Source organism: Gadus morhua, chromosome 17, assembly GCF_902167405.1.
Source record: "Gadus morhua chromosome 17, gadMor3.0, whole genome shotgun sequence".
NCBI lineage: Eukaryota > Metazoa > Chordata > Actinopteri > Gadiformes > Gadidae > Gadus > Gadus morhua.
In genome coordinates, this window is record NC_044064.1 from 9,779,045 (window position 1) to 9,920,889 (window position 141,845).

Below are 141,845 nucleotides of genomic sequence, written 5' to 3' on the forward strand. Positions count from 1 at the left end.
CCGCCGTCGTCCTCCGTGTCCTCGCCGGCGCTCTCCTCCTCCCTGTTCTCAGGTTTCCAGCGGGCGGGGGAGAGCGTGATCACCAGCAGACCCTCGTCAGTCCTCCCTCCCTCCTCTGGTTCCCTCAGCTCCTACACTCCCGTGGCTCCGTCGGGCCACCACCACCACCACCACCACCAGCACCACCAGCACCACCACCACGCCGCTGCTGCTGCTGCTGCCCGACACGCCCACCCCGGCCTCCCCAGAGTGGGGCACCAGCCAGGCTCCACCCCCCAGGGCACCGGCCTGGCCCGCGGCCAGCCCCAGCTGTGTGCTCCGGTGCCGGCCTCGCAGTCCATCGAGGAGGCCCTGGACAAACTGGACGCCGAGCTGGAGGGCCACATGCAGGCGGAGGAGACGAGGAAGAGGGCCAGGGAGGAGGAGGAGGAGAAGACAGAGAGGAAGAGGCGAGAGGAGGAGTGTCAGAAGAGGCGGGAGTGGGAGAGGCAACAGGAGGACAAGAGGAAGAAGGAGGAGGAGGAGGAGAGGAAGAGGCGAGAGCTGGAGAGGCAGGAGAGGAAGAGGAGGGAGCTGGAGAGGCAGGAGAGGAAGAGGAGGGAGCTGGAGAGGAAGGAGGAGGAGGAGTGCAAGAGGAGAGAATGGGAGCGGCTGGAAGAGGAGAGGAAGAAGCAGGAGGAGAAGAAACGGCAGAGGGAGTGGGAGAGGAAGGAGGAGGAGAAAAGACAGAGGGAGAGACAGGAGGAGGAGAAACGCCAGAGGGAGTGGGAGAGGAAGGAGGAGGAGAAACGGCAGAGGGAGACGCAGGAGGAGGAGAAAAAGCAGCGGGAGAGACAGGAGGAGGAGAAACAACGGAGGGAGTGGCAGGAAAAACAACGGAGGGAGTGGGAGAGGAAGGAGGAGGAGAAACGACAGTGGGAGAGGCAGGAGGAGGAGAGGAGGAGACTTCAGCTGCAGCAGAAGAGGAGGGAGGAGCAGGAGGCCAACGCTAAAGGCAGAAGAGAGCAGACGGCCATGGACAACCTGGAGAGACTGCTGGCAGGCGACTCCTCGCCGCCCCCCGCCCTCCCTCGCCTCTCAAGCCCCCCCGCCCCGTCTGCCTCAGTCACCCAGGCCTCACCCCCTTACCCCTGGCTGAGTCGCGGCGGGGTACCCCCCTGTCCTCCGTCGGCCCCGGCACCCAGCGCCGTCACCGCCGCCCCCGCCAGTACCCCCCTGGAACGACTGCGGCCGCCCCCCCTCACCCCCCAGACGGAGTACGCCAGAGAGAAGCAGCGGCAGAGAGAGCTGTGGGGCCACAGCCCCCCCACGCTGCACCACGCACCGGGGTTGACCCATTCCCCCTTCCCCCCGACGCTCGGCTCCCCCAAAGACCCTTTGAGGGGCCCGCAGCCCCCCAGATCCCACCCGGGGCCACTCCCCTCCCTGCCCACCCTTACGCTGGGGGAGCCCCCCAAGCTGTACCAGGCCTTCCCCAGGGAGGGGCCGCCACCCTCGGCCCCCGGGGGGCTGCTCCTCCGGCCCCTGGACGAGGACTCTGACGGCGGGCCCTTCGAGGAGGAGCCGTCGGAGCTGTCCACGCTGCTCCCCGACGGCCTGGCCAACATCATGGCCATGCTGGACGAGTCCATCCAGAAGGAGGAGGCCCTGTGCGTCGGCGGCCGCCCCCCCGGCGGCGACCCGGCGGCGGCTGCGGTGGGGGGCCCGGGCTACCCCTGCGCCCCGGACCTCATCCCGGCGCCCAAGCACCCGGCCAACCAGGAGGAGTTCGCCAGCCCCCCCGTGCTGAGCCGGCAGGGCTCGCTGGCCTCCCCCTGCAGCCGCACCTCCTCCTTCAACGAGGAGGACGAGGAGGGCCCCAAGGCGGCCCCCGGCGCCGGGCCCCAGCTCCTCCAGCGGCCCCGCGTGGGGCCGGGCCCCGAGGAGAACACCAACTACCGGCACAGCGACCTGGCCAAGCTGTACGGCCTCCCCGAGCTCAGCAAGAGCGAGGCGGACGAGGATGAGGACGAGGAGGAGTCGGAGACGCCCTCAAGCTCCCCGCCGCCGCCCCAGAGGCCCCACCTCCACCAGACGGGCGTCAGCAGTATGTTCAAGTCCCTGGCCACCGTCAAGGAGAGCCAGAGGTACGCGTACCGCGGCGGGCCCTTCGGCAGGCCGCCACCCTCCGCCCTGCTCGGGGTCAAGTACTCGTCGTCACTGTCGCTCGGGCCCCACATCCACCGGCAGCAGAAGGAGGGCAGCTCCCCCACCTCGGACCCCAGCCACCCGGGGTTCAGCCCCCCTGTGGCCCCCGACCCCAAGACCTCCCCGTATCCCCTGGCGGAGAGCAAGGCGGCGATAGCCGACGTTCGGAGGGAGGCGACGGACCAGAGGACGGCGTTCGTCCCCTCCACCGTGGAGCCGGCGGACATCAAGGAGGAGGCGATGGAGAAGCTCACCACCATCTCCGAGACCTCCCTGGCGGAGCTGGGCCGGAGCTGTGACATCCTCATCGGTCGGCACACCGACAAGAGGAGCTCCCCCGAGCGCCACATCAAGCTGGAGGACCGGGGACACGCGTCGCACGGGAAGGAGAAGGAGCGCGAGAGGACCAAGGACAAGAGCCGAGAGCGGGCGAGGGAGAGGGACGGGGAGACGAAGAGGAAGCACAGCCACAGCAAGAACCACGAGGAGCGCAAGGAGAGGAAGAAGCAGGAGCGGGAGAAGAGGGCCGACATGGCCTTCTCCTCCTCCTTCTCCTCCTCCTCCTCCCCCGCCCTGTCCTCCCACTCCAGCTCCGGCCACCGCAAGCGCCACAAGGAGGGCAAGAGCCACAAGGAGAAGGACCGGCGGATCCTCGGAGACCTGGACCTCCAGAGCAAGGAGCAGCGCGAGAAGAACCGCTCGCACGACAAGAAGAAGCAACGCAAGGACACGACGGCCGGCTCCGCCAGCGAGGGGGAGCCCGGCGAGTGGACGTCCAGGGGCGAGGCACCCTCCTCCTCTTCCTCCTCGTCGCCGAGCCGCCTGGACCCCGAGGCGGAGACGACGGCGGTGGCGGGCGCCGACGACTTCCTGAAGCTGAAGGCGCTCTCGGACGGGCCGCCCAAGGAGCTGAAGATCCGGCTGATCAAGGTGGAGAGCGGCGACCGGGAGACCTTCATCGCCTCGGAGGTGGAGGAGAAGAGGATCCCGCTGGAGGAGATCACCATTAGGAACAAGGCGGGGGAGATCATCAGGGCCTGCAAGTGAGTACCCCCCGAGGACCAGTCACCAGTGAGACTCATTGATATAAAGCCTTCTGAAACCCATGAATAATAAGTATAAGCTGAGGAGCAGGCATTTATTCTAGCTATTGGTTGCATTCACATTAACATGCTCAGAAAAGCCTCTGGACCTTTAAAGCATTTTAAAAATGAAAAGGAAGAATGGCCCAATATAAAGCTAAAGATGTTTTATTAGTTTTGGATTGGGATCCCAAAAGGAACGGCCCATCCCGCAGCATTACGTCTCCTGTGTTTGAGAGCCTTGATTGACCCTGTTCTCCGCGCTCCCAGGGGATCCAGGGTCAAGGGGAAGTTCAGAGAGTCCTACTTGCTTCCGGCCTTCTCCGTGAAGCCCCCCACCATGACCTCAGAGGTGCCCCTCCCCAGGGAGAAGCTCTACCCCCCGACGCCCAGCATTTATGTAAGTCGCCAAACGCGCTAAACCAATGAATGTCTGATGAAGCTTTGAATTAGACAACCATACCGTTCAGATTGGGTTGTGTGTTGTTCCTCTGGTTATTAGTGTTTTCAGGTGCTTATGATTTAAGTCTGCACAAGCCTATTTGTTTGATTACCTTATAGGGCTGAACGATCTATCGTTTTCGACCGAAAATCGCGATCTCAAGCATTACGATTTTGGGATCGTCAAAGCTGCGTTTTTTTTTTTTTTTTATTTTTTTTATTTTACAAAAGTGCAATTATTTTGATGCTGATGAGCCATTGAAGCAAGTTTACTTAAGAAAGAGGGCTCCCTTTTTATTTGACTTTTTTGGTCGTTGTTTCTTACGTACTTGAATAAACAGTCTTGCATTTGAAATCTGTTGCCAGCAGTTTTCATTATTGCATTACCTTAATGGAATTCATTGGTTATATTAATTTATACTGAAACTTGATTTAAAGAAAATAAATCGTGGTTGAAATCGAAACCGCAATCTCTACCAGAAAAATCGCAATTTCAATTTTTTCTTAAAATCGTTCAGCCCTATTACCTTATAAGCCTACCTCACAAACAATTGACAGCCGTACTTCAAATGACCGTGTCCATGATCTCGATCCTGTTCAGCTGGAGAGCAAGAGGGACGCCTTCTCCCCAGTGCTGCTGCAGTTCTGCACCGACCCCAAGAACCCTGTGACGGTCATCAGAGGCCTGGCTGGATCGCTTAGACTCAGTACGTACTCACACACTGCTAGTCTCACCTCCTCACTGTGGGGTCATTCAGCGGACGCTCTGATCAAAAGCGAGAGTGCACTCAGTTGGGTCCTTAGGAAGCAGATAGAGGGTATGGGGCATTACAACATCCTAGATTCATGGCACGTATGTGTTATATTGTCTCCTGACTACACACAAGGTGAATGACGTTAAATCATTATGTGCCACAACCAACCAGGTCACAAAGAAATGCCACAAAGAATGGACGTAAAGCAAGGACACTTTATTAAAATTAACCCAGAAGTTGATGGAGTAATTCTTGCAACCGGAGCTTAATAATAATAATAATAAGTTGGGTGGCTATAAGCCCTACCCACGCTCTTCCAGTAGAGGTAGACCCGACTGGGAACCCGCTCACACTAGAACCTCCCCCTCCTCCTCTAGACCTCGGACTGTTCTCCACCAAGTCCCTGGTGGACGCCAACGCGGAGCAGGCGGTGGAGGTCCGCACCCAGGTGCAGCAGCCCGCCGACGAGAACTGGGACCCCAGCGGCACGGGCCAGACCTGGCCCTGCGAGAGCAGCCGCTCCCACACCACCATCGCCAAGTACGCCCAGTACCAGGCCTCCAGCTTCCAGGAGAGCCTGCAGGTAAGAAGACCTCCCCGACACTCAGAGCCCCATCCCCTCGAACGGCCGTCACCCGGAGGCACCAGCGCTCCCAGCTCAGTGATGGCCCTCGTTGAACTCCTGTGTCTGTACGTATTTGGGTGTTAACATTTACATCCATGTGTCCGCAGGAGGAGAAAGGGAGTGAAGAGGAGGATGAAGAAGAGGGTGACAAGAAGGAGAAGAAGCCATTGAGTTGTCTTGACACCCCCAGCAAGGACCCACCTAAAGAAGCTGGCAGCAGGTAATAAGAAACGTCCCTCTATTTTAACTGGTAATAAAAAAACGCAAGTTAATGCGTGGTTTAATATCTATGTATGTGCTTTCCCCTCCGTCAGTGGTGAGCAGAAGCCAGTGGGGAAGATCATTAAATTCGGCACTAACATCGACCTCTCGGACCCCAAACGGTACGTAGTCAGGAACTCCAAACCGTCCGTCACCTCCTATCCAAACACAATACATTGATTTAACAAGAAGGCTAGACAATGGGGTTTTTACTTATTATAGATTGATCTTAAAGTATTGGGTTGAAGACCCCCTAATCCCCCCTGTTTCCCCCCCCCAGGTGGAAGTCCCAGCTGCAGGAGCTGCAGAAGCTGCCCGCCTTCATGCGCGTGGCGTCCAGCGGTAACATGCTGAGCCACGTGGGCCACACCATCCTGGGCATGAACACCGTGCAGCTCTACATGAAGGTCCCGGGCAGCCGCACCCCAGGTAAGACCCGCCCCCCAACTCGACCACCAATCGTCTGGTTGGGTGGTCCCGAGTCCCCCGATGACCTCATTCGTTTTTCAGTTGGTCGTAGAAAAAGGGAGTCATGCTAACATCCATTTTTTTTGGATTCAAGGAGGATAAGAAGTCTTATTTTTACCAAACCAGGAAACACTGAAAATGATCTGAAACCATATTCTTGCACCTTTTTATTGAGGCTTCCTCCTATGTCCAGATGTCCAATCAATGTAGTGATATCTCCTGACGCATACAGCCATGTAACCTTCCCTCCGTTGCCCCCCGCAGGTCACCAGGAGAACAACAACTTCTGCTCGGTCAACGTCAACATCGGCCCGGGGGACTGCGAGTGGTTCTCCGTGCACGAGAACTACTGGCACGCCATCAGCGACTTCTGTGAGAAGTAAGTGTCGTTCGGCCGATGGTGTCCACAGCAGGACCCGTCAAACCAGGTCCCTAGAGAGGGTCTGTTTACCTGTTGGGTGAACCGGGGCCCTTGAACACTTCTGGTACCGTTAGAGACGTCATGCCGACATTGGGAGCCTAACGTTGGGTTTCTGCTCAGGCACGGCGTGGACTACCTGACGGGGTCCTGGTGGCCAGTGCTGGAGGACCTCTACAAGGCCAACATCCCCGTGTACCGCTTCATCCAGCGGCCCGGGGACCTGGTGTGGATCAACGCCGGCACGGTGCACTGGGTCCAGGCCGTGGGCTGGTGCAACAACATCGCCTGGAACGTGGGTCCTCTCAATGGTGAGCCGGGCTGGAGCCGTGACACCCCATATATGGGCATGAGCTAGCTAGAAGCTGCGGGCTAATGCCACTGGATGCATTGACATTAATCGAGTAGTTAACCTGGCTTGTTGCTCCCCGAATGTTAACGCCTCTGTGTGTGCGCGTGTGTGTGTGTGTGTGTGTGTGTGTGTGTAGCATACCAGTACCAGCTGGCTCTGGAGCGGTTTGAGTGGAACGAGGTGAAGAAGGTGAAGTCCATCGTCCCCATGATTCACGTGTCCTGGAACGTGGCGCGCACCGTCAAGGTCACCGACCCCGACACCTTCAAGATGCTCAAGTGAGTGGGGGAGAAAAATGGTCATCTAAAGGGGAAATATTTAGTAATTGGTGTGAGATGGAGCCAGCTAATGCAGTAGGGTGTTATCGTTGTAGGAAGCTTACTTTGTATCTCCATCTGCAGGCACTGTCTCCTGCAGTCCATGAAACACATCCAGGTGCTGAGAGACCAGCTGGTGGCCGGGGGCAAGAAGATCTCCTACCAGAGCCGCGTCAAGGACGAGCCCGCCTACTACTGCAACGAGTGTGACGTGAGTACACAGCCCTATTGTTTAGCCTCGCTATTCTGAAGGCCTCATGATAGTGAAGGATAGCGTGATGGCCACCCCCCCCCCCCCCCCCCCCCGAAATTTTATCTGTGGCCATCTGCGAACAAAATCCCCTAACTGATCCCCAATGCAATTGAATTCCCATCCAAGCCATGAAACGGGATCTTTCAAACTACCTGCCCCACGTTGCACGTTCCACTGATGTCAATGGCGCGTTGTGTCCACCAGGTGGAGGTGTTTGACCTGCTGTTCGTGACCAGCGAGAGCAGCAGCAGGAAGACGTACGTGGTGCACTGTGAGGACTGCGCCCGCCACCGCAGCCCCAGCCTGGCCAATGTGGTGGTGCTGGAGCAGTACCGCATCGACGAGCTCATGACCGCCTACGACTCCTTCAACCTGGTAAGAGCCCTCCCCACCACCTCATACTCTGGCTCGCCTGTCGCCCCGCCCGTCTGGAGTGATCCTGACGTCTCTCTCTCACTCTCTCCCTGCAGTCGTCCGTGTCTGGCTCCCGGTGACAGCCCTCCACCTCCTCTCAGTCATAACCAAAACTCCTGCCAGCCGGGACAAAACACAGCATTTCACTTTGCAACTGTCATTATAAAAAAATCAAACCTTTTTTTCTTTTTTACTACTGCTAATACTTGCCGAACAGCCAACGGAAAATACCAGTTTACATAGCATTCAAAAACCGCCAATCAAAAAAACGCCAGTTTACTCTCAGAAGGTGCACTCCGCCAGCCAGTTGCCCTGGCAACGGTGAACTTGACGACCACGGTGCAGTCAGTGCTGCCATTGAACAAACGAAATAGGAGCGGTCTGACGGCATGTTTTAATTGTTTTTTTTTACCGTGTTGAATACTGAATTTTGTACATGCTGTTTGCGATTATCGTGGAGTGCTTTTATGAGAAAAAAATAATTTATTGTGTTGAGTTTTTTTCTAAACTAGATCAGCCTAGATATATACCACATTGGCCTTGTCACTTGTATTTAGAAAAATACTAAGAATAGAGATATGAACATTTTCTAAAGCATTAAGAATATGAGAAAAAAACGGTTTGGAATGCTTCAAAACATACGGGTTGCATAGACTTTGGTTTTTTTCGGGACTTCATCTTGAATTTTTTTTTTGTCATTCAGAATCGTGATGTGTGAATCTTGTTTTTATTATGACATTCTACATATTTTATTTCCTTGTTGAGAGTTAATATTGACCATCAGGTTGTAATTGTCTAAAAGCGATCGTCATCAAGTGGGTTTTGTTTGTGTGTATCATAACTGCCGAATGTTTCCCCTTACATTGTACATGTCTCTGTTCCTCTTTCCTTTATTTAAAAGTGTTTCTCTTCTATTTATTGGACATTGGTTTTCTCCATAGGATCGTTCATCAAAAGGTGCTAAGTGTCCCCTTTGTGTCTGTTTGGTATAAAGTGTGGACTAAAGAAATACGAGGTCGGGCGAGGGACTACTGTTTACCTGGTGCTTAGCTCTCTCCCCCCTCCATCTTTATCTTGGACATAACACCACGTTTCCCCTGTAGCTCACATAGACGATACTACTAACAGAACGCTGTCATTGTGTGTGTGTGTGTGTGTTTATTAGAGATGAGAAACAGTTATTTTGTTTATCGTGTTTTCATTTCTCTTCTGGGTTTATGATTTTTTTTTATTCCATAGGGGGCAGGGTACTTATTAAGATGAGATTTTAATGATATTATCTGTTGAATACTATGGGATAGATGGTGCTAAATGTTATTTTTGAACACTTTTTTTTTGTTTTTCCTTGTTCGTTATCTTTTTAAATGAGATTTCTATTTTTCCTGTTGCAATACACCTTCCCCCTCTATTTCCCTTTGTGGTCGATTATTTAAAACTGCACTGTTTAAAGAATTTACACACCAACACTTGCATACACACACACACCAAACTGAGCCAGACATGTCTTAAAACACTTTGTGAACTTGTGTGACATTACTATGAATATTAATAAACGCTTTTTGATAAACTCAAAGGGTTTCATTCGTATTTATTATTTTAGGGTTCATAGATGACCACCGCATTTATTTTAATATTGATGAAAAAATTGAGTGTCTGTTTTGTGACTTCCTGAGACAGAGCGCAAATTGGATGTCACGGAATACGTTGTCTTTCAGTTGCGATATTTATGCTCACATGACCTCATAAGCAGCGTAGAAAAGAGCTGTTGCCTAGCGGAACTCTGACTCACCCTTTCAGCTGTAGGGATGGCAGCAGCAGCGGTGGCTTCCTGCCGTTTCTGGCTCCAACACATTGTCACTCCGAGCGCGTCGACCTTTGACGAACGGTCAGTGACTTTGGCTTCAGCAACGCACAAGGGTACCCTTTTGCGTCAGAAAGGTTACCCTTGTGCTTATTTTTTCCTACGCATGGGGTTTTCAACTCGTTACAATGTAGGCCTCCCTCCCTACGTTTTATTGAACATATCGCTGGGTTCCCTTGACATCAAGCCAACGGCTTTTTCCATTGGATTTTGGATGATTGTATTTTGCATTTTTGAAGCACCTCCTCAAAAACTGACAATAAATAAAAAGAACAGTAATATCGAAATGTAAACCAATGCATTCTGAATGGGAGTTTTTCTCTGATTTTTCCATTCTACACAGACCGAAATGTAAACCCATGCAAATAAAGGCTCCATGGTCATAATAATTTAAATATAATTAATCTCCAGAGTGTGTAGGGTATGAATGTATGTATATATTATTATATATATTATTATGCAGGTGCAGTGGAGAGCACTATTGGATAGCACTCAGGAGACCAGAGTGCAAATTCCTGTTAAATTTCTGTTTAATGTATGTGAATTAACTAAAGGGTAAGTCTAGTAAGTCTAATAAGTCTGTAAAGTCTGTTATGATATTTCTATTGAACTGATGGATATAGCCTTCGACCACAGAATGATCCCAATCTCCATGGGGAAGTGGAGAGAGCAGTTGGCTGACCCTCCTGAGACCGGGGTTCAAGTACAACTAATGTTCTCTAATGTTTTTTCTATATCATGTGAGTTGTAAAGTCAAGTCTAACCGCCATCAACAAAATCGTCAAATCATCAAAAGTCAGATGCAGGTTAGAGTCCCAGCTCACAGGGATTAAGAATTTGCTCATCCTTTCTTGCTGAGCCTAGATTCTGTTCACCGCTTAGACCCAGGGTTTGAGTCCCCTGATGGAGTAAGTACCTTAATGGATACCTCTTATTTCTAGACTGTGTGAATGGTAAAGTCAAGTATAACTTCCAAAAATGATCTGCATAGTGTCTTGGTGGTGCAGCGGTCAGGGCTGTTGGTTAATGCTCTGTAGACTCATGTTCGAGTCCCCGCACGCACGGCTAATAAGAATGATGAGCTTCCAGTCACTATGTAGGTTCAGGTGCCCTGCTCAGAACCAGGGTTCAAGAGGTACCGTACCGGATACATCTTATTTCTCTATCATGTGAATGGTAAAGTCAAGTATAACCTCCAAAAATAATCTGGTAAGCGTCTTGGTGGTGAAGCGGTCAGAGGCAGTGGTTTAACGCTCTGTAGACTCCGGTTCGAGTCCCCGCTCACCCGGCCACCAAGAAGGGAGTACCCCCAAACGGTCCCCAACGTGGCAGAACCCTCCCATCCCCCCCTTCAGAGGGGCTGGGGGGGGGTGTTAGGACTAAAAGGGTCTTGCTACTTTTTTTAACATCCCTCGGCCCCAAACAACAAAAAACACATCTTTCTTGAAAAAAAACACACAAAAAACACAATTTAAACAAAAAAACACACAAAAAAGAAAAAAAAACTTAAAAAACCAGTTTTAGAAAAAAAAACACTTTTTTTTAAAAAACACCTTTAAAAAAAAAAACACTTTAAAAAAACACCTTTTTTTAAAAAACACCAAAACACCTTTTTTAAAAAACACATTTTTCAAAAAAAACAACACATTTTTTTTTTTAAACACTTTTTTTAAAAAAAACACACCATTTTTTAAAAAAAACACATTTTTTTTTTAAAACAAACACTTTTTTTTTAAAAAAACACACCTTTTTTAAAAAAATAACACAATTTTTTAAAAAAAAAACACCATTTAAAAAAAAAACACTTTAAAAGAACACCTTTTTTTAAAAAACACACTTTTTTTTAAAAAAAAACACAATTTAAAAAAAAAAACACTAAAAAAACACCTTTTTTAAAAAAAAAACACCTTTTTAAAAAGAAAAACACTTTAAAAAAACACCTTTTTCAAAAAAAAAAACACCAAAAAGAACATTTTTTCCAAAAAAGAAACACCTTTTTAAAAAAAACACCAAAAAAAATAAACCTTTTCAAAAGTTTCATCAAAAAGGGAAACTTTTAAAAAGTTTCCCTTTTAAAGTAGTCCTTACCACAAGTAGCAAGACCCCTTTAGTCCTTACCGCAAGACCCCTTTAGTCCTTACCGCAAGTAGCAAGACCCCTTTAGTCCTTACCCCCCCCCCCACCCCCCCCAGAGAGGGGGGGTGGGGTTCTGCTGTACGTGCCAACGTGGTGGTGTGCCGACCTTGGTGTACTCTTATCTTGGTGGCCGTGTGAGCGGCGACTCGAACCTGAGTCTACAGGGCGTTAACTACCCGTTAACCATCAGCCCTGACCGCTGCACCAACAAGACACTATGCAGATCATTTTTGGAGGTTATACTTGACTTTACCATTCACATGATTGAGAAATAAAATGTAACCATTAACGTTCCTCTGGTGGCCATGTAAGCAGGGACTCGAACCTTAGTCTACAGAGCGTTAACCAACAGCCCTGACCGCAGCACCACCCAGACGCTTACCAGTACATGTTTGGAGGTTATACTTGACTTTACCATTCACATGATAGAGAAATAAGATGTATCCATTACGGTACCTCTTGAACCCTAGTTCTGAGCAGAGAACCTGAACCTACATAGTGTCTGATAGGTCATCATGAAGGTCAGCTTCTTATTGGCCGTGCGTGCATGCGGGGACTCGAACCTACACCTGCAGAGTGTTAACCCACAGCCCTTACCGCCACACCACCAAGACACAGATTATGAGGTTTTGGAGGTTATAATTGACTTTACAATTCACAGTCTAGAAATAAGAGGCATCCATTATGGTACTTACTCCATCAGGGAACTTAAACCCTGGTTCTGAGCAGGGAACCCGAACCTACACAGTGTCTGAAAGCTCATCATGAAGGTCAGCTTCTTATTGACCGTGCGAGCGGGGACTCGAACCTGCACCTGCAGAGTGTTAACCCACAGCCCTTACCACCACACCACCAAGAAGCAGATCAAGATGTTTTGGAGGTTATGCTTGACTTTACAATTCACAGTCTAGAAATAAGAGGTATCCATTAAGGTACTTATTCCATCAGGGTTCTTAAACCCTGGGTCTAAGCGGTGAACAGAATCTAGGCTCAGCAAGAAAGGATGAGCAAATTCTTAATCCCTGTGAGCTGGGACTCTAACCTGCGTCTGACTTTTGATGATTTGACGATTTTGTTGATGGCGGTTAGACTTGACTTTACAACTCACATGATATAGAAAAAACATTAGAGAACATTAGTTGTACTTGAACCCCGGTCTCAGGAGTGTCAGCCAAATGCTCTCTCCACTTCCCCATGGAGATTGGGATCATTCTGTGGTCGAAGGCTATATCCATCAGTTCAATAGAAATATCATAACAGACTTTCACAGACTTATTAGACTTACTAGACTTACCCTTTAGTTAATTCACATACATTAAACAGGAATTTAACAGGAATTTGCACTCTGGTCTCCAGAGTGCTATCCAATAGTGCTCTCCACTGCACCATTGTTCAACTCCTGCTGATGTTTGTTTCAAGTAAGATAGAGCAAAGATACTATAACTCTGCAAATCAATAGGTGCGGCTGTCGAAAGCAAATGCTAACCCGGGGAATTCCCCTTCTTGACGCACAATGATGAATTTGGGATTAAACAAATCGTCTCAATCTGGGTAAAACAGGCCAATTTTCATATACCTCTGCGTATCCCTTTCAATTCCTTTGAAGGTCTTGGAAGGCCTATATTTTATCTCCAGCCATTTCCAGCCAAAATCAAAGTGGAAAAACATCTTTGATATCACAGGGAAATAAATGTTTCTACTTCAATGTATATCTTGTTCCTAGATTTGTGGTTTGAGGGATTATCCTAGGCGTCATCCAACTCATTGGCTTCCTTCCAACTTTATCGGATTCGCAATTGACTCCGACTGATCCCTTCGGTTTTACAGTAGGCAACAGAAATCTAAAATAAGATTGATCTCATTCGTATCAAATGTACTGTTTCATGTCCTGTTTTATCTGCTGTTGAAGACTTCCATCATTGGTTCGACCCGTGGTTAAATTCATCAGACTTATCCGTTTCACCGGTTCGTCAGGGCCCATGAGATTGGTCTCGATAATGTTGTGTCCTTTCCTCTGTTTCTACGGCTGTTGAATTCGGCGGAACGGCTTTACATCTGAATAGTAATATGAGAAAAGAAGGTCAGGTTATGCAAAAGACTACAATGACGAGCATCAAAACAGACAAAAAGTAAAAAAGTAAAAGCAAAAGTACAAGAAAGCAAGACATCGGCGATCACAACTGACTCAAAAACACACCCTCTCAGCACTATAACAACGCGTATGAATGTTGTCACCAATTACATTTTTCCATCACAGTATGCTTGGTACCTTGCCATGGAGGCACCGTTTGACTTCACTGTTGGAAGTCGGCATTACATTAAATGAAAAAAGAGCTGACGATTGAATAGATATGTTTGAAAAAAGAATTGGATTTTTGACAAATGTAAGTTTACAACATCGAAAAATTCATACTTGTATACATATTTTATCATTGTCAATTCTTGAAATATCCCCTTACTTTAGAAAGACATGCCTGTCCTCAGAAAATGGTGGTGCACAGTACTGCTTGAGAACTTATGAATATATACCTCAACCCCAATATTAACAAAATATGTATAATTCCTACAATCATTTCTCTTTATTTATACAGGCACGGCAGAAGGTTCCCACACTTCATGGAGGAGGCCAAACAAATGGCGGCTGGACTACTTCCACTAGTCTTCAGACTGAAGCGAAAAAGAGAAGTGAATGACGTTTCCAGCGACAGAATACAAATAATTTATATAATAATATATACATACATTCATACCCTACACACTCTGGAGATTAATTATATTTAAATTATTATGACCATGGAGCCTTTATTTGCATGGGTTTACATTTCGGTCTGTGTAGCATGGAAAATCAGAGAAAAACTCCCATTCAGAATGCATTGGTTTACATTTCGATATTTGGAGCACTGTTCTTTTTATTTATTGTCAGTTTTTGAGGAGGTGCTTCAAAAATGCAAAATGCAATCATCCAAAATCCAATGGAAAAAGCCGTTGGCTTGATGTCAAGGGAACCCAGGGCGACGCTCACTTCCGGGTTGGCCAACATACGTCATCCCTCCGCCACTCTGTACTGTAAAAACACATGTTCAAGTCGAATGATAATGCATGAATTTATTCTTTATTCTGGCATAGTAACACAGTAAATAAATGGCAAAAAATAGGCTGAGAACAAATTCGTATTTGCAATATGTTCAATAAAACGTAATCACGGACAAAATACGTTTTTCAGACAAACGTAATTGAGAATGCAGAATAGTTCTCTGGGAACGTAATTTTGATGAGATAGGGTTGCTCTGTCAGTTGTCAAAAAAAGCGGACGGACGTGGTCTCTATAGCAACGACCTCAGCTACCCAACACTGATCAAAAAAATTATTGTTTCTCTCAATCAAAGCACAAAACAGGACAACTGATGTCCATAGCCTTAACCCATACATGTTGTGTAATTAACAAGGACACGTTGGTGTAGTTGTGTTGAGGAATGTCACAGATTTCACTGTAAAATCGCCGTTAATGTGCAGCCATCGGGTCTTCCGTTAGCCAATGGGATGAATGCTCATAGCTTCATATATTGCACTGGAGGGATTACATTGTAATGAATGGAAAACCCCCTGCGTCGAAAAAAGAAGCACAAGGTCCTCCGTTAGCAAATGAGATTAATGCTCATAGCGTCTCTGTGCAGCCATCGGGTCCCCCGTTAGCCAATGGGATGAATGCTCATAGTCATAGCTTCATATAATGCCGTGGAGGGAGGCCTACGGCAATACATGGACCCCTGGACGTCTCCGCCTCGGGGTCCAGGCGGCTCGGCGACGAGGAGGAAGAGGAGGAGGGCGCCTCGCCCCTGGACGTCCACTCGCCGGGCTCCCCCTCGCTGGCGGAGCCGGCCGTCGTGTCCTTGCGTTGCTTCTTCTTGTCGTGCGAGCGGTTCTTCTCGCGCTGCTCCTTGCTCTGGAGGTCCAGGTCTCCTAGGATCCGCCGGGCTCTTGCCCTCCTTGTGGCGCTTGCGGTGGCCGGAGCCGGAGTGGGAGGACAGTGCGGGGGAGGTGGAGGAGGAGAAGGCCATGTCGGCCCTCTTCTCCCGCTCCTGCTTCTTCCTCTCCTTGCGCTCCTCGTGGTTCTTGCTGTGGCTGTGCTTCCTCTTCGTCTCCCCGTCCCTCTCCCTCGCCCGCTCTCGGCTCTTGTCCTTGGTCCTCTCCCTATATTGCCGTGGAGGGAGACCTACATTGTAACGAGTTGAAAACCCCATGCGTCGAAAAAAGAAGCACAAGGGTACCCTTTTGCGTCAGAGGCTGAAGCCAAAGTCACTGACCGTTCGTTCGACGCGCTCGGAGTGAGAATGTGTTGCTGACTCCCCTGTCAGCTGAAGGGATGGCAGCGGTGGCTTCCTGCCGTCTCTGACTCCCCTGTCAGCTGAAGGGATGGCAGCAGAAGTGGTGGCTTCCTGCCGGCTCTGTGGGGGAAGTCTTCGAACCCGGCGACCAGCACCTCGTTCCGCTTTCAAATGGAGGCATAAAATATCACCTTCTGTCCATTCTTTTTTATCAAAAGCCTTTTACCCCCACACATCAAAATAGTTGAGATACGAGCCAGTCACTGTGTACACACACAGGGAACCCAAAAGGGAAGAACAGTTGTCGTGGCAACAGTGCTCGGAATACCAGGAACAGGAAATGTTATGAACCTTCCGTTTCCCAACTGATAGTTCTTGGAAAAAGACAGTAGAGGCAGATCTACAGCCAAAAGTCTGGTTACACAACTATCACACAAAGATGAACAGTGTTATTTTGATAACGCAAAATGCTAAACTACAGTATCACGAATTTCTGTACGCAAGTGGGATGTATGCAATGTATGCAAGTGGGATCCACTCATTGACGCCTCAAAGTTTCCGATGGCCCTCACGGCTTCCATAGTGTGAAAGTCCAACAAATTTTCCGAATGCAAATGAGTGGTTTGAACATTTTGCACAATTTTGATGATATTGCACAGCAGGACCAGCGCATGTTAGCGCCTCTTATTAGTAGGCAGGGCTTTTTGGTATCTTTTGGCCAAGTTTAAACTTTGAAATAGAAGCAAATTAGGTTCATTATTAAAAACCCTTCTAAAATCCTCAACCCACCTGCTTGCTGCAGGACTGAGTTCCGATTGAGCTCCTCCTCTACGCTCCCTGTCCTCTCCTTCAACCCACTCCTGTTGTGTGACGCACAATATCCACAAGTAGATCTCAGGCTCGTCTGATGTTAATGTGAAGATCGATAGCCCTTCCCCACAGACTTATACGCCCCAATCAACAGGGATGAAGCGAAGGAACGGTAAACACACACAGAGCGCTCAAAGCAGGGAAGATGATGCAGGAAGGCTCTGCATCAGTTAAGAGTGATTACAGGAACCATCTCTCTCCTATCTGTTAACTGACCCCCTCCTCCTCCACCTCCACCTCTCTCCCTCCCCCCATGCCTTCTTTGTTCCTCCTAAGTCCCCTCCTTCCCTCAACCCTACTCCCCCTTTGTTCCTCCCCCCCTCCCTCCCTGGAAGTTCATCTCCATGTCAGAACCCTGATGTGGCCGATTGTGTTTCATCACAAAATGTAAACAGTCACGAAACATAAACTGCCAGAAGTTGGGACTTGTGGTGCAACGAACACGAACCTCTGCATCCCGTACGGCCCCCCCACCGCGCCGGAGCTGCTCCCCAGCCAGCCCCCACCCAAACCACAGCAGAAGACTGGAAAGGCTCCGTCAACGTCTCCGTTGACTCCTTATATAAACAGGCAACATGTGTGACCCCCGGTAGCCCCCCAACCCCCCCCCGACCTGGTCTCTGCAGGCACTCTGCCGACCTCAACTTATCAGACCAGCCGCCCTCACTCTCCCCTACCCCCGCCCTGCCACAGGAACAACAGGAGGACGGAGGGGGCGCAGTTCAAGAACAGGGCCAGGCTGTTCCACAGGGGGAGTGGGGGTGGGGGACTTTAGACCTAGCTGGTGTTGGGAGAGAAAGTTGGATCGAGGGAGAGGGGGTGTGTGTGGCTGGCGGTGAGGGGGGGAATTCCTAAGAGGGGTTCTCACACCACATAAGCGGCGGCGGGGGGGGGGGTCCTGTATGGTGGTGGTGGTGGGGGGGCTGTCCTGTGTGGAGGAGGAGGACCAGGCTGCAATACCAAGAGACAGCGAGAGAGCGAGAGACACACACGCACACACGCACAGACAGAGAGATCTGATGAATACCGAGCAAGATTCACAACCTTCGTCTTTGGATCGACGGCCCACTTCAGTCGAACTTGGGTCAGGACTCTAATCGGTTCCAACACCAGCGGTTGCTGGGAGGAGGAGGAGGAGGAGGAGGAGGAGGAGGAGGAGGAGGAGGAGGAGGAGGAGGAGGAGGAGATGGAGGTGGGCGGGAGGCTGACATACCGGCATACCATCAGGGACAGATAAGAAAGTAGACAAGCAGAGGGGAGGGAAGGGGATTAGTGGTGCATCGCTTTAAAGACACATATACATCACAGCCAACGCCACTCTGACCTGCAGCGCAGAGCCCTGCACAGACGAGAAGCACGGCGGGAGCGGGGAGCCAGGACAGACCCCGGCGCACACGGCGGCGTGCTTTGAGGGCCAACGGGTTTGGTTCGGAGAAGTGTTTTAAGAGGCTGTTCTGAAAGGAGAGGAGATCAACCGGCCGTAACCTGGAGGACCCACAGCTCGAGTTCCAACGGACCCCGCACCAGAGCGTGAGTACGACACCTCTCTCAGCCCCGGAGAACCAACACTACCACTCTCTCACGCATGAAACACCTGAACGTTTATTCACTGTCTGCCGACCGGTGGTACTTTCAGGCACAATTCAGCACACTCTGGATTAATTGTAAATCGAGTTTGTTTTTTACGTTTAAAAGTGATTTAATTCTCTGCGTTAACTTCCCGTGGACAATTATGGATAAATCGTTACACAAATGAAGCAGTCACCGTAAACTTTATTATAATTAAATTGAAACCAAGTTCGGATACATGGTAAATGAACCGTAAACAAAGCTAGGATTAATTAGTAAACTAAAGCATGGGAGATCTAAATAACCTCAATGAGGGACGTGAGACTGCCAAGAAGAAAACAATCGATGCAAGCCACTGCTTTTGTTTTAACACAATGGAATCGTGAAACAATAGAACTTGTGAATGCAGCATCAAACTCTCTAGGTCAGGGAGAGGGGGTCTTAACCACTACTGATTAGTGAATCTTCCATTCATTAAATTAGTGTTGAGGACATAACGATTTGGGCTTCAGGTTATTGTTATTCAGAAAACAAACATTTAGTGGCAACCAGATGTGTGTTAGGGACAATGAAAACCCCCACACACACAGAAAAACCCATGACCTTGGAATGGACAACACAACACTTGTGCAAACAATGGGGGACAGATTTGGAAAGTAAACAAAGGCCATTTTCTCAGAAGTTATTTTCAATTGCTGTCTTCCGGTATTCCTGATGCACTACTTTATTGTTGAGTCGCAGTCGTAAGAACAGTTTGGAAAGTAGGAGACAGGGAACTTTTGGTTGTCCATCTATCCATCATAAGTTGTTTGAAAGGTTTGTGTATTTTACCAGCAAACACTGTGCAGCAATCCATTACTAATACTAGACTTGCACAAGTTACTCTGAGCTCAACGGAATAAGCATTTTTTGGCGAGACAGGATGACATCTAACATCTAGCTCCTACTGATGTATGGCTGGGGCTAGCATTGAGCTAATGGATGGCCAGGTCTACCGTTCTGCTAACTGATGGACCAAGCTAGCTGGGATGGAAGATGGCTGGCCTACAAAATGCTCAGGTCGTGGTTCAAGAGTTTATACATGGTCTTATTTAGATAGAAGACGATTTAGGAAGTTAGCGAGAAGCCTAGAGAGACAGTCTAACCAAGATGTTTCCTCTCTATAGTAACTCTGCCACAGCCAGCTGTGTCTCATTTTAAAATATCTCACCGCCGCTCTGTTGAATGTATCCACCGTAGTGTATTTACACAAGTGCTTCACTCAAGTCATTTTTCAGTTCAACCTTCTACATTTCAAAGAGGAATTATTGACTTTACTTAATTTCTATAAAAGCGGCCGTTTCTTGGTTACTTTGAAGCAACCAGTTAAACAAAAAATGAAAAAATGTGGTTGGCCGCATATTCACAAGCTTACACTGTCAGACTTCTGGTCGGCAAGCCAAGTATATTTGCCCAAGTGTTATGGTGACAGAGAAAGTATCCTAGCTGCAAGTCCCCTACTTTGACTCGGGTTGAAAGTGGCATGCATAATATATCAATAGTATTTCATTACGGGAGTAAGTTATGCTCTGATTGCCACTTCCCTTGGGCAACAACATCAAACCTTGTTTAAATGTAATGGCACCATCCCTTGATCCACCCTGCACTCCCCAGACACAGAGCAGCTACATGCTGTGTGGAACACAAAAACACGCTTTCATTTCAAGATGCCCTTCAACTCTCTGCCACACACTCCGATAAACAGGGGGCCCCCTTTCCTTTTCTGCCAATCAGCTTTGAGATAGCCATCGTCTCATCATTACAGGCAGGCATGCTCTGAGGCAAGCTTCCTGTTCACATAGATAAGACCTCCGGCCCACGGTTGAACAAGAACCTGGGGTCTTTTAAGCCCGGCACCATGGAGTCACTGGCTGGAGAGCCAGACACCTCAATCCTCCTCTGACTGAATCATTCCTCGTTTATTGTATGTATTGGTTTACCAATATGTGTGGAAGCATGTGGCGCCGGAGGTAGAGAGAGGCTGATAACCGGACGGTTGCTAGTTTGATCCCAAGCTCATCCAAGCTGTGTGTCAAGGTGTCCCTGAGCAAGACCCAACGAGCTGGCTGTCACCTTGCATGGCTGACACCGCCGTCGGTGTGTGAATGTGTGGGTGAATGTTATGTGATATTGCAAGCGCTTTGAGTGGCCACTAGTTAGAAAAGCGCTACATAAATTCAGTCCATATACCATTAACCATGCATGCCAAATGGCCCTACGGCCATTTATTGGAAGACACATTTAATGAGTTTGTTTTATTCTATTTGTTTATCAAATGTTTTAATTGTGCCTTCCCTCTCCTCCCTCCAGTTCCCAATGAGTATGTCTGGTACTCTGGAGAAGGGGGCTCACCACCAGAACCTGGACCTGTCTGAGGAGGTGCCCCCGCACCACCACTACCACCACCAGCAGCTCCAGCACCACCAGCAGCAGCAACTGGCCCAACTCGGCCACCACCAGCACCACCAGCACCTCCAGCACTCCAACTCCCTGGCCTCCACCACCGCCGTGGGCATGGGCGGAGGCTTAGAGACGCCGCCACCGCTCGTGGTGGTGCCTCCGCCCTACTCTGCCGCCGAGAGCGGTGGTGGAGGAGGGAGCGACGCCCCGCTGGAGCTGCGCGGCTCTCTGGACTGCTGGGCGTGCTCCGTGCTGGTGACGGCCCAGAACCTGCTGATCGCGGCCATCAACGCCTGCCTGGCCGGGGTGGTGTTTGGCACCATCCTGACGCCCGCCACCACCATGGTGGCGTTCGGCTTCCTCTGCCATTCCACGGTAAGGAGGACTCCTCTGTTGAGCTGGCTTAGTGGATGTCTTAATCGCTATGGATTTGTTGGGTCTCCAACTTGGGTGTCGCGTCCCAAAAGTGGCTGGCAGCATCGCCTCCGCAGGCCTGTTTTATAAATCGGCCTAGGGAGGCCTGAATATGTAAAATATTGATGGGCCTTGGGACGAAAAGCCAAGCCACGGGGGGTATGGCTTGGGAAGGCTAGGGAACCCCTGGCGGGGCAAATGTTGTGATCCAAAGCGTGTCACAATGAGTTCAGATACATATCATTAAGGAGGCAAGTATCTTAGGTAACGAATATTAGAGATCGAACCCTGTACATCTTGGCAAGGAGTCCAAATCCAGCCCCCGACATGATCAAACCTCACCTATAGCTGCATGTTGCCATTAAGCGACAGATTAGCACGTTCATCAGTCTCGTTCTCGGAGTTCCAAACACGTTTTTCTCTGACCCACCCAACGACAGAGGGGGGGTTCAGGATATGACAAGTCAGGGTTCAGGGTCGTTCTGAGTCCTAACACCCGGGGGATCACTGGAGCGCACCCCGGGTCAGGAGGGCCTCTTAACCTGGCTGGTTCCGTAGCGACATCGCTCCCCTAAGTAGTCCTTCTGGTTCAGGGGCTTTGAATGGGATGCTACAACACATCTCCTCAAAAGAGCATCTTAATGAACACGGAAAACCCCCCAGCTCTGGGACTCCCGCCAGTTTGACTACACCTCATGTGACTCCGGATTAACAGAGGGGATTAAGGGAGCGACAGAGAGCCAGGGCGAGCAAGGGGGAGAGAGATGGGTGGGAAAGGAGAGAGTGAAAACAAATAAGGGGGAGATTAACATTCTACCTTACTCGCCGTTATCCCAAAAGTCACTGGTTAGATGTTCAATAATGAGGTGTTTGTAGTTAGTTGTTAGAACTCAATCTAGTAGTACACACGACACACGATATTGAACATAAGATATTACAAAATTCAAAACACGAGGGAACTGGAGGTCTGACACCTGACAGAGCGAACTTGAATGTTTAGTGCACGCCGTATTTTACATGTCAACATTAAAATGAAGCAACGACCAGATCTGCCTTATAATTATAAAATATATAGTTGATTCCTTCTTGGCCAATCTGCTGGGGAATGTCCCCCTCCCTTCCTCCATCTCTCCTCCTCTTCCTCCAGCCCTGCGGCTCTCACCCCTCACAACAGATAAGGGGGATTAAGCCTTGATAGGAAACCTCTCAATCACTCCCTGGCTCGGTTCCTCCTAGACCCCCAACCCACCAGCCATACCTGGTTCCAACTGAACCCTACACAAGCAAAAACAATTGTTAACAGCTACCTTAACTTTCATTTGAAATTTGAAACTTTTCTCCAGACATTGGATTCAGAGGTATAAAAAAGCACAGAAAAGTAGCAAGGGGTAAAGATACAGTAGAGTGACATTGTTTGTTTTTCAAGGGTTGGTTGGGGGTTTGAATGTGTTGGCATGGGTCATTTAAGCCCTAGAAGAGGGGCTCTCACAATGCGTGTGAGCGTGTGTGTGTCATAACACTGAGCACTATCTGACCACACACCGCAGACCTGCATTCCATTCATGGTTCATCATCCCTTATCGTCTCCGCTGCACCGCGATCCCTCTCATACCCTGAACACCAACCTGAACCTAGAGCTAGAATATATATAATAGATCAGTTGATGGTAAAGATATAACTTTAAACGATAGGCAATACATTTACTTTCATCATAGTTTTAAGAACTAATAGGTCAATTGAGGGAGTGTGATTGGTGGAAACTATTTGTTCTTATTTATTCAAGTCTCGTCTCCCATACCTCTTTCCTGCTCTCCCTCTCTCCCATATCCTTTCTCTTATCGCTGTTTACCTCACCCCCTCCTCCATCTCTCCCCTCTCCATCACCCTGCTACCTCTCAACCCTCACCTTCCCCTTCTTCATCTCCCCCACTCTCTCTCCCCCCCGCCTCCAGGTGCGCCCCCACGGGACCTCCCGCTACTGCTCCGACCTGCTGTCTGACGGGGGCTGCGTGGCCCTGCTGGTGGTGGGCTTCCTGCTCGTCACCCCCCTGCTGGTGCTGGCCCTGGCCGCCTACTGCCGCCTGGCCCGCCACCTCCAGCTGGGCCTCTGCTTCATCCCCTACAGCCGCGCCGTCTACAAGAACCTGCCCGCCACGCAGCACCGCGGCCTGGCCCCCGGCTGCTGCTGCCCGGGGGGGGGCCCGCGGGGGGGCTCTGCCAGCGGGAAGGGGAAGGTGTGGGTGTAGCGTCGTGGAGGTGAGGGAAGGAGTGGGTGGGGGGACAATCAGCTTTCAATCGGGGGCCACTTTTCAAAGTGGCCCCCGGGCCACTTTTTGTGGCCCGGGGGCAAAAGTGGCCCCTGAATTAAATTTGTAATTTTGTATTTTTTGTTTGCTAGTTTCTAGTTTAAACCTTCAAAAAACGTCCCTTTGCGAGGGACAATCAAGGTTGTACGGTTCAAGTCATTCACTGTAATATGTGGTGAGGAGGGCACCATCGATGGCTGGTTACTGCAGGAGATTACTGTTACTTAATGAGGGGGGCAGGGCGCATACTGATGCAGCAAGACCCCCCACTACCAGGAATGATGTTGTTGTGAGAATCACCCATTTGGGGGATTCAATATGGGGGTGGTCTTACTAAGGAGGGGGGTTGAGGTTTGGGGACAAAACAAGAGGATGATGCAGGGTAAAAGCTGTTAGGCAAAGACCTGAGACAAAAGGTCTCCACTAGATCTGGGGCAATGTGAGCATCAATCTCACTCATTCTAGACAGAGATGTCAAAATGTCTGGAAATGTGTTTTATTAAAACTGCAGCCAACTGGCTCTACCTTTAGCTAGGAATTGGGCCCAATCTATTACCAAATCTATTACATACACAGGATGTACTGAAATGAAAGACAATAAAATCGTTAATTATTATGAATTTCCACCATGGATTCGATTTTAGCGATGGCTTTAGCTTAGATTACAAACCAGGAACGTATACTTGTTTCGCCTGGTATTTGTTATATAAATACAATTCTTACAAACTAATGTGCAATGTGTCTGATTATTTTAGTGTGTAAAAACATCCCTCATTCATGTGAGATGTACCTTACACTCACCGACCTGTGTTTAATAACTCTTATAATAAATATATAGTAATACACCAACTGATTTAAATGCACAAATTAAATATCATTTTGCAGCCTTCGCATATTCACAAGCGGTTCACCGTGGAATTACTGTTTTTTTTTAATGGGAACAACGTGCAACACGAGAGACTCATTAAATGTCAGGTCTCCGAGTGGAGGAGCCCACCGAACCATGGCTTGATGATAATGCCAACAATTTAAATAGCCATTGATAAGCTCAGTGTTGTGATTGCAAATGAGTGATTTTTGTGATTTGATTGCGATTTGCAAAAATAGATTTCTTGTTAACTCAACATTTCATGCTTCAGAGTTAAACAAAACCAAAAAAAAAATTGCAATAAAAGTATCGCAGTATGCAGTTCTGTGTTCCACAGTATTCAGTTTAACTCAGAATTCAGTCTGAAATTAGTATTCAATATCAGTTTTTAGTATTTCAGCGTCACAATATACTGAAATACAACACTTCTTTCCTTAAAGTCCTGTCTACCGACAAATATCCTCATGGAAGTTGCACACTGCCTTAACACCCTTAACCATGTTCTTACTATTTGTATTGCTCTCTTTCTACTTATTTTCTACTTATTTCATAAATTTATTTTTTAGTCAAGACCTGTGTATCCCTGGGCCCCTTTCAACAACTGTCCTGCCCAACCCTGATTTCTGCAAATGTAAAGCGCTTTTATTTATATAGCACATTGTATTTAAATTCTGCTATATAAATAAAAGTGACTTGACTTGACTAATCCCTGGTTCACCTAGGAATGAATTGACCTAGGAGGACGAGAGACAAATAAGACCAGGACCTTCTCTACCATTGCTGCTGTGCGAAAACCAAACCAATAAACAATAAGATAGGATAAGATAAATGAATGGCAGCCAATTGCAACTGAACTGAATATACAGTACTCTTAAATATCCTTATCTTAACTTATAGGACATTACACATACAAGCCACACCATACACTGATTGTAAGTTCCTATATTTTCTTCATTACATTGAACAACATTATCAGGGGAGAGCGCGAACGCAGTCCCCCACTACCACAAATTATGCAGTCGAGATTCCCACATTTGAGGAATTCGCACGGGTCAGCACAGCCGAAGTGCAATGGCTGAGCCTCGCCCTGGGTGAACCACCTTCTTGATCATGGTGTCTCCCCTGCCAGGTAAGTATGAGTTGTACACGGCTCATGTGCTGAACTGAGTCTCCCACATAAGAGTCTACATGATGGTGCTCACATTTAACCGACTACAAGAACGCCTTGGCTAAGAAACTACATTCAAGCATTCTGATTTCCGTATCCCAAAGATACAATTGAAATATGTAATAAAAATATAAATAATGCTTATAGCTGCATCTCTGTTGTTTCCCATCATACAACTCTGTATTCTTCTTTTGGGGTATCCAGCTAAATAAACGGGTCCCAGCACATCACTGCCCTCTGCAGAGCATTGAGGAATTACATCCACCACATGTCCTGCACGAGAGACCAACAACAATCTGGCCGACATTACTTTCTATTAATAAAACGCAAAACAGGGCTAATGAATGACTAAACGGCCACCTCCACGGACAAATTAATGGTGTGTTCCAGAGGCCTCGGACACCAGCCTTCCGAGTTGCACTTGGGAGGTCATTTCCTGTCTTGTAGCACTTGTAGCGTTCCCGTTCTTCTTTGTGATTGTGTCATGTCATTGGCTAGTCGTTGTTTATTGTCAGCTACATTAGCCTCTTTAGCAAACCAGCTCATAATCAACAAAACTTTACATTGTATTGCACGCCCAGTAAGACCAAGTAATAGATAAATTGGTGACAGGAATAAAGTAGCAATGTAATTAAGTGTGTAAGAGCATTTCAAATCGACATTTAAATAACCAACGTGGTACAAATACAAAGAACATTTCTTCATGGATGCAGGTATTTTTGTTGAGTGCGTCATCGCTGAAATCTGAATACTCTCAGAATTCCGAGGTGGCCCGACCAAAAGGGGGCGGGCCTCCGTGAAATGCCGCAAGAAAGCTGGGAGATTTCCCCACATGCAACTCGGAAGGCTGGTATCTGGAACACACATGGGCCCTATTCTAACGTCTGAAACTTAATTGAGATGCGCCAAACGCAAGTAGCTTTGTGGGCGGTTGTATGGCGATACGTTGCTATTTTACCGGCGGATAAATGAGTCGCAAATCTTGCCCTGAAGTAGCCTTAGGTGTGGTTTGGGCGTAACGTTCAATAAACCAATGAGAGTGCCATCTCCCATCCTCTTTAAGAGCCATGAGTGCATTTATATGTATAATAATTAGAGCTGTCAAGCGATTAAAATATTTAATCGTGATTAATCGCATTAATGTCATAGTTAACTCTAATTAATCGCGATTAATCGCAAATTCTTTTTCTATGCTAAATATCCCTTGATTTTTTTGTCCCATAATTCTTCTCATTTTAATTCTCTTATTAACATGGTGAAGTGCATCGGCTTGCCTTGTGCAAATGATTTTTTATTGATAACAACATTGGCATATACACTGATCAAAACAGGACGATACAAAAAAAGAGCCTATAGTGCAATTAAACGACTGCTTTGAACAAATGTCATTTGAACATAGCAGTCAGGCTACTGCTTCTTTGTTTTGAGCCTAAGAAAAAAAAAAAAAAAAGTTTTTTTTTTTTTTTATAAAATAATTGCGTTAATCGCGCGATAAAAAATTTAACGCCGTTAAATTTGGGTTGCGTTAACGCCGTTAATAACGCGTTTAGCTGACAGCTCTAATAATAATGTATTGTCCAAGATATACGCAATGCATTAACAAACATCGTTTCTTACCAGTATTGTATGCATTATCGTTATCGATTTGTGTTCCTAATATTCCCCCTCGTTAATATACATTGCCATGGACTGTATTATGCGTTACGTGTTTAGTTTGCGTGTGTTTAAACAGATGGACGCACACATGCGCGACGGCAATCATTAATTATTTTACACATACACATACGCGTGCCCGCATTCATTCATTCTTTTTAACACTCACTCGTGGTAAAACAATGGTTTCTCACGATCAAATACTCATCAATCCTAAAAGTTATGGGCTTGTACACGATGTCTGTGTCAAGAAAATATGTATTTGCTGTACGGTGTTTGCAGATGCATTGATTTAAAAATACAACTTATTACCACTGTATCAGCTGTTCTTTCCCAAATAATTTACCAAGAATGTGTGGCTGGGTAGATGAGAGAAGCAAAGTATATGCGCGAGGTGCACAAGCAACATTATGAATGCGCCCTTAAAATAACATCTGAACAACGCGCCATTGACTTTAAACCAGGTATTTCCTGGTTTGTGGCGGAATTGTTTTCTGAAACTGCAAAATAGCACCAGGGAACGTTTGCGCCAGAACACGCCTCCTCCTTTCACCAAACCACCCCTTTAGGCGCAAGATCATTCCCTAATTTACCGACGCGTGTCGGTGGAGGGAAAAGAACGCTCTGCGCCGTTGCAAACTAGCAACGTCAATTGCGCTGGATGCAAGATAGGGCCCCATAACTCTTCAAGTTGTGACGACAAACTACAAGTGCCCACGTCATCTGAATTCCAAATAGAGAAAACATAGGCTATATATACAGAAAAGTATATATTAGAACGTTAGAGTTCATCAATATAAATAATATTGACACTGATATTGACGAGACGCGGGGCGCTCCTCTGTTGAGCGACTCGTGATTGAAGGCTTTTTTAAACATTATATAGCGACTTTTTTTCAAGTTTTGTCCAGTTAGACTGGTGCAATACGTTTGTGAAGTATGGATAGTGAGAGTTCTGCATCGATTGAATTAAAACATCAATCCACGACGGAATATGAAGATAGCTTCTCTGCTGGGGTCACCGCGCATCAAATGGCATCGAGACAAACCTACACCAGAGCGGACCTTCTGGAGCTGCGATATGCTTGCAAAACAGTTGATTTGTCACCAGAACAGCTGGATCTCATACAAACACACCGGCTTATAAAGAAGAGAAGGAGGAAAAGAGGATCGAGAGGAGGGATCAGGAACAGGATCAGGAGACGGGGAAGTAAACTACCACTACCTGCTTTCACTCTGTCAAATGTGCGATCGCTACGTAATAAGATGGATGAACTTGCGGCACTTGTTAAGCTTGATTCAGATTATCGGAGTACAAGTTTATTCTGTTTCACTGAAACGTGGTTAACTGAGGACATTACAGTGTGCTTGGATGGCTTTACATTCATACGCTTTGACCGGGACAAAGAAGTAACGGGGAAATCAGTCGGAGGTGGTCTATGCATGGTTGTAAATGACAGATGGGCAACGAACTTCACAGTTCGTGAGATGCACTGCTCACGACACTACGAAATCTTGTCTGTGTCATTTCGTCCCCACTATCTTCCCCGTGAATTTCAATTAATAACAGTAATTCTTGTTAATGTCCCTGGCCCTGACAACGCGCTGGCAGCAGAGCGCATTTAGAATGTCTCCAGGGCATCTGACCAGCCCGTGTTTCTGATGGGAGATTTCAACACATGTGACGTCACCGCACTTCTCCCACAGTTAGAACAGTATGTAACAACGCCAACACGGCTGAATAGAGACTAGATTTATGTTTTGGAAACATCCCGGGTGCATATGTATCCAAGCCCTGCCCTGCCCTTGGGTCCTCAGATCATAATGTAATACTACTACTGCCTAAGTACAGACAAAAATTGAAGAACCAAAAAGTACAGGCCCAAACCATCATGGCATGGGAGGTAGACTCCATTCAAAGACTGAAAGGATGTTTTGAGCTGACAGATTGGGAAGAATTCTTCAGGGAATGCAATGGTGACCTTAACCTGTTGTACGATACCATATGCTCTTACGTCACATTCTGTGCTGATAGTGTTATTCCCACCAAACAAATTAAGATCTTTGCAAACAATAAGCCATGGATAACCAAAGACCTTAAGAACTGTCTCAATTTTAAAAAGTTTGCATTCATCCAGGGTGACCAGCAGAGAGTTAAAGAGCTGAAAAAGGAGCTAAAGCAGAAGACCAAGCTGGCCAAGCTCAACTACAAAAACAAAATGGAGGAGAAGTTCATCAGTGGAGATATAAGGCATGCATGGAGGAGCCTAAACACCATGATGGGCAGGAATAAGAACACTGCTGCAGTACAATGCCCAGACCCTGCTGCCTTTGCTGAAGAACTCAACACCTTCTATGCCAGATTCAACAACACTGACTCTATGGAGGAAATGGTCACTCTCCTATACCCCCCAGAATCTATCTGCATAGAAGAGAAGCGGGTTATATCCATCTTTTCCCATCACCATTCCTCCAAAGCTCCTGGACCAGATGGGCTGAAGGGCAGAATACTGAAGGAGTGTGCAAGTCAGCTGGGCGGTGTAATGACGGAAATGTTTCAGCTCTTCCTAGATGCCAGTTTTGTTCCCAGGGCGTGGAAGGAGACCACCATCATCCCTGTTCCCAAAAAGCCCCGGGCTAAAGCTCTGAACGACTTCAGACCAGTGGCACTCACCTCTATCCTGTGCAAATGCATGGAGAGAGTTGTTGCAGGAGAGCTCACCACCACCATCGGTGAGAATCTGGATCCACTGCAGTTTGCCTACAAGCCAAAACGAGGTGTGGAGGACGCTACATTACATCTACTGGATACCATCACAAAGCACCTGGACTCCCAGAACTCCTTGGTCAGGATCTTATTCATGGACTTCTCGTCAGCATTTAATACAGTTAACATCAACACACTCCTGCATCGCCTTCAGCAGCTTCGGGTCAACCCAGCACTGACACTTTGGATCAAGGAGTTTTTAAAGGACAGACCCCAGCATGTAAAGGTCCAGGGTGTAACATCGTCCAACATCATCCTTAACACTGGAGTCCCACAGGGTTGTGTCTTGTCTCCCATCTTGTTCTCAATATACACCAATGAGATCACATGCAACATCAGTGGATTCAAGCTATTTAAATATGCAGATGATCTGGCCTTGGTGGCCAAACTGACAGATCAAAGCACCCTGTCCAAGTACACCCAATATATCACTGAAATGGCCCTGTGGTTCAAAGAAAGCTCACTGCAGTCGAACATCAGCAAAACCAAAGAACTGTGTTGCCATAGGAGGAGGGCATCTAACACCCCACATCCACTTTCCTCACCTTTGACCCTGGAAGGACAAGTAGTTGAACAGGTGGTGAAGTTCAAATACCTTGGCACAGAGATCGACCAACGTCTGTCCTTTAGCCAGCATGCAGATGGGGTTTACAAGAAGGGACAACAACGTATGTATCTCCTGAGGAAACTAGACACCTTCAATGTCAGTAAAGACATTTTGTCAACTGCCTACCAATCTCTGGTGGAATCCATCATCACTTGCAACATTACATCCTGGTACGGCTTCCTCACAAACGCAAGCAAAAGCAGACTTAATAGATTAACTAAGCAAGCAAGCAAGCTAAGGAATACACCAGAAACATAGGAATACACCAGAAAGCGCTGGAGGATCTGTATATCCAGGCAGTGGGAAGGAAGACCAACTCCATCCTCTTAGATCCCTCCCACCCACTCATCCATCCTTGTTTTGATCTACTTCCTTCTGGCAGAAGATTCAGAATGCCTTTGGCCAGGAAAGCTGTCTACAAAAAATCATTCATCCCCATAGCTATACACACACAGAACACTCATTCCTCAAAGAACTCACACAAATAACACACACACAAATAACACACACACACACACACACACACACACACACACACACACACACACACACACACACACACACACACACACACACACACACACACACACACACACACACACACACCTCCAAGCCTTCAGTCAAAAGACAATTTTCTAGTATGGCAACATACTAGACAATAAAGCTTTTTGAATCTTGAATCTTTGAATCTTGAATATACCGTCATTAATATAATACATTATGAGTTCTGACAATGGCCGGTCTTGCTTGAGACGGAGACCCCTGTTCCGTCTGATTACGCACGGACAGTAATGCCAGATGTGCGGTAATTATTGTATTTGTTATGCGATCACTAATTCCAAAATGGCAGAATGTATGATCACTTAGCTATTTCAATAAACCCAGAAAGTATATATATGATAGCAAACACTCACATCAGCTCCACTGCTCTCCATGAAATCAGCATGAAGAAAGACATCGGAACAGTGAAAACACTTTGCATTGTTGTTAATTTCTTTGATGATGGGTCCAAATCTGTCTAGCCCTTCCTGGAAATTGGCTCAAGTATTGACACTGGGAGGGCTTCAGCAGAAAGGCCGCATACCAAAATGACAAAGTCCTTCCCAGCTGCCAATATCCCACTGAAGAATCTCGTGGGATTTGGCTCAGATTGTTGCCACACCATGATGGTGCCACACCATGATGGGAAAAAAACTGCGTCTCTAGTCGACCCGGGTTAACGGTGCAACAGTGCACCTGTCACTCATTGCATCTCTGCACAAAGGTGTGGCCTGCCACCATCATCCTCAAAGTGTGTGGCTTTTGGACAGCCAACCATGCTGGCTGTCGCCTTGCTTGATTGACACCGCCGTTGGTGTGTGAATGTCTGCATGAATGGGTGAATGGTATATAAATGCAGTCCATTAATCATTTAGTCAGGAATGTGTATAGCTACTTGTAAAAAGAAAGAAAAAAATGCACCAAGCTAGAAGAATTTCAAGAATTCTGTCATGTTGAGCCTTATACAATTCTGAGCCACCTCAGACCCATTGGCTCTCTCTCTTCACCATGTTGTCAAGCAGATGTGGACACAGTGGGATGCCCGGAGGCTTTTCTTCACCAACTAGTGGCTGGAAGCCAGATTAAACACAGATTAAAGCAGAACATATTCAATGTGCTAAACAATGAATCACAGACTGCATTTCCACCCTTTGGACTGGGTCCTGCCAAAGTTCACAGGCCTTCAAATAAAAGCAATGCTGCGCTCAGTGACTGCAACCAATCTTTACTAAAATAAAGGAAATTCAGTCTATTTTTTTGCCATTAATCCGTCATTACCAATTTTTCCGAAAAAGGGAGTGATGGAAGCTTATTCAATATAAGGCGATGAAGAGCAGTGGATGAAAGGTTTTCTTTCCCTTTGCGTAAGCACACAAAACCGATTGGTGGACATAATTGCGTCAATACATAATACAAAGGTGAAAGCAGTTGTGTTTGTCCCAACCAATATTTCGTTTTCAAAAATATTTATCGGGTTAGTCCCACTGAAGAATCTATATATATATATATATATATATATATATATATATATATATATATATATATATATATAATATCCATATAAGAGTCCACATCATGGTGCTAACATTTTACTGGCTTCAACATGACAACAACGCCTTGGCCAACAAACTGCAATCATTAATCGGATATCTAGATCCCACATATACAATTAAAACTGAAATGACCCATTATAAGATGAATAAAGTTACAACTTGTTGTTTCATGCACTGCTCTGTACTTCTTGAATTTCCCATAATTAAAAAGGCATCAAGGTACATCACTGCCCTCTGCAGGAGTATTGAGGAATTGAAAAGAGGTCAACCATGCAAAACCAACAACAATCTTACCCACATTTTTTTCTACAAACCAAATGCTATTAATGCCAACTTATTGATAAAGATAATTTGCTTTTTATGTGTGATTTTTAAGATTACTCATTAATTACAAAAACCCAAATCACACTCACCAACATGTGAGTAATAACTCTTAGAATACATCCATGAAATACACACAAATTTTCCGTCCATTGACACCCATACATTTATCAAAGAGAACAAAACAAAGAGAAACAACGTCTTGCTTCCGTGTACACTGGCAATTGTCAACAAATACAAAAAACTAATTGTGGAACTAGGCCGAGATGTTTAGAAGTTTTACCATCTTGTCCTAACTAGGTATGCCTCGTTATCAATAATCTGAAGTTTATGCTCCAAACCAAATCAATTGTTTTATGGACAATAAATTTGATGATTATAGATTCTTTTAATAATAGGCAGGAATATGATGCTTGTATTTAGTAGTAGCTTGCTTATAGACAGCTGAGGTTGCCTTAAGTACATGCTAAGGTCAGAGCTGAATACTACAGCATTTATTTTCCACATCAACATCTGCGGAGAGCGAAAACGCAGTCCCCCACTACCCCAAATTATGCAGTCGAGATTCCCACATTTGATGAATTCGCATGGAGCAGCACAGCCGAGGTGCAATGGCTGAGCCTCGCCCTGGGTGAACCACCTTCTTGATCATGGTGTCTCCCCTGCCAGGTAAGTATGAGTTGTACACGGCTCACGTGTTTTCGTGATTCTCCCAAATAAGAGTCTACATCATGGTGCTAACATTTGACTGACAAATTACAATCAGCAGTCAGACAATTTCCACACAAATTACTAGAAATAAAGCGATATAGTTTAAACTCGTATCATGCCGCTGTGCTCTTCACCCATACGGCCCGTCAGGATCCATCATGCTGTCCCTTTGAAGTTTCGGAAATTGAACGATTTGGTCCAAATGCTCTTAACTACTACTGCCAGACACGTTTTTTTTTTTGGTTTTGATTATGTAAAAAAAATGCTGAATTATGGCCGATTTCATGTGAAATTTGATGTGTTCCCATTATTCAACCAATCACACGTTCGCTGCAGAAAACCCCAAAGGCCTCAAATTTGGTGTGCCCATCAAGGACCTCTCCACTAGGTAAAGGGGTTTTCATAGCTAAAAAAATGACGTCACTGGGTCAATTTCATATAACCACTGTTGAAGGTACTCAGGGAGCTATATTTTATAATGGAGGCCAATGGGGAAATAACACTGATTTCAACCATTAGGAAGGCGAACAACTCAGGGTTTTCAAAGTTTGTATACGCTGTAGATAAACTAAATCAGAAACATAACCAGACAAAATTATATATTTTTCACAAAAACATCAGAGGAGAGTGCGAATGCAGTCCCCCACTACCAGAAATTATGCGGTCGAGATTCCCACATTTGGAGGAATTCGCACGGGTCAGCACAGCCGAAGTGCAATGGCTGAGCCTCGCCCTTGGTGAACCAATTTCAATTTTTAGGCGTTTATTTAAGTCAGGCACAAAGTTAAATTTTACGACATGGTTTCAAGGTCAAAACACATTCAAAAGTTAACATGCAAATAGTTGCATTTTACAGCAAGGCCAACACTTTCAAAGGTTAACACAAAATCCTACATAACTCAGTGTTCTCTATTTTCCAGAGTTCCTTACATACCACAATTCCATATCGTTCCTTGTCCCTCCAAACATAATCCTTTAACAAGGTTATGCTCAAATTAACTAGATTCCACTGAAAACAAAAGGCTCTTGTACACCATTATTGTACACCTCCAAATAAACTATTTTATGCAATTAATCAAGGCCCACCATCTTTCCCATCCCTTACAATCACCACTCTGTATAACCCCATACAGGAACTCTGATTCCGTGGGGACTCTAAACAGGTCACCCAGCCATGGCCCCAATAAGCGCCAAACCCTCCGAGCCACCCCACACGACCACAACAAATGCGAAACATCCTTGTCTCCACACGCCCCACCCTGGGACATCTTGCGTTCTTAGATGACCCCCGTCTCTTCAGAAATTCTCGTGTAGGGAGACACCTCTGAACTGTCTGCCAAGCGAGATCTCTATAAGCATTGAACAAAAATGGCGAATTAACATTTCTCCACACCCTAAGGCAGCTGGCTTCAGCCAGCGCGCCAACAGTAACCAGCCTTGACCGTTCGGGGCTCAAACAGCTCCCTACAAAGGCTCGGTCTACCCGACCAACATCCCGCCACTTTCCAGACTTTACAAAGGTCACCAACCTTTCATATAGCAGAGGCCTCTTCTCTGCATGAGGTCTTTTTAGGCACGGTCTTAACCCCACTTTCCTTACTATGCGTTCACACCAAACGCGACGGGGCGACAAGATCCCATACAAAGTGAACGAAGAGATGCGTATCGGGCGAATTTTTCGCGAGAGAAAAGTTTTGATTTGTCGCGCCACACTTTTGCGGTGCACAGGCGAGCGCATTCACCTTTGACGCGCATTCAACTTTGACGCGAATTTCACGTGATGACAGCCAATCAGCGTTCACTTCACGATCAAGATCAAACTGCAATGGAGGAGAAAATTATCATTTCAGTGTCCGCTCTGCCTGAGCTTTTTAATTGCACCTTGTCTGCTTACAAGGACCTGACGGTGAAGGCAAGGGCCTGGCAGAAGGTGAGCCAAGAGGTTGGGCTAACTGGTAAGTTTTTTATATTTACTTTACTTTAAAAGTTACTTTATTCCAGCTATCAATTGTACTTAACTATGAACCAAGCTAGTGAGTTAGCATTTACCATTCAACAGTTCAGTTCGGATTACACAACGTAGCTTTATTTCTTGTCAGAGGATGTCTGCCGCAAGAGATGGAAGGGCCTGAGGTACACCTACCTCAGAGAGACGGAAAGAGGCGGGAAAAAGGAGTGGGTCAGCAGCAGGGCCATCAAAGAGGTGGAAGTACTCCGCAATCCTGTCTTTCCTGGACCCATTTGTTACTCCGAGGGAGACCAGTAGCAATATGGGGCTGGGGGTCGAGGAAGACGGGATTGCAGAGTACCGAGTCGGGGACCAGGGTTCAGAGGCAGCAGCGGGGACAGCGAGTGACCTAGGAGGTTGGTCGATAAGTGAAGACACACGCTCGTCCATACACAGCATCACAAACTCATGATTTGGTCTATAGATTGATAACTACCTCTTGTCACCTCAGAAGATGTAACCTGTACAAGCTGTGAGGAGCCGGAGGCTGCTGCTGCCTCTGAACCCATTCCACCACCATCACCTGCTGCGGTCACCACTCCTCCTATGGCCCCAGGTATGTCATTTAACATGAGAAATTATTTATTTTATGATACACTTCATTTATGTGGTCATGAGGGTCCCTATGCGTGAATGGTATGTTATGAGTGACTAGTTATGAACTCATAGCCTTTCATGTTGAATGTATTTTTGTCTGTTACCTGACCGAAAAATGTTGTTTCCATTTGAAACAGTGAGGACACAGAAAAGAAGGAGTGGGGGGGAGGGAGAGATAGAGAAGTGCCTCCTGGAGGTGTTGAGGAGGCAGCCTCCAGCGCCTCCGCCTCCTCCAGCGCCTCTCTCCGAGGACAAACATTTTTTTAAAGGGATACTTCCTGCCCTGCAACGATTACCACCCCATGCCAAAGAACACATGGAATTTCAAATGTATTGCATGACGCTAACAGTTACTATAATCCAGAACTGCTCAATTTGGAAAATCAATTTGAACCATTTCCTGAATAGGTTCACTGGGGTGACATTCGTTGCAGGGAATGATCCATGCCCATTTTTTTGTACACACACCCCAATAAATGATTATTTTTATTAAAAAAATGTTTCTTCATATTCTTTATTGAATGGCCATTTAAGTTGCTTGAGGGAAATGTTGAAAATTATTTTGTGCCACAGATTTTAGGGTCCAAGCAACTTTGCTTAAGGTATTGTTGTCAGTTATGTTGTGCCCAAGAACGGGAGGTCCACACAGCGACAGTTAAATGTACGTTACATTTATTTAGTAACTCGAAAAAAAACACAAATCAGTATTCTGTAGTGTTGTGTGGTGTTTACAAACTAAACTATGAGTATGCAAACAAAGGCTAAAGGGCTAGAATAACAACCCCAAACCAAACCCAGTTGGGTGCCAGGCAGCACCAGCCTTCCAGGTGGGAGAGCGAGAGCGCCATGTTGGATTCCCCCCATCTTATGCAGGCTTCCGGCAACTGAGTTCAATCCCTCAATGAGGTGGCCAGCCAATCTTCCCTGGAAGAAGAACAGAGGCCAGCATAAGGGATGCAAGACGGCTCAGGGCCGTCAGTTACCTGATTTCAAAATATAAACAAATTAACATTAACAAACTTAGTTAATAATGGCATATTACTGTTGTATGTTAAGGAAACACACTTCATTAAGTCAGAAGATCATAGTTAGTATAGTAATTTCAGGAAGTTTGCTCAATAGTAATGTGTGGGTTGCTCTTAAAAGAACCGTTTTGGGTGTGCTGGTGCGCTACACGTTGTCTTGCCATGGGACGGTTCCCCCAGCAGAGAAGTAGGACGTGAAGGCCTCCCGAATCCTGATTGCTTCCCTCACTGAGTTGTTGGCAGCAACTCTTCCCAGACCTGGCAGTGGGTCCACCTCACCAGCTGGGATGTTCCCCCTCAATGCACTTGGGGGGGGTGGTTTTCCGCATGAAGGTGTGGAGAACACAGGTAGCCTTCACACACTTCTCCACAACCTCTACGTTGACCTCGAGGGCACGCCTGTAGACCCTCCACTGGGAAGAACGGATCCCAAAGGCATTCTCAACAACCAGCCGAGCTCGGGACAGACGGGAGTTGAAAACCCGGCGCTCTCTTGCCAGGTTTCGACCAGGGAATGGCCTCATGAGGTTTTTCCGAATTGGAAAGGCCTCATCAGCCACAAAGACATGTGGCTGTGGTCCTCGGTGGTCAGCTCCTGTTAGTGGCAGGTCAGCAGGCAGTTGGAGGGTGCCAGACTGAAGCGCTGCACCAAAAGCAGAGTTGGCCAGAATCCCACAATCCCACCACCGACATCAATCACCCGGAAACAATATTCCGCGTCTACAACCGCCAAGAGAACAAGAGAGAAAGTTCCCTTATAATTGAAGTACTGGGATCCTGAGTGAGCAGGGGCTTTGATGACCACATGTTTCCCATCCAATGCTCCACAGCAAAGAGGAAAATTCCACCGCTCCTCAAACCTCCCTGCAATGGACCTCCACTCATCTGTGGTGGGCACAGCCATGAACTCCTCCACCAGACGGTCCCGGATTGCAGCAGTGGCAACATCAGGGACAATGCTGGAGACAGTGGAGGTCCCAACACGGAAACTATTTGCGATGGTCCTGTAGGAGTCCCAAGTGGCTAGGTATCTGCATAATAAAAAAGAAAATTATTGGATTGTAGGGAAGATACCATAGGTGTCATTCATTTTCAATAATTTTGCCCCGTTCATTCATATTTTTTTTTAATAAAAAACATTTGCAAATGGCAGGAGTCATATTTGATCAAAATAATGGATCTACTTATTGTATTTGACTACATAGCCTACTATACTATTGTCGGCAGAGGATAATCAATCATTTCAAACTGTAATCTGCTATGTCCACTAAATGGAGCCGTCTACCATGGAGACGCCTGCTGGTTGAACCACAAGTAAATTATTAAGTTTATGTTTCGATTTTGACACACGAATTATGAAACTACAACTCACCGGAGACAGATGGACAGGCGCTCCGTAGCTGAGATGGAGCGCCTGTAGTTGGTGTCGAGCCGATAAATCCTAGCACCGATCCTACCTAGCAGGTCATCAAACTGGGCCGGAGTCAACCTCAAATAGCGCTGGAAGCGGTCGTCATCCAGACGGAGCTCCTGTAGAAGACGGTGAAATTCGCCGAGCTCTGTACGGCTAACGATGGGCATTCTGACGTCTCTCCCTCTTCCACAAAAGGTAAAGACATGCAATGCTCGTTATTTCGGCCATGGTTGTGAATGAAGCACCTGGAGTCAAGTTGTGGCGCGACAAATTCGACAAAACTTGCACAGAGACAGATTATGATTTGTGGCACGACAAAACTTCGGCGACAACGCGAACGGGCGACGAATTTCACGTTTGGTGTGAACGCACAGTTAGGACTTGATGGCCTACCCAGAACATGGCGAAATTTGGCCATAGGCTCCTCTTATTTTCGTTTAGTACTGCCTGCAATATGGGCGTCAGAAATAGAGCTTCCATTTTCTCTGCTAGATCAGGGACATTTTACCCCCTTTCTGTAATGGCCTATACAGTATGTCTCGTCTAATTCTCTCCTGCTGCGCTCCCCACACAAACTGAAAAATGCATCTTCTCAGGGCTGTCATTACAGGAGAACCATGGTTCTCCTGTAAATGACAAGGTATATGATTACACAGAAAATCTGAATGAAGATTTGTCTAGTAGACTTCTCTCCACAGGAATAGATTAAACCTTTCAGCGACGTATGCCTATCGAGTTAGCTGTGAACTTTCTAATTTTGGTTATTATACTATTCAAAGAGCACATGTTAACACACCTGTCACTGGTGGCTTGTTTCTCACAATGTTTTCATTGTGCTTTCGGATAGCGAGGTAGCACCTCTCCCTCATTCCATCATATGAGAAGGCCTGGCGTTTGGGGAGGTATTTCAGGAGGGCACTATGAAAGATCTCCAGTGGCCCTGTGTGCAATTAAAGAGAGAATGGATAGGACTAATTAAAACATGTTCATTAGTGTTGTGGAAATATCAATAACAAAAATATACAAATTATATTAACCTTGTTTATATAATTACCATTCACAATCAAAGGAATTGTATACATTCTCCCTTTATCTTAGTATACATCGCTTCCTCTCTCTAACTCAGAGGTTAGGATAGTTCACCTTGCATTCCCACTGGGGGGGGGGGGGGGATCATCGGACTGATCGGATACACGGCTACTCGAATTCTGAGCTACCCTGTGCGGGATTTAGCGTGACTATTCATCACGGATGTTATAGCACACAATACAATGGAAAGATTTCAAATGACAGACTTGGAAAATGTAGCCCTTTATTATACAGACATTTGCTGTTGGTGTATTAGCCTAGGACAACACCCTTGCCAGATTATTCATCTAAATAGCCCTATGTTGTTAGAATTTACTAACTTTATGCAAGGTCTACGTTCGTGCAGTAGGCCTACTCGGCGTTGACTCGATCCTAAATATACAATATAATTGTAAATTATATCACATCAAAAAAGTGGTAGCTAACGATAGTTTAATCAAGCAAACAAATAGCTGTTGTTTTTGCTCCAAAAATAATGCCCCCCCCGACGAATTTAACATAAGATAGTTCCTTCAAATTAAGGCTGCACGGTATGGAGTCAAATTTATACCACGGTATGATTTGAGGCATCGAAGGTAACGGTATTATATCACGGTACTTATGTTATCTTCTATTTTCGATATAAATGCTTCTGAAGGGGTAAAATAAAGGTAAGGCAGCAAAACTATAAATAAAAATAAATTCAAGTTACATCTCTGAAAAACACTGATGTTTAATAGTATGGATTTGTTTCACCACTTGCTTGCGGACCTTGCCGTATAGTTTTGGCGTCTCAATTTGGCTGAAGTGTGTGCGGGCAGGTAACGCGTACCTGGGGTCGAGTGTTTTGACCATCTCTTTAAAGCCCTTTCTATCGACATTTTGAAAGGGAACCATGTCCTTACACAGGTAAACAGTGACATCGTTTATTATCTCGTTACACCACTGGCATTTTGTTGTAAGGACTGGCTTTGGAAAATGCCTGTGGAAGCAATGTCTGATATGCAGAGACAGCTTCACGCTACCAGCGTCTGTCTGGTACGGCGTGGAATGAGAGCTCGTGAAGGGACTATTGCGCCTGTTAGCTTGCAGCGTGCTTGCTGTGCGCCCACGAGCTTGCTGGCGCCTGCGTGCTTGCTGCGCGCCTGGGGGGTTGCTGCGCGCCTGCGTGCTTGCACAATACCATACTGCCTAAGAAGGCAGTATCGCTGTCAAATCTGTCCCTGGGAAAAGTAATGTTGCTCCAAATTGAAAAAAGAACAATGTTCCGTTACCATATTTCCAGTAGTTGCGCGTAACTTTACTTTTTACAGTAGTTAGGTTACTGTATTAACTCGTTACTTAGCGTTAGGAGATGTCACGCGCACGATTGCCCGGTTTTGTTTTTCTCGTTCGCACGCCGAAATATTCACTCCCAAATGCGAGTGAAATGGGCACACTGTGGAGCCCTGCACTGGAGCCATTAAGTCTGATACTAAGGCCAGGCCAATCGACTGACTTCTTTGTTGAACAGATACCTTGAAGCCTTGCAGACATGTCCACCTCCCCCATAGTGTATTGCCGTTAATATGCGATAGAAAAAGAGCATATATTCTCACCAGTATGTTTGAATTGGAATAGTTACATGAGGCTGGATCCATTGACAATAATCTTCTTTTCACGCCAGTCCTTTACACCTTCATCTTCTGATGACAACGCCGATGTGGGGGTGAGGGTTGACTCAGGCTGATAGCTCTGGTAGGTTTCACCAACTTCAATGCTACTGGCACTGATATTGAGGCCTGGTGATTATAAAACAAAAGAGGTTTATTTTCAATGTTAAATTCAACAAATTACAGTGGTTTTATAATTTGACGTTGTTTGAGTCTGAAATGCGATACATTCAATAAACATTTTAAGAACATAAATCTAACACACGTGAAACATCGTAAAACATTGATAACAGCAAACGTATATAGAACATAGCTAGTCTAACGTTAAATTGCCAACTTTGCGTATTCACTGTTGAGTCGAGTTTTAGAGTCGCCGGCACAGTAGAACAACATGCGACAAAAACATGCGAAAGAAGGCAGATTTACTTTGTAAACAGCCAACTTATATACAACTCCTATGAGATGTGGTGCTTTACTGCAAACGACTGTATCAGTGTGTTTTATCATTATCAGTAATATAGTCAAGTGAGTCTTACCTCCAGGCAAACGCGTTTAGCGCTGCTAGTTGCAGACATCCCAGGCGGTTCGTCGTCATATGGAAAGGTAAATATCGACGGAATTGCGGTGTTCAAAAGAGCGGCTCTCTTCATTCCCAGGACATTGAATTCAAAGTCTTCCGGATTCTCCTTGAAATGGAGACTGCAAAGCTTCTTTTGTTTTAGCAACGCTCCAAATCTCTAGGTAGGAGATGAAAACGTACTGCTTGTCCTTTCATTGTCCTACTTGAACATCCCGGCACCATGCAAGTTCACTAGAAATGTTGTGTTAATTGATCAGCTTGGTAGATGGAACCGCGAGGTCTCTGATAGGCGGAGATCTAGATCAGTGGGAGTGGCCTGCGAAGCTGTGCATCGGGGTGCATGGTGGGAGTTGTTGTCTTCAATCCACAAGCGCCAAAAAGTCACTTTCTGCCTTTTCTCTGTCAAGACGGCACCAAATTAGACATTTATTTTATTATTTGACTACATATAGGACCCAATTTCAATACATATTAATTTTTCCACTGGTGAAATTCCCCTTTAATTTTAATACAGGATTTTTCAACAAAGGATGTGGTTGTTTTTCAAGCAATTATCATATTCGCAGCAATTAAAGCAACAGCAAAGAAATGCCTGAGTCTAAGGATCCCTTCAACAATGCAATAATATAAAATAATACAATTTATAAGAGAAAAACAAAAGTCACCTGAGACACATTCTATAAACACTTAGTGCAAAGAGAAAGAAATATCTTTTTGCTTTTTCTATATATACTTCAAGGCAGGGTTCTAACGTGTCTGGGGAACGGGAATTGGGAATCGCTGTTCTATAGCATATCCAGTGTAGCTATTGCAGCACCACAAAGTTGACATTATATTTGTGCCTACTATTAATATGAACATCTAATTTATTGTCCATGAAACAGTTGATTTGGTTAGAAGCATAACCCATGGATAGCTATAGATAGATAGCACGGCATACCTACTTAGGAAAATATCTTGGTTTAGCTTCTAAAAATGTACATTTCGGTGTAGTTCCACAGTTAGTTTAGTTTGCATTTGATTATTTTCTTTCTTTTTTTTTTACAAATAACAAGCACATTATCTTTATCAATAAGGTGGCATTCATTACATTTAGTTTGTAGAAAACAATGAGGGTAAAATGGTTGTTTCTCAATGCTACTGCAGAGGGCAGTGATGCCCCATGATGGCTTTAAATTATGGGAAATCCCAGAAGATGAATACTACAATGCATGACACATGTTTGACCTTTATTCAATATGTTACTGATCATTTATGTTTTAATTGTGTCTTTGGGATACAGATATCAGAGTAATGTCAGTTGTCAGTCCAGGCATTGTGGTTTTGTTTTTAGTAAAATGTTAGCACCATAATGTAGACTCTTATGTGGGAGAATCCCTACAGCACGAGAGCCGTGTACAACTCATACTTACCTGGCAGGGGAGACACCATGATCATGAAGGTGGTTCACCCAGGGCGAGGCTCAGCCATTGCACTTCGGCTGTGCTGACCCGTGCGAATTCCTCAAATGTGGGAATCTCGACTGCATAATTTGTGGTAGTGGGGGACTGCGTTCGCGCTCTCCCCTGATAATATTGTGGAAAATAAATATTTTGGTGATCACGTAATATATCCCTCTAAGTTCTCAGTAGCGGACTCGTGATTGGTTTAAAGGATTATGTTTGGAGGGACAAGAAACGATATGGAAGTGTGGTATGTAAGGAACTCTGGAAAATAGAGAACACTGAGTTATGTAGAATTTTGTGTTAACATTTGAATGTGTTGACCTTGCTGTAAAATGTAACTATTTGCTTGTTAACCTTTGAATGTGTTTTGACCTTGAAACCATGTCGTAAAATGTAACTCTGTGCCTGACTTGAATTGGTTCACCCAGGGCGAGGCTCAGCCATTGCACTTTGGCTGTGCTGTGCACTTTGGCCCGTGCGAATTCCCTCAAATGTGGGAATCTCGACTGCGCAAGCAGAATTTGGAACAAATTGAGGATCATTTGGGCTTATGGTTTGTTTTGCATGATAATTTCAATTTTCAACACTTTTTCGAGACCTTACTTCCTGTCTACACATGCTAATGAAACTGTACATTTCTCTGGTGTTCAGGTTTTAAGTAGTTGATTTTGCGGTTTTGCCACAATCAAATAATATATTAAATAATAATTTTATTGTAAATATTACAAAAAAACATACATAAAAAATTCTAAAATTGTGCACGGTTCTTATAATTGTATTTCTTTGCAATGGGCTAATTTTTTATACCTGCAACCATGTAGTAGGAGATAATTACTGAAAGTCAGAAGGAAGAATTATAAGATGCATAATAACAGTGTGGGTTGTTTTGCAACTAATAATTGACATTCAGAACCACAAAAATAACAAGGACATTATCTTCATCAAAAAGGTGTCCTTCATTGCATTTGGTTTGTAGAAAGAACACAGAAGATTGTTGTTGGTCGTGCGTGTTGGACATCTCGATTCTAGTCTAGATTCCTCAAATCTCCTGTAGAGGGCAGTGTTGCCCAATTAAGGCTATTATTTATAGAAAAATCCCAGAAGAAGAACACAGCAGTGGATGATACAGGTTATACTTTCATTCATTACGTCAATGGTCATTTGTGGTTGAATTATTTCTGCCGGATACCATTAGATCGATTGCAATATGTCAGTCAAGGCGTTTTTGTAATGTTGTCAATAAAATGTTAGCACCATGACGTAGACTCTTATGTGGGAGAATCACTACAGCACGAGCGCCGTGTACAACTCATACTTACCTGGCAGGGGAGACACCATGATCAAGAAGGTGGTTCACCCAGGGCGAGGCTCAGCCATTGCACTTCGGCTGTGCTGACCCGTGCGAATTCCTCAAATGTGGGAATCTCGACTGCATAATTTGTGGTAGTGGGGGACTGCGTTCGCGCTCTCCCCTGATGTTGTTGTGGAAATGAAAGCTATAGAACAATTTAGTGTAATATTGATAACCACCAATTAGGGCTGGGCGATTTTTTCGGTTTAATCGATTAATTTGCATTTTTTCTTTCCTACGGTTTGTGAAATGGCTGAACCGAAAAATCGCGATTTAAAAACAGTTCCAGACTCTTCCGATTTGTTTTTCTGAATAGACTCCGTATAGCCTCCTCTCTCACTTTCCAGAACGCGCGCAAAACTCAGCCTACTGCAATCACATTCACCTCGCCCCCGACAGACTTGGGGGAGAGCCGGGTCGATTGAAACACTTTTCAGTTAAACGTCTTTTGCAAAGATGACGTTATGCATACAAATAATTTGTGATCAACAACTCACATGTGTGTTCTCTTAGTTACAAGCAGTGGTGTAGTCTACGTGATACGCAGGTATACGCCGTATACCCACTAGGAACGCACCAGGATTTGCGTATACCCACTTAAAAATGTGCACGGATACGTATCAATCGTCTTGTGACAGATCTTTCACTTCTGTGTTTATTTTTCGGAAATATCGGTTGGGTATAACTGCAATAAAATACTTTAAGCGGGGGAAGTTATCTCCTACATTCACCATTCATAAAATTCCCGCTGCGCGCTCGCGCTCTGCCCTGTCTCTGTTACGAAGCGCGAAGCTGCCCCTGCATCTCTGCACGTTAGTTGGCGGGCCGAGCCCCTCCTTCTCGCGTGTGTGTGCGTGCGTGTGTGTGTGTGTGTCCAGTCCTCCCATATTAATGTGTAAACCACATAATAAGTAGTCAACAGAAGACAATGTTTTAATCCCACTTTATATCTCCTTGTTACTTTTATGCCGCTTTTCCACCGCACATGTAGCTCGACTCGACACGACACGACTCGACACGACTCGACACGGTAGCAGCGCGGGTCCTTTTCCATCGCAAATAGTACCTCCGGGACGTGGGCGGGGTCGGCTGCGCGAAAGGGCCGTGACGTATTTTTGTACGCGACGCAAACAACACCTACGTAACCCACACATGGACAGAACCCACATAACAACAATGGAGAACATCGATGCGATGGTATTCGTGTTCGTATTATTAGCTGGCATGTTGAAGAAGTGGAATATGTTGGCTGCGGCGCTGCTATGGCTGTTACCAGCATGGTGGCCATGTCGCTCTCGTGACTTCGTCAGACTCTCTGGCCAATCAGTGGCCGGCCGTCTGCCGACGTCACCTTTTAGCATCGGCTCAGCCGCTTGGAACCTAGAGCGAGGCGGTACTAGAAAAAGCAGCCACTTCAGGTACCAGATACCATGTTTTCGCGGTGGAAACGCAAAAAAGGCGAGCTGAGTCGAGTCGAGTCGAGTCGTGTCGAGCTGGTACCATGCAGTGGAAAAGCGGCATTAGATGAGAACCCCTGGCCAGCCTTTCAGACTGGGTGTCAGGCTAGGGAATTTAAAAACAGGCATCCTTGGTTAGAGTGGAGGGAAAAAAAGTTATAGGTAAATGTCAGCCAACATTCAGTTGGTATACACAATTGAAATTCATAATGTTAATCACTATGCAAATGAGAGTATAGCTAATTCATGGTCATTTTTAAGGTGCAGTAATTTCACACTTTTACACAATTCAATTACTGTATGGTATGTTAGATAACAACAGTAAGAGCTCAAATTAGAGCAATTGAAAGAGTGAAACATTAGTCTCCTGTCATCTCCTTCTCATGCACTGGTTAGCCATGGATGTAAACAGTTCATTCAATTATTTTGAGTAGATTTTGTCCTTGTTTAGCATGTGCTATTGCTACTATAGATATACAAAGGACAACTTGTCATTTTTGTGTTCTATTTGTTCATACTGTTATTAAAACTGATAAACCTACTCAGCTTTCCATGATTGTTGATAATCGTTATACTCTTAAATCAGCGGGTTGTAGACCCCTGCGTTGGTGAGTGTGGTGCGACACCGCATAAGCGCCACACACGTACATGGGTTTCAATGGAATTTGTTTAGAGAAAAACAGAAAAAAAAAATCGAGGTTTAAATCGAAAATCGTCCATTAGTTAGAAAAAATCGAGATTTTATTTTTAGGCCAAATCGCCCAGCCCTACCACCAATGTTAACTTTTGTGGAGTAATACAACTAATACTTCTCAAATTTCGTGCAAATAGTAATTTACTTTAAATGAGTTTACACTTCGAATTTAGCGATGTTGATTTTCTCACTCAAATTACAAGTGATATATTTTATGAATGTCTGAAAAGCAGATTTGGTGAGAATAGGAGGGACGTTTTACTGATGTGGTTGATGTAATTCCTCAATAGTCCTACAGAGGGTCGAGATGTGACTTACATAGCTTGTGACCAGAGAAGAATACAAAAATGCATGATGGGAAACGCAGATGCAAGTGTATTATTATTAGAGCTGTCAAGCGATTAAAATATTTAATCGTGATTAATCGCATTAATGTCATAGTTAACTCTAATTAATCGCGATTAATCACAAATTATTTTTCTATGCTAAATATCCCTTGATTTTTTTGTCCCATAATTCTTCTAATTTTAATTCTCTTATCAACATGGTGAAGTGCATCGGCTTGCCTTGTGCAAATGATTTTTTATTGATAACAACATTGGCATATACACTGATCAAAACAGGACGATACAAAAAAAGAGCCTATAGCCTATATCATCTTGTAGAAAAGGATCAGCACGAGAGCCGTGTACAACTGGAATTTGTTTAGAGAAAAACAGACCTCGCAGGGGAGACACCATGATTAAGCAGGTGGTTCACCCAGGGCGAGGCTCAGCCATTGCACTTGGGCTTTGTGCTGACCCGTGCGAATTCCTCAAATGTGGGAATCTCGACTGCATAATTTGTGGTAGTGGGGGACTGCGTTCGCGCTCTCCCCTGAAATTGTTGTGGATAACTAAGTCAGCAATTTATTGTATTATCCAGAATTTGTCCATTGACTGCGCTCTCTTACATTTACAATGCTCGCGCTCTCCCCTGATACATTGTGGAAAATAAAGTTCTAGGTTAAATGTTGGCGTAGTTAAGCTCTGAGACTTCAGGAATGGTGGGGTCTCTCCCACCTTTCAGGTGCTGAAGGGTACCTGAAAAATAATTAAAAAAAAAGCATTTGCTTGAATGAAATAAGTGTAAACACCTCTTTAAAATATGTATTTCAATTTGCTATTCACTAACACCAATCATTGAGAATCGCATTTGAAAGGACATTTTGAATGAGTAATAATAATTACTCATTTCCAAAAAGAAAGTTTTGGAAATTTAACTAACCTGAATACTAAATTATCCACAATTTCGTCAAAATACCACGTACTACTGCCCAAAATTATGCTATTTTTTTGGTTCCGATTATTATAGCAATGGTTGAGTTATGGCCGATTAATGTGAAAATACCATTATGCCTTTAGTAAACCAATCACGAGTCCTCTGGAAAATTTAGAGGGATATATGACATATTTAGTATGCATATAAATATTTATTTTCCACAACAATATCAGGGGAGAGCGCGAACGCAGTCCCCCACTACCACAAATTATGCAGTCGAGATTCCCACATTTGAGGAATTCGCACGGGTCAGCACAGCCGAAGTGCAATGGCTGAGCCTCGCCCTGGGTGAACCACCTTCTTGATCATGGTGTCTCCCCTGCCAGGTAAGTATGAGTTGTACACGGCGCTCGTGCTGCAGTGATTCTCCCACATAAGAGTCTACGTCATGGTGCTAACATTTTATTGACAACATTAAAAAAACGCCTTGACTGACATATTACAATCGATCTAATGGTATCCGGCAGAAATAATTCAACCACAAATGACCATTAACGTAATGAATGAAAGTATAACCTGTATCATCCACTGCTGTGTTCTTCTTCTGGGATTTTTCTATAAATAATAGCCTTCATGGGGCAACACTGCCCTCTACAGGAGAATTGAGGAATGTAGTCTAGAATCGAGATGTCAAACACGCACGACCAACAACAATCTTCTGTGTTCTTTCTACAAACCAAATGCAATGAAGGACACCTTTATGATGAAGATAATGTCCTCGTTATTTTTGTGGTTCTAAATGTCAATTATTAGTTGCAAAACAAGCCACACTGTTATTATGCATCTTATAATTCTTCTATAATTCTTGCCCACTTACCTTGCTTGGTGTAGACAGAAAGATCCTTGCAAAAGCCCTTTTTTTCCGCCTGCAACAAGTGTCTGGGCAGATTGTGGGGGAAGAGCAGACATGTGCAATACCTGGAAGATGCATGAGTGAAAGTCTTGCCTTAGTCAGAGATTCCTACCTCTACGCATGTGACCGCAGACTGCCATTATGTATATCCGCCTTAGATTTGGAAAAAGCATTTGACAAGGTTAGCCATATCTTCCTCAGGAAAGTCCTGGTTAAACTTGGTTTTGGGCCTCAGCTTAGAGCTTGGATTGACTTGCTGTATACTGACTGCTTAAGCAAGGTTGTTATCAATGGTCACTCCACTGACACCTTTGAAGTTTGCTCAGGAGTAAGACAGGGATGCCCATTGTCTGTTATGTTGTTTATATTCGCCATGGAGCCCTTGGCTCGGGCTATAAAGGAAGACCCTTCTATTCATGGTCTCCAAGTCCCTGGAAGCGGGGGACAGGAAGCCAAGCTATCCGTGTATATGGATGATCTAACAATATTATGCACAGACAATAAGTCAATCCTTAAAGTGCTATATTGGTGTGACCAATTCTCCGCCGCCTCTAGTGCCAAACTCAATAGGTCAAAAAGTGAAATCTTGTATCTTAATTGGCCTGAACCTAAATTTAACCACGGCCTGGTCCAAAGGGATGAGAGAATTAAGATTTTAGGACTAGAGATTGGGCAAAACATGGAAAATATTAATTGGGAGAAAAAACTACCAAAGATTAAAGGTAAACTGCTCCAATGGGAGCAAAGAAATCTCACCTTTACGGGGAAAGTACTGGTGATCAACTCAGAAATTGTTGCTTCTCTCACTTACCTTGCCGCAACAATTCCAGCCCCCAAGTATGTAATGACAGCCCTGAGAAGATGCATTTTTCAGTTTGTGTGGGGAGCGCAGCAAGAGAGAATTAGACGAGAGATAATGTATAGGCCATTACAGAAAGGGGGTAAAAATGTCCCTGATCTAGCAAAGAAAATGGAGGCTCTATTCCTGACGCCCATATTGCAGGCAGTACTAAACGAAAATAGGAGGAGTCTATGGCCAAATTTCGCCATGTTCTGGGTAGGCCATCAAGTCCTAAGGAAAGTGGGGTTAAGACCGTGCCTAAAAAGACCTCATGCAGAGAAGAGACCTCTGCTGTATGAAAGGGTGGTGACCTTTGTAAAGTCTGGAAAGTGGCGGGATGTTGGGCGGGTAGACCGAGCCTTCGTGGAGAGTTGTTTGAGCCCCGAACGGTCAAGACTGGTTACTGTTGGCGCGCTGGCTGAAGCCAGCTGCCTTAGGGTGTGGAGAAATGTAAATTCGCCATTTTTGCTCAACGCATATAGAGATCGCGCTTGGCAAGCAGTTCAGAGGTGTCTCCCTACACGAGATTTTCTGAAGAGATGGGGGTCATCTAAGAGCGCAAGATGTCCCAGGGTGGGGTGTGGTGGAGATGAGGATGTTTCACATTTGTTGTGGTCATGTGGGGTGGCTCGGAGGGTTTGGAGCTTATTGGGGCCATGGCTGGGTGACCTGTTTAGAGTCCCAACGGAATCAGATGTCCTGTATGGGGTTATAAAGAGTGGGGATTGTAAGGGATGGGAAAGATGGTGGGCCTTGATTAATTGCACAAAAGAGTCGATTTGGAGGTGTCGTAACCTAATGGTGTACAAGAGCCTTTTGTTTTCAGCGGAATCGATAGTTAATTTAAGCATAACCTTGTTAAAGGATTATGTTTGGAGGGACAAGGAACGATATGGAATTGTGGTATGTAAGGAACTCTGCAAAATAGAGAACACTGAGTTATGTAGGATTTTGTGTTAACCTATGAATGTGTTGACCTTGCTGTAAAATGTAACTATTTTGCTTGTTAACCTTTTAATGTGTTTTGACCTTGAAACCATGTTGTAAAATGTAACTCTGTGCCTGACTTAAATAAACGCCTAACAATTGAAAATTGGTTCACCCAGGGCGAGGCTCAGCCATTGCACTTCGGCTTTGTGCTGACCCGTGCGAATTCCTCAAATGTGGGAATCTCGACTGCATAATTTGTGGTAGTGGGGGACTGCGTTCGCGCTCTCCCCTGGAATTGTTGTGGATAATTAAGTCAGCAATTTATTGTATTATCCAGAATTTGTCCATTGACTGCGCTCTCTTACATTTACAATGCTCGCGCTCTCCCCTGATACATTGTGGAAAATAAAGTTCTAGGTTAAATGTTGGCGTAGTTAAGCTCTGAGACTTCAGGAATGGTGGGGTCTCTCCCACCTTTCAGGTGCTGAAGGGTACCTGAAAAATGATTAAAAAAAAAGCATTTGCTTGAATGAAATAAGTGTAAACACCTCTTTCAAATATGTATTTCAATTTGCTATTCACTAACACCAATCAATGAGAATCACATTTGAAAGGACATTTTGAATGAGTAATAATAATTACTCATTTCCAAAAAGAAAGTTTTGGAAATTTAACTAACCTGAATACTAAATTATCCACAATTTCGTCAAAATACCACGTACTACTGCCCAAAATTATGCTATTTTTTTGGTTCCGATTATTATAGCAATGGTTGAGTTATGGCCGATTAATGTGAAAATACCATTATGCCTTTAGTAAACCAATCACGAGTCCTCTGGAAAATTTAGAGGGATATATGACATATTTAGTATGCATATAAGTATTTATTTTCCACAACAATATCAGGGGAGAGCGCGAACGCAGTCCCCCACTACCACAAATTATGCAGTCGAGATTCCCACATTTGAGGAATTCGCACGGGTCAGCACAGCCGAAGTGCAATGGCTGAGCCTCGCCCTGGGTGAACCACCTTCTTGATCATGGTGTCTCCCCTGCCAGGTAAGTATGAGTTGTACACGGCGCTCGTGCTGTAGTGATTCTCCCACATAAGAGTCTACGTCATGGTGCTAACATTTTATGACAACATTACAAAAACGCCTTGACTGACATATTACAATCGATCTAATGGTATCCGGCAGAAATAATTCAACCACAAATGACCAATAACGTAATGAATGAAAGTATAACCTGTATCATCCACTGCTGTGTTCTTCTTCTGGGATTTTTCTATAAATAATAGCCTTCATGGGGCAACACTGCCCTCTACAGGAGAATTGAGGAATGTAGTCTAGAATCGAGATGTCAAACACGCACGACCAACAACAATCTTCTGTGTTCTTTCTACAAACCAAATGCAATGAAGGACACCTTTATGATTAAGCCACACTGTTATTATGCATCTTATAATTCTTCCTTCTGTCTTTCAGTAATTATCTCCTACTAAATTGTTGCAGGAACAAAAAATTAGCCCATTGCAAAGAAATACAATTATAAAAACCGTGCACAATTTTAGAATTTTTAAAAAAGTTTTAATCACTACAGACAGTTTTTATTTTTAATATTTACAATAAAATTATTTTTTAATATATTAATTGATTGCGACAAAAGCGCAAAAACAACCACTCCAAACCTGAACACCAGAGAAATGTACAATTTCATTAGCATTTGTAGACAGGAAGTAAGGAGGTCTCCAAAAAGTGTTGTCCCGCTATGACCACAGGTGGCGCTATGACTTGTAGTCAAACCTATATGTCCGGGCCCTGTATTATAAAAAAATCTGAAACTTGGTATCTTGGCCTTATTTGACGAGCTGAATCTTTTTGCCATTGGGTCCATCAGGTCCATAGGGATAGATTTAGCTGTACGTTGATTGTTTTGGAAAATTGAAATCGTCATGCAAAACAAACCATAAGCCCAAATGATCCACAATTTGTTCCAAATTCTGCTTACCCGACCTTATGGTAGTTTGGTTTTGATTTTGTTAAAAACCGCAAAGTTATGGCAGATTTATGCGGGTGTTACCCTTATGCAATTGTGAAGTCTGCTGCAGAGAACCCCAGAGACCTCACATTTGGTGTGTCCATCAAGATCCTCCCCCGTAGGTTAGGTTTTGATAGCTTAAAAAATAAGTCTAGGGTGAAAAAACACTAACCTCAACCATTCCAAACAGCAGCAACTCAGGGTGGTCAATTTTGGTACCCGTGTAAAGATCAGATATTCTGTAGCAGTGCTACAACACCATTTAATATGCTCTAGTCAAGACAATCCAGCATTGTAAATGTAAGAGAGCGCAGTCAATGGACAAATTCTAGATGATACAAAAAAACGCTGTCTTAATTTTCCACAACAATTTCAGGGGAGAGCGCGAACGCAGTCCCCCACTACCACAAATTATGCAGTCGAGATTCCCACATTTGAGGAATTCGCACGGGTCAGCACAGCCGAAGTGCAATGGCTGAGCCTCGCCCTGGGTGAACCACCTTCTTGATCATGGTGTCTCCCCTGCCAGGTAAGTATGAGTTGTACATGGCTCTCGTGCTGGAGGGATTCTCCCACATAAGAGTCTACATCATGGTGCTAACATTTTACTAAAAACAAAACCACAATGCCTGGACAACTGACATTAGTCTGATATCTGTATCCCGAAGATACAATTCAAACATTAATGACCAGTAACATATTGAAAAAAGGTCAAACATGTTTCATGCACTGTAGTATTCATCTTCTGGGATTTCCCATAATTTAAAGCCATCATGCGGCATCACTGCCCTCTGCAGGAGCATTGAGGAACAACCATTTTACCCTCATTGTTTTCTACAAACCAAATGCAATGAATGCCACCTTATTGATAAAGATATGGTGCTTGTTATTTGTAAAAAAAGAAAGAAAATAATTAAATGCAAACTGTGGAACTACACCGAAATGCACATTTTTAGAAGCTAAACCGAGATCTTTTCCTAACTAGATATGCCTCGCTATCTATCTATAGCTATCTATGGGTCATGCTCCTAACCAAATCAACTGTTTCATGGACAATAAATTAGATGTTCATATTAATAGTAGGCACAAATATAATGTCATCTTTGTGGTACTGCAATAGCTACACTGGATTTGCTATAGAGAAGCGATTCCCAATTCCCGTGCCCCAGACACGTTAGAACCCTCTCTTGAAATATATATTGAAAAAGCGAAAAAAAATAAGAGATATTTCTTTCTCTTTGCACTATGTGTTTATTCATGTCTCAGTTGACTTTTGTTTTATCTTATAAATTGTATTATTTTATATTATTGCATTGTTGAAGGGATCCTTAGACTCAGGCATTTCTTTGCTGTTGCTTTAATTGCTGCGAATATGACAAATGAAAAACAACCAAATCCTTTATAGAAAAATTCTGCATCGTAAAATTAAAGGGGAATTTCACCGGTGAAAAAATGAATATGTATTGAAATTGGGTCCGATATGTAGTCGAATAATAAAATACATTTCTAATTTGGTGCCGTCTTGACCGAGAAAAGGCAGAAAGTGACTTTTTGGTGCTTGTGGATTGAAGACAACAACTCCCACAATGCACCCCGATGCAGAGCTTCGCAGGCCACTCCCACTGATCTAGATCTCCACCTATCGGAGACCTCGCGGTTCCATCTACCAAGCTGATACCGCAAGACAGCTTGAAAATCAATTCACACAACATTTCTAGTGAACTCATTAGTGAATTACTCCTCGTTTGTATTCTGAAATGGTGAACTTTTGCAAGGTGCCGGGATGTTCAAGCAGGACAAGGAAAGGACAAGCAGTAAGTCTTCATCTCCTACCTAGAGATTTCGAGCGATGCTAACAGTGGCTACGGGCTATCAATCATCCAAAGTTTGGAGAAGACACAGCCATGGAAGCTGTAAAACACAAGAAGCTTTTCAGTCTCCATTTCAAGCCGGAAAACTTTGAATTCAATGCCCTGGGAATGAAGAGAGCCGCTCTTTTGAACACCGCAATTCCGTCGATATTTACCTTTCCATGTGACGACGAACCGCCTGGGATGTCTGCAACTAGCAGCGCTAAATGCGTTTGCCTGGAGGTAAGACTCACTTGACTATATTACTGATAATGATAAAACACACTGATACAGTCGTTTGCAGTAAAGCACCACATCTCATAGGAGTTGTATATAAGTTGGCTGTTTACAAAGTAAATCTGCCTTCATTCGCATGTTTTTGTCTTATGTTGTTCTAATGTGCCAGCGACTCTAAAACTCGACTCAACAGTGAATAAGCAAAGTTGGCGATTTAACATTAGACTAGCTATGTTCTATATACGTTTGCTGTTATCAATGTTTTACGATGTTTCACGTGTGTTAGTTTGATGTTCTTAAAATGTTTATTGGACGTATCGCATTTCAGACTCAAACGACGTCTGCTGCGGCTTTGTTCTCGTCGTCAGAAGAAGAGTAACACCAGTCAGCACCAATGATGTCAACACCAGTCAAGAATCCTTCCTCTGGCCAAGCACAGTTTGTAAGTTTGTACAGCATATTGTCTCTAATTGAATTATTCAACTACTGTAATTTGTGGAATTTAATTTGAAAATAAACCTCTTTTGTTTTATAGTCACCAGGCCTCAATACCAGTGCCAGTAGCCTTTAAGTTGGTGAAACCGACTAAAGCTATCAGCCTGAGTCAACCCTCACCCCCACATCGGCGTTGTCATCAGAAGATAGGCAAACGTCGCTGAAAGGTTTAATCTATTCCTGGGGAGAGAAGTCTACTAGACAAATCTTCATTCAGATTTTCTGTGCAATCATATTCCTTGTCATTTACAGGAGAACCACGGTTCAAACAGGTGCACTGCAAGAAGTCCAAGCAATGGATATTGAAAACAATCTTCACGCCACACACCACCCAGTTTATCAGACATCTAATCAAGAGGGTCATGGACAGATGACCCTAACATCAAGTTCAAAGTCACAACCCCTGACGCTCGGGTGGATTCCGCTTGCTGTGCAGGCCGTTGGTCGGTGGCTGGGGTAATGGAGGTGTCAATGCCAGTGGGCCCTACAACATCATCCGGTATCGGTCCTTTATCTGGGGCTGCATCCGGTCCTTGGGGGGCGAGCGGCACCTGGTGTAAGGGTTGGTAATCGTTCGGACCTTGGTTCATCGGAAGGTTGTTTGTGATCGTATTGAGCTTCACTCGGTTGGAGTAGGCTTTGGGACAGTCCCTGAATCTATGGCTGGTTGAAGAACACGGGCTGCATTCTAGTGGGGTTGTGCACTGGTCTGTGTTGTGGTCTGATCCTTTGCACCTTTTGCAGTTGTTGCTTTTACAGGAGGCTGCAAGATGGTCCAGGCTTGCACATCTCCTGCACTGCTTGGGCTGGCCAGGGTAGAACGCAGAGCTGTGTTAGGGATGTGTTGGGACTGCTCCCTCAGCCCGTCATAAACGCACCTGGAAGCGTCTGGTTCCCGTTTTCACTCCATCGATGTCTGTAACCTACCTTCCATTGGTGACATCGCAAAACCTCGATAAACAGGTCCACACGTCTTGATTTCTAACTTTTTCAGAAAGGATCATCACGTTGACTGTCTTCACATCTCTTTCTGCCAGTGGTATCATTGTGATATTCTTGAAGCTCGGTGCTGATCTCTTCTTCTCCTCAAATCTTTGCATACAAAGGTCAAAGTTCTGTACTGTTGTAAACACAACTTAATATACCTTCTTGCCCGGGAAGGCAAAGATGTAATCCAGTTCGTTGGTGGAAAACTGAAGGTCTTTCAGGAGAATTTGTCTACTGAACTGAAGCCGGTCCATTTTTAAATCTTCTAGGAGGTTGAATTTCACTGCATTCCTTCGATTCTGTTGCAAGGCCATGGCAACTGCCGGAGCAGTTGATGAAGCCATGGCCGGCTTAGCTAGACTGCGTGTTCTGTCCGCAATTCACTGTGTCCTATACACCGCTCGACTACAGACTTGTTATGGGTAATATAAATGAACGCCTAGAGGTTCTGACCTGATCTAAATGAACGCCTAGAGGTTCTTAAAGAAATTACAGCCACTTCTTGTGTGTGGAAGCGATGTGATCCTGGGCGGGGACTTCAATTGTCTCATGGACAAAAAGGACAGAATGACCGTTGCTACGGTCAGGCTGGACTCAAGTTCAGAAATGTTGAATAACCTCATCAAGGATTTTAAACTTAATGATACCTTGCGCAATAAGAACCCTAACACACCAGGCTATACATGGTCAAATGGTACCATTTGTTCACGTATTGATTTTCTGTTGACGAAATTTTTGGTTTCTGATGCTGCTGTTACCCCAGTATTTTTCAGCGACCATTCAAAAATTGACTGTACAATAACGTGCCATGTCAAGGCTCATCAGGGTATATGCAGGAATCATAGAGATGAATTTACTACCTTTTACTACCTCCACAATATTTTTTTACTACCAACACGACATCAAGCAGCGGGGCGGGGGGTATGCAAAGCACCACTTACTACTTACTATAAGGTATAAATGTGACAGTGCCGCGATCCCTGTAGCCCTAGTGCTGCTGCTGCTAGCACCGCAAAACAACGAAATAGAGAGTAGAGGTCTTCACTCCCGCGGGACGCGACGCAAAATAGTGCGGCGCGGGACAAAAAATTAAAGCTCATTGCGGGTGCGGGCAGGATGATAGAGGTGCATTTGCGGGTGCGGGATGATACACTGCACTCCCGCAAATCAAATATGAGGGTAAAGTAAAATATACAAATTATCATGAGGCCCTCATCAGTAAGCAAAACCTACTTTTCCAACAACTTTTCCTTCATGGTCGAAGCAGCAGCTGATTCTTTTACCTTTCATTTTTCATTTAGACGTGCTGGTACCGACCTGCAGAGTTTTTATTTTTTTAAATATGTGACTGTTTCGTGTTTCATTTACTGAGGCCTATTTAATGTTTTGCATGGTTCAAAACATGCAGGCTTACCAATAAATATTCTACCAATACTGGTCGGCTAATGAATTATGTGCACGCTCGTTTTTTCCAAGCCAATGGACAGGCCTTTCCTGAGACAGAAAGTAAACATCCATCCTTGCGGGCGGGAGCGGGATATAATATCATAGATGCGGGCGGGAGCGGGACTAAATATTACAGCTCTTTGCAGGAGCGAGTGGGAGCGGCACTGTACAAGGCGGGAGCGGGAGTGAATATTGTGTCAAGCGCAGACCTCTAATAGAGAGCTGCTCCCCCTTCGCACGAAGCCGCTGCTGTTCAATGCTGTTCCATGTCACATTGATCGTTTTTTTGCACAACGAGCAAAAAGCTTCTCGGTCATTTCCCATCACAGTTTTCAGCCAGTCTTTAAATGTCGGGTTGTAAACCCATGTTTGCGAAAACTTGCATTTACCCATTCTCTCATAGAGCTAGAAACTCAGCCGTATAGAACTCTGAGGGGAAAAGGCGGAAAATGTTGCTGGTGTAACACCGAATTCTGCGACCCACCGAAAAGTGTGGCCCCAGGGGGCGCTGTTGCACATTCTCTGCAACATGCACGTGTGCATTATAACAAAAACATAAATAAAACATAAGATCTCCGGTGGGTCTTTCTTTTCTTGATACTAACATTAATTCTATTAATTCTAAAACAGCACTTTACACAGTAGCCTATAATAGGAAATGCTCAAAGGTAAATCAGCGGGAATTTAACCATGACTGTAGCTTTTTATGGGTAAAAAAAGCAACGGTGAAGGACCCTACTAAACGCCCTATCCTTTGTATGGGTCTGTAAAATGCTAATCAAATCAAATCAACTGTATTTATTAAGCACCTTTAATAAAAAGTTAATTGGTTGGGGGGAGATCTTACGTTTTATGTATGTTTTTGTCATGCCTGTCTACGCCTCAAACTCGTGCACATTGCAGAAAATATGCAACAGCGCCCCCTGGGGTCACACTTTTCGGTGGGTCGCAGAATTCGGTGTAACATCGGCGTCACTATAGCAACCAGCGACGCCAACTCTTAACGGCTACTCAGTTCAGGTCCTGTTAGCACCGTATACTGTATTTTTTAGGCTAAATTAAGTTAAAACATGTGAACAAAAAAATGGAAACTCATTTTATATTGAGGTGGTGTTGAAAAATTGTCTACCAAGTAGGGATGGGCGTGAGGAATCGATTACTCGAGTACTCCTCGTTACTAATGAACTCGGTTGGTGGACAGGCAAACTCGAGTTTGCACATACACACACAAACAAAGTTTTCTCAAGCAAATGTATCAATGTATGTATTTCTGTGCGGCGCCACTAACGCAAGCCGTGGGCACAAAGCAAATGAAATGTATCAAATTTCTGTGTGGCGCATTCCGTGCCGTGTGCAAGCACGCCAGAATTCAAAAAGTTAAGAGATGGCGGTTAAAGCAAAGCGCAGCGAAGAATTGAAATACTTTAAAGAAATAGGAGATCATAAGGTGAAATGTTAAATATGCCAAGCGAAATCGAGCTACCAGAGTACTACAAGTACTATGCGGCAACATATGCTCCTGAAACACAACGCTGAGTTCGGGAAAGCAGACCCGCAGCAACCAAGTGTCGGCTATTTTCACCGCCGCAAGATGCAGCTGTAATACATCAGGCCTATTCCTGCTGCAGATGCGTTGCATTCTAAAAATAGATTTGATTAAACGAGTACTCGATTGATCCTCGAGGAATTCCTTCGATCACTCGAGTTTGGAATTTACTACTCGTTCCCATCCCTACTACCAAGTCAAATTGCGTTTGTTGTTACCTTTTACTACCTTCAAGGGCCTTCATTTTACATTTTATTTTTTACTACTTTTTACTACTGCGCGGACCCCCTGCTCATACAAGCCAAAATCACTGGAAATTAAATGTTTCATTACTCAAAGATCAAAAATTAGTAGAAAGACTAAAGGACAAGTTAAAAAGATGGATATCACTACAGTTTTTATTCCAGTCAGTCGGAGAGTGGTGGGAAGACTTAAAAAGTCGGACCAAAAACTTTTTCACTAAAGAAGGGAAAAGAATTGCAATGAAAAAGCGTTTTAAATACAAAAAACAACGGGCAAAGATACAGCGTTCAGTGTTTCCCACAGACCAAGGACCAATGTGTGGTGCGCGGGGGGTGGGGGGGGGTGGCAGCGCAAAAAAAATATAAAAAAGAATCAATTCGTGGCGCACGATGTTGATTCTGTGGCGCCGCGCCACACAATGGTCTATGTATGGGAAACACTGGCGTTTATTTATGATGGCCCATTCAGGGTTTTATGTGGCAGTAGAGATTTTGAGGCTAAAGAAGGAGATGATAGCTGTTACTGCTGAGGATTCAAAAGGCCTTCTTATGCGTAGCAGGACTAAACACATAGAAAATAACAAAAAAATGTCAAGATACTTTTTTTTAATGTCAAGAAATTAGCCAGGCCCAGGAATACTATGTTATCCATTACGAATGAGGATGGAAAAGAACAAACAGAAACTGATTGACTGATAACCGCCTTGGAAAACCTATTGAGATTCTTAAGCCAAACGTCGGTATTGCTAGAAACTAGAAAGTGACTTAAATGTCAATGAATTGACCAAAGCCATTACGAGCATGCAAGATTATAAGCCCCCAGGAGCTGATGGGTTACCCAAATAATTGTATATTACCTTTGGGGATGAATTAAAAGTAGGGCCCAACCGATTCATCGGCCTGCCGATTTAATCTGCCGATTATAGCTTTTGAAAATAATCAACATCTGCCAAAAATACCCAGATTACAACCGATTTTTTTCTTTCTTTTTTTTAGAAATGTTATTGCACTTAGTATCCTGCAGAGTGCGCTCCTACTCGCCTTGCTAACTAACAACTTTAGCTGGAGTAAAAAAGAGGAGATTGAATTTTACCGTACAACATGAAAGCACGCTCGCTCAGGCAGCTGCGCGCTCACCTCACCAATGTACACAAGACGCGTTGTTTGAGCATGTTGTGCCTGTTTTTACATTTTACATTGCACTAATTTTTGCCTGTAAATGTATTCTAAAACACTCAAATGTTCTGCATTCAATTCACATATTCGTCAAAAGTCTTTAAAGTATATTTAAGGTATCAAAAACTATGTTTTATATGCTTTTTTTTGTTTTGTTTTTAATCGGCCGATTAAATCGTAATCGTAATTTTTGTCTGAAAATAATCGGCATCGGCTTCGCCACTCAAATCAATATCGGTCGGGCCCTAATTAAAAGACCCACTTTTAGAGATGTTTAATGAAAGTTTGCATAGTAATAACCTACCATTATCCTTAAGAACAGGTATCATCTCCTTGAAAAAAGGAGACAAAAATGACATTAAGAACTGGCTTGGTGTAGGCCATTACAGAAAGGGGGTAAAATGTCCCTGATCTTGCAAAGAAAATGAAAGCTCTATTTCTGACGCCCATATTGCAGGCAGCAGTACTAAACTAAAATAAGAGGAGCCTATGACCAAATTTCGCCATGTTCTGGATAGGCCATCAAGTCCTAAGGAAGGTCCCCACTTTCCTTAGGCCATGCCTTAAGGCCGTGCCTTAAGACCGTGCCTAAAAAGACCTCATGCAGAGAAGAGGCCTCTGCTATATGAAAGGGTGGTGACCTTTGTAAAGTCTGGAAAGTGGCGGGATGTTGGTCGGGTAGACCGAGCCTTTGTAGAGAGCTGTTAGACCCCCGAACGGTCGAGACTGGTTAATGTTGGCGCGCTGGCTGAAGCCAGCTGCCTTAGGGTGTGGAGAAATGTTGATTCGCCATTTTTGTTCAATGCATAGAGAGACAGGGCTCCAGACTAACTTTTTCCTTGGGTGCACTGGTGCGCCTAAATTTTTAATTTGGGTGCACCAGCACGTATTTATGGTGCACCCAAGTTTTGAGTTGTTGAGGGGGAGGGGGGGGGGGGGGTTGGACCGTGCCTGCCTTGCGCTGAGTTGTTGACGGAGGGGGGGCAACCCGGGCAGCTGCACCGGTTGCACCGTCGATATTTACGCCACTGATTAATAATATTTTGACCATTAAATAAATGCCTTCAATAAATGCCGAATCTGTATCTCTCATAAAAAATATCGTCATACAATGCCAAGGGATCGGTTCTGTCCCGAAAAACCCTCTGTCTCCGGACTGGAGAGACGCCTGTACGATAAGTGCGCCGAGGTCCATGGGAACACCCACAAATGGTGACGCCATTATCGGAGGAGGGGCTAGGAAGCTGCGCACGCCGATATAAGTAGCCGATCTCCGGGTAGACTCGCTGAAAAGCTGCTCCCGACCAGGTTTGGTTGCGAGCGTAAGTCACCATGGTAATACAGCGACGATTAAAGAGATCGACTTTCATGGTACAGCTAACCCAGGCTTTCAGCTCAACATACCTCGCTAACCCTCAAATCGAGCTTCGTAGTACAGGCCCCTGGATTGGGCTTCGCGGGTTTGTTTACCGGCGTTGCTATTGTTACCGGTCTTGCGTGTTCCAACGGTAATAAATCGCCGTCTAATCAATACTTCATTCACTGCCTCTTCCGTGGTTATTACAATATTATGGATAGACTGCTCTGTAAAAAAATAAATAATTATAATTATTAGAGATGCACCGATCAACCGGCCGCCGATTAAAAAAGCCGGTTTTGTATCCAATCGGCCACAATCGGTGACCTGCCGGTCACTGTCGTAATTTCCGGTTTTCGGCCGATCAAACTCACCCGCATGCGCGGTGCGTAGCAGCTCAAGGCGCCCAGAGCGCGGGAAGAAAAACATGTCGCTGATTTGGACTTATTTCACTGTGTGCCAGGACGACCCAAAACACGCTGTTTGTAATGCTTGCAAGTCAAAAATAAGCCGTGGGGGATCATGTTGCTAGGTACGCGCCTGACGCATTCAAATCTGAAAGGACGCACTAAACTCACTATCCATGCGTCCCGGGGACGCATCTAATTTTCCCCATGAAAAACGATACATTGTGAACATTAAACAACTCGTGTTTAATCACAGTAACTGGCCAAAGAAACCTTCTTGTGAGCAGACCAGACAAGCACTGTTTCAACCCTCTGCGCATCTACTCGGCGCAGACGTGATCCCCTGTTCAAAGTATCGCGACATGCTAATTTAGCCGCTACCAAAACAACTAGCTCGTCACCGCTGATTTCATTTCAACAATTAAAAATACAAACTTCATAGTAAATAAACCCACGTTTCCACTGCTCGATGCTGTGCTCATTCGTGTCGATTATGTTGTAACGTTTAGGGGACGTGCTGTAATGAAATAAATGAAACATAATCCGGTGGTGGTGATGAAAACTACATTGAACGGCAGCCTACATATTGTTATGCCCAAACGGCGCCTGCGCATACATCGCGCTTCCAACGAGATCCCGTTTTTCTCGAGAAACAGGCAGAGAAGAGAGAACGCAAAAATACCACCAAAGAAAAAGATGAAACCTATTGCAGGTCAGCAAACTATTGCAGCTGCATTTTCTGTCCCCACTACCTCTGCACTCCTCCCTGACTCTGATCAGCCTAGAGAGAGTACCTCAACATTGCCTGTACCTACTTCTGCCTCCCCCTCTACTGAGCCTGATGAGCCCACTGCAGAAGAATTGCCTCAACCTTCTACATGTTCCTCCCAAAAAAAGCGAACTTTTCTGAAGCAGTGGCTCACCACATACAAATGGCTGCGCTTTTCAGATGACAATTTCATGTATTGAGTTTAACACTATTAATTTCATTTAAGAAATAGAATAATAATAAAAAAGAAACACATTTTTTAAACTGGGGAGTCGGGACCCATTGAATTTCTCAGGGACCCACCCAACTCGCCACCTGTGGGTCCCGGGGACTCACTACATTGAAAACCTATCAACATATTATATGATTATAATTATTTCTTAGAAAATCGGTATCGGAAAAACCGGTTTTGGCAGGTCAGACCTCCTTAAAAACCGGAAATCGGTATCGGCCAAGAATTTTGCAATCGGTGCATCTCTAATAATTATACCAGATACATTTTCAGTCGCACCGGTGCGCCCAAATAAAATATTTGGTCGCACTACCCCGAATTCTAGGCGCATGTGCGCCTAAATTAGGCGCACTCTGGAGCCCTGTAGAGATCTCACTTGGCAGGCAGTTCAGAGGTGTCTCCCTACACGAGAATTTCTGAAGAGACGGGGGTCATCTAAGAGCGCAAGATGTCCCAGGGTGGGGTGAGGTGGAGACGAGGATGTTTCGCATTTGTTGTGGTCGTGTGGGGTAGCTCGGAGGGTTTGGCGCTTATTGGGGCCATGGCTGGGTGACCTGTTTAGAGTCCCCACGGAATCAGATGTCCTGTATGGGGTTATAAAGAGTGGGGATTGTAAGGGATGGGAAAGATGGTGGGCATTGATTAATTGCATAAAAGAGTCGATTTGGAGGTGTCGTAACCTAATGGTGTACAAAAGCCTTTTGTTTTCAGCGGAATCGATAGTTAATTTAAGCATAACCTTGTTAAAGGATTATGTTTGGAGGGACAAGGAACGATATGGAATTGTGGTATGTAAGGAACTCTGCAAAATAGAGAACACTGAGTTATGTAGGATTTTGTGTTAACCTATGAATGTGTTGACCTTGCTGTAAAATGTAACTATTTGCTTGTTAACCTTTGAATGTGTTCTGACCTTGAAACCATGTAGTAAAATGTAACTTTGTGCCCGACTTAAATAAACGCCTAAAAACTGAAAAAATTGAATTGGTTCACCCATGGCGAGGCTCAGCCATTGCACTTCGGCTGCGCTGACCCGTGCGAATTCTTCAAATTTGTGGTATTGGGGGACTGCGTGAGAGTCTGCATAAGAGTCTACATCTAGTGCTACCATTTGAGAAACATATTACAATCAGTCTTTCAACACAAATTACTAGAAATAAAATGATATAGTTTAAACTTGTTATATAATGCACAGTTGTATTCTCCGCCCTTAATAACAATAATAATAATAATACATTTAATTTAGAGGCGCCTTTCAAGACACCCAAGGTCACCTAAAATTAATTTAGGTCTTAGGACCTTACGGTCCGTCGGGATCGATTTTGCTGTATCTTGAAAGTTGTGGAAATTTAACAAACCTAAATTATCCACAATTTCGTCAAAATACCACCAGTGTCTCCCATACATAGACCATTGTGTGGCGTGGCGCCACAGAATCAACATCGAGCGCCACGAATTGATTTGGTCTTTTTTTTATTTTTTATTATTATTTTAAAAAAATTAATAACGCGATTTGGAAATCTAAAAATCGTTCCGTCCATTCATCTCCGCATAACACTCGTTCTCCCTGTCATTCTCGTACACACACACACACACACACACACACACACACACACGGAGCAAGAGCGACGATACGCTAACACATGAACCCACCGATGTCACCAGTCGCTTAGCAACAGGACACGCTGGGGTTGATAAGTTACCGGACTACTGTAACTACTACGGAGTGATAATAACAAAGACTTGAATCAGGCAATAAATCCATTTTCCTTGACAGCGGTAAAGTTCGGTGTGCATTAAAGTACAGACGGATTGGACCAATTGCGAACTTCTGCAGCTGCTCTAAGTTAAACCCCAAACTAATCGGAATAAGTGTTTATAGCGGACTACACCACCTCTTCTATTCCGCATAGCATTCTATTCCGAACCGATTGAGTATATATATGATACTTTTCTATTCCGATTGAGCTGTTCTTCCACATCTATGCGGATCAGATGTGTAAACGCGGAGTTACATGCGCACTCACTGACGGCTGATTCGCCCGCTCCTCCTGTCCACGCGCAATGCTTGAGGTCAATGGAAAAATATATTTGGCACAGAGAAGACGGTCTGCGACATTTGCAGTTTACCAAAGGTTAGTATGATATACTGTGGTCTAACACACCTGCCCAAATTTTTTTTTAACTCAGAAAAGGTCATAATAGCTTTATGAACTCAACGTTATTGATATTGAACATCCCGCACCCGTCATCATAGACGTCGTTGGTAACGCAGCGAACACTGCGATTAAGATGAAATGCGGTTATAGTTTAGATAGGCCTATACGGTGCCCATATCAATTAGAATAGAAAGCATTTATTACATTCTGTTCTTAATATTATTTTATTCTGACGCTTTAATCCAGATGAGCATTGAAAAGTTCTTTCTGCACCAAAAAAGGCCTCGTCCAGACGAGACGGAGCAGCTTGAGGAGGTAGTTAGCTTAGTCTGAAATTAAGTTGAACAGTCAAATGGCTGTGGCTAGTACATTTTTATTAAATATATAATAAACTTATTTTGAATGTTCCTAGGCATCAAACTGTACAACCCAGTGCTTCTCAGGGGCTGGGCTGTTCAGGAGAGATAGTGATCAGCTGTTCAGCACCCAGGCTCTGGAACTCCCTCCCCCCACACATAAAACAGTCAGACACCATTACATCCTTCAAGTCACAACTCAAAACTCACCTGTTCAAACTCGCACACAACGTCTAACTGATCACTGTTTTGATTGTTTGTTTGTTTTGTTTTGTCTTGTGGTCAATTTTGGTACCCGTGTAAAGATCAGATATTCTGTAGCAGTGCTACAACACCATTTAATATGCTCTAGTCAAGACAATCCAGCATTGTAAATGTAAGAGAGCGCAGTCAATGGGCAAATTCTAGAAGTATAAAAAATCGCTGTCTTAATTTTCCACAACAATTTCAGGGGAGAGCGCGAACGCAGTCCCCCACTACCACAAATTATGCAGTCGAGATTCCCACATTTGAGGAATTCGCACGGGTCAGCACAGCCGAAGTGCAATGGCTGAGCCTCGCCCTGGGTGAACCACCTTCATGATCATGGTGTCTCCCCTGCCAGGTAAGTATGAGTTGTACACGGCTCACGTGCTTTACTGGTTCTCCCACATAACAGTCTATATGATGGTATTAAAAAATTTTTGACTACAAAACAAGAACAACGGCTTGGCTATCAAACTGCAATCAGCATTCGGATATCCATATCCCAAAGACACAATTTAAAGACTACTAGCAATATAATTATAGTTTTATCTTTGTTGTTTCCCATCATGCAATCCTGTACTCTTATTCTGATGTTTCCCGCTTTGTAACATAAAGAGGCGAATCACTGCCCTCTGCAGGACAATTTAGGAACAACGCCAACAGCATGTTAAGTTAAGCTACCACAAGTGCAGCAAAGTGACACAAAGCTAGCCCTGTCACATATAGAATTAAATAAAGGTCAAAAATATATGAAGGTATTATTGTCGCAAAAGTACATGCAAAATAAATATTTAGGACTCCAAATTTACTGTTACACATTTGTGACTTTAGTGTAGGCTACGCTTACAAAATCTTCAGTTACAGGTGCTAAAGACTTTCGCCATGGAAAGGATCCAAAAAAATTATCCACTTCACGTCAATGGTGTGAAATCATTGGTGTGTCGGGGGCGGAGAAACCTGGCGAGCACTACTTGGTTACAAAACAACCAATATAATTAATATAAACCCATAGGTTAAACAAATACAAACGTCGTTTAAAACAGTAAAATGACCATTCAGTGTTTTACCTACTTTCTCCCGTCGTGGAGGGATCAGGTTTCTGCTCCGACGACGCTGCGAGGGCCCGACTCCATAGGCTACTGTGGCCCTCACTTCGTCTTACTTCGCTTTTCTAAGGTGAACCACGTTGTTCAGTTCCCAAAACGGTAACAAAGTATCAAAAAACGAACCACTTGGGTTAAAAGTTGTTTGGCTCATATTTAAGAAATATTTCCATCGATAGGTCTACGTAACTTGGATTGGACTGGTGCATCAGAAAGAAACGCCTGGAAGGTATTGCCCAGACACATCTACATTATACCATACATGGCCCTACATCCGACCTGCCCCTCCGGCGACTTAATTGACTTGCAGCACGCCCCGCCCCTTTTAATGGAAAGCACTCGCAATGTAATTTAATGTAAAATAGCAGCATAAAAAATAAACAAATTTAAAAGAAACCAAAATTGACTTTGTTTATAAATGACGCGAATACATATTATCAATAAGCCTACCGAATGTTGCACCCGAGGCACCAGCAGACTGAAGGGCCCACCACCCTCACCTTTACCGCACAAACAAAATCCACTGGGGTGTATTGAATTGAATATCTACTTTCCTTTAGTTCTTTTTTTATCATACTTTTTCCACACATTGCTGTAAAGAATGGAGCAAATTAGTTATGAGACCATATCCCGAAGTGATTCCTTTCCGTTACTCGCTTGCTACCCGGTTTTCAGTGCACAAAACAGGTTAGATGCATTAGTCTGCGCACACACACAGCGCAGGCGCCAAGGGCCGTCACTCATATTCGGTTAATTTGAGTCATTTTCTGGTAACTATGTCGTCAGCAGTGCTTAATTTGAGGGGGAGCAAGGGGGAGCGCGCTCCGGAAGCTCTGACGTGCGCTCCGCCAGCTGGATCTTGAGTGTGTGTGTGTGTGTGTGTGTGTGTGTGTGTGTGTGTGTGTGTGTGTGTGTGTGTGTGTGTGTGTGTGTGTGTGTGTGTGTGTGTGTGTGTGTGTGTGTGTGTGTGTGTGTGTGTGTGTGTGTGTGTGTGTGTGTGAGGGGCTAAGTGTGCATGTGTGTGTTTTGTTCAGATGTGCAGCAAGAGAGGTTGGACTTGGAGTGACGCGAGTCGGTTGAGTGATGTGTGATAAATCTGCGAGGAGTTAGCGAAAGTAGTGAACTTTATTATTATTATGGTTTTTGTGGTATTCTGGTATTGTTCTGGTTAATAATATGTATCTATTTGTTAACGTGGCCAAGTTGTCATGCCAGATTGTTGTTCTAACTAGGCCTACTATAATCTATGAGGTAGCCTATCTATTTGTTTTCATCTTTTGATGCGACGGAGATCCATTTTCAAGGACTTGGTGTATTTTGTTGTGTTGAGAATACAATGACTCAATGACGCACCTGCGAGTGCATGACATATTCCTCAACTGTTAGTAAACAACGGTAAACTTTATAACGTGTGGCTGTGTGTCTCTCCAACCTAACATATGTTTACTATTTTTTCTGCGTACATCCCCATTCACGAGGCTTTAGTAGGCTAATTTCTTGCGATGTTGAAACACCCCCCCCCCGCCGCTTTTTTTCTACTCGTCCTCAGCGCGCCGGGAGCTCCCACTTGACAAATTAAGCACTGGTCGTCAGCTATGTCAAGTTGATATGGATGAGTGCTAAGATACCTGCAAATTGTATCAAATATCCCATGTTGAATAATCCTCTTGATGTTGAACATATTGAAGTGTGATCTCAAATCTTAACACAAAGGATATTACATTCAAATCATCACATCTCATTTTGAGACATTTGAGATATTGTTATTATTAGACAACAGAACTGAGAACCACATTATTATCATTTTATTTACTACAATGTGTTCCCGTTAAGAAAGATACCAATGAGTGATTGCCATCCCATCCCCCAAGATACATGACAAGTAATTAGAACAACTTTCATCTAAACCGATTCATGAAATCGACAGAGGGCAGGTAGATGCAGGTAGATAAGGACCATGGGATCTGAACTAAGAAGTCACTCTATTATGGAAAGATGTTACATTTAATGTTCAGGAATATGTCATTTACAGGCGGACTTGTGCGGGTATGCAATGCAAATGTACTCAATAAAAGTTAATATCATAATACCAGGCACACCCAGATAAAGTGAGGAGCTAAACACATCTTGATACTTGTCTTCTGGAGAGTGTCATATTTTCTATTGATGGGAATGTTGAGGAGAAAATCTTGTATAATTTGTATCCAGCATTTTCCTTCTGTATGTGCCTTATGATTCCTCACCTCCAACCCTCAAACACACTTGATGACATATTGCACAGTGCAACTGTAGCTTCCTCTTTGCTTCCTATTTCATCCTGCAGAGACTTCACTTTTTATCCTACCTAAACGACAGCAGGCCTATAGGTCGTTTGTCAATATAACCCCAACCCCGCCCAAATGTACAAATACACACATAAAATTGTCATAATCTTTGGGGTTGCCCCACAAAAACCAGTTGGCCTAGTCTGTCACAAAGAAAAAATACTATATATTTTATTAAAAGAACATCACGGTTACATTAAAAAAGAAATAACAGGTCACTTTCGAACAACAGGTAAGCTTCGTGGACTCAGAGAAGCAGACATAACAATCACCATAGCAACGATAGAAACTGTTGCATTAACAAACAAACTCAAGACTAAGCCTTAACTGAATGTCATGCATTTTGATACGCCGGACCGAAACCTGGTGCATAGCTCGTCCTAGCTCTCCCAATGACTACAGGCCAGTGGTGCTGATCTCGCACATCATGAAGACCTTGGAAAGACTGGTTCTACAGCACCTCAGGCCCCAGGTGTGTGACTCCATGGACCCACTGCAGTTCGCGTACCAGGCCCAACTCAGCGTGGATGACGCCATCATTTACCTGCTGCACAGGGCTTACTCACACCTGGAGAAGCCGGGGAGCTCAGTGAGAGTCATGTTCTTCGACTTCTCCAGTGCGTTTAATACCATCCAGCCTCCCCTGCTTGAGAAGAAGCTCTCAGCAATGCAGGTACACCCTGACATGGTGGCCTGGATTGGTGACTACCTTTCCAGCAGGCCACAGTACGTGCGGCTGCAGAGCAGCCTGTCAGATGTGTTGATGAGCAACACTGGCGCACCCCAAGGAACAGTACTTTCACCCTTCCTCTTTACCATCTACACCTCTGACTTCAGCTTCAACTCTGGAACCTGCCATCTCCAGAAATTCTCCGATGACTCCTCCATCGTGGGCTGCATCAGTGAGGACAGGGAGGACGAGTACAGAGGTGTGGTGGAGGACTTCGTCAGATGGTCTGAGGAGAACCACCTCCAACTCAACATCGGCAAGACCAAGGAGCTGGTGCTGGACTTCCGCCGGAAGAGGATGCCCCCAACCCCTATTACCATCCAGGGGGTTGAAATTGAGACGGTGGATTTGTATAAGTTCCTTGGAGTACACATCAACAATAAACTGGACTGGTCTGACAACAAAGAGGCCGTCTACCGGAAGAGTCAGAGCAGACTCTTCTTCCTCAGGAGGCTCAGGTCGTTTGACGTGTGTGGCAGGCTGCTAAGGACATTTTATCTGCCTGTGGTAGCCAGCACGCTGTTCTTTGCTGGGGCGTGCTGGGGAGGAGGCATCAAGGCTGGGGAGTCAAACAGACTCAACAAGCTGGTTAGGAAAGCCAGCTCTGTTGTGGGACTTGAGCTGGACAGTCTGGAGGTGGTGGTGGAGAGGAGGATGAGGGACAAATTCAAGTCCATCATGGGCAACCCCTCCCATCCCCTCCATGCTGAGCTGTGGCAGATGGGGAGCACCTTCAGCCACAGGTTGATGTTCCCCAGGTGCAAGACGGAGCGCTTCAGGTGCTCCTTTGTGCCGGCAGCCATTAGGCTGTTCAACAGTGCCTGATGATGATTGTGTTTGTGTATGTCTATGTGTTTGCATATGCATGTGTGTGTGTTTAGGTATGCGTATATATGTGTATATGCATCACCCATCTTGATGTTGGTTCTGTTTGTCTTGTTTTTGTCCCTATTAACTATAAGCGTCTACTTATGCATTAGCACTTTATATTTATTTATTGTATTCATTACATTGTTATTTTGTCCTGTGCCCTTCCACTGCTGCTGCAACAAAAAAATTCTCCTACGGGGGATTAATAAAGTTATATCTTGTCTTATTTTATCTTATTGCTGGTTCCTTGGACGAGCCCACGATCACATCAATATTGACAAAAAACCAGTTCAGTCATTTTGGCTCGAGATCATGTTGCACCATCTGTACAGGAAGTGGGCTGTGGAGGATATGAAACCTCTTCTTCGCGCACTGATCACACCTTCTGTGACACATAGTACTTCAAAACTGTTTTTCTTTTTCTTTCTTTATGTTTCTCCCTGTTTTATAGAGCAAATTTTACTATTGCATATCGTTTGTCATTTGTACTGTAGCATCAACCTGCCTCATGGACTAAAGAGGGAAATTAGTCCCCGGGCTACAATCTGGCACATTTATGTGTACAGTTGTACATGTTTATTAATGTGCATGGTCCTGAAATACAATGAATAAAAAATAAATACAGTTATCTTGATAAGAAATCCATAATGTAGAAGAAGTTATCTTCTACTATGCAGAAGATATCTTCTACTATAGGTATTCAGGGCACCTCTGCCTAGCCATCCAAATACGATGGTCGACTGTGGTCGACTTTTATTCAGGAAACAAGTATCTTCGCTTGGACACTACGGATGCTATGAAAACATTTCTAATACTATAACTACTAACGTGTACTGGGCAACAAATTCACATTGAAAAATTAAAATGAGTGGGCAGGCATATGCGTCAACCACCATTTACTGGAGGATGTCTCTGCACCTGCTGACTCTACCTCGGTCTAGCCCCATGAAGAGATGTATCAAAGGATAAGACAGATTAGCTAGTGGACTGGAGCCTGATGGGAGGACGCACCACAGTGCCAAGTTGTTCTTTAACAAAGCAATCAGTTAAATTATTGGATGTGTCAGTTAACATCATGCAAGACCATTTTGAAATAGGGCCTGGGAAAATTACAAATGAACTCTCCTACAGGTCTGGTGATTAACCTAAGGGGTTCTAACCAACAGCCTTCAGCCTGGGAAGTGAATCACTCTAACCGATAGACTACCGCCCCCTGCGTGTTATGGCTTGATGGCTCACACCTCGGGCCCGCATGTGAATGTCAGAGATTAAAATTGGTTACATTTCCTCACATGGGTTGAAACAACCTGATTGTTCTATTGCTGAGGAACACAGTACCAGGGACTTCAGCTCCACCTCAATATTTGTACACCGAGACTCTCTCTTTTCTGTGGCTTTGGATAAGACAACAGTAACACATTGTTTTTTCAGTCAGCAACCATCGTGAGTGTATTATTGTTGTCGCAGTTCATCATATCTTCCACAAGCCTTTGAGTGTCAAGGAAAAAAACTGAAAAAGTCGCCGCGCCTCTGTGAGGGGAATTGGATCATGGTCGGAGGACTCTTTGGTTCTGCGGTCATCATCCTGGTTCTGGTCATTGTCGGACTCGTTTTTAGAATAGCACATCAACGTAAACTTCAAAAAGGTCAGCCAAGTCTATCTTACAGATTTAATCATGGTGTGCCCTTGTTTAAATTGAGGATCCATGTAAGAATAATATTTTCTGTATTAATATTTTTAGATACTACAACCTCAACTACAGGAAAGCCAGGTAACACATTTCTTGATACACTTTACATTTTAAAATACACATTAACATCAGGGAAGGTAAACCTAATGTAGCATGAGTCTTATTTTTAAAAATGTATTGTCAAATTTGATTACGTATTTTTTATATATTATTTTATATCAATATGAACATATATTTGCCCAGGGTCAGGAGCTAGCTGAAGTATGCTACTCTATGTTGAGTTTCCGTCAGAAGAACAGAAGAGGGGGGCCTAGACCTAAGGACCTAGACACGGCTGTTGTGTACGCAGCAACCAGAAGACTTTAGGAATCTATCAATCTTAACCATACGTTGAATAATTTTTTAAAAGACATGGAATTACATTGCATTACTATGAAGTCATTAAGAAAGAAATAAGCTTGCAAATATATCTGGAAATATTTACATTTTGTTGACTACAATATGCATGTTGCTTCTATTTTTTTCTAGTACACGGGCACACGTTTTGTGTGAAATGTATAGATTTTTTCTTTAAGAAAAATAAAAACATTTGCCAATTAAAGCTCTCCATGAATAATATGGTTTACCTTTGCTTTTTATAAACCAATGAATTCTATAACAAAACATAAGTATTTCTTTATTTATTTCCATTTCCATCAATGCTTTAATTTTTATGGGACACTACAACAACCCCAGGGCCTCATTTAGGTTTAATTTCCTCACGTCAAAAAATGGAATGAAATTAAAAGGCGGGCACACACACACACACACACACACACACACACACACACACACACACACACACACACACACACACACACACACACACACACACACACACACACACACACACACTGAGTTACACAGACACTCACTCACACAGCAAATATAAGCCATAAAAAGTTTGAGAAACATAGGCAATAAAAGAAAAACATGTTTTATTGGCAGTTCATTTTACAAAATGTTGACCCAATTGAGAAGAAACATTCCAGATTCTTGAAAGATCTACAAAAATGAGTAGGCCTTCTTGTTAATACTGTCCTGCTAATGTTTCAGAGGGGAGACAAATTCATGCTGTTTTCATATTGCCCATCTTTTGACCAGCTTACCTTACATCTGCATCGGTGTGAGACCAGGCTAAAATATGGTATATCTGCATCAGTTTATATGATCAAAATAAAAACCTGACACCAATATCTAGGACTGGCTAGTCAATCGATACCATTTCTTTATGTCATAGAGGTCAGTGTTCATTTTATGGGGTCACATTGAGAGGATTGAAACTTAAGCTTTAAATTTAGACTAGCCTGAGCTCCATATGGAGTCAAATGAGGAATGCCATTGTGAGCATTTCACTGGGTTGATAAACTTATTTTAGCAAAGTGTAATAAGAGGGTCGACAGTGGTCGTCAACTTTGTATTTTATTCAGGAAACAAGTATCTTCCCAAGGAAACTATGGATGCCATGAAAACATATCTAATACTATAACTACTAACGTGTACTGGGCAACAAATTCACATTGAAAAAGAAAAATGAGTGGGCATTCATATGCCTGAACCACCATTTACTGGAGGATGTCTCTGCGCCTGCTGACTCTTCCTCGGTCTAGCCCCATAAAGACATGTATCATAGGTTTTGAAGGATAAGACATATTAGTGGACTGGAGCCTGATGGGAGGACGAAACACAGGGAAAAGTTGTTCAATAATAAAGCAATCAGGTAAATGATTGGCTGTGTCGGTTAACATCATGCCAGACCATTTTGAAGTAGGGCCTGGGAATATTACAAATGACCTCTTTAGAGTTTGAGCTTATTTCCAAAGCAGTGGATTCAGACATGTGGTCAATGAGGAGGTGCATGGGTGAGGCCTCCGGATCAAGGAGGGCTACAGGTCTGTTGATTAACAGTAGGGCTTCTAACCCACAGCCTTCAGCATGGTTAGTGAATCACACTATCCAAGACTACCGCCCCCTGCGTGTTGTGGCTTGATGCCTCTCACCTCGGGCCCGCAAGTGAATGTCACAGAGATTCAAATGTCTATTTCCTCTAATGGGTTGAAACCACAAGATGTTTCTATGGCTGAGGAACACGGTACCAGGGACTTCAGCTCCACCTCAATAATTGTACACCGAGAGTCTCTCCACTCTGTGGCTTTGGTTAACGACGAAGGTAGCAAACTGTTTTGCAGTCAGCTCTCATTTTGCAGTCAGTCATCGAGCGTATTATTGTTGTCGCAGCTCATCATAATTTCCACAAGCCTTTGAGTGTCAAGCAAAAAAACTGAAAAAGTCGCCACGCCTCTACATGCAAGGTCTAAAAGAAGTGCTTCGAGGCACAACTCGCAGTGATGACTAAAACAGTGATACGATATCTACTTCTCAGCACTTTTGGTAAGTAGAACTTCTCTTTTTGTCTTAGATTTGACCTCTACCCTCACTGCAAATGTAACATCTCTAACTTGTGTGTGTGTGTTAGTTAGGCTCCTCGACTCCCTCTCCGTGTCTCAGACCGTGGAGGTAGAGGCGGGGGACACTGTCACCTTTTCCTGTAGAAATGTGTCCGACGTTCCCACACTGTCTACATGGATGAGGGCAGGTCGCACATCCAAGCCCTTTGTCATCTCCACTGGGTATGGAACTTCTCCTTTGACAGGGAGACACAGTGATGGTATCCAACAAAGTCGATTTGTAGCGGAATACGGTGCCTCTTTCATCAATCTTGCAATAATGAAAGTGAGTTCTTCAGACTCTGGCTGGTATTATTGCCTTTTTTACCTTGGGATGGATGTAGTTGTTGTCAACTCAACATGGTTGTTGGTTCATGGTAAGATTTAATTTTTCTATGATTATAACATTCTGTCGATAAACACAAACTTTGATATACATTTAATCTTCCTTTTTTTCCCCCGGTAAATTTACTTTTTCTTTGTTTAAAGAAAATGGTACATTTCACGAAGAGGACGACCCAAATTCTGAAAGTAAAAATCATTTTTAAACTATTTGTTATATTGTATAGTTGTATAAACAAGTTGAATTAACTGCTTATAATTAAATATATAAACCTGCAGAAAAAGAAATGACTGTAAAGAAATATATACATATAGGCCTAAACAATTAAATCTCATTAATTTCCATTTTAAATTTAAATTAAATGAATTGTACTGAGATTCAGTTAGAGTTGGTTCATAAGTATAATATTGGTTCAAATGTGGATAAGAGATGATCATATCTTGACCCTCCCAGAACCCCGGCCAGTGAAGTGTGAGGGGAATTGGATCATGGTCGGAGGACTCTTTGGTTCGGCGGTCATCATCCTGGTTCTGGTCATTGGCGGACTCGTTTTTAGAATAGCACATCAACGTAAACTTCGAAAAGGTCAGCCAAGTCTATCTTACAGATTTAACCATGGTGTGCCCTTGTTTAAATTGAGGATCCATGTAAGAAAAATATCTTCTGCATTAATATTTTTTATTAATATTTTTTAGATACTACAAATAAACCTCAACTACAGGAAAGCCAGGTAACACATTTCTTGATACACTTTACATTTTAAAATACACATTAACATCAGGGAAGGTAAACCTAATGTAGTACGAGTCTTATTTTTAAAAATGCATTGTCAAATTTGATTACGTATTTTTTATATATTATTTTATATCAATATGAACATGTATATTTGCCCAGGTTCAGAAGCCAGAGCTGGCTGAAGTATGCTACTCTATGTTGAGTTTCCGTCAGAAGAACAGAAGAGGGGGGCCCAGACCTAAGGACCTAGACACGGCTGTTGTGTACGCAGCAACTAGAAGACTTTAGGAATCTATCAATCTTAACCATACGTTGACTTTTTTTGCAAGACATGGAATTACATTGCATTACTATGAAGTCATTAAGAAACAAATGAGCTTGCAAATATATCTGGAAATTTTTGTTTTGTTCGAAATTAATATTTAATAAAATCAAACAAATTGGTCGGTTAAAGCTCTCCATGAATGATTGTTTTTTTTTATAAACCAATGAATTCTATATCAAAACATAACAACCCTAAATTATAGGTACATAAAACAGTATTTATTTATGTCCATTTCCATCATTACTTTAATTTTTATGGGCCACTACAAACCCAGCGCCTCATTAGGTTTCAACTCATGTCAAAAAATTGAATGAAATTAAAAAGGTGGGCTTATCAGCAAATATAAGTCATAAAAAGTTTGAGAAACATAGCAATAAAAGAAAAACTTGTTTTATTGGCAGTTCATTTTACAAAATGTTGACGCAATTGAGAAGAAACATTGCAGGTTCTTGAAGATCTACAAAATGAGTAGGCCTTCTTGTAAGTACTGTCCTGCTAATGGTTCAGAGGTTAGACAAATTTAGACACGCCGTTTTCATATTGCCCATCTTTTCACCAGCTTACCATCTGCATTGGTGTGAGACCAGGCTAAAATATGGAATATGCATCAGCGAATATGATCAATGTAAATACCTGACACCAATATCTAGGATTGGCAAGTCAATCCATACAATTTCTATCCATCTTAGTGATCATTTTCAGGGGTGACATTGAGAGGATTGAAAATAAAGCTTTAACTTGAGACTAGCCTGAGCTCAATATGTAGTTTCATGAAGAATGCCACTGGGAGCATTTCACTGGGTTAATAAACTCTTTTGAACAAAATGTTCAAAATAAATTGTCAATTTAAATCCAATTCAAAATAGTGCGTTAAAAAATGAGCAGGAAACGGTTAGTGATTGTGCCAGTGAAAGGCTATAGGCTGCAGGTTCTACATCCACTATTTATCAAACGCATTTAAAAAGAGAACCAAACACCTGGTCACCACCTGGAAAATTAGTTATTTTTCCCTTCTTAGGTTCCCCCGTTCCGTTTCCTAAAGTGTAGTTTCCTAAAAGTCCTAAAGAGAGCTGTGTCGCATCAATGCTTACTCAGCAGGTAACCAACGCAGCCAATGAGCGACAATGCATGCAACAGCAAGCCATTACCTTCTAGACGGAGTCATCTGGAACGCATAACATGTGCAGTGTTGGTGTCTGGTTCTCCTTTAAAACAAGTCACTGTGAAAACCTTCAGCACTCTCATTACCTGTATCCTGGGGTTCTTGCATGTACTCACCTGGGGTTAAAAGAAAGAGCTCCACCACCGTGCCCCACATGAACGCGGTATAAATTAAAACACTAGGAGGACCTAAGAGCTGGAGTACAGCCGGACTAGGATCGGTTCCAAGCCCACTTGAGAGTGATGGGGAGGATGACGAATAGGCTACGTGGAAACGAGGTTGGCGGTTAGCCGGTTGTGATCGAGGCTTCTCACTGCCGGCAAAAAAGGGGTCCCATTCTACCAGCAAGTATGACGTTTAAAAGCCCTCCCCCCCCCTTTAAATCAACCCCAGTGTGACGTCACACATGAGACCAACCACCCAGACGTATGAGGGATGGATCAGCAACACCCAGTGGGCCATACTAACTGGTTATGCTGACCTACCCACCAAACAATCTGACCGTGGACACGCCCACGTGTGACGTCACTCACTAGGGTACATTTCGCCCTGAAGTGGCTGACCAACGTCATACCTGGTGGTGGGAGCGGGACCCTTTAATGGGACAGTTGGTCGGTATACAGGGTTTAATGGCGATCAGACATTTTATGCAGGGAGCGACGTTAGTCGACGAATATATTATAAAGAAACGTGCGACTGAAGTATCAAGAACATCGGGATCACGGTATGAGGCCTTTATTGAAAACCATTTCCAACAAAGGAGGCGACATTTTTCTTTAAAAATCGCATTTCGGTATTCTTTCTTTACAGACGATGTGATATTTAAGTCACAGCAGAAGTTTACCAAGCTGTTATACGCCGTTGGAACGGGATGGCCCAGCAGATGGACCCAGTGCGTACGTTCGATACCAAATAGAACCTCCAAAACAAGTGACGCTTTTAAAAAAGCTTCCCATGGCACACACACAATAGTAGAACACTAATTAACGTAATTTTTACAAAATTACAAAATAAAAAACGACCTATAGCCATAGACTGTTAAAACGACTACAGCACAGTGACAAAGATAGAATCGAGATTAAAAATATGAGATCTGCTCCAGAATGTTATAATTAAAATTACAAATGAAATATAATCCATAAAGGAGACGAGGACGACGGTTCCTCCTGAGAGCGGGGAACGAAACGCGCTCCACCGTCGCCGGGGAAACGAAGAGCGCCGAGAGCATCTGGCGAGCGGAACGATCCTGTGGGATAGAGCAAAAATATAGAAAACATCAACATCACGCTCTGCAACTAGAGACAGCGGGCACTGGGGACCTACTCTAAAATATATATTTAGTATTAGTGCTTTAACTTTTGAGTCGAGTACCGCATCGTCCTCCACAGAGAAGGTACAATACAAAAATATATGACTCGTATAGTTTCTTACTTCCCCACATACGATTGAGACGAGGATGTTCGTCCCATTGAAACCCGTCCTTCCTTACAACGTCCCTCCAACAAGAGGATTTTAATCAGCTTCCCTGCGAGACCAATGGACTCGGTGTGATTTATCGTTAGCGTAGCGCGCATGTTGTCCTCACCTTGACGTGCACGCTGGGAGGAGGGGGCGTGGGGGCGGAGGAGCTAATAAGCGTAGCGTGCCGGCGGTGGCGGAGGCAACCGCTCAGCATAGGGGTCCCGGGGGCGGTGCACCACCCCGTACGGCGGCGGCTGCCTAGAGGGGGAGAGGCGGGAGCGCTCGTAGCCGTAGCCGTTACCGGCGGGGGGCATGGGGAGGGGCGGCGCCCGGCGGAGGGGGCTGCGCTCTCGGGGGTAGTACGAGGACGGTGGCGGGGGCAGGGCGCGGCGATCGTACGGGTCGAGCGGCGCCGTGAGGATGCGCTCACGGACGGCGATCGAGGGGGGAGGAGGGGGCACGGGGCCGGGGCGGCGGTCGTCGTAGGCGGCCGGCATGCCGTAGGGGCGGGCGCGGTACTTCTCGTAGTAGTCGACCACGCCGTAGGCCTCGCGCTCGCGCTCATAGGGCCGCTCGGCGTACACCGCACGCCGGGGGGGAGGGGGCGGGGGAGGGGGCGTGGGGTAGCCGGGGGGCATGTGGTGGTGGGGGGGTTGGTGATGGTGGTGGTGGTGATGGGGTGGGCCCCTCATGTAGTTGGGCGGCGGTGGGGGGGGCTCGTGTCGGTCGCCCGGATACCCGTGTGGCGGCCAGTAGCCTCCCTCCTGGGGTGGGGGCGGGTAGTCGTCCTGTTCCTCGTGCCTTGGCCGGCTCTTGGAGATCTGCACGTGTATACGTTTACCTGGGGACGGACAGGGCGAGGTTTAGGAGGATAAATCGGTATGGAATGCACAGGCACAATGATAGCTTTTACTTGATAGCCTAGATTAGGACTAAATTACACCCCGAAAGATAAAGCAATATTCATGTTGCCCCCTACTTTGTAGCATCCATGTCCCCCTTACCTTGAAACTCTGTGTTGTCCAGACCCTTAATGGCATCCATGGCCTCCTCCGAGTTGCACATGTGAACGAACGCAAAGTTCTTGACGACGGCACACTCCGACACACTGCCGTACTCCTCGAACAGCGTGCGGAGCTCCCCGTCATCACCCTTGTCCACGTTGGCCACGTGCAGCTTCACGGCACCCTGGTTCTTTCCGTGGCTCGCCTCCACGTTGATCTGGGAGCCGTGGAGCTTGTGCAGATGCAGGGTCTTGATGGCCTTGACGGCCGCCTTGCGGTCATCCATGTGGACAAAGGCGAAGTTCTTGATAATGGAGCACTCGGTGACGGTGCCATGCTCTTTGAAGAGGGCCTCGATCTCCTCCTGGTCCGCCTCCCGCGGGAGGTTCCCCACGAATATCTTCACCATTCTACTTTTGGATCTGTTTCAACAATGTCAAAATGGGTCAATTGTATGCGTCAGGCCTTTGGTGCATTACCAGTCAAGGTAATGAGAGCTGGTGATTATTTGCAGTGATTCCCATATTCTCCTTTTTTTAGAAGCCTGCTAGACAACATCTCATAAAAACCAGAGCATTTGATGGTGATTAACCCCTCAGCGACACATGCACTAGTTTACCTCGTGCAACCTACAGCACTAGGCTACCCTGACCTCATAAATCAGTCATAACCAAAGACAATTAAACATTTACGCATACGAAATAGTGTTATGCTTCTTAAATACATTTGCGTTACATTAACCGATATGCAGAGATCACCTTGGACGAAAGAATCCATTTCGGATAAATTGCGGCTAATGCTAAGTAGCTAGCTAGGCCATATTATCAACAAAGCCCCCCGATCCATCCACGGTTAATACCGACCTCCACTGCTTAATAAAATGATCAATACTTTCACTCTTTATTCCAACATTGATTTAACGTTGAAATCATGTACAATTGATCGATTTACAATAGAATACGTTAATTGTTACCTTTTAACCGGGAACCGGTAGCCTCAATGAATGGCGTTCAACCTTTGACTGTCAGAACCCTCTTCTTCTTCTTCTTTTTTATTGGCGTTCAATCATTAACTTATCGGGGTATTACCGCCCCCTATCGGCGGGCGTTCCTTTTCGGAATATTGGCGTGGATTCGTAATTTCGGGGGCTGGAGTGGGGATCATCAGTTTAACAGGACCCGAAGAAGCCCCTATGGACGACGAACGAGGAAGGAACACACACACACGCACGCACGCACGCACGCACGCACGCACGCACACACACACACACACACACACACACACACACACACACACGCACGTGTTTCATTGCATTGTATCAAAGTTCCTGTGGTGTGTTGGTCTGTGATTGATCCCTGTGTGTCCTACCCGTGTTATAATACCCACATTTCTTCCAACGCCCACATGATGTTGGATTAAACAGATTTTGCCTGTTTCACTGGTATGGTCCCAAATTTACTCTAGAGGTTTTGTATGCCCATATATGGTTTGGTCCGAAGCTCCGCCCCCCTGGCCGTGAGATGTTATCGATTTTAAATCCAAGTTATTTATTGATGCTTTATGGTGGAGGAAGCAGGCGTTGTTATTCGGCTCTTCCCAGAAGAACTTCATCCCCTTCAATAAAGAAATGTAATGTAAATAAAACCGTCCAGCGAGGGTCACATCCGAGTAGAAAGCAAAGGAAGAGCATACAGTGATGTTCAGCTCACGTATAAACTATTTGAACCGTTCATAAGTTATTTCCCGATTTTTCTGCCCATTTTGGAAAAACCGAAGCCACTATTATTAGTAGTTACTTTCAGTTCTTCAACCTCACGCATCATCATTCTGGGAAGTGCACTCCCCCTTAAGATGAGAGCGTGGGAGGGAGTTGGAGAAAAGGGGGAGGATTGTTCCTGTCTGTCTACGCTCTGTTAGAAAAGCCACCGTTAGAATTGTGCCTGAAGTCCCTCCGAACATTTCGGCCTGGCAGTGGATGTCGTAGAAAGTCGCAGCAATTTCATGCAAAGGTAGGCACTTGCGGATGATTTAAAATGACTCACAGAGCCGTTTAGAAAGACACCTTGTTTCAAAAGGCTACTTAAAGTAGTAGGCCTATGGGGATGAGTGGGATATTAATGAGCCTGTTCATATGCTTATCTGTCTGTGTGTCTCTCTCTGAAATTCTTCCACTTTTGATATCTGTGAATAGCAAATTTTTTTGCATGTAAACATGTTAGAATCCAGGGTCATTCTTACTAGAGATACCACATTTAAAAAAAAATAAGATACAGGATTGCACAGGAAATTTGGTATAGCCTAAATATTTATTGTTTGTAAAATAAAACAAAAAATCATGTGGTCGAAAATATCCAATTTCAGAAAACAGACCTCAGTTGCCTTTCTGTGTTTGTGTTGCAATAATAATTGTGACATCCTTTTGGCCATTTTTACACAAATGCTTTACAGACATGAGTCTAAATCCCTTTGACTTCTATGAGTCTAAGGGATGTTATATCAATATTGTGCACAAATAATGTCAAATTCCGTCATTATGGAGAAGTGGCCGCTAGTTATTACGCAAATGAACACACGCTTTTACCCGAGGCAACTTGCAGTGTAGTTTGGGCAGGTAGGGGTTAGGCTCACTCTCCGGCCTCAGTGTTAACTCGTTCCTGTTATTCTGTGTTGCATTTCAGTCCACCGCCAGCTTATCCGTCATGGACGTCTCCCAGACCCTGGAGACTGAGGAGGACCAGTTAACCTGCCTCCACATCAGCCTCTACCATCCACAGCAAGGCGCCAAGGGCATGTTCCGCCTACTGCCCCTGGGCCCGGGCGCGGGGCACCACGCCCATCCCGCGGACGAGCCGCTGAGGTTCGGCCGCGACCAGCAGGCCTGTATCTTCGCCCTGGCCGACCCCCGTGTCTCCCGCAAGCAGCTGTCCGTCCAGGCCTTCCGGACCCCGCGGAGCCCCCACCTCCAGTTCAGCGTGCAGAGCCTGAGCCAGCGGGGCCGGGTGTCCGTGGACGGCGTCTCCCTGGTCTACCTGGAGAGGTTGGACGTCGGGTCCACGGCCCTGGTGAAGTTCGGCGACTACGAGATGCTGATCCGGGTGGAGCGGGGCGAGGCCGTGGCCAGCTTTGAGGTGCTCTTTGACGTACGTGAGGCCCGGCCGTCGAGGGCGGGGCAGGCGGAGGCGGGGCCCAGCATCGCTCCCGTCATGGAGACGGGGTGGTCGGAAAGACCGGCAGACCTGAGGAGCCACGAACAGGGGCCAATGGAGAGACAGGGGCCCATGGAATCGGATGAGACCCTTCTGTATCTAAGCTGATCAAGAAGCTCTGCTGCTGTTCTTCTTTCCCGATCACCCTGGGATGATGGATGATTGTGTGGACATTTGTGGCCGCACATTTCATTATATGTATTTGTGAACTATTTTTATAACTTTGTGTGCCACGTCAAATCCAACATTTATTGCAAAATGATGGTTAAATATTTAGTCAATGAGACTGATTTGAGAGATTTTATTATTGACTTAACTTGTACTGTTTATTTAATCAATCTTTATAGAAAAAAATCATTGTTTGCTATTAAATGATTGAAAAAACATTAAGCTGTTGGTCTATTTTTGAATCGATGATCAATGACAAAGCGAACAAGGGTTAAGTATTCACTGTCACATTCTGAGGAACGGGTTTTTTTAAGAAGTCGTTAACGGACAGTGTCTTTATTCGAGCTAGGGTACTCAAATTACACAAAGCATTTCAAATCAGAAACTCAAGTTTTAAAGAGAAGCTTTACTTGCTTGTACCAGTCTGCTTCAGCTCAATCAAGGGATCCTCAATCAAGCAATGATTAAGAAAAAATGCATAGGAATGAGAGTAAGTAATACCCAGGTTTTAGCAGGAAAACTTCCGCCTAGGGAGATACAAAAATGTGATCTGAGTGCATGAAACACTGACCCATTTGGGTTTAATAGAAGCAGGCGCGAGGGGCGTGGTCAGGCGTCAGAAAGCAGGTCACTCCACTCGAGCGAGGTTAGTAGCCATAACAATCGCATTTTACAGAGAATCACTCCCAACTTAACATAACAAGCTAAGTCTTGAACCCATACACTCCTTTTTGTCCTTTTGCTCTATGCTATATGTGCCGGCAGGAGTTTCGGCAAACATGAGTTTAGGATCCACCCATACTTAGAGCCTTGTAATAGCCGTAACAGAAGCTCAAGCATGGAACCTGTGAATGGGTTGCTGTATGTCTTCAAATAGTCTCTGGTTTGGCCATTGATGTCTTACTTGATGCAGATACCAGTAGGTTATTGCCTCAAAATAGTCTATATTGTTCACATTCCGTCGAAGGGAAGGCTTCCTTTTTATTCACACACCAGTTGGAATGTGAAGAATCAGAATCAGAATCAGAATCTCTTTATTGTCATTGCACAAAGTGCAACGAAATTAGAGGCTCTCAAAATAAGTGCTTTTTAAAACAAAAACTAAATGAGAAAAGGGTTATTTTTTTTAGAACTCTATAAATATATAGAACAAATCTATATATTTTAAAATGTCAGCCAATTTTAAAGGTCAGATTGGTATGATAATGCAATAATTTATAATTCTGGATTATTGAGAAAAATAACAGCTCTGGGGTGGAAACTGTTTTTAAGCCTATTTGTTTTTGATCTGATTGCCCTGAAGCGCCTCCAAGAGGGCAACAGTTCAAACCGGTTATGGCCTGGGTGGGATGAGTGTCTCAGGGTGCTATGAGCTCTCCTGAGGCAGTGTCTATTGTAGACATCCTCAAGAGAGAGAAGAGGACATCCAATGACTTTTTGTGCCGTTTTTATGACCCTCTGGAGCGCTTTCCTCTCAGCTGCAGTGCAACTGGCAAACCACAGCGAGATGCTGTAGCTTAGGACAGTCTCAATGGTGCAGCGATAAAAGGACATCAGCATTTTCTCCGGAAGATTGTTCTTCCTGAGGATCCTTAGGAAATAGTCTCTGTTGGGCCTTTTTCATAAGCGCCTTGGTGTTTATTATCCAGGTCAGGTCCTGCTTAATGTGCATGCCCAGGAACCTGAGGTCCGAAACTCTCTGCCCGCTCTCCCCGTTCATATAGATGGGCTGAATGTCCGGCTTATTCCTCCTATAATCAACGATCAGCTCTTTGTTCTTTGAGGTGTTGAGGATGAGGTTGTTCTCCGCACACCATGTAGAGGAAGTGAAAGAAATGTTTGAGCGTCGGACACATGTATCTGGTTGTAGTAAACCCGTTTGTCAAGCATGACTTGTGGCACTTTTTTTGACCTCAGAATAAATGTTGATTTGAACCGTAAAGTTAAGTAGTTTAATCATTTCAAACGTTAACCTCACATGGCCGATAGCTTTAGTCTGTATTGACCTAATATGATTCTGTCGAAGGAACAATGCTAAAACTAAATCATGAGCCCGCTCTCCACGTTCATATAGATGGGCTGAATGTCCGGCTTATTCCTCCTATAATCAACGATCAGCTCTTTGTTCTTTGAGGTGTTGAGGATGAGGTTGTTCTCCGCACACCATGTAGAGGAAGTGAAAGAAATGTTTGAGCGTCGGACACATGTATCTGGTTGTAGTAAACCCTCCGTTTGTCAAGCATGACTTGTGGCACTTTTTTTGACCTCAGAATAAATGTTGATTTGAACCGTAAAGTTAAGTAGTTTAATCATAGCTTTAGTCTGTATTGACCTGATATGATTCTGTCGAAGGAACAAGGCTAAAACTAAATCATGAGCAGATGAGTTTGAGTGCTTACTTGTCTTGTGGGAAAGTGCTGTCAAAGTAGATATCTAGTCATAACTTTTATCTTCCTGTGATACCTTACAATCGAATATGGAAAAGCCAACTCTCAATGGTGTTGGTAATACCTGACCGTTGCCCTCGGTAAGTGAAAAGGAGAGGTTCTTTTCCAGTGACCTACATTGATCCCTTTGATTTCCGTGCAGTTTTTTTAGTTAGTGATTAGAAAAAAAATTGACACCAAGGCAAGGTCTGGATCAGAATAAATGTTTTATGTTTTTTTTTTAATCCAACGATATGTTATCACATGTTACTCTGCCACGTGCACCACAGAAGTTTCGGGTCAAGAGATCATTTGGGTTGTTCCTTCTACAAGATTTGACAGACCTCTCATGTGCATCATCACTGGGCTGGGCCTCAGCAGGGAGGTCGAGTGAGGTGCCAGTTTCACGTTCCTTGAGTTGAGGACATGACCGGGGGCCCAGCAGCGCCTCTTTTATCCGAGTAGCCTGAAGACTGGTACTCAGCACAGCACCATGTCTGCACAGGGGCAGACATGGATGAGAGGCAGCAGGTAGTCACAGTGGCCCGTCTGCCCCCAATTAGTGAACCTGAGACATCCACTCGGGCCGTCTCCGCAAACGGCCTGTGTAATCTGGACACCCCACAATAATTCACCCCCTCCAAGGCAGGCTCAGAAACATACATCTAACAGAGCAATTCCTTTTTTTAGCTGGTAAGTAGAGTTGTGGCCAAAAAAAACAATGTGTTTTAGGTCTAATCATAAAAACATGTTTATTACGTGCTTTTATGCATCAGGTGTGGGGATGTGTACATTTTCCCAGACAGAACAGACACCCACCATGATCAGCATCTGTGCCTTTTCATCTGCATTCATTATGGGTGGATCATGACTGCATCACTGATCTACATTGGTTTTTGATGTAGTGGTTCTGATCCGTCAGCCTCACATCCTTTCCATGGAGTAAGCGACCGTATCGGCTGCCTGCAGTTGAAGAAATTACGAATTTTTTTACAAATACTGTAAAGAGCATTACGTGGGATCTCAAACGACACAAGCAAACACCAACTCAAGAATGAGTCGAACGTTTTAAATGTGCGCCTCGTAGCTACTACAAAAATTAAAAATAAAATGTATTTTCAAACCTTTGAAATTCTGGTACCCATTCAAAATAGTATGAGGTTGATTAGCCTTTAGAAGCCTTTTCAGAAAGTGGTAGGGCCCACCCAGACGTATGATAACAAATGAGATCTTTGTATACATTAAACAAAAATTTAAAAAAACATCCACATTTTAAGGCAGCTGGCTTCAACCAACAGGCACCAGTTTAGATCGTTCGGGGCTTAAAGATTTAAGCCCCGAGTTCTTCATTCTTGCCATTTCACAAAGGCTTTTACCCTTTCATAGAGTAAAGGCCTTTTCTTTTCAAGCAAGGTCTTACCCCCACTTCCTTAGTACTTGGTGACCTACCCAGAAGATGGCAAATCCTCCCAGTTAATATTTTCCATATTCTTTGTGTTTAGAGTGATCTATCATAGTTCGGAAAATAGGGACTCTTCCTATTGGGCAAGCCACTGAAATCACCTTTGAAGCCTACACGTAGATTCCCATCAGCGCTCGTCCTGACTGGCGCTCAGCCAATACAGTTCAGCTGGCCGCAAGCCACCGCTGCCTTCCCACGACGGCTCCCCTGCGGTGAGAGATCAGGGTACAGACAGACAGTTTAAACCAGAGGGCGGGATGTGCGCGGGATGTCACAGATAGGTCATTTTGGTGTAGTACCTACCCAGCTCATCCTGTCAGAGGGGTCTCCTGATGGACACTTACCGTGTAGCGCCGACTCCTGGCATAGCGTTACGTCAACCCCTGTGCAGGGGGCGAGGGGTATGGTAACCTACAAAGAGCACAAACACTGAGGATACCAGAGTAGGTAGCGCCAAACAATGGGGTGAAGGGTTAAGTGCAGTGAGAAGGGGAAGCAAAGGTCAATGGCAAATGCGTGAGAAATATGCATGATGGGAATTACACAATTGATACATGTACATCTTTTTTGTTTATTAACAGTTGTCGTAGCAACACGCGACCATATCGGAGCTAGCAATTACGGCTCAATTGCTTAAATTGAAACAAGGTTTAGTTACGAAATTAAGGATAGTTAAAAAATGAAACTTGGACTAGAAGGCCTCACCTATGATCGATGCAATGATGCGAGTAGGAACGCCGAATTCTTTGTTGGTAACATGTGTTTATTTAAAAGACTTGAAAATGAAAAGAGGTCTGAGGAAAATAAAATCATACATGTCGTTGCTAGATGTATTAAAGATTCAATGTCCGCAAAAGTAAAAAATTCTAATTTTAGAACAACAGTGGAAATGTGATTCGTCATGCGTCGCAAATATATGGACTGTTAAAGTTGAACAATCTGTGACAAGCGCTATGATTACAACGCCACTACAACGGCATGATTCCTGTGACTAGAAACAATTCATAGCATTTTGAAAAAGAACAAACAGAAAGCCCTACGAATAAATTGTCTCACACAAATCGGTTATTTAACTGACGAACAAATTAAGTCACAGTTTTCTTAGTCTATATAAAATAATGACCGAAAAGCAGAAAATAGATATTTTTGTCGATTGACGTTTTGTTTAAGTAGATGAGGCACCTTCACCAGTAAACTGCAAACAGTAGAATTCTGAATAGTAAAACAAACATGACAACAAAATAATAATCAAAAGAAAGGCGCCAACATCAGCCCAAGGATGAGGACGTGTGATTCGAAGCCATCGAATGGTTTAAAAATTACGGACACTTCCGCAATAGTCGCTTCCGTGAAGCCTCATGGCGAACGCAACGCAATCCGCCGTAGACTACAGTGGGCGGTTCGAAGGGGGGGTTGCGGGTATAGCGCCACGTGCATCAGCAGACGACGATCTTGACATAGTCTAAACCTGGAAAGAGAGCACACCACACAGGTCAAGCCGGCTTTACACTACAGGACTCGCGCAAGTCTCATGTTTAGCACTTTCAGTCAAGATGTCGATGGTCATCACAATACACGTAACGGCTTTCGGGTTTCTTAATATGGTTTAACAGCTTGAATATTCTTTTAGCGCAAGATTCTCATCTTAACTGACCCAGCTCGTTTTATTCAAAGCGTTTTGGCCGCAGTATTGCCTCCTTCCCAACCTGGCGTGCCTGGTTCCCCCCACCTCGGTGCGCCCCTGGTCATGCTCCACTCACCTTGGGTCTCTCTTGCTTTCCAGCGATGCTAATAGCCAGCATAGCGTGGCGGCGGCGGCGGCGGAGCTCCGTACGGGTCCCTGGGTCGGGGCAGCGCGTACATGGGGGGCCGGGGCACCGGTGACAGCCGGGACCTCTCGTACGAGTAGCCGTTGCCGGAGGGGGGCGGCGGGGTGGGGAGAGGAGTGCGCCGGATGGGACTCCTGTCCCTGGCGTAGTAGGCGGCGGCCGAAGTGGGTGGAGGAGGGGCGCCCAGGGAACGACCATCGTAGGGGTCGTAGGGCCGCTCCCTCGCAGAGGGGGGTGGTGGTGGGATGGGGGGTGCCCGCCTGTCCATGTAGGGCGCCGGGGCGTAGGAGGGCGCCGTGGCGTAGGACGGGGGTGCCGGGTAGGAAGGCGGGGCGGCGGAGGCGTAGGGCGCCGGGGCGTAGGGTCTTGCCCGGTACTTCTCGTAGTAGTCGACCACGTTGTATCCGTCCCGCTCGCCGCCGTACGGGTGCTCCGGGTAGGCAGGCCGACGCGGAGGAGGTGGCGGGGGTGGGGGAGGAGGGTACCCATGCATGCGCCCTCTGTAGTGCATGTCGGGGTGGTCCGGTCCCGGGTAATGCCGGGGAGGGAAGTAACCTCCCCGGTGCATGGGCGGAGGGTACTCCTCCTCCTCCTCTCCGCCCCGCGGGCGATTCCTCGACATCTGGACGTGGATGCGCTTGGCTGCAGGAAGACACTTTGTCAATCAGAGACCACCGACAACTCAATGCTAGAATTTAACAACCAAAGGCTTGCTTAGACCAGCAGCAGTGGGTACCATGCGACACATGAAACATGAGAATATGCAAGACGTACCCTGGAACTCGGTGTTGTCCAGTCCCTTTATTGCGTCCATCGCTTCCTCGCTGTTGGGCATGTGCACAAAGGCGAAGTTCTTGATGATGGCGCACTCGGACACGTCTCCGTACTCCTCGAACAGCGCGCGGAGCTCGTCGTCGTGGCCCTTCTCCACGTTGGCGATGTGAAGCTTCACGGGCCCGTTGTTCTTTCCCCGGCTGGGCTCTACGTTGATGGGCCTGCCGTGGAGCTTGTGGCCGTGCAGCTCGCGGATGGCTTTGGTGGCCGACTTCCGGTCATCCATGTGAACGAAGGCGTAGTTCTTGTACTTGGCACACTCTGTGACCTGGCCGTACGGCGTGAACAGAGCCTCCAGCTCATCCTTCTCCGCCTCTTGGGCAATGTTCCCAATGAAGATCTTCACCATAGTAACGGCTCAGCGACGACCTCTAGAAGACATGACAAGAACCATAGAGTTTAAAACTATGTTTTGAGTCGCTCTCCAGCTTCCGCAAAGGACGCAAGACTCGCAGGTTCAGAGTTCAACTAGACTCTGTATATCAAGCCCTCGTACGTCCTAACACTTAATTGTGTGGCCTCTTATCCTAGCTATAATGGTCTTATAGAGGGAATCAGTTAACCTAGCGATTGTTGGCATTTGGTTCTATGAACGTCCTTATTGCGACATATATATTGCTGTATATGTATCTCAATATATATTGAGATATATATTGCATCTTTTTTTAACAAATGTACTCAAAGTGAGTCGCTTTGGATAAAAGCGTCTGCTAAATGCCCTAAATGTAAAACAGCTCCGTATTCGTGGTGTGTTAATGGCGGGCAGGAGAATGAGGAAGTCCAGGTCGACTACCTAACTAGCTTGATGACTTAAACGTAGACCTTGAAGCCCGCTACGGGAAGTACACAGGCTCCACAAAGTCGCTCTCAAATGTACACATCATCTACCCCCATCTATTCATATATATATATAGAACATATACGGTTGTAAAGAACACGATGAACCACTCACATTAACGGTACATGTGTTGCTAGCACCTTTGCTATCCTGATCAGTCCATGCTAACTCAAGCTAATGTAGCTTTTTTCCGCCATCTTACCACATTCATTTATGTTTTGAGAATTGACGAATATTCCTACCGTGCAGGTTTCATAAATTATCTGAATTACACCTTAAAATCCAATCAAAGTAGGATTAAAAGCGATGCGAACTTACCAAGACTGCCCGAACAACTACGGAGTCGAACACCGTCGAGTGAGGCTGACGTTGCGTGCGTCTTGGCTTGTACTACGTACGCAATGACGTATGCAACATACTGTAGCGTCACAGGGTTTGGGAGGAAGGGGCGGGCCTTTTGAGAGGGGGGTTCCGGGGGTTACCTTCCGGGTGGGTGTGTCCGGTTGTTGTGTTTTCGGGTTGAGCTGCGCCTGTCTGTCCGATTGTGGAATCTAATAACCATGCTATCAACTTACTTCGCTCACTACCTCGCCTGTGGTCATTACAATACGTAAGGACGTTATAACGTACATCGGCGAGCATAGCCCTTTCCCATCGAAACATATGAATGGGTTTCAATAGAAGGAAAGTAATTATTTTCTGGTCCCAGTCTTTATATCCCCTGGATTACAATATGTTGTTTGTGGATTTAAATGATAATTTTCCATGCAAAGAAAACTAAAACATTTCACAAAGAACTTTAATAATGTTTGTGAACTACAGCTCTTCGCTGTTCTCGACGCGAATGATATACGTCACCACCCGCACTTGGAACTCCGGAACAGACATGGCTATCTCTCTGCTCCAATTCGCCGCTTTTTTTCCAAGTGGAGGATAAAAGCATCGAAAGAGCTGAAAACCATTATAAGTCGGGGCATGTGGAGAGCTTCCGTTATGCCGATGGGGAGATTATCAGTCTTGTCCATGCCAGTCGCAGGGAGCGTGACGTCACACACGAGACGTGTAGTCTTTATCATTGTGGTTTCTCTACTGAACAATTGCACGATAAACGGTCAAACTCTTGACATGAACATTTTTCATTTAAATCCACAAACAACATATGTGTAATCCGGGGCATATAAAGACTGGGACCAGAAGATATTTATTTTCTCTCCATTGAAACCCATTCATATTTTTCCATAGGTCCCATGGGCTCTACCGGAAGAGGCGTGACTTCGCCACTCAATATACCTTTATGATTGATTAGGTCAGGGTCCTTGATGGTTTATGAAGTCATGTCCAATCCTCTGATATTATAAACTATTTCTGTCCAACCGTTTCAGCTTCGGTCCTAACTCTGTTTTTGATTAAACGGAGGCCTCCTGCTCTAAATCTGCTCTTAAATGCGGTGGTTGACATATGACTGAAGGACGGTCAGGGCCGAACCTACCATTGAGGTCACCGAGGTCATGTCCTCGGTATTTTTTTCTGTGATACCGGGGCAAAGGGCAATTAAAACGTGTTAATCCGCTGGTCCACCACTAGGTGGCACACAACTGCTATGCCAATACGACATCATTCTCCAGATGTGGATATAATTTGTGCTTATGATGAAGGAAGGAAAGTGGTTGAAGTGATGAGAGATTCACTGCCATATACAAACAAGCAGCGCAGCGGAGATGGCCAGTACCATTGGTGTCACCCCAACGAAGAAGAGGATTACCGTGAAGCAGCATCATGCAATTCTATCTTAATATTAAATGCATCCTTTGCATTTACCTCACATTGCCAGTGACCACATTCTCGTGAGAGGTATTTTTCGTCTCTACGCGCCTCAAAACCTGGTTAAGATCCGGTATGGGGGACGAGAAGCTTTCTGGCCTTGCTCTAATGAATGTGCATAGAAAAATTCCCCTGGATCTCATGAGAGTCCTCCAGAGATGGGCTGCATCTGGCCAAAGAAGAATTGTCACTTGTTTTGATAAGCGGTAAGACTTATTGTAAGCTATGGTATTACTGTACTTATTGCCTATATGCATTCTTTATTTATCACCAGTTTTGAGTAAACTGAATTGGTATGGGTTAAATGTGTATCCAAGGGACTCTGTATATCATTGCAGAACAGAAGAAGACTGAGCAGGATCGCCCCCTTTATCATCTCTTTGTCTCTCCCTCACTCATTCACCACAACACTCAATGTATACAGATCATCTTAGTTGTGAGGCAGAAACACCACACACACGCACACACACAAAGACACACACACACACACACACACACACACACACACACACACACACACACACACACACAGTTATACTTATACTTACAGTTTTTACTTATTTTATGATTACAGCAACACACTCATACAATGACACACACTAAACAGTTTTGCCTAAAATAAATGTTTAATCAGCAACACTGTGTATGTGTTGCTGTTTTTTTGGGGAGGGAAATAATGCTTTTTATTTTTTTATTGTTTTTTATTTGTGTAGTGGATTGGGTCCGTACCGTACCTTTTATATAATTTTAAATTGTTCTATTTTCTTTCATCTTAAGCGGAGCTAGTCTACTAAGATTTATAAACATTTATTGAAATATCAATTAAGTAATGTATACAAATATGTATGTTAGATTAAATATAAAGAAAGTATCATGAGTCAGAATTTTCAGGCATTCATCTGTAAAACATTTTTTGGACGAACGTTTATTATCATACATGCAGGCAACGCTCTAAACTTTAACAAGATACTTTCAAAAGAACACACACGCACAGACACACACAGACAGACACACACACACACACACACAAACAGACAGACACACACACACAGGGCCGTAGCACCAAATCCTGGGCCCCTATACTATAGGTACTGATGGGCCCCTGCGCCAGGTTGTTGACGGGGGGGGGGTCCGGAGCGATTGTTGACGGGGGGGGGGGGGGGTCCGGAGCGATTGTTGAACGGGGGGGGGGGGGGGGTCCAGAGCTTTTGTTGACGGGGGGGGGGGGGGGGTGGGGGGGGAAGGGGCGGGGGGGGGGGGGGGGTGTACTGGCCAAAGAGTAAGAAAAAAAAAAAAATGTTTGGTCATGGGCCCCCCCTCTCCCTTGGGCCCCCCCACAACTGTCCCCGCAGTCCCCGCAGTCCCCGCAGTCCGACGGCCCTGCACACACACACACACAGGGCCGACGGACTGCGGGTGAAAGTGAGGCAGTCCTGGGGGGGCCCAAGGCAAAAAAAAAATATATATATAATAATAAATAAATAAAAAATATATATTTATTTTTAAATTATCCACCAGCCCATAGTGTTAGGAATCGCACACGGCCACGTCTCCCCCCCCCCCGTCAACAATTGTTCTCTACCCCCCCCCCCCCTGTCACTAATTGTTTGAATGGTTGTTGGGGGGGGGGGGGGGGTACTTGTATACAAGTACCTCTTGTATACAGGGCCCAGGATTTGGTGCCACGGCCCTGCACACACACACACACACACGCACGCACAAACACACACGTTTTAACCAAGTCATCTTGCAAAGCCTTGAGCGGCACATTTCTTGGGTGGGCTCAAACCCGCAAACATAACGTCATGCCCCACCGGCTCTAAGCAAACATTTCCCAAAAAAGCTCCACAGCAATACAATTGCACACCTTATTATCAAGTATAAAGCCTTGGGTCCTGCCTATTATTGTGGGGGACCGTAGCCTTGGACAGGGTAATATGCCGGAGGATTCGATGTGACCTGCACGGTGGTGGAGGAGATGACCTGTGTGTGACGGCACCGGCGTTCCTTGAGTTCCCGTGCCAGCTGACAGTATGAGCATATGCCGCAAAACGTGACGATACAGCAGTCTTCACAAATGGAGCCCTGCAGTGGGAGGGAGGCGGTGGGGAATAGAGAAGACGCACACTAATTATTGATTCAATAATAATTAATTAATATTGTCTTTGATTTCATGGAAAAACCCTATTTAATCTGTTAAGGAAAGTTTGAGTGAGTGAGTGAGTGAGGGTGAATGAGTGTGTTTTTCCACCCACAGGGGTTGTAAGAAAAAATGACTGTTATTGTGATATTTTGGATAAAAATAAAGGAAATCAGGTGAGTTGTTGTTGCATCGTAATTATTGTTGGGGCCCACGTGCCTTTATGCGGTAGCGCTCTCTCACGGAGATCCGGAGGCCCAGGGCCACGGCTGGGACTATGCCGCTCCAACACTCCAGCAGGGGGAGACACCGACTCTCGCCGTGGTCCGCGCTGACCTGACACGCCAGGGCCCACGGGAAACAATACCCAAGGCAGCCTGCGCCGGGGTGCGCCACAGTTGAGACAGGTATTATTAATTTGACAAAGCACAGTTGAATACTTGATTCTGATTGATCAATCATTCCCCACGGGCATGCATTACTTTTCAATACCAGGACTCCCTTCCCCTTTAAAATGTCAAAATCCTACATTAAAATCAGAACTACCCACCAGATGTTGTTTGAAAACCCTAAAACCCTATTCTCAAAGCACAGCGGGAGAATATTTGAGCTGCTTGTTAGTAATTGAAGTACAAGCAGAGTAAATCGCTGAGCCTCCCCCTGCCACCTCATGCTCAGCCACTTCCACTTCAGCAGTTTATTCATTACTGAGGGGACAAGATAGACGCATTTTGGGTGTTTGACTCCGAGCTCAAAGGTTCTGGGTTTGAGCCCGACATCCACCACAGTCAACCTGTAGTCATCCCTAAGCAAGTGTCAAGTTAATGGCTTGTCAAGTCGACAAGCCATTCACATAGACCTCTGAAGAATAAGTCTTGCCTTGAGGATCCGGTTCCATCAGTCAAATGTCTATGGGAAATAAAATTGTGTTTTTGAATGATCGTTCATAACAAACTCTGGTGGCGAAGACAAATGTACCATGTTATTTCCCATTGACATTTGATCGACAGAACCAGGAGCCTCGGAGTCGGGACTTATTCTTCAGAGGTCAATTGCAGCCGGTCACAAATATAATAATCCGATTGGCCGAGACGTATAGAGTAAGCTCTCTCATTGGTGGACTGCAGACACTGGGGATGGTACATTGAGTCAGTATAGAAACAGATACCCACATATCCCCATGTCGTCACAGCAGCTGAACAAGCCGGATGACCACATCTCCCTCCCCGGCTCGAAAGCCGAGGTCACCACCACACTGGGCTGGTTGGTCATCACCTGTTGTTGGATCATCGCCATGGCTACGGACGGACAGACACAGGTGAAGAGAAAGATGATAAGAGAGTGATAGACAGATGTAAAACATGGGATGAGAGAGTATGAGAGTGTTTTACCACAAGGTGTTATGAGAGTCGTCTTGAGATATGAAACCAAAGCTGTGGCATGAGTTTCGGAGGAAATAAGGGTTTTTGAAACTTGGCACAGATGGTTGATGGGGGAACCTATGAATTGTGGGTTTCTTGTTTACCTACTAGGTACTGTTTTCCGTGAACAGGGTTGTACGGTCATAACACCACACAAAAATCTCGTCCTGTTTGTTGCTACCATTTTTAACTGAAAGTACAGCTTGAGTGTTTCTGGGGAATATATAACAATGAACCAAATAGTTACTAAAACCCGCCAACCAACCAATGTCTTCAGGTTACTGAGTAAGAAATAAGGTAACAGAGGCTGACAAATTGCTTTGTACCATTTAGATCTTTGTAAAGTAGTAATTGGGTGCCTTTTGTAAGCTTTTGCTGCTGAAAAGGGTGACTCACTTAACCTACAGTTTGCTTAATTTCTCCCAGATTTCGGTTATAAACACCCCTCCAAACTACACTGCCATTTACATGTCACTTTTTCCAGGCATATAGAATTAGAATTATATATTAAATCTTAAATCTAAATCGACATGCTATATTTAAATCAAATCTTGTATCGAAATCGAAATCCTAAATCTAAATGCTTAATCTGAAGCTAAATCGTATACATGAATGGAAATCTTTATATGTAAATCCAAATCCAAATCTTGAAATCCTAAAACTAAAACTTTATTGTAGATGAATGAATGAAGCAGCTCGAGTTAAATCTGGAACAAGTGAAGCCCCTTTTTTAGCAGCCAGTTGTTGGCAAATTGTACAAACAATATATTTAAATATATCTAAAAACAAAATCTGCGTGTCTGGGTTACTTATGGGAGGTAGTGCAAATGTCTTGTGGTTAAGAGTTTGAATTCATTGGGACTAACTGCTCCGTGGGTTTTTGTGAGACAGAACAACAGTCCAACACAGGCACTCAAAACATTGCACTTATCACCGTAGCATTCAACATGTTGCAATGTCGACTTCACATTGCCTGTAGACTAATTTTTCAGTATTTCAATGCCAAATGTCATGCCAAAAGATTTCTCAGATTTTGTGATTGGCTGATTGTATGAAAAAAGATAACCATATAGGGTACATCAAATATAAATGATTGCCTTTCTTCCTTTGGGTGCCAAATGTCTTGGTGGTTTGTAAACATTGAGAGTCAACTTCAAAACACATACTGATACCATCCTCTCCAAGTGCCAGCAAAGTCTCTTTTTCCTTCGCAAACTTCAGGTCCACCAATCCGTTCTGACAGCATTCTACAGATGTTTCATTTAATCCATAATCACTCTTAACATCACTTCCTGGTTTGGAGCACTGTCCAACATCCATAGGAACCCACTAAACAGAATCATTAAACTGAGCAGCAAAATAATTGGACAACAGCAGGAATCACTCAACACATGCAACAAAAGGCCTAAGCAAAAAGCAACACAAATCACCTTGGACCACACACTCTGCACAGCCAGTATTCCCTCTTACCTTCAGGCCACAGATACAGAGCACCTACAGTAAGGACAAACAGAGCCCTGTCAAGCTTTGCTCCGGCATCCAAAATACTTTTGAATGGTTGAACCCCTCTTTGAACTTTCTCCTCTCGTTATAATACCTGGAATCTTTTTAAATTATTTATTTATTTCTCCTCCACTATGGAGATAATACTATTTATTCACATAGGCTTAGCAAGGATTTTTTATTTTATCTGCCATGTCTAGTGTGGGCTGATGGTGTGTTTGTGTGTGTGTGTTGTGTGTGTGTGTGTGTGTGTGTGTGTGTGTGTGTGTGTGTGTGTGTGTGTGTGTGTGTGTGTGTGTGTGTGTGTGTGTGTGTCTGTGTGTGTGTCTGTGTGTGTGTGTGTTTGTTCATTGTATGTACAGTTGGGTATGGACACACCCTGCTGCTCCTCCACATCTGAAGTTCCTAATGGAAAAATACAGTTCTTTGAGTTGAATTGAGACTATTGTAATGTGCCTCATATTGGTCAAGCTAATATTGTTTCTGTAGTCATAGCTTTAGATCATTGTGATGGGTGTCTCTGTAAGGACTGTGTCTGTGTGACACAGTCCCACAGACACATCTCATGGGCTCGGCCTCTCAGGTGATTTGGATGTTAGACAGCAGGCAGCAGATGTTCAGATAACTTCTTCCTCTTTTGTGTCTCGTGCATTTATTAATGTATTTCGGAAACCTTGTGAATTCTGCTGCTGCCCGTCTTTGCCAGGAGGCTCTTTTTAAAAGGGATTCATTAAAAAAGTTTAATAAAAAAGTTTAAAAAAAATATTTATGAGTCAGGTGGTAACAAAAGTACTTTTAGGAAACTGAAGGTGCTGGACTTTTGTCGTTGCCTGCATTTACACTTTTTGAAAAAACAACATTCAACAAAACATTTTTTTACATTTTTTACGTAAATTATTAATCTCAGATCCATGTTCATCCAATGTAAGATTGGGCGATTCTAGGGATAAACAATATATTATTTTTTATTGATAATCATAATTTAAAATGGAAGCACTTGAACTAGCCTTAATCATATACTTAGAATAAACAATGCAAACAAACTAAAATAATTGCTAAATAATATTTAACCTCGACAATATGAAACACCAAACACGGGAATGAACTACTCCAAATAATATGAATACAAAATTGTGACAAACCTGCTTTTGAACGAAGCAAATGTCAGCCTTAATGTGGAGATGCAACTTAGATTGCACATTTGTCTGAACAAGCAACTGTTTATGTTACCCAGAACATTAATCCCCAGAGTCTATCGTAGCTCTCAGGATGTGGCTACCCACCCTCAAACATGCTTTTTAGTTTTTCACACAGACACACACACACACACACACACACACACACACACACACACACACACACACACACACACACACACACACACACACACACGCGAGTCTTGTCGTAGTTGCTGGTTTGTGTTACAGGTATACGAATGAAGCTTTGTTCTGTCTTCTGCAAAACTTTTATTTCCTGTTGGAAAAATAAACAGTTCACATTAGAGATGCTGTTGTGTTCACAGCAGTTTGCTGTGTTTTTTCCACCTCCTGGGTCTGCCACTCCTCCTGTCTGTCTCACTTCACACCTGGACCTATTCTGCAATCATGCTCACCTGGTCTTCATCTCCAATCAACTCCCCTTCATAAGCCCTTGGATTCCCTGCTGTCGGTGCCAGATCGTACTACGCACTACTGTGGTAATGATACACGCCTGGCTCTAGTATTTGTGTTACCTCGCTCTCACTCTTTCGTCTTTTGTAGTTTTTTGTCCACGACTCAACTGTTTTCCTCTGCCTGCAGTTATCCGGATCCCTCACTCCAGCTCGCCTGCTTCGCTCCTTCCCCGGCAACCTCATCCAATACCCGCCTCCTCGCCTCGTTCAATAAACCCTTTTTCCTTCAACTCAACTTCGTCTCCGTCTGCTCTTGGGTTCAGCATCGTTTAACCATAACAGATGCGCTCTCTTTAGCGTATAGCGTACATTCATTGGCTATACATCATCCATCAGTTGCTGCCCCCACCCTTTGGAATTCACTCCCCTCCCACATCAAAGTCTCTCCAACCCTCTCTTCTTTCAAATCTGCCCTCAAAACATACCTTTTCACACTAGCCTTCCCCAACTAACTCCCACCTTATTCTTCATGTTTAACCTGTTTTTCTTTTATTCCTAGTCTGTCTTTTTGATAGGGCAATATGTAGAGCGTCTTAGAGTACCATATTAAGCACTATATAAATTTCATTTATTATTATCATGTACTGTCCTACTTCGGCGCTACTGGCCCTGGCCCATATCATCTAATCTAATACATATCAAAACACATGCTCTCAATAACAACACATCTTATAATACACATTAATCATATACACTTGCAATAGACCTGCTACTCTTAGCACATTACTCAGTATCTCTTCTTCAGTTAGTCTAACTACCAATGCTAGGCACCTAAATACATGTTCACTTGAATAATAATAATAATAATAAATACAATATATATAGCGCTTAATATGGTACTCTAAGATGCTTAAAAAGCCTTTACTATTACAGGGCCCACAGGTAAGTATAAGCATGTAACCTCAATTATGAAAATACTGTCTCTTCTGAGTGTAGAATTAACTCTTTAAACATACTGTAAGTAAAGGTAAACATAAATGCATAAAGTCAAATGACCTAGAGCATTGCAACAACATTACTCCAGACTGAATAACTGTATAACCTGGTCTTATTACTCGAATTAATCACTGTTTAACTGCTTTCATATTGTTAAACCTTTATGAATTATACCTATGCACAGGGACGCGGGAAGTGGGATGCTTAGGGTGCTGCAGCACCCCCTGGCGGTCCCTGGCTGTAACTGCAAGTGAGAATGTTTTCTGAACCAATCAATATTTTTTTTTTTCGAGTAGAATTTTATCATGCAACATGATTTTTCATGAAATTATTGACATCCACCCTTTTTGTTATATTTATCATATTAGCATTTCATTTTATTTAGGACATTGTTTGTGTAGGTTGGTGACTCAAGGACGGTCAAGGCCGTACCTACCATTGAGGACACCGAGGTCATGTCCTCGGTATTTTTTCCTTAAGTTTCGTTTCGGTGATAACGGCGCAAAGGGCAATTAAAACGTGTTAATCCGCTGGTCCACCACTAGGTGGCACACAACTGCTATTGCCAATACGACATCAGTCTCCAGATGTGGATATAATTTGTGCTTATGATGAAGGAAGGAAAGTGGTTGAAGTGATGAGAGATTCATTGCCATGTACAAACAAGCAGCGGAGATGGCCAGTACCATTGGTGTTACCCCAACGAAGAAGAGGAATACCGTGAAGCAGCATCATGCAATTCTATCCTAATATTAAATGCATTCTATCCTAACCCACACTACACAAAAGTTTTGCCTAAAATAAATGTTTCATCAGCAACACAGTACTTATGTGTTGCTGTTTTTTCGGGGGGGAAAATATTTTTAGATTTTTTAATGTAATTCAAAACTAAAAGTTTAAGTACTGGTGAATGCATGTTTTGTTATTTGTGTAATGGATTGGGTCCGTACCGTACCTTTTATATAATTTTAAGATTAAATATAAAGAAAGTATCAGGAGTCAGAATTTTCAGGCATTCATCTGTAACAAAATATTTTTGGACAAACTTTTATTATCATACATGCAGGCAACGCTCTATACTTTAACACATCAAAACCAAAGACTTTCAAAAGAACACACACACGTACAAACACACACACACACACACACACACACACACACACACACACACACACACACACACACACACACACGCACACACACACACCATGCCCCACCGGCTCTAAGCAAACATTTCCCAAAAAAGCTCCACAGCAATACAATTGCACACCTTATTATCAAGTATAAAGCCTTGGGTCCTGCCTATTATTGTGGGGGACCGTAGCCTTGGACAGGGTAATATGCCGAAGGATTCGAGTTGACCTGCACGGTGGTGGAGGAGATGACCTGTGTGTGACGGCACCGGCGTTCCTTGAGTTCCCGTGCCAGCTGACAGTATGAGCATATGCCGCAGAACGTGACGATACAGCAGTCGTCACAAATGGAGCCCTGCGGTGGGGAATAGAGAGGACGCAAACTAATTATTGATTCATTAATAATTAATTGATAATGTCTTTGATTTCATGGATAAACCCTATTTAATCTGTTAGGGAAAGTGTGAGTGAGTGAGTGAGGGGGGATGAGTGTGTATCACCCCTTTTCCAACCACAGGGGTTGTAAGAAAAAATTACTGTTATTGTGATATTTTGGATAACAATAAAGGAAATCAGGTGAGTGGTTGTTGTTGCATCGTAATTATTGTTGGGGCCCACTTGCCCTTATGCGGTAGCGCTCTCTCACGGAGATCCGGAGGCCCAGGGACACGGCTGGCACTACGCCGCTCCAACACTCCAGCAGGGGGAGACACAGACCCTCGCCGTGGTCTGCGCTGACCCTACAGGGCAGGACGCACGGGCACCAAAATCCAAGGCAGCCTGCACGGTGCGCCACAGTTGAGACAGGTATTATTATTTTGACCAAGCACGGTTGACTACTTGATTCTGATTGATCAATCATTCCCCACGGGCATGCATTACTTTTCAATACCAGGACTCCTCTCCCCATTAAAATGTCAAAATCCTACATTAAAATCAGAAATACCCACCAGATGTTGTTTGAAAACCCTAAAACCCTATTCTCAAAGCACAGCGGGAGAATATTTGAGCTCAATGTTAGTAACTGAGGTACAAGCAGAGTAAAGCACTGAGCCTCCCCCTGCCACCTCAGGGTTGGTCAGCCACTTCCACTTCAGCAGTTTATTCATTACTGAGGGGACATTTTGGGTGTTTGACTCCGAGCTCAAAGGTTCTGGGTTCGAGCCCGACATTCACAGTCAACCTGTAGTCTTCCCTAAGCAAGTGTCAAGTTATTGGCTTGTCAAGTTGACAAACCATTCACATAGACCTCTGAAGAATAAGTCTTGCCTCGAGGATCCGGTTCCATCGGTCAAATGCAAATGGGAAATAACATTGTGTTTTTGAATGATCGTACATAACAAACTCTGTAGGTGGCGAAGAAGTAAAAGCTTCTCACGTTCTGAACTGCACACCTTTTCCATATAGATTCCACTTGGGTTTTGGATTATCGGTGCCGTTAATGCTTCGTCATAATAGTTAACTACTTTAACGGCACCGACAATCCAATACCCTACAGAGTTTGTTATGTGCGATCAGGGACGTCCTTAGGGGGGGGGGGGGGAATTAGGATGATTCCAGGGGCGCATCACTGACGGGGGCGCCCCAGAGGACACTGGTGGTATTATTATTATTATTATTATTATTATTATTATTATTATTATTATTATTATTATTATTATTATTATTATTATTATTATTATTATTATTCGGATTAAATCATCAAATTAAGGTGGTTTGTTTCGTTGTTTTGTTGTGGTTTGTTTCTCCATTTTTAAAAAATCATTAGAAAGTCTTCACACTATTATACCACCCCTCTCATTTGTCATTATTTGGTAAAGCCCATTACGCTACTGCAGAGCAAAGTAGCAGCCAGGCAGATCGTTGCAAGTGTTGTGAAATCGTTGTGAAGCAAGCAAGTCTAAAGTCAGTTTGTGTGTATCCCGGTCGGTGAAATGAAGAAGTCTGGTTGTCAGGGGAGGAAAGAGAGGAAAGAGAGAGAGGAAAGAGCTCAAAGCAGTCGACAGTTCGTCACCCAGTTTTTTTTTACCAAAAAAGGTATATTCCTTCCTCTACACTTTCCCAACAACCTGATAAGTTATATCAAGCCTAGCCTAGCAGCTAGCGCTACTGTAGCTAAAATAATTACAGCCTGCACTGGATGATAAAACTGAAAGATCGTTTGCATTACCATTCACATGATATCCAATAGCATACCTATCTACAAAAAGCCTACATTATTTTTACAACTCGAGCTGACTATTTAATATCTCCCGTATGCAGGCGTTGGAAAGCAACGTGGCCATAGCGTCTTCATAGGATCAACGTCTTTCCTAGGTGTAAATTAACAATTTTTAACCTACACCCTCCAGCCAATCAGAATCGAGTATTCACCCAGACCATGGTATAATTAAGCAATAGATCACGCCAGGCTGTGGTATGTGCTCATTATACCACTGTTAAGGGGCGTTGTCCGGCCCCGACGCGCAGCGGAGGGCCGGCGACCCCCTTCACAGTGGTATAATGAGCACATGCCACTGACTGAAGTGATCTATTGCTTTTATACAACGGTTACTATTATGGCGAAACGAAAGTCATAGACACACTACATTTAAAAAGAAACCAAGAAAGTCAAAATAGCCGTTTAATTAAAGAATACAAAAAAGTAGTCCCTCCTGGCTGCCGCTATGCGTCGCCGCTATGCGTCGGGGGTCGCCGGCCCTCCGCTGCGCGTCGGGGCCGGACAACGCCCCTTAACAGTGGTATAATGAGAACGTACCACAGCCTGTCGTGATCTATTGCTTAATTATACAACGGGTGGCTTGAATCCAGCGATCTGATATCACTGCGTATCACTCCGCGCCTCGAAGTAGAAACAGTTACAAAGTAAAAAATATGTTGAATGATGGAGAGGGTGTAAATGTTGTTACTCCGGGAGTGAGCAAGGCGATGGAGAGACCGAAAGCTTAGGCACACGGCGAGTGAACTGCTCCATAGGATAAATTGCCGGCGAACCGCTCTAGCCGAGACTTCTCTCGGAGGGACGCTAAAGTGTGTTGCATAGCGACCGTCGTGCATTTTGAAGGCAGCCAGGAGAGACTACTTTTTTGTATTCTTTAATACAACGGCTACTTTGACTTTCTTGGTTTCTTTTTAAATGTAGTGTGTCTATGACACACTACATAGTAACCGTTGTATAAAAGCAATAGATCACTTCAGTCAGTGGTATGTGCTCATTATACCACTGTGAAGGGGGTCGGACAACGCCCCTTAACGCCCCGTGCCCACTACCTCCGTCCGTTGACTGATCTCCATTGACTTTGAATGGGGACGGACGCGCAATGCATTGTGGATCCGTCCGTTCCGTTGGAGCCTTCGGCGCCGTCAGAAAGTTGAAAAATGTTCAACTTTTTCGGCAGCGACGGATCCGTCATCCAATCAGATCGCGTATGCAAATGTAAGCACTGTGACGCGACTCGGGCTCTGACGATACTTGAAAGCGGGAAAGCGGGTCATCTTGCATCGCAACAAGCAGGAAGAAGCGGGAAGAACCCGGCGAAGCGATTTGATTGGCTGACGGATGCCTCTGCAAAGACTACTCCCCCATCAGTCAGCCACGCCTTCCCACGTCCGTTGACTGACGAAGGTAGTGGGCATGTAGGGTTACGCCTCGTGCCCACTACCTCTGTCCGTTGACTGATCTCCATTGACTTTGAATGAGGACGGACACGCAATGCATTGTGGATCCGTCCGTTCCGTTGGAGCTTTCGGCTCCGTCAAAAAGTTGAAAAATTTTCAACTTTTTCGGCAGCGCCGGATCCGTCATCCAATCAGATCGCGTATGCAAATTTAAGCACTGTGACGCGCCTCGGGCTCTGACGATACTGGAAAGCAGGAAAGCGGGTCATCTTGCATCGCAACAAGCAGGAAGAAGCGGGAAGAACCCGGCGAAGCGATTTCATTGGCTGACGGATGCCTCTGTAAAGACTACTCCCCCATCCGTCAGCCACGCCTTCCCACGTCCGTTGACTGACGGTGCAGTGGGCACGAGGCGTTGCCTCGTGCCCACTACCTCCGTCCGTTGACTGATCACCATTGACTTTGAATGGGGACGGACACGCAATGCATTGTGGATCCGTCCGTTCCGTTGGAGCCTTCGGGTCCGTCAAAAAGTTGAAAAATTTTCAACTTTTTCGTCAGCGACGGATCCGTCATCCAATCAGATCGCGTATGCAAATTTAAGCACTGTGACGCGTAGGGGTGTGCCAAAATATCGATACTGCGACATATCGCGATATTTCGTCTTGCGGGACGTTATCGATATGCTGACGCCAAATATCGATATTCAAAGGTCCCATGACATGAAAATCTCACTTTATGAGGTTTTCTAACATAAATATGAGTTCCCCTAGCCTGCCTATGGTCCCCCAATTGCTAAAACTTGCGTTTGGTGTAAAACGAGCACTAGCTGTTCTGCTCGCCTTTGAAAAAACGGAGGCTCAAGTGCGCTGATTTGGAATGTCTGTATTCTTGACGTCATCAGGAATCTCAGCTCCTCCCCTTACTCTGCCTGGCCCGCCCAGAGACGTTGGCCCGCCAATGAGACTCGACCGTGCGAGCGCCACATGTGTGTGTGTTTGTGTGAATACACACACTGTAACGCAAGTGTTTCTTGTCGGTTCTTTGACGTGTCTTGTATTTCCTCAACGAGACTGTTGTGGGGGTTATGTTATCTCAGCCATGGTTGAGAAGGAATTGGGAGAAAGGAACTTTGGCTTTGACTGGCTGAAGTACATGAACTGCGTCATGCCGCCGGTTGCCGCGAGGCACCATCGCCCGGCAGCCGGCAGCGCGCGGTTCAGTCGACTTCAGGTTGATGTGAAAGTGGAAGAACCAGAGACGTCGCAGAACCCGACAAAGTCGTTTGTGATTCATTATATCGTCTGGAGGCGCACACCGCTTTTGGCCGTGATAATATGTATTAAATGATATAGATTTCTATGTATTATATGATATTATTTAGATATAGAGCCCCAGGACTGTATCGCAAGTGTTGTACACTTCCTTGTTATTTGGATAACCGTTCTGTCGGACTCTCGTCTCTGGTATTTCTACAACGAGACTCGTATTGGGGGTTATCTCAGCCAAGGTTGAGAATGAATTGGGGGGAAGGAACTTTGGCTTTGACTCCCTCAAGAACATGAACTACGACATGGAGGAGAAAGGGATTGTTGGCGGCGAATGTCTCCAGCTTGAGACCCGCTGAGGGACCACCGCCGGAGGCGGAGGTGCCTAAGCGCTGCCCGGGAACAATCCCTTTCTCCTCCTTGTCGTGGTTCGGTCTACTTCACATGGATGAGGACGTTGAAGAACCAGGAACGTCGGAGAACCCAACGCGGTCGTTTGAGATTCATAATATCGGATCACACATCTTTTGGCGGATATAATATATATTATATAGATATCTATGTAGGCTATATGATAATATTTTGATATAGAGCTCCAGGACTCCCGTGTGTTCTAGAATATTTACAGAACACGGCTAAAGGCTGTGTGCGCCTCGCCATTGCGATACATCCACTGTAAACAGAGCGAATGAAACTAAGCAATGAAATGTTTTCTGCATTTATTTTGTTTTCTAATTTTCTGTTACTTTGCATAAAATGTTTTTGTAATAAATTCTGAATTTCTTCAGTGACACAGATATCGTGATGTATCGTGGGTGAAATTTCTTGCAATATATCGATAATCGCAGAATCGCTGTATCGTGATATTATCATTATCGTGGGTAAAATATCGTGATAGTATCGTATCGTGGGGTACCTAGTGATACCCAGCCCTAGTGACGCGCCTCTGACGATACTGGATACAGGAAAGCGGGTCATCTTGCATCGCAACAAGCAGGAAGAAGCGGTAAGAACCCGGCGAAGCGATTTGATTGGCTGACGGATGCCTCTGTAAAGACTACTCCCCCATCCGTCAGCCACGCCTTCCCACGTCCGTTGACTGACGGTGCAGTGGGCACGAGGCGTCGCCTCGTGCCCACTACCTCCGTCCGTTGACTGATCACCATTGACTTTGAATGGGGACGGACACGCAATGCATTGTGGATCCGTCCGTTCCGTTGGAGCCTTCGGGTCCGTCAGAAAGTTGAAAAATGTTCAACTTTTTCGTCAGCGACGGATCCGTCATCCAATCAGATCGCGTATGCAAATTTAAGCACTGTGACGCGACTCGGGCTCTGACGATACTGGAAAGCGGGAAATCTTGCAATGACAACGCAACAAGCAGGAAGAAGCGGAAAGAACCTGGCGAAGCGATTTGATTGGCTGACGGATGCCTCTGCAATATGGCGACACATTAGTGCCATAATTCACTAATGTGATAAAAGATGCATTCGGGCGTATTATATTATTCCAAACGCGCAGATATTAACTGCGCGCGTGCAAATTACCTCTGCGCGCGCAAAACAGCCTCTCGCACGCGCAAATTACCTCTGCGTGCGCAAAACAGCCTCTCGCGAATGATGCTCTGCTCTCGCGCTCAAATTTAGTTTTGGCACTATGGGGGAGGGAACCAAGGCAGGGCGGGCTTTCCTATGATTGGCCGTTTCTGAAGCGCGATATTTGATTGACAGCCCTCCTCAGCCCTCCTCTCATTCAATTCTGAATTGTACAGTATATGGCTGAAACGATAGTTACGTATTGTAACTCTAGATTATATGAGTATAGGCGCAGCCTTTTAAGTGTCGGCCTCGTTGTCCTTTAAATAGCTGAAGAAAAGCTGTTTATTGGGAGCAGAACGTCCGCCGGCGCCCGACTATATTTGCGAAATGCGGACGTCGTCGAGGCACGCCGCACGCGGACGTAATTGAGGCCCACGCTGTTGGTTGGCGGGGATTACAATTTTTTCAGTGCTACGGCTCACGCCTAGGGATAACCCAATAGCGATAGCCTTAAAAGGCTGCGCCTATACTCATAGAATCTAGAGTTACAATACGTAACTATCGTTTCAGCCATTTACTGTACAATTCATAATTGAATCTGAGGAAGGCTGTCAATCAATTATCGCGCTTCAGAAACGGCCAATCATAGAAAAGCCCGCCCTGCCTTGGTTCCCTCCCCCATAGTGCCAAAATTAAATTCGAGCGAGAGCGCAAAACATCTTTCGCGAGAGGCTGTTACGCGTGAGAGGCTGTTTTGCGTGCGCAGAGGTAATTTGCGCGTGCGAGAGGCTGTTTTGCGCGCGCAGAGGTAATTTGCGCGCGCGCAGAGATCATTTGCGCGCTCGCAGTTAATATCTACGTGTGTGGAATAATATAATACGCCCGAATGCAACTTTTATCACATTAGTGAATTATGGCACTAATGTGTCGCCATACTGCAAAGACTACTCCCCCATCCGTCAGCCACGCCTTCCCATGTCCGTTGACTGACGGTGCAGTGGGCACGAGGCGTACAGTGGTATAATGAGCACATACCACAGCCTGTCGTGATCTATTGCTTAATAATGCAATGATTAACATTCCATACTGCTTGCCAGCATGATAATAACATTTATGCAAACAGATTTTGAATATGTTGATTGGCTGCATTAAAATATTAGCAGACATTAAACCAAGGATACTTACATTTTAGCTGACTTTATTTAAGTAGTCTACCCTTAGATTAATAGCTGCTATTTATTGTAGACTAATGCAGCAAATCAAAACCTACAAATACATATTTAGTCATGCCCAGCTCAATCAAATCAAATAGACTGTTGACAACATTGTTTAATATGTTCAGATAATTATGAGACATATTCTGAATTATATGATGTATCTTAGGGTGCACTCACACTAGGCCATCTGGCCGTGGCCGTGGCCGTTTTCACACCTAACCGTGCTCAAATCTGCCAGTGTTTAGAGTCAGGGCCCTCTTCAATCCATGATGAACCCACAGAAGAAACCAGTAAGGTTGAAATAAAAGAAGGGGAGAAGGAGGACACTCTAAGTAGAAGCAGTCACAGTCTATTAGCTTATTTCTGTCTATAGTAACTACAAGCCAGGTAAATGTGTAAGTATTAACTAAATACTAACTAACTATCGGTATGTGTGTGTGTGTGTGTGTGTGTGCGTGGGGGGGGGGGGGGGGCTCCATAACTGAATTCTGTCAGGGGGCTGTAGAATGTTGGTGTATTTTAGTGTCTCTCTGTTGTTCACATTTCTAGTCTAGGAACAGGCCAGGGCCTCTCATACTGATACAAGGTGTTATCCTTAACATTCTGCCATTGTTATGTCTCAACAAGGTTGAACCGACCTGGTCCTCCAGGACATAGCCAGGGCCAAATACCTTATCAAGGCTGAGAGTGCGTCTGTTCACGTGTTATTCATGTATCCCCTTTTTGTATAATACTCGCCCCAACCCTTTGGTTCGAGGAGTAGAGGGTTTCGACAGCCGAGGAACAAGTCATCGACCACCAGGTCCACTATAGATTATTCAACCTAAGTCTGTATCTCGCTGTACATCCTGGAATAAACCATCTATTCAACCCTCTAATCCAACCTGTCAAGCTGCTTTGATTTCGACTTCAAGAATTACTACTACGACTGAAAATACACAACGCAGAGTCTGTCCGAACAGTTTAGAAATAAGCTGAAATCTAACATTTGGTGCCGTGACACTTTCTTGAAGAGAGAGGAGTGAGAAGACGATTGCCTCTGAAGATTGCCCTGTGACCGAGAAGAGCGCGCGCCCTGCCTGGGAAGACGTGTGATCAACGCCTGCCCTGCCGAGGGACCCGCATCCACAACGCGGCTGAACCAGCGCATCTCTATGCACCACGTGGGAATCAACGGTGACTGAATCTCATTCCACACTCTCGACCAAGAGAAAAGAACAAGAAAGTAATCTTAAAATAATCTACACACACATAACTGTGATTATTATTATTTGTTTTACTATTAGGCTGCACTACATTTGCTGAGTAATGAAGTTGTGTCATTAAGAGCTTGACGAAGTGAGGACCTGTATTAGTGATTAAGAGTTTGTGTAATAATCACTGAATATACGCCATATGAAACTATTGATTGTTTGTTGAATAAGGCCTTTGGTCTGGGTTTGAGTCCTAGAATATTGTTTGTTGAATAAGGCCTTTGGTCTGGGTTTGAGTCCTAGAATATTGTTTGTTGAATAAGGCCTTTGGTCTGGGTTTGAGTCCTAGAATATTGTTTGTTGAATAAGGCCTTTGAGCTGGGATTGAGTCCTAGAATATTGTAATAGCATGTCATTCAAGTGATTTGTTCATCTTTGCTAGTTTGTCAATGTTGATACGTGTCCTGAATATAACTTAAGACGTCTGGTTTGCTCAGGGCTTTTGTTTTACGACTTGTTGGACAAGGAGTGAAACCGTATTTGTATTGAATTCACTGGTGAGGTTACATGAATCGCTAGAGTTTTTGTTTGTGCTATGTTGTTTTGATCCCCGCCGAGGAATCAGATATTGTTTTGATCCCCGCTGAGGAATCACATACATTGTTTTTAATCGAAGAAGGGAAAAGTGTGCCATCATCTGTTGTTGGCATACCGAGCTCCGTGGGAGGCGTCTATTTGTTTCTTTCTAAGCAGCGATTGGTCGCTAGTTTTAGTTACTTTACAGATAGAAAAAATGCCGAAAGGTAAAGGCAGGAAGAAGGCAGAGGAGGAGGAAGAGGATAGCAATCTGAACCAAAGGAACAAGATGTTTTTGAAGTGGAGGTTAGAGAGATTGATCTTTATTCAGTTAGCGAGACTCTGTAACAAAAAGAGAGATGAATTGGAAAAGACAACTGCTCTGAAAAAAATTAGAGAGCAAATCAAACTGCTTGCCGACGAAATTCGTTTGTTCAAGGATGAAGCGACTCGGAACAAAGAGCAGAGGAAGTTCACAGACCTACACACGACGCTAGTCGGAGAAGGACTGATAGCGGCCCGCCCCCTCGACTCAGGGCCCCCAAGGGGGGGTGACCAAGGAAAAGGAGGAGGAACCTTGGGAGTCTATGGTCGCATGTACCCCAAACTGCCATTGTGTGGCCCAGATGGGGAATACATCTTCCCTGGTGGTTTACAGGAGTCGAGACACAGTGATCCGGTCATCTGCAGTACCCCCCACGTGCCACGGAAGGGAAATCCATCTGCCCCACCTGACTATGCTAATCATGATGCGATCCAGATCCCACAACAACCCCCCGAGGTGAGGCCTGGAACAGTGACTAAGAATGAATCACGCATTGGAGGATTTGATGACAACAAACAACCACACTGCAGTGTGATGGGAGGCGCAGCAACACCACACATGATGACCAAAGATGAGAAAGACGAAATAGTTAACCTCAGGCCCTTGAAGAAGATAGAAAGCGCAGAGGGACGCACAATCCTCTATGAACCCTCCAGCCCGAAGGACATCGAAAGATGGAGTACGGAAATCGACCACCCGAGGAGAGCAGGCCTACAGCCATGGATGAAACTGAAACAACTGATGCTTCTGTACGAACTCCACCCCTACGATGGGCTTGCCATATTGTTCAAACACCTGAGCAGCACTGAGCGCACCCAGATTCGATACGAGGTGGAAGATGCCCTTGGAGAAGACGGAATGAGACCAGAGAAGGGATGGGAGGCCATAAAGGCGTGGATCCAAAAGCACTCCAAGGCACAAGTCAATGGGACAACAATCACTCGTTGTATGCAGAAGGAAGACGAGGGTCTGGACCAGTTCAACGAGCGCTTCTTCGAATGTTATTTGCTGTACTCAGGCCAAACTGAATCTGATATGGACAACATCGACCAGTTACAGGACTTGCCTTTGAAGACCATGTATATCCAGCAGGTACTGCCGGAGATCCGAAGGGGAGTGAAGACAAGGCTTCCCGGCTGGGACAACCAAAGCAGCACAATGGCAGCGATCAAGGAGTTCGGAGAAAAGGTGGATCGAGATGAAGAAGTCAGGATTCGATTCCTGGCTGACGAGAAGAAGGAAATGGCCAGGGAACTAGAAAGATTCCCCCAGTCCAACAGGGACAGAGGACGATTCCCCCAGTCCAAAAGGGACAGAGGACGATTCCCCCTGTCAGACAGAAAGAACCTCGACCATGCCACAACTGTGGGCAAATTGGACACTGGATAAGAGAATGTAAAGCCCCTCGAAAGATGTACCGTGACCGCTCCAACGAGAGAGTAGGGGAAGAAAACCGCTCAGACAAAATGAGGGAACGATTGAAGAAGTTACAGGCGTAGAGTGTTGAAGAACTCAGCCGCATATGCGATTAAGTGTCGGAAACCAACAATAACACCAACTTGGAATGACACTCGTTAGATTTGGCACGCAAACTAACTGATACGGGGTTAAGAGTAGGGAGTGTTTGAGTGTTTGTTATTTTCATTCCTTTATTTTCACGAGAGGTTAGTCTTCGAAAGATGCTAGGACTTTTGTCACCTTTGTCGCATATCTAAGTGAGAATTCATGTTGGTTCCTTCTTGACACAACTGCTCAGCTTTAGAACATTTTGTTTGTCTTGTTTTATTTTTGAACAAAGGTTCAATCATTCATTCATTCACACAAGGTTTATTGAGAACTATGATGACTGATTACTGATTACTGATATAACCATTTTCGAATCAAGCGATTTATTTTTGTATGATCATTTTTCATTGTTTATCGAATCATTTTGATTATTATTAATGTTGGAGGCTGTGACAATGCCTCCCCCATGACTGATACTGCACTTTTTCTTTGTCTCATGTTTCATCGTGCCTGGGAGATCCAGGAGACACGGACACTTGATGAGTCCTTGAACTGAACTGTGTCTGTGTTTGTCCTGACGCCCTACTACGAACTTTCATCCTCATCCCCCATCACACCTGCGGTGGCCATCAACTGGAAAATAACTCTGTTGCAACTGCTACTCAAAACCAACTGAGTCATGCAGTATTGTCTGTGATGTTGTTGTGCCAAGCAGAGGGAGGTGTCTCGACAGTTGACTTTCTTGATTCTTTAAAAATGTTTTAATCATGAGTAACCTAATGAGTTTGTTATTTTCTTTATTATAGTGGCCTACACCTGGTTTACTTGTGTATGATTTGAATTTACTTGTCCTATTGCCTTTTATGCTTTCTTTCATTGATTTAGTTAATTATTAATGGGTCACCAGAAAAAACACTGAATTCTCTTTTTGTGGGTGATCTTTAAACTATGTTTAGTATGATCAAGAGGGAGGAATGTAGAATGTTGGTGTATTTTAGTGTCTCTCTGTTGTTCACATTTCTAGTCTAGGAACAGGCCAGGGCCTCTCATACTGATACAAGGTGTTATCCTTAACATTCTGCCATTGTAATGTCTCAACAAGGTTGAACCGACCTGGTCCTCCGGGACATAGCCAGGGCCAAATACCTTATCAAGGCTGAGAGTGCGTCTGTTCACGTGTTATTCATGTATCCCCTTTTTGTATAATACTCGCCCCAACCCTTTGGTTCGACGAGTAGAGGGTTTCGACAGCCGAGGAACAAGTCATCGACCACCAGGTCCACTATAGATTATTCAACCTAAGTCTGTATCTCGCTGTACATCCTGGAATAAACCATCTATTCAACCCTCTAATCCAACCTGTCAAGCTGCTTTGATTTCGACTTCAAGAATTACTACTACGACTGAAAATACACAACGCAGAGTCTGTCCGAACAGTTTAGAAATAAGCTGAAATCTAACAGGGCTCAGAATTCCTAGGGACGTCCCTGTGTGTGATCATTGAAAAACCCCATGTTATTTCCCATTGACATTTGTTGGATGGAACCAGGAGCCTTGGAGGCGGGACTTATTCTTCAGAGGTCTATTTCAGGTAACAAATATAAGAATCCGATTGGCCGAGACGTATAGAGTAAGCTCTCTCATTGGTGGACTGCAGAGACTGGGGATGGTACATTGAGTCAATGGTAATAGAAACAGATACCCACATATCTCCATGTCGTCACAGCAGTTGCACAAGCTGGATGACCACATCTCCCTCCCCGGCTCGAAAGCCGAGGTCACCACCACACTGGGCTGGTTGGTCATCACCTGTTGTTGGATCATCGCCATGGCTACGGACGGACAGACACAGACAGGGAAAGAGAACGATGATAAGAGAGTGATAGACAGATGTAAAACGTGGGATGAGAGAGTATGAGAGTGTTTTACCACAAGGTGTTATGAAAGTCGTCTTGAGACATGAAACCAAAACTGTGGTATGAGTTTCGGAGGAAATTAGGCTTTTTGAAACTTGCCTCAGATGGTTTAATAGGGAACCTATGAATTGTGGGTTTCTTATTTACCTACTAAGTACTGTTTTCCGTGAACAGGGTGGTACAGTCATAACACCACACAAAAATCTCGTCCTGTTTGTTGCTACCATTTTTAACTGAAAGTACAGCTTGAGTGTTTCTGGGGAATATACTGTATAACAATGAACAAAATAGATACTAAAACCCGCCAACCAACCAATGTCTTCAGGTTACTGAGTAAGAAATAAGGTAATAGATGCTGACAAATTGCTTCGTACCATTTAGATCTTTGTAAAGTAGCAATGGGGTGCAGTTTGTAAACTTTTGCTGCTGAAAAGGGTGCCTCACTTAGCCTACATTTTGCTTAATTTTTCTCAGATTTTGGTAATAAACACCCCTCCAAACTACACTGCCATTTACATGTCATCTTTTCCACATTAGAATTATATATTAAATCTTAAATCTAAATCGGCATGCTGAATAAATCAAATCTTGTATCGAAATCGAAATCCTAAATCGAAATGCTTAATCTCAAGCTAAATCGTATACATAAATGGAAATCTTTACATATAAATCCAAATCCAAATCTTGAAATCCTAAAACTAAAACTTTATTGTAGATGAATGAATGAAGCAGCTCGAGTTAAATCTGGAACAAGTGAAGCCCCTTTTTTAGCAGCCAGTTGTTGGCAAATTGTACCAACAATATATTTTAAATGCATCAGCACACACCCTCAGACCACCCAAGACCAAGATCCGCACCATGGGCATCAGGCTTTCCCCGCTGCTGTCCCAAGACTATGGAACGCCCTCCCTGACCACCTGAAGCCCCCACAGACTACAGCTGTTTTTAAAAAAAACTTGCGACTTATCTTTTTTAAAAAGCCTTTTGCTAATTTCCCTTTTACTGTTTATGCATTATATGTTTAAAGGGGACTTATTATGCTTTTTCGACTTTTATGACCTATTAACGTTTTTAGAATGATTGATAGTCATGTTTAACCATACTAAAGTGTCAAATAATGACGTTCATGCATTTCGATGTATTCCCTGCTGACAGTCTAGGGTGGCTGTGCAGAGCGCTAAACATTCGGGACAACAACATTTGCGATTCATTTGTTCACATTTCCGGGAAATCATCTACGTAGAGGCACTCCTGCCTCGCCCCCATATGCCTGGTCAAATCTGCCCGCGCGCGTGCTTCAAGGAAGGTAACCAATCACATCGTTCTTTGAATTTAAATGAGACTAATGTTATTTGCCTCATATTGGTCAAGCTAATATTGTTTCTGTAGTCATAGCTTTAGATCATTGTGATGGGTGTCTCTGTAAGGACTGTGTCTGTGCGACACAGTCCCACAGACACATCTCATGGGCTCGGCCTCTCAGGTGTTTTGGATGTTAGAGAGCAGGCAGCAGATGTTCGGATACTTCCACCTTTGTGTTTCGTGCATTTATTAATGTATTTCTGAAACCCTGTGAATTCTGCTGCTGCCCGTCTTTGCCTCAATCAAAGAGATTCATTTAAAAAGTTTAATAAAAAAGTTTTAAAAAAAAAAAAGAATTATTAGTCAGGTGGTAACAAAAGTACTTTTAGGAAACTGAAGGTTTCCTAAAGGTCTTTTGACGACAAAGACTTTTGTCGTTGCCTGCATTTACACTTTTTTTAAAAAAAACAGCATTCAACCCAACATTTTACATTTTTTACGTAAATTATTAATCTCAGATCCATGTTAATCTAATATTAATTTTTTATTGATAATCATAATTTCTAATGGAAGCACTTGAACTAGCCTTAAGCATATACTTAGAATAAACAATGCAAACAAACTAAAATAATTGCTAAATAATATTTAACCTTGACAATATCAAACACCAAACACGGGAATGAACTACTCCAAATAATATTAATAAAAAATTGTGACAAACCTGCTTTTGAACAGAGCAAATGTCAGCCTTAATGTGGAGATGCAACTTAGATTGCGCATTTGTCTGAACAAGCAACTGTTTATGTCCCCAGAGTCTATCGTAGCAGTCTCAGGATGTGGCTTCCCACCTTCAAACAAGTTTTTTAGGCTAACACACACACACGCACACGCACACACCCAGGGGCGGCCCCAGCACATTTGGCGCTCTAGGCGAGATTGTTGACGGGGGGGGGGGGGGGGGGGGGGGGGGGGATGGAGCGATTGTTGATGGGGGGGGGGGGGGGGGGGGGGGTATGAACTGTGGTATGAGTTTCGGAGGAAATTAGGCTTTTTGAAACTTGCCTCAGATGGTTTAATAGGGAACCTATGAATTGTGGGTTTCTTATTTACCTACTAAGTACTGTTTTCCGTGAACAGGGTGGTACAGTCATAACACCACACAAAAATCTCGTCCTGTTTGTTGCTACCATTTTTAACTGAAAGTACAGCTTGAGTGTTTCTGGGGAATATACTGTATAACAATGAACCAAATAGATACTAAAACCCGCCAACCAACCAATGTCTTCAGGTTACTGAGTAAGAAATAAGGTAATAGATGCTGACAAATTGCTTCGTACCATTTCGATCTTTGTAAAGTAGTAATGGGGTGCAGTTTGTAAACTTTTGCTGCTGAAAAGGGTGCCTCACTTAGCCTACATTTTGCTTAATTTTTCTCAGATTTTGGTAATAAACACCCCTCCAAACTACACTGCCATTTACATGTCATCTTTTCCACATTAGAATTATATATTAAATCTTAAATCTAAATCGGCATGCTGAATAAATCAAATCTTGTATCGAAATCGAAATCCTAAATCGAAATGCTTAATCTCAAGCTAAATCGTATACATAAATGGAAATCTTTACATATAAATCCAAATCCAAATCTTGAAATCCTAAAACTAAAACTTTATTGTAGATGAATGAATGAAGCAGCTCGAGTTAAATCTGGAACAAGTGAAGCCCCTTTTTTAGCAGCCAGTTGTTGGCAAATTGTACCAACAATATATTTTAAATGCATCAGCACACACCCTCAGACCACCCAAGACCAAGATCCGCACCATGGGCATCAGGCTTTCCCCGCTGCTGTCCCAAGACTATGGAACGCCCTCCCTGACCACCTGAAGCCCCCACAGACTACAGCTGTTTTTAAAAAAAACTTGCGACTTATCTTTTTTAAAAAGCCTTTTGCTAATTTCCCTTTCACTGTTTATGCATTATATGTTTAAAGGGGACTTATTATGCTTTTTCGACTTTTATGACCTATTAACGTTTTTAGAATGATTGATAGTCATGTTTAACCATACTAAAGTGTCAAATAATGACGTTCATGCATTTCGATGTATTCCCTGCTGACAGTCTAGGGTGGCTGTGCAGAGCGCTAAACATTCGGGACAACAACATTTGCGATTCATTTGTTCACATTTCCGGGAAATCATCTACGTAGAGGCACTCCTGCCTCGCCCCCATATGCCTGGTCAAATCTGCCCGCGCGCGTGCTTCAAGGAAGGTAACCAATCACATCGTTCTTTGAATTTAAATGAGACTAATGTTATTTGCCTCATATTGGTCAAGCTAATATTGTTTCTGTAGTCATAGCTTTAGATCATTGTGATGGGTGTCTCTGTAAGGACTGTGTCTGTGCGACACAGTCCCACAGACACATCTCATGGGCTCGGCCTCTCAGGTGTTTTGGATGTTAGAGAGCAGGCAGCAGATGTTCGGATACTTCCACCTTTGTGTTTCGTGCATTTATTAATGTATTTCTGAAACCCTGTGAATTCTGCTGCTGCCCGTCTTTGCCTCAATCAAAGAGATTCATTTAAAAAGTTTAATAAAAAAGTTTTAAAAAAAAAAAATGAATTATTAGTCAGGTGGTAACAAAAGTACTTTTAGGAAACTGAAGGTTTCCTAAAAGTCTTTTGACGACAAAGACTTTTGTCGTTGCCTGCATTTACACTTTTTTTAAAAAAAACAGCATTCAACCCAACATTTTACATTTTTTACGTAAATTATTAATCTCAGATCCATGTTAATCTAATATTAATTTTTTATTGATAATCATAATTTCTAATGGAAGCACTTGAACTAGCCTTAAGCATATACTTAGAATAAACAATGCAAACAAACTAAAATAATTGCTAAATAATATTTAACCTTGACAATATCAAACACCAAACACGGGAATGAACTACTCCAAATAATATTAATAAAAAATTGTGACAAACCTGCTTTTGAACAGAGCAAATGTCAGCCTTAATGTGGAGATGCAACTTAGATTGCGCATTTGTCTGAACAAGCAACTGTTTATGTCCCCAGAGTCTATCGTAGCAGTCTCAGGATGTGGCTTCCCACCTTCAAACAAGTTTTTTAGGCTAACACACACACACGCACACGCACACACCCAGGGGCGGCCCCAGCACATTTGGCGCTCTAGGCGAGATTGTTGACGGGGGGGGGGGGGGGGGGGGGGGGGATGGAGCGATTGTTGATGGGGGAGGGGGGGGGGGGGGGTAGGAACTGTGGTATGAGTTTCGGAGGAAATTAGGCTTTTTGAAACTTGCCTCAGATGGTTTAATAGGGAACCTATGAATTGTGGGTTTCTTATTTACCTACTAAGTACTGTTTTCCGTGAACAGGGTGGTACAGTCATAACACCACACAAAAATCTCGTCCTGTTTGTTGCTACCATTTTTAACTGAAAGTACAGCTTGAGTGTTTCTGGGGAATATACTGTATAACAATGAACCAAATAGATACTAAAACCCGCCAACCAACCAATGTCTTCAGGTTACTGAGTAAGAAATAAGGTAATAGATGCTGACAAATTGCTTCGTACCATTTCGATCTTTGTAAAGTAGTAATGGGGTGCAGTTTGTAAACTTTTGCTGCTGAAAAGGGTGCCTCACTTAGCCTACATTTTGCTTAATTTTTCTCAGATTTTGGTAATAAACACCCCTCCAAACTACACTGCCATTTACATGTCATCTTTTCCACATTAGAATTATATATTAAATCTTAAATCTAAATCGGCATGCTGAATAAATCAAATCTTGTATCGAAATCGAAATCGAAATCCTAAATCGAAATGCTTAATCTCAAGCTAAATCGTATACATAAATGGAAATCTTTACATATAAATCCAAATCCAAATCTTGAAATCCTAAAACTAAAACTTTATTGTAGATGAATGAATGAAGCAGCTCGAGTTAAATCTGGAACAAGTGAAGCCCCTTTTTTAGCAGCCAGTTGTTGGCAAATTGTACCAACAATATATTTTAAATGCATCAGCACACACCCTCAGACCACCCAAGACCAAGATCCGCACCATGGGCATCAGGCTTTCCCCGCTGCTGTCCCAAGACTATGGAACGCCCTCCCTGACCACCTGAAGCCCCCACAGACTACAGCTGTTTTTAAAAAAAACTTGCGACTTATCTTTTTTAAAAAGCCTTTTGCTAATTTCCCTTTTACTGTTTATGCATTATATGTTTAAAGGGGACTTATTATGCTTTTTCGACTTTTATGACCTATTAACGTTTTTAGAATGATTGATAGTCATGTTTAACCATACTAAAGTGTCAAATAATGACGTTCATGCATTTCGATGTATTCCCTGCTGACAGTCTAGGGTGGCTGTGCAGAGCGCTAAACATTCGGGACAACAACATTTGCGATTCATTTGTTCACATTTCCGGGAAATCATCTACGTAGAGGCACTCCTGCCTCGCCCCCATATGGTCAAATCTGCCCGCGCGCGTGCTTCAAGGAAGGTAACCAATCACATCGTTCTTTGAATTTAAATGAGACTAATGTTATTTGCCTCATATTGGTCAAGCTAATATTGTTTCTGTAGTCATAGCTTTAGATCATTGTGATGGGTGTCTCTGTAAGGACTGTGTCTGTGCGACACAGTCCCACAGACACATCTCATGGGCTCGGCCTCTCAGGTGTTTTGGATGTTAGAGAGCAGGCAGCAGATGTTCGGATACTTCCACCTTTGTGTTTCGTGCATTTATTAATGTATTTCTGAAACCCTGTGAATTCTGCTGCTGCCCGTCTTTGCCTCAATCAAAGAGATTCATTTAAAAAGTTTAATAAAAAAGTTTTAAAAAAAAAAATGAATTATTAGTCAGGTGGTAACAAAAGTACTTTTAGGAAACTGAAGGTTTCCTAAAAGTCTTTTGACGACAAAGACTTTTGTCGTTGCCTGCATTTACACTTTTTTTAAAAAAAACAGCATTCAACCCAACATTTTACATTTTTTACGTAAATTATTAATCTCAGATCCATGTTAATCTAATATTAATTTTTTATTGATAATCATAATTTCTAATGGAAGCACTTGAACTAGCCTTAAGCATATACTTAGAATAAACAATGCAAACAAACTAAAATAATTGCTAAATAATATTTAACCTCGACAATATCAAACACCAAACACGGGAATGAACTACTCCAAATAATATTAATAAAAAATTGTGACAAACCTGCTTTTGAACAGAGCAAATGTCAGCCTTAATGTGGAGATGCAACTTAGATTGCGCATTTGTCTGAACAAGCAACTGTTTATGTCCCCAGAGTCTATCGTAGCAGTCTCAGGATGTGGCTTCCCACCTTCAAACAAGTTTTTTAGGCTAACACACACACACGCACACGCACACACCCAGGGGCGGCCCCAGCACATTTGGCGCTCTAGGCGAGATTGTTGACGGGGGGGGGGGGGGGGGGGGGGGGTATGGAGCGATTGTTGACGGGGGGGGGGGGGGGGGGGATAAGATTTTTTTTTTTTTTTTTTTGGACGCACTATTTTGCGCTCCCCCTCTAGATGGCGCTCTAGGCGGCCGCCTAACCCGAAAGGCCGCCCCTGCACACACCGACACAGAAACACACACACACGCACGCACGCACGCACGCACACACACACACACACACACACACACACACAAACACACATAGACAAACACACACACAAGTCTTGTCGTAGTTGCTGGTTTGTGTTACAGGTATACGAATGAAGCTTGGTTCTTTCTTTTGCAAAACCTTTATTTCCTGTTGGAAATATAAACAGTTCACATTAGAGATGCGCTCTCTTTAGCGTAGTGTACATTCATTGGCTATACTTCATGTACTGTCCTACTTCGGTTCTACTGGTGTCAGTCACTGATGCCCCGCCAACCTCAAGACCTAGAGCGCGCTCTGCTGGTGAAGACGAGTTCGCCTAGCAAATAATGTAAGCCATTCAAAATACCTTGTGATATAAGACAGAACCTGCGTTTAGCTTGTTGACTTTGGTGTAAATATTGAAAGGGGGGGCAAATCCTCCTCTGTCTTTTAAAACACAATGCCACAGTCTCCCCCCAAAAGATGAAATGGCACCTGACATTTCTGTGAACCTTAAGGCATTATCAATGTTTTTAACAAGCCTCACATACCCAAGGCCTCGAAAAGGTATTAGTATGTGTAACCTGATTCTCTGTCACCTTACAGTTTCGCACTAAGGACGGCTGGCCTAATCAATCATAACTCAGTACCACAGGTCCCTGTCTCAGCCTCTGGGGTGGTTGTCTTACCATCTCTACCTCCCCATTGTTCAGGGCTTGAGACTCTGCCCCTGACTGACCATGCTCAGGCCTTTCAGGACTCGGGTCAGATCTCTGAGGTTATAGTGGCAAATCCTCTTCGCTTTGTAGTGGCAAATCCTCTTCGCTCTGTGGTGGCAAATCCTCTTCGCTCTGTAGTGGTACATCCTCTCCTTGGTGCTGAGGCTGGAAGGGCTCTGCCAGAGGATCCAGGTGCCTTAGACGCCTCCCCCTGCCAGGTCTGAGATGCCAGTGGAGGTTGCCGGTGTATTCGTAGTCGTTGTCGTTGTCGTCGTCGTCGGTGTTATCTGGCTCTGGCGGCTGCGATGGTTGATGTCTTGGTCTTGTTCCTTTCTTTGCAGGTCTCTGGGCGTCTTTCTTTGGCTGCAGATTCGTTGCTGATGGCTGGTCAACAGGTAGGTAGTCGCAGGGCAGCAGCAGGTTTCTGTGGACGACTCTGTCCCTTCCTTTCCCATTTTCTGGGCTGATCTGGTAGACGGGGCTGTCATCCGCTTTCCTGTCTTTGACCTTGTACTCTTGGTCCTCCCAGTAGGACTGATTCTCGCCGGGCCCGCCTCTGGGGGTTAGGTTTCGGAGGAGAACTCTGTCGCCTGGCTGAAGGTCTCTTCCCTGCACTTTCCTATAGGGGTCTAACGACACACGTATTTGTACCGAACCGTCACGGTACAGGCACTTCGGAGCGGTTACAGAGGTGTACCGCGGTACGTAAATGTGGCGTGCATAGCGTTAATATGGCGAATGTAAAGGCTTGTTTTGCGATGCAGAATTTAAAACTTGAATTCGGAGTTCCACCTGGAACGTTTAGCCAAAGTATACTACTCCGACTCTGTAATCCGACTCCGTAACTATGGAGACCCCTCAGCAGCTCTCCGTTGGGATGTCGGATACGCAATGCAATTTGCCGCCCGATCTACCTGATACGCAGTGGCGGGCCATACTATTAGGCAAACCAGGCATTTGCCTGGAGCCCCGGGCCCCATAGAAGGTTTTCGGGCCCCCCAAAATGCCCCAATGCATATATTTTTTCCCCATATTTATTATTTTTATGAAAATCTCTTCCCAATAGTAGCATCGGGATGTCTAATTACTCATGTTTTGACGATCTTTCCGTGTGCACCCCCCTTCAGTCTGCATTACATGGACTATCCAATGTTACGCGCATCACGCTCATCACGCGTATGCGGATGATGTCAAATTCAAAACAGTAAGCGGTAAGAGAGAGAGAAATCGAGTGAGACATAAATCTAGTGAAACATGAAGCGATCGTATGAAAGCGGGTCACATAAAAAGAAGAAGAAAGACCAAAGGCAGGACTTTCTTTCAAAGCTGCCAAAGCTATCCAGCTTTTTTACAGCCACCGCAGTGGCAGTGGGACCGTCAGCGGATCAAGAGCAGCCGTCAACGTCGTTTGCTGTCACGTTACTGCTCCTTTCATTCCAAGTGGCTCTGGCTCAGCCAGCAGCGATGCTAATGACGTATGTCAACAAACTGACGGAGATGATGCACAACTGGTAGTGAATATTTCTCACTCTCCTTCTTCCACTTCGGCTATTGAAATTGATGACAATAACGATAACAATGACTGCGAGACACATATTCTTGTGGATGACCCAGCACTCTGGCCCAAGCTGCTGTGTCTTGGGCAGGTGCACAAGTATTCTTGTGGATGACACAGCACTCTGGCCCAAGGGCCGCAGATTCACAAAAGCATACTATTACATAGTAATGAAAAATGGTGAGAGGGTGAACAGGTCTTGGTTAGTCTACAGTGAAAGTGCAGACCGTGTTTTTTGCTTTTGTTGTTGCCTTTTTGGAAAACAAAAACAACTGAGTGAGGAAGGATTTAAAGACTGGAATAAACCTGCAATGCATCTAATCAACCATGAAAGGTCTGAAGAGCACAGGAAAAATACTGATAGCTGGAAGCAGCTATCAGTAGGTTTCCAGTAGTGGTTTCCAGTAGGTGACCTACTGGAAACCCTCAGGTAAATGATGACATAAGATTCACAGTCAGTGTAATGTGTCTGTCAACATAACTAATCTTATTGTTTTGTATGTTATTCTCAATTTGTAAATAGATAATTCACATTTGCATGAAAGAAGGATAGTGACTTTTGTTCATCCCTTGTATGGAGTATCTCATTATGCGATATAAGGTACATTAGACCGGTAGATGCAGGGGCCCCCAAATGACTGTTCGCCTGGAGCCCCCAAAGGGCTAAGTTCGCCACTGCTTATACGTTGACTACAAACCATTTAAGCAGTGTTGTAAATAAATTTCCAAAGCTTTTCAAATCTTATTACGTGTTTTATATTTCCTTAAGTTGCAAAAGTTAACTATGTGCAGAGTAATTAAGGTGCAAAGTCAAACCGGAGAAGTGATTCCGGAAATGAATTTGTTCAATCACAGCCCTGTTTGACCAATCACAGCCCTTGCCGTCTCCGTTGCGTCTAACTATCCTTCGTCCATGGCGTCGAAGGATAGTTAGAAAATATTGGATGCTCTCCGGCTATGGAGAGGACTCTCCGTGTCTACGTACAGCCCTTCAACATGCACACGCTAGGGCTGGGCAACGATCATCGAATAGTCAGAGTCACGTAGAATATCGAGAATAATGAATGTGACTATCGTTATTTATCACACGGATCTTCTCAATGCTGTTGAACGCTCCGTTGACTTGCATGGGCCTTCACAACTTCCGGTGGTGAATAGCTTCCTCGGTTGCGAGGCGACGTCAACGTCTTTGGCGGACTATTTCTCTGCTGATCAACACTACGAATACAAACGAATAAATTGTAAAAAGACAGAAAGTGTGAAGTTATTTTTGTTGGCGTGTCTAGTTCACCGTCATGCAGACTGTGTTCAGTAAAATAAATAAATAAATAGCGATCCGTTTTTTGGGTGCATGTAGGTCTATCGCCTAAGCCCACGTTGAACATTTTTGACATTGAATGTCGATGGTGCAGTTGTTGAAATAAACAGATTGATTTAATCCAAATCATAAAAGCCTCTCCCTGTGTCATTGTGTGTGCGTGTATCCGATGTGCGTGCGTGCGTAGGGGGTTCATGATTGACAGATTTTCGAATATTATTCGAATACTTCTCTGCGAATATCGAATAGTATTTTTACCAGAAATGCACATCCCTAGCACACACATTTGAAAAGGCACCATCCAGGTGTTACCATCACTGTTGCTGTGGAAAATAAAACGAGCCATATAAACCCAGCTCAGAACACTATTTCAACAACCCCTGTCTGGGAATTCAGAAATCCAAATGCCATAACCAAGTTTATTGGTGTTTTCATTGCTGCTGATCTACGGCCATTTTCCGTTGTAGGCTATTCAAACAAGAAGTTTTCTTTAATTTTCCCCTGGATCGATGTCATAGGTTGCTTACTTGGGTTCTTCTTTTTGAGACATTCACACACTTCAGTAACGAAATGTTGTACATGCTTGCTCATTTGTGGCCAGTAGAACCTTTCTTGAATGAGGTCAAGCGTCCTTTCGACCCCGGTGACCCCTGTCCTGGTGTAGCTCTTTGAAAACAAGCGGGTGATAAGCCTTTGGGATCAGCAGCTGTTCTCGGTGCAGGACACCATCTTGGTCTACGTGGCTCTTTAGCTACTGTTTCAGAAGCATGGCTACAGCAGGGGGCTCTTCTTTAATTTCGACTTCTACTAGGCCTCTTTTTCTGTGACTTGTACTAGAGGACTCTTGACAGGATCTTATCCTCTTCCTGAGCTTTGCGGATTTGGCCTGGAGTGAGAGGTTCACTGGTTTCACTGTCTTTCATCAGGCTTAGGGCACTGACATGGATCACCTGACTTCCCCGGCAAGGGTCTCTCCTTTCGACTGATAAGCTCTCTAAAGATGCACTTATGACCTTTTGAACTCACTCTGCAGTACAGCTGCGAATGTATTCCTCAAAGTCCAACGGCATCCACGACAGCCCATCAGCATCTGAGTGATGAGCAGTGAGGAGTCAACCAAATAGCTAGTGTCACAACGGATGTGCTTGCCCACACACACACACACACACACACACACACACACACACACACACACACACACACACACACACACACACACACACACACACACACACACATACACACACACACACACACAACCAGGATATTTAACCAGGATGTCTTGTGGGTGTGTGCACCAGAGAACTGCGAGGAGGCTTGTTACAAATAAAGTAAGATCAAAAAGATCATGTTGAGAGAGAGGTTCACTTCCATCTTTGTTTGATTTGATTAATTGTATTTTGTGGAAAGAACAAAAACAAAAACAAAAGAAAAATTATGAAATTGCTTTTGAGAGCGGTTACCAAGACAACAGGTGACGGCGTGCGAGCTGCGTCACGGGCAAGGGCGCACTTCCACTCCACCATGTATCTACAGATATATCAGAAACCCAGAGGGGACCCCCTCCCAACGCATCGACCTCGCCTGGCCAGCCTCCCTGCGCCCCACCTCCTCATCTCAGAGTGTGTGTGTGTATGTGTGAGTGGGTCTGTATAGGTGTGTATGCGCTCAGTCCCGTAGGACCCCCCTCAGGCACAGTATAGGCTTCCTTTACCGTTTCCTTATCTATTCATTTGTCATTTTGTAATTGATTTATTTCTTGTTCTGGCTACAGAGCTGCTGGAACCCTCCACCACCCCTCCCCCCCAAGCTGAGAATAAGAGGGAGGCCGAAGTGACATGTGACGTAGGAGACTCTTAAGGCGAACGCCAGGACCCCTTATCCCACCCCTAACCGTTTCTTTTAGTGGACCCCTAACCGTTCCGCGCGTGCGCCCTCACACCTCCGCCCACGTCCACGCCCCTATGCCGCCGCAGCCGATAGCAAAGAACAAGCACTTGAATTTCCTGTTTGGCACCAAACATCCCTCGCTCTGTTTTTATTAACCCATTCACCACTACCGCTCCTGTATTCCTCGCTCTCCGTCACCACTAGTAACACCCTTGAGCGTGTCTAGTCCAGGGGCGTTTCTAGGTTTCATGAACATCCGGGGCTTAGCCCAACTGGAAAATGAAAATGCGTGCATAGCGAGCGTCATTTTTTTATATGCTTTACTTTTCATGCGAATGTTTTCATAATGCTTCATCTAAATAAAAAAAATACGCTATTTATTATAGCTTGAAATAGCTACCTGACTGCTGTGCTGCTTATCCCCAAACAACTAAAGATCCATTCAAGTTATTTCAGAGTAAAATAAATACAAGTGAGACTGACCTTACATATATTTATTACACGGTTCTTCTAAATAGCATGGAACACTCCGTTCACTTGCATGGGCCCTTCGCAACTTCAAGCGGTGAATTATTTTTGATAATTCACTGTTGCTAATTATAATTGACCACTGTCGAGGAAAATAAAGGATTTTTTGCCTCTAATGACATCTTTGGTATCACTCCCCAAGTAGTCCGGTAACTTGTCATACCCCAGCGTCTTTGGTTGCTTAGCGACGTCCACGTCTTTGGCAGACTATTTCTCTGCTGATCTACACTACGAATGCTGGTAACAAATAAATAGTAAAAAGACACACCATGTGAAGTCATTTTTTCGTTTTGCCAATTAGCCGTGTAAAAAGCGGGATAATGTGCAGGACGTCGCCGATCCTTATCAAAAAATAAGCCCCTTCTGTCTGGGCTTCTTTTCCCGATAAGGACCGGCGTTCTATACATTATCCATGGCGGTAATTTCAACTGGGAACGGGGGGGACATGTCCCCTTCTCTTTTCAAAATCCTGTTTGTGTCCCCCCCACTTTTTAACCGCAAAAATCATGCTTATTTACTGTTTGCCAGCCGTAAGATTCTGGCTAAGAATGTGAATTGAGCTGCTGATTGTAGGGCCTCAATATATATAAAAAATAAAAAGATTAAAAATTTCCACAGACAGCCTACCTACGTGTTCCAGCAAGAATCCGTCAACAATGTGTGAAAAGCAGAGTCTCTCTCGCTGCTGGTTTACTTTAACGGACTCACACACCACAGGCTCAATAGGATAACTCGACTCTGCTTTCATAGGGTGACCAGATGTCCCGCTTTGTGCGGGACAGTCACGCATTTCCATTAGGTACTTACTAGAGCTGTCAAGCGATTAAAATATTTAATCGTGATTAATCGCATTAATGTCATAGTTAACTCATGATTAATTTCTATGCTAAATATCCCTTGATTTTTTTGTCCCATAATTCTTCTCATTTTAATTCTCTTATCAACATGGTGAAGTGCATCGGCTTGCCTTGTGCAATTGATTTTTTATTGATAACAACATTGGCATATACTGATCAAAACAGGACGATACAAAAAAAGAGCCTATAGTGCAATTAAACGACTGCTTTGAACAAATGTCATTTGAACATAGCAGTCAGGCTACTGCTTCTTTGTTTTGAGCCAAAGAAAAAAAAAAAGAAAAAATGTTTTTTTTTTTTTTTAATAAAATGATTGCGTTAATCGCGCGATACATTTTTTAACGCAGTTAAATTTGGTTTGCGTTAACGCCGTTAATAACGCGTTTAACTGACAGCTCTAGTACTTACATGTTTTGTGAAAAACATAAAAACTTTCATACGGTATCTCTGTAAAACGATGAAGAAAGTTAAATTTTTTGAACGTATATTACGCTCATATCGGACAGAAATTTTACGGAGGGGAGGAGTCTCGGAGGAAAAACGGACATTACGGAGAATCACATAGGAATGAATGGACTTTCGGTCGGAGACGGTTGGATCGCATACGAGAATGTACGTATGTGGAAACGAGGCGTAAGGGCTTTCATCACAGGGCGGGGCGGGCTGTTTGATCATGTCAATCAATCTGGGACGCAAACACTTTGATGTGGTGTTTTGAGTTGTGCTGGGGTTAGGTTGTTGCTCTCTGTGGTTGGAGAAAAGGCACATTAAAGTACAATACTTGAAATAACAATAGTTGCTTTGACTGTGTGTTCTGTTTGATTGTATACAGTCAGGTGTGTTAACTTGAGGCACTGTGAAATAGCATGAAAGCTCCATGCCTACTATGTTGTCTCACGTGAGAGGACTTGGGAAAGTTCCATTTCAATAAGATATATTTGTTACGTTTTTATTTGCAGGCTGTTATGTGCTACTGATTCAACCAGGTGCTAAAGCATAGTAATGTTATAAGCAAAGGGGCAGAATCTAATTTTAGGCTACCTCGATGCATTGGTATCCCACATTGTCCCACACAAACGTAGTCTTTGTCCCACATCTGGTGATCCCATTGGGATCTGGTTACCCTATTCATATAAGAGATCAGATGAGGTGGAGGTGCGGTCGATGCCTGTTCAGGGCCTGATAATATTAGATCACCTTTAAAGGAGGTAATGATTGCATCAGTAGCTTCTGTTCACTGACCTCTGTCCATGCGATGTATGAATAAAGAAATGTTCTTTATATTAAAAGTTTGATTCATTTGATTATGCATATTTATTCGGGCAGAATTTAGGCCATGTTTTAGTCCGCTGTCCTTTCTTTAATACGCCCATGGTGGGGACTGGAGTTCGGATGACCAGATTAAGGGGGCGGGAGGGGGGTGTAGTAACATCTGACTGCATACAGATGTGTCCACAGCAGGGTTCATGCTAGACTTTTACTTGGGCAGACAAATGTTCGAACATTCCGGAATATCGGACATTTGGAATATCTTCCGGACGTTATTCACTAATAATTAAATAATCACCAGAAGTCCACATTTAAACGACAAACGACACAAACTAAGTTGCGTCAATAAATGCCATTTAATAAATTAGCCTAGGCAAAAAAAACAAAACGGCCATTCTTGGCCGAAATGGTAAACGGGTAAAAAAAAATTAATTCGATAATTGCAATTCTTGCAGGCTACTTTTGGCGCAACTTCATGGCATGGAAGAGATCCGCTGCTCGCGAAAAGTTGAACTCTTTCAAACCCGGCCCAAGGCGCGATATGCGCATCAGCCTCGTCACCTTTTCCTCAGCTAGGCGGTTTCTTATAGATGTTTAAATCCTGTTTTGGAGAGAAAAGCCTCTTTCCGCAGGTATTTTCATATTATAAGACAATTCATTTTTGTTTATATTAGTAATTCAATAATTGTGTTCGTTAATTAAGTTTGATTTAAATAGTTAGTTGAATGACGTCACTTGTAAGGCGGATTGTTCTCTTGTGCTAGAAGATTACTCTTTGTCAGCTAGAGATGCGGCATGAGAGAAGATGAACAGCTTGTGATATGCATCGCCGAGAAGAATCTAGTTTCAGAGTCCCTGTAAATAGCATGCAGCCAACGAGTTTTCACGGTGAAGTTGGAGTCTGCAATAAAATCTGTCAAAGGAAACCACTGGTGTCTGCCGACTGCTTTTAGAAGGATTTATACAAAACATGGAAAGCTGTCACTTGCATTTCTTTCAATAACCAAAATAAATATTTTACTAACCAAAGTGTGTATTATTGAACAAATGAAAGGTGATGCAAACATCTGTTATTTAAAAAAAATGGAAACATTTTAAAACCATATACAATAATATTAATTTACAATGTTTATTTGCAAGCATTTACACGTAAACATAAATGTGTCCCTAATCTGCCTATGACAACTCTCCTGCGGGGATTAGCGAAAGCATACGTCTCGATCTCTGAAACCATTTCCCTGTAATTCCGTACACAAGTGACGTAGGCCTACTTCAGCAGATACATAAATGTACGATTGCTGCGCAAATTGTTCATGCTATCGTTATGTATTATGTTGGCCAACACTCTTACACTGATCGTCTAATCTACGATATAACATCTCCCCGTCAACTATAAAAAAGGATGGGTTTATTTTAACACATACACCCTTTAAAAATGTATAACCTTAGGGACATATCATACCACCGGGTGACCTTGTAACGGCTAATCACACTCACACCTGGTGGTATGATATGTCCCCTTTAACAAAATCCTGGACGATTTAGAAATTCCGCCTGCAGATAATTTGGTCAGACGTCTGGTCACACTACACACGGAGGGAACCCATTTGATTCCTATCTGTTCAACTGTTAAATAGTGGCGCAAATTGGTGGGCGCTATCCTGGTAATTTCTTACGTGAGGCTTGAGAGCCCTGCCCTGTGAATCATTATTTAGAGTGTACACAAAGCACATTCATCCAACCACGGCGGATGCGGACATTTTACACAACAAGCCAAACATCACCACGGCAGGTGTGCTCTCTCTTTTGCGCGCTTTTGAGAGCGGTTACCAAGACAACAGGTGAAGGCGTGCGAGCTGCGTCACGGGCAAGGGCGCGCTTCCACTCCACCATGTATCTACAGATATATCAGAAACCCAGAGGGGACCCCCTCCCAACGCATCGACTTCGCCTGGCCAGCCTCCCTGCGCCCCACTTGCTCATCTCAGAGTGTGTGTGTGTATGTCTGAGTGGGTCTGTATAGGTGTGTATGCGCTCAGTCCCGTAGGACCCCTCTCAGGCACAGTATAGGCTTCCTTTACCGTTTCATTATCTATTCATTTGTCATTTTGTAATTGATTTATTTCTTGTTCTGGCTACAGAGCTGCTGGAACCCTCCACCAACCCTCCCCCCAAGCTGAGAATAGGAGGGAGGCCGAAGTGACATGTGACGTAGGAGACTCTTAAGGCGAACGCCAGGACCCCTTATCCCACCCCTAACCGTTTCTTTACTGGACCCCTAACCGTTCCGCGCGTGCGCCCTCACACCTCCGCCCACGTACACGCCCCCATAGATATATATAGAACACTAGATACGCCACGCCCCTCTCAGCCGCGGCAAACGGAGCCGCCATCTTGTGTGGGTCTTGAGTAGGCATTCTCAGACTGTCAGACAGCCACAAATACATATGGTCACAGCTAATTTCTCAGCTCAAAAAAAATGCCAGTTCATTGTGCTGCTTTCGGGTGTGTACACCGACGTTCAGTACACACCAGACGAGAGGGAATCACTTTCCACAGGTGAGATACACTCACCTGTGGAAAGTGTACATTTTATAGTCATCATTAGCTAGCTTACATTGTGGAGGAGGACTACGGTGAAAGTGAATCGTTTGCGCTAGTAACACTATCGCTGGTTAAACGTCTGCTTACTCTACTATTTACACAATTCAATTTCCCCTGTAACTTAAGTTTGGTAACCTTATTCCAATTTAACTATTTAGGGTTTAGGGGTGTGATCGTTTACAAACTCGTCTAACGGTTACACGACTGCAATGTTTTCATATAGGCCTACACGTTCAAACGTTTCGTATGGCAGGGGCGATGTTTTTTTTCGTCTGGCAGACAGTCAGACTTATAGACAGAGTTAGACAGAGATCTTTATTTATTAATTTTACTGTTTGACTTCAAAGTGATCATCTGACTTTAGACTCCCGCTTTCACGGAGACAAAAGTAGCCAATAGTGAGAGTGAAATGATTTGCCCCCCCCTAACCCTAGCTTGAGTTTAAATGTAAATTGGTTTTGGTAAATGCCATCACCTAAATTGTAACTGCTCTTGCCTTTTTTCTTATTCCTTAAGGTTTCCCAAAGCCGGTGACCAGCGAAGAAAATGGGAAGTCGCTCTTAAAAGACAGGGTTTTGCTGCCAATGACGATACCATGCTCTGCAGTAAACATTTCAAGCCAGAGCATTTTGACCGGGCTGGTCAAACTGTCAGGATCAGACTTGGTGTTGTTCCATCCATCTTTGCCTTCCCCGCTCATCTTCTAAAAGTAGGTATACTATTTAGGCTTTCTTGTATGTCAGTGAAACTTATTGATTTATTATGTTATTTCACTAAAGTCAACAGCCAGCACTGACCGGACCACCTCGAATCTCAGGCGAGCCAAGGAGAGCCTACCAATGGACATCCCTCAATATGCCCCTGTTGAACCTGCAGCTCTGCCTCAGTCTCAGCTTGTTGTGAGTAGGGTTCGAACGATTATTTACGCCCCCTACATGCACTGTGCATTCCTTCATCACATGGGGTTGGGGGGTTGACATTTTACTAGATGTTTAATAGATGGGATCAGGCAGATGAGTAATACTTACCTCAACATTCATCTTTTTGTTGTTCAGTGACATTATTCATTGTTCATAAAATAATCAAAACTTGATAAAGCTCTACTTACAAATAAATCTGTCTGTTTTTAATTGTATTATTGTGCTTTGATGTCTGCCTATGACAACATTGTTAAAATTTCAGGGTTAAACATTTCCCAGTTGAATTCAACTCCAAAAGTATTATTTTAACATGTGTTGGGGTAGTAGTAATAAATACTTTCACATACAATGGGGAGTTTTCGAGCCAACAGAAATAACACTTGGAGTATGACAGCAGGTGTTTTTCCCTCCCTTTTACTAGGACCACACTTATGCTCTGTCCAGTTGCCCTTTGGCTCTTAAGGAGGGGTACATTAAGGCAAAGGACAATGTAAGCAGACTGCAGAGGGAAAAGGCGAATACAAGGAAGCGTGAATTGAGGGCAAAGAGTTCCTTAAAGGATGTGCTGATGGAGCTAAGGGAGAAAAACTTGATGAATGAAGAACTAAGTCAGAGGGTTGGATTGTATGCAGGTAAAATAACGTATGGGTCTGATTCCTTAGATAAATGTCTACAGTATGTCCCGGAAACATGTCCCTGTTATATTAATGCGTAATCTATGTGTTCAAAGTAGAATTTGTGCTCATGTGGCCGATTTGTTTGGAAATTGTATTTGTTCATTTTTAACTGCTCTACACTTTGGGCGAGATGACATCTACACTAGGCTATGAATACTAACACCAATCACAATATATATTGGTAATTTAATTGATAACCGGTAGAAATAATTCTTTATTCATTGTTAGATCTCCCACTGCACCTTTTCGAGAAAAAGGCCAGTGAATACAACAAAGAACAGAGGGAGTTTGCCATCACATTACACCTGCATGGACCCAAGGCATACCGCTACCTCAGAAGCACGCTGCAACTTCCTCTCCCTCATCCACGCTCATTGCAAAGGTATCGTATGTTTTCTTCGAGAATGAAATAAAACCAACCTCTATTAGTTCTAAACAACAATTTTATATGGTCCGGGCTAGAGAGGTTAAAATGAATTGCCAAGTAGTCAAAATCTAAAATCATAATGAATTGCTTGAGGAAAATGAGTGATGATTCCTTGGCCTGATAATATGATAGGTACTTTACTTTTTAATTTTTTTAAAGGTGGTTGTCATCATTGGATGAGAGGCCGGGCCTGAATATAATGATGCTCAACATGTTGGGGCGTAAATTGGAAGAAGACCCTGACAAGCATGGCCATGTGACATTAATGCTGGATGCCATGTCCATAAAGAAGCATCTGCAGTACAATCCTCGGACTAAAAGGATGTCAGGATATGTGGACCTAGGCAACGGCTGTAACGAAACGGATCCTGCCACAGAGGCTCTAGTGTTGATGGTCGTTGGCCTTAAAGGCCATTGGAAGGCACCGATAGGCTACTTCTTTACTGCAACACTCACAGCAGACACACAAAAAGAGCTTGTTGTCCACGCTTTGGAGGCACTACATGACCGTTCCATCAAAGTAGTGAGTGTTACCATGGATGGACATGCCACCAACCTGGGTATGTGCAACTTGCTTGGAACTAATCTTAAGGGAAACCCGAAAGACCCCCTGAAGACCAGCTTTACCCATCCCTCTTCAGGTGATGAGGTATTTGTCATAATGGATGCGTGCCACATGCTCAAGCTCGCACGCAATATGCTTGAGGTAATACATTTCTCTTGGTATTTGTGGTGGTCTTTATATTCCCATCCTCTGTATGCACTATCATCATATATCATATACTATTCTTTCGCATATCTTCATGCAGTTGCTGATGGGCGTATCCCTCTGTAGCTGCCAAAACCACGTTTACATCGTGGTTGTATTCGTGCGACTAATAAATAATAATTCTGATTCAATTTCTGTAGTCATACCGGACTATCAAGAGTGGCAGTGGCAGGATCGAGTGGAAGCACATTGTTGAGCTCCACAATGTGCAAAAAAAGGCAGGGCTGCATGCAGCCAACAAACTGACAGATACTCATGTCAGTTTCAACAACCAAAAAATGAAGGTGTGTTTGTGTTTGTGTGTGTGTTGGGGGGGGGGGTTCATATACTGAGATTTGTTTTAAATGTAATATGCAATACAATTAAAATACATTTCTTATTATTAAGGTTTCCCTGGCGGCACAGACATTAAGCAACTCGGTTGCAGTGGCCCTCCGGACACTGAAAGATCTTGGCTACGAACAATTTAATGACTGTGAAGCCACAGTGGAATTCCTTCAGGTACTGCAACACTAGGTTATGAATCCCTTGAACCCAATTGTCACTCCGTGCTATACTTGCATGGCAGTATAGCATGTCAATGTTTTTTCAGTATACAAAACGTAATTAGTGTATTGACAAGCAGGCCTCTCCCACTCACTTCCTACTTTCAGCCTCATATGTTCACCACATTTAAGCCAATATGTATTGAATTTTGACTGAAAGGCAATTAAGTTGGATATCTGATACCTATAGATCATCTGATTTTTCCCTCTGGTTGCCAAAGCTCTAGCATCGAATAACTTGTTACAGTGATTAAGATATATGAATAAACCCAAACATTTCTTTAGATGATTGACAGGCTCTTTGACGTATTGAATAGCCGAAACCCTCATGCTAGAGGATACAAAGCACCGATTGGGAACCTCAATTGGTGTTACAAGTTTGAGTTCCTGTCAAAGGCTAGGAAGTACTTGCTAGATTTGGTGATGATGGATGGTAAACCCCTTCACCAGTCAAAGAGGTTAATTTTTAAATACTTATTGCATGTTGTTCTGAATGGAGTTCATGATATGCTATTATGCACAGAGTTCACAATGTGCTGTTTTGCACGGAGTTCATGATAGGCTGTTCTGCATCAGGTTTAAAAGAAGTTCTGTATATTTGTAGGTGGAGTTGGTAATATAATGAGCAATGTTGATAATTTAAAGTTAATGTAGTCTCCAGCATGTCTGCCATGATCAGTTCTACAAAACATTTTGGAAATTTAAGGTACCTGTCTGTCATGGGGTTTGTTAAAACATTGACACCCTGATGGGGATGATTCCTCAACTCCTGGAAAAGCAACAATATGTCCTGACCTACCGCTTCAGCCAGGATCATTTGGAGCTTCTCTTCAATTCTATCAGAGCATCAGGTTTGATATATAAGATAAGATAAGATAAGATATTATCTTATTCATCCCAGCAGGGAAATGTAGGTGTTCCAGCAGCTAGCATACATACATACACACAACACATACACTCGTACAGCGGTTCAATTTCTTGTTATCTCTTATTTCACTCACAACCATCTCTAGGGTTTACAGAGAATGGTCAAATCTAAATATTAAAAAAATAAAAGGGAGTAAGACAATAGGTCATATCCCTTTGTGGCGTTTTTGTGTGTGGTCTACTATAACTATGGAATAAGTTAATTGCCTCAATGTTAAGTAGCCCTGTGTTGGGTTTGATATCCTTCCTACTCTACCACTCATTTCTCCTCTATTCATATAAGGAAAACACGATTTACACGACACGATTTAAATATCTTAAAGGGTTGTATGTTGCTGTTTGTTTCTCATTAGGAGGCTGGAATAACAACCCAACTGCTGGACAGTTCCAGGGTATCTTCCGCAAGCTCATGTACAGATGTGGTGTCAAGCCTGTGGATTCTGGCAACGTGAGAGGACAGGATGCCACTGTCACCCTGTCAGCTGAGCACTACACAAGAGTCTCCCTTTCCGCTGCTGAGATGTCCTCTGCAGATGCCGCCACTGCTGAAGAGCTGGTTTCTCCATTTCTGAACATTTCTGCCCTTGTAGGGGACCACAGCTACCTCCCGACTCGCTTTGGTGCTCTAGTAGACAACGCACTGGTCTACATTGCTGGGTTCGTCGTCCGGTGTATTTTTCGCAGCCTGTCCTGTGATGTGTGCCGTGCCAGCCTGGTGACAGATGCTTTAGCTGTCCCATTTGACCAGAGCTACCATCTCCTGGAACTTCGCAATAACGGTGGGCTGATGATTCCTTCAAAAGGAACTGTAAAGGTCAGTAAAAACATCCATCAGCTCCTCTGTACACACAGCTAGCATGCTGCCCAACGATGACCAACAGCCCAACCCATCCTCATACAGTCACAGCTTTAACATTTTCTAATTCTCTTTTCGAAGGTGGTGAGAGCTGCGGAGAGGGCCATTCGTCAACACTCTCCAGGGAAAGCCCCTGATGAGGTTGTTGTAGCCCACTCCGTCAGAGAGGAAATCGGGACGGAGGACGTCTTTGCACTGGGGAGCCATGTCCAAGAAAGCCAGTTTGGCATCGACAATCACCTGTCCCTCCTCCTGTCGCTGGTTGTCTCTGTTTTTATGCGAATACGGCTGCATCATATCGCCAAATTAACCTCGCTTACCTGGCAGAGAGGAAATTCCCGAAAGAAACTCGGAAAAACCATCCTGTTTCAGGGATTTTGAAAACGACACATAGTTAGATATATATATATATAGTTATAGTTATAGTTATATATATATATATATGTATATATATAGTTATAGTTGTTATATATATAGTTCTGTATATGTGTATAGTTATATATGTGTATATATATGTGTTTGTACATATATTTGTGTATATATATATAGTATTAAATGTATAATTGTAAACATACTGTACCAAACTACATTAGGATTATAAATCAATAAAAAATATATATAAAGTGTAAATATAGTATATCAAATTATAAAAATATATAGATGTAGATATATGGATTGTATATTGTAAATTATAAAATATATAGTATTTATTTTATTTAAGTTGTATATGTATGGATTGTAAATATCAAATATAGTGTCATAAAGAAAATTGTATATAGATATATATATAAAAAGATGAGGAACGCAGGAAGTTAATTGATTAAATATTTGTCCTTTTTCTTTTTGTTTTGTATTTTTTACATGTTTAATTTGTATTTGAATGTCTGAAATAAATTCAATCAATAGTTCCAGTTGTATCTCAGTCTGGAGGGTTGCTGGTTCTAGTCCACAGTAGGGCTGTCAAAACGAACTTCGCTATTCGAATATAATTCGAATTTTTAAAAAAGAACATTCGAGTGCGGCAACTAACGTTCGAACTCAAGAATTACATTTAACTTTTGCCTAGCAACGACGCAAATCAAAGTCAACGTCGTGCGTCGTGACGTTCGGCATTGTATGCTTACAAGATGGTGGGAAGCAGCGCGCGAGCCGACACAGAGATGGAAAGCATAACTTTCGGATTTCCATCGAGAAACGGGAAGATTACGTCCAGAGAAACCGTCATTTGCAAATTATGCTGTAAATCGTTAAAGTACCACTCGACTACGAGCAACATGAGCGCACACCTCCATTCAGTGCATTACTCGGAGTACGCAGAACAGTTAGCGGCTGAGGAAGAGCCACGGTCAAAACAGCCAAGAATAACATCGTAAAATAGCAGTGTATGTTTGTATTTGAATGATTGAACATCAGCTTCTTCATTAAACATCATTGCTTGAATATTTCTGGCGTTATATCTTACCTATTTATATAAGTTTTGTATTGATTTGGTAAAACTTGTTGTAAATGTTACATAACAGATTTGGTTGACGCGCCCTCTAGTGGACGCGGGACGTAGGCCTAATAATAAGATGGTATCGGTGTATATAATGATATAATAATAATAATAAAAAAAAAAAACATTAAAATATTCGAATATTAGTCGAATATTCAACATAAGAAGCATTAGAAATTCGAATATGATTTGAGGGGAGGATTGACAGCCCTAGTCCACAGTGATGCAGTGTTAGAGTGGTTTGAGAGTTATAAGCTAAATGGATAAGATATTTACTTTTTGAGAAATAAAATGTTAATCTGAGGCCAGCAGAAACATTTCTGATAGTAGATATAATCAGTGGCAAGTTAAATGTCCTGTGTTAAAAAGTGTGTTTCTTGTATAACATGGAGGAAAAAAATCTGCCTACCACTTAAAATCAAACATGGAATATCAACTATGATGTTTTTAGTGTCATCCACTGAGCCATCGCCGCTCAAATTTGCTACATGTTTGCATGAATTTTCCATAAGGTGTAATGCACTAGGCAGCGGGTTGACCCATTCAAGATGGCCGCCGCGGTGGCCGTCAGCCGACCGGAGCTCAACATTGCCGTGACGTATCTAGTGTTCTATATATATCTATGCACGCCCCTATGCCGCCGCAGCCGATAGCAAAGAACAAGCACTTGAATTTCCTGTTTGGCACCAAACATCCCTCGCTCTGTTTTTATTAACCCATTCACCACTGCCGCTCCTGTACTCCTCGCTCTCCGCCGGTGTCATGCCAAATTTGTACCGGCTGCCAAATTTGTACCGGGCACGTCAACAGTTGTCCGTTGCCAGGCAACGGACCACTGATTCCGTAAGGGTTGTCCGTTGCCGGGCAGGTTTCAAAAAACATTCGCGCTCATGTTGCCAAAGACGAAATAACATAATACAGATAACGGATCGCTAGATAACACTTGTTTCTACTTTATATTTGTATTGTATTGAATTGTTGAATCAAATTTAGCAAGTAAACTGAGTGTTTAAAGCAGGTCAAGGACGAAATAGCACAATACAGATAACGGACAAGTGCGAATGAACGAGCTTGAAGGTTTGCGAATGTTCGTGAACCTTTCACGTCATTCGACGCGATCATCTGTTGCCAGGCAGGTTTGGAATGGATTACGTATGGATGACGCGCCCGGTACAAATTTGGCAGCCGGTACAAATTTGGCATGACCCCGCCACTAGTAACGCCCCTGTACTGTCGAGTCATCACTCGCTCTCAGATTCATCCGTCCATCCGTCTCTTAACCAAAACGAACAAAAGGAATTAAGACCCCTCCCTCGCTTTTATGCTTCTTGTGAAACAAACAAAAAAAAATAACGGAAAAAATCGAAATGATAAACTCCAAGTTTTTTTTAGCTTCCCCAAATTCAAGGCACAATGTCTATCAGTAAACCGTCATCCGCCCCCACGACCAGACCCGCCTCCCCGTCCATCTCGTCCTGACTCCGCCCCCCTCTCCCTCCCCGGGCGGCGCTCTCTCTCTCTCTCTCGCTCTCTCTCTCTCTCTCTCTCTCTCTCTCTCTCTCTCTCTCTCTCTCTCCCTCTCCCTCTCCCTCTCCCTCTCCCTCTCTCTCTCTCTCTCCCTCTCTCTCTCTCTCTCTCTCTCTCTCTCTCTCTCTCTCTCTCTCTCTCTCTCTCTCTCTCTCTCTCTCTCTCTCTCTCTCTCGCACACACGTAAACAATCACTCCAACTTCTCCAACTCCATGGCTAGGCTACTTCACTAAGACCACAACCACCCACAAGGCCTTTATAACGGGAGAGTACCTAGGTTCCCCGGGTCCTATGTTCCCCGGGTCCTATGTTCCCCGCTTTGTATGTGACCGGGGAACATAGGACCCAGCGAGCCTTTGATACCCTTTCATACCCCCTTTGATACCCCTTTGATAACCCCTTTGATACGGGGCAATTCGTTTGATTTCGGCAGCGACGAAAAGTTGAAAAAATGTTCACGGTTGAAAAAAAATAAAGTTTAAAATGTTTCAACTTTTTGACGGAGCCGAAGGCTCCCGCCTCGTTTCCACATACGTACATTCTCGTATGCGATCCAACCGTCTCCGACCGAAAGTCCATTCATTCCTATGTGATTCTCCGTAATGTCCGTTTTTCCTCCGAGACTCCTCCCCTCCGTAAAATTTCTGTCCGGTATGTCCGTAATATACGTTCAAAAAATTTAACTTTCGCCGTCGTTTTACGGAGATACCGTATGAAAGTTTTTATGTTTTTCACAAAACTTGTAGGCTAAGTACCTTGCAGGCCAAACTCCTCA

General features: G+C 44.2%; 8 protein-coding genes, 2 long non-coding RNA genes, 9 other non-coding genes and 2 pseudogenes across 27 annotated transcripts in view; 10 read left to right on the forward strand and 11 right to left on the reverse strand.

Annotated features, from left to right (window-relative positions):
* kdm6ba (lysine (K)-specific demethylase 6B, a) overlaps positions 1–9,146 on the forward strand; it is a 45,445-nt gene extending 36,299 nt beyond the window's left edge. The window contains exons 12-25 of the mRNA XM_030338323.1: positions 1–461; positions 1,002–3,230; positions 3,540–3,669; positions 4,312–4,417; positions 4,843–5,048; positions 5,198–5,310; positions 5,405–5,473; positions 5,632–5,780; positions 6,084–6,198; positions 6,361–6,548; positions 6,726–6,867; positions 6,991–7,117; positions 7,364–7,534; positions 7,630–9,146. The exon at positions 1–461 is cut by the window's left edge and continues 633 nt beyond it. Of these exons, the coding sequence (XP_030194183.1) occupies positions 1–461; positions 1,002–3,230; positions 3,540–3,669; positions 4,312–4,417; positions 4,843–5,048; positions 5,198–5,310; positions 5,405–5,473; positions 5,632–5,780; positions 6,084–6,198; positions 6,361–6,548; positions 6,726–6,867; positions 6,991–7,117; positions 7,364–7,534; positions 7,630–7,653 (4,230 nt within the window). The 3' untranslated portion in view covers positions 7,654–9,146. The remainder of the gene's footprint in view (positions 462–1,001; positions 3,231–3,539; positions 3,670–4,311; positions 4,418–4,842; positions 5,049–5,197; positions 5,311–5,404; positions 5,474–5,631; positions 5,781–6,083; positions 6,199–6,360; positions 6,549–6,725; positions 6,868–6,990; positions 7,118–7,363; positions 7,535–7,629) is intronic.
* An 8,805-nt stretch (positions 9,147–17,951) lies between these two features.
* tmem88b (transmembrane protein 88 b) lies at positions 17,952–24,223 on the forward strand. Its single transcript, XM_030339178.1, has 3 exons — positions 17,952–18,295; positions 20,684–21,148; positions 23,140–24,223. Exons 2-3 carry the CDS (start codon positions 20,690–20,692, stop codon positions 23,431–23,433), a joined length of 753 nt encoding a protein of 250 aa, XP_030195038.1. The 5' UTR covers positions 17,952–18,295; positions 20,684–20,689; the 3' UTR covers positions 23,434–24,223.
* Positions 24,224–25,334: 1,111 nt separating this feature from the next.
* LOC115530066 (U1 spliceosomal RNA) lies at positions 25,335–25,498 on the reverse strand. The gene has a single exon (XR_003973707.1). It is a non-coding gene; the product is annotated as a U1 spliceosomal RNA (small nuclear RNA).
* A 7,985-nt stretch (positions 25,499–33,483) lies between these two features.
* On the reverse strand, positions 33,484–33,647 carry LOC115530076 (U1 spliceosomal RNA). Its single transcript, XR_003973716.1, has one exon. It is a non-coding gene; the product is annotated as a U1 spliceosomal RNA (small nuclear RNA).
* A 652-nt stretch (positions 33,648–34,299) lies between these two features.
* Positions 34,300–34,473, reverse strand: LOC115530078 (uncharacterized; annotated as a pseudogene).
* An 8,956-nt stretch (positions 34,474–43,429) lies between these two features.
* Positions 43,430–43,593, forward strand: LOC115530073 (U1 spliceosomal RNA). Its single transcript, XR_003973713.1, has one exon. It is a non-coding gene; the product is annotated as a U1 spliceosomal RNA (small nuclear RNA).
* A 1,188-nt stretch (positions 43,594–44,781) lies between these two features.
* On the forward strand, positions 44,782–44,945 carry LOC115530067 (U1 spliceosomal RNA). The gene has a single exon (XR_003973708.1). It is a non-coding gene; the product is annotated as a U1 spliceosomal RNA (small nuclear RNA).
* A 2,740-nt stretch (positions 44,946–47,685) lies between these two features.
* On the forward strand, positions 47,686–47,851 carry LOC115530075 (U1 spliceosomal RNA). The gene has a single exon (XR_003973715.1). It is a non-coding gene; the product is annotated as a U1 spliceosomal RNA (small nuclear RNA).
* A 611-nt stretch (positions 47,852–48,462) lies between these two features.
* Positions 48,463–48,626, reverse strand: LOC115530069 (U1 spliceosomal RNA). The gene has a single exon (XR_003973709.1). It is a non-coding gene; the product is annotated as a U1 spliceosomal RNA (small nuclear RNA).
* Positions 48,627–51,057: 2,431 nt separating this feature from the next.
* On the forward strand, positions 51,058–51,208 carry LOC115530077 (uncharacterized; annotated as a pseudogene).
* Positions 51,209–51,819: 611 nt separating this feature from the next.
* Positions 51,820–51,983, reverse strand: LOC115530070 (U1 spliceosomal RNA). Its single transcript, XR_003973710.1, has one exon. It is a non-coding gene; the product is annotated as a U1 spliceosomal RNA (small nuclear RNA).
* Positions 51,984–53,329: 1,346 nt separating this feature from the next.
* Positions 53,330–53,493, reverse strand: LOC115530072 (U1 spliceosomal RNA). The gene has a single exon (XR_003973712.1). It is a non-coding gene; the product is annotated as a U1 spliceosomal RNA (small nuclear RNA).
* Positions 53,494–66,663: 13,170 nt separating this feature from the next.
* Positions 66,664–66,827, reverse strand: LOC115530074 (U1 spliceosomal RNA). Its single transcript, XR_003973714.1, has one exon. It is a non-coding gene; the product is annotated as a U1 spliceosomal RNA (small nuclear RNA).
* Positions 66,828–72,742: 5,915 nt separating this feature from the next.
* On the forward strand, positions 72,743–73,813 carry LOC115530013 (uncharacterized). The gene is made up of 3 exons (XR_003973677.1): positions 72,743–73,134; positions 73,231–73,260; positions 73,423–73,813. It is a non-coding gene; the product is annotated as an uncharacterized LOC115530013 (long non-coding RNA).
* Positions 73,814–75,267: 1,454 nt separating this feature from the next.
* Positions 75,268–77,208, forward strand: LOC115530006 (uncharacterized). Its single transcript, XM_030339179.1, has 6 exons — positions 75,268–75,609; positions 75,695–76,042; positions 76,155–76,196; positions 76,462–76,593; positions 76,704–76,738; positions 76,903–77,208. The coding sequence occupies exons 1-6, from the start codon at positions 75,567–75,569 to the stop codon at positions 77,029–77,031; spliced, it is 729 nt and encodes a 242-aa protein (XP_030195039.1). The 5' UTR covers positions 75,268–75,566; the 3' UTR covers positions 77,032–77,208.
* Positions 77,209–77,442: 234 nt separating this feature from the next.
* Positions 77,443–81,932, reverse strand: LOC115530001 (RNA-binding protein 4B). Its single transcript, XM_030339175.1, has 4 exons — positions 81,669–81,932; positions 80,696–81,117; positions 79,816–80,532; positions 77,443–79,476 (listed from the first exon to the last, which is right to left on the reverse strand). The coding sequence occupies exons 2-3, from the start codon at positions 81,102–81,104 to the stop codon at positions 79,859–79,861; spliced, it is 1,083 nt and encodes a 360-aa protein (XP_030195035.1). The 5' UTR covers positions 81,105–81,117; positions 81,669–81,932; the 3' UTR covers positions 77,443–79,476; positions 79,816–79,858.
* Positions 81,933–82,433: 501 nt separating this feature from the next.
* Positions 82,434–84,291, forward strand: tifa (TRAF interacting protein with forkhead associated domain). The gene is made up of 2 exons (XM_030339181.1): positions 82,434–82,704; positions 83,374–84,291. Exon 2 carries the CDS (start codon positions 83,395–83,397, stop codon positions 84,007–84,009), a length of 615 nt encoding a protein of 204 aa, XP_030195041.1. The 5' UTR covers positions 82,434–82,704; positions 83,374–83,394; the 3' UTR covers positions 84,010–84,291.
* Positions 84,292–87,221: 2,930 nt separating this feature from the next.
* On the reverse strand, positions 87,222–91,902 carry LOC115530000 (RNA-binding protein 4B). 6 transcript variants are annotated; one of them, XM_030339174.1, is made up of 6 exons: positions 91,777–91,902; positions 90,561–90,991; positions 89,718–90,428; positions 88,302–88,368; positions 88,059–88,164; positions 87,222–87,458 (listed from the first exon to the last, which is right to left on the reverse strand). In XM_030339174.1, the coding sequence occupies exons 2-3, from the start codon at positions 90,967–90,969 to the stop codon at positions 89,746–89,748; spliced, it is 1,092 nt and encodes a 363-aa protein (XP_030195034.1). In that variant the 5' UTR covers positions 90,970–90,991; positions 91,777–91,902; the 3' UTR covers positions 87,222–87,458; positions 88,059–88,164; positions 88,302–88,368; positions 89,718–89,745. The 6 variants fall into 6 exon arrangements, with proteins under 6 accessions (XP_030195034.1, XP_030195033.1, XP_030195032.1 ...); XM_030339173.1 differs by having other exon boundaries at positions 88,261–88,368; XM_030339172.1 differs by having other exon boundaries at positions 88,302–89,425.
* Positions 91,903–94,910: 3,008 nt separating this feature from the next.
* Positions 94,911–99,641, reverse strand: LOC115530010 (cornifelin homolog). 4 transcript variants are annotated; one of them, XM_030339186.1, is made up of 5 exons: positions 99,486–99,610; positions 98,311–98,334; positions 96,592–96,717; positions 95,639–95,796; positions 94,911–95,364 (listed from the first exon to the last, which is right to left on the reverse strand). In XM_030339186.1, the coding sequence occupies exons 3-5, from the start codon at positions 96,713–96,715 to the stop codon at positions 95,182–95,184; spliced, it is 465 nt and encodes a 154-aa protein (XP_030195046.1). In that variant the 5' UTR covers positions 96,716–96,717; positions 98,311–98,334; positions 99,486–99,610; the 3' UTR covers positions 94,911–95,181. The 4 variants fall into 4 exon arrangements, with proteins under 4 accessions (XP_030195046.1, XP_030195047.1, XP_030195045.1 ...); XM_030339187.1 differs by lacking the exon at positions 98,311–98,334 and adding an exon at positions 98,722–98,748; XM_030339184.1 differs by lacking the exon at positions 98,311–98,334 and having other exon boundaries at positions 94,912–95,364; positions 99,486–99,641.
* A 292-nt stretch (positions 99,642–99,933) lies between these two features.
* LOC115530015 (uncharacterized) lies at positions 99,934–100,250 on the forward strand. Its single transcript, XR_003973680.1, has 2 exons — positions 99,934–100,039; positions 100,143–100,250. It is a non-coding gene; the product is annotated as an uncharacterized LOC115530015 (long non-coding RNA).
* A 1,732-nt stretch (positions 100,251–101,982) lies between these two features.
* On the reverse strand, positions 101,983–117,405 carry LOC115530009 (cornifelin homolog). Its single transcript, XM_030339183.1, has 4 exons — positions 117,265–117,405; positions 115,032–115,157; positions 102,707–102,864; positions 101,983–102,439 (listed from the first exon to the last, which is right to left on the reverse strand). The coding sequence occupies exons 2-4, from the start codon at positions 115,153–115,155 to the stop codon at positions 102,257–102,259; spliced, it is 465 nt and encodes a 154-aa protein (XP_030195043.1). The 5' UTR covers positions 115,156–115,157; positions 117,265–117,405; the 3' UTR covers positions 101,983–102,256.
* Positions 117,406–141,845: the final 24,440 nt, after the last annotated feature.

Excerpts from the sequence above, each read along its gene's own strand:
- tmem88b (XM_030339178.1), top strand. The coding sequence starts at position 20,690 with ATGAGTATGTCTGGTACTCTGGAGAAGGGGGCTCACCACCAGAACCTG. Across the intron at positions 21,149-23,139 it reads GCTTCCTCTGCCATTCCACG|GTGCGCCCCCACGGGACCTC; the intron begins GTAAGGAGGACT and ends CCCCGCCTCCAG.
- LOC115530006 (XM_030339179.1), top strand. The coding sequence starts at position 75,567 with ATGACTAAAACAGTGATACGATATCTACTTCTCAGCACTTTTG. Across the intron at positions 75,610-75,694 it reads TCTACTTCTCAGCACTTTTG|TTAGGCTCCTCGACTCCCTC; the intron begins GTAAGTAGAACT and ends TGTGTGTGTTAG. Across the intron at positions 76,594-76,703 it reads TCAACGTAAACTTCGAAAAG|ATACTACAAATAAACCTCAA; the intron begins GTCAGCCAAGTC and ends AATATTTTTTAG.
- LOC115530001 (XM_030339175.1), bottom strand. The coding sequence starts at position 81,104 with ATGGTGAAGATATTCGTGGGGAACCTCCCGCGGGAGGCGGACCAGGAG. Across the intron at positions 80,533-80,695 it reads GGACAACACAGAGTTTCAAG|GTAAACGTATACACGTGCAG; the intron begins GTAAGGGGGACA and ends GTCCGTCCCCAG.
- tifa (XM_030339181.1), top strand. The coding sequence starts at position 83,395 with ATGGACGTCTCCCAGACCCTGGAGACTGAGGAGGACCAGTTAACCTGC.
- LOC115530000 (XM_030339174.1), bottom strand. The coding sequence starts at position 90,969 with ATGGTGAAGATCTTCATTGGGAACATTGCCCAAGAGGCGGAGAAGGAT. Across the intron at positions 90,429-90,560 it reads GGACAACACCGAGTTCCAGG|CCAAGCGCATCCACGTCCAG; the intron begins GTACGTCTTGCA and ends GTCTTCCTGCAG.
- LOC115530010 (XM_030339186.1), bottom strand. The coding sequence starts at position 96,715 with ATGGCGATGATCCAACAACAGGTGATGACCAACCAGCCCAGTGTGGTG. Across the intron at positions 95,797-96,591 it reads CTGTGACGACATGGGGATAT|GCTGCCTTGGGTATTGTTTC; the intron begins GTGGGTATCTGT and ends ACCCCGGCGCAG. Across the intron at positions 95,365-95,638 it reads GAGAGCGCTACCGCATAAAG|GGCTCCATTTGTGAAGACTG; the intron begins GCACGTGGGCCC and ends CTCCCACTGCAG.
- LOC115530009 (XM_030339183.1), bottom strand. The coding sequence starts at position 115,155 with ATGGCGATGATCCAACAACAGGTGATGACCAACCAGCCCAGTGTGGTG. Across the intron at positions 102,865-115,031 it reads CTGTGACGACATGGAGATAT|GCTGCCTTGGATTTTGGTGC; the intron begins GTGGGTATCTGT and ends CGCACCGTGCAG. Across the intron at positions 102,440-102,706 it reads GAGAGCGCTACCGCATAAGG|GGCTCCATTTGTGACGACTG; the intron begins GCAAGTGGGCCC and ends TCCCCACCGCAG.